This window comes from Thalassophryne amazonica, chromosome 15, assembly GCF_902500255.1.
Source record: "Thalassophryne amazonica chromosome 15, fThaAma1.1, whole genome shotgun sequence".
Taxonomy (NCBI): domain Eukaryota; kingdom Metazoa; phylum Chordata; class Actinopteri; order Batrachoidiformes; family Batrachoididae; genus Thalassophryne; species Thalassophryne amazonica.
Window position 1 is genome coordinate 6976772 of NC_047117.1, and position 144179 is coordinate 7120950.

The 144179-nt window shown below is 42.2% G+C and overlaps 4 protein-coding genes across 5 annotated transcripts; 2 read left to right on the plus strand and 2 right to left on the minus strand.

Moving 5' to 3' along the window:
• The first annotated feature begins 3584 nt into the window (after positions 1 to 3584).
• trmt1 (tRNA methyltransferase 1) lies at positions 3585 to 32630 on the plus strand. 2 transcript variants are annotated; one of them, XM_034187357.1, is made up of 16 exons: positions 3585 to 3589; positions 15580 to 15710; positions 16027 to 16210; positions 18296 to 18483; positions 18633 to 18748; positions 19920 to 20032; positions 24165 to 24313; positions 24682 to 24765; positions 25480 to 25549; positions 26668 to 26802; positions 27910 to 27995; positions 28123 to 28231; positions 28923 to 28999; positions 31549 to 31668; positions 32170 to 32284; positions 32420 to 32622. In XM_034187357.1, the coding sequence occupies exons 2-16, from the start codon at positions 15622 to 15624 to the stop codon at positions 32486 to 32488; spliced, it is 1704 nt and encodes a 567-aa protein (XP_034043248.1). In that variant the 5' UTR covers positions 3585 to 3589; positions 15580 to 15621; the 3' UTR covers positions 32489 to 32622. The 2 variants fall into 2 exon arrangements, with proteins under 2 accessions (XP_034043248.1, XP_034043247.1); XM_034187356.1 differs by lacking the exon at positions 3585 to 3589 and adding an exon at positions 14539 to 14641 and having other exon boundaries at positions 15327 to 15710; positions 32420 to 32630.
• Positions 32631 to 32788: 158 nt separating this feature from the next.
• Positions 32789 to 51417, minus strand: man2b1 (mannosidase, alpha, class 2B, member 1). Its single transcript, XM_034187355.1, has 23 exons — positions 51302 to 51417; positions 49637 to 49739; positions 48450 to 48623; positions 44582 to 44775; positions 43718 to 43850; positions 43445 to 43590; positions 42043 to 42242; positions 41811 to 41931; positions 41631 to 41709; positions 40874 to 40983; positions 40282 to 40389; positions 39915 to 40031; positions 39653 to 39835; positions 38507 to 38604; positions 38293 to 38413; positions 38060 to 38178; positions 37829 to 37930; positions 36640 to 36727; positions 36421 to 36501; positions 35333 to 35557; positions 34784 to 34933; positions 33861 to 33963; positions 32789 to 33695 (listed from the first exon to the last, which is right to left on the minus strand). Exons 1-23 carry the CDS (start codon positions 51404 to 51406, stop codon positions 33592 to 33594), a joined length of 2964 nt encoding a protein of 987 aa, XP_034043246.1. The 5' UTR covers positions 51407 to 51417; the 3' UTR covers positions 32789 to 33591.
• Positions 51418 to 62517: 11100 nt separating this feature from the next.
• On the minus strand, positions 62518 to 74783 carry LOC117526739 (E3 ubiquitin/ISG15 ligase TRIM25-like). The gene is given in 10 exon segments (XM_034188806.1): positions 62518 to 63087; positions 64409 to 64486; positions 64904 to 64978; positions 65882 to 65920; positions 67665 to 67824; positions 68896 to 68969; positions 68972 to 69047; positions 70450 to 70530; positions 71728 to 71823; positions 74049 to 74783. Coding segments are annotated over 10 exon segments (1821 nt in total). The 5' UTR covers positions 74643 to 74783; the 3' UTR covers positions 62518 to 62539.
• A 13665-nt stretch (positions 74784 to 88448) lies between these two features.
• Positions 88449 to 121956, plus strand: mfng (MFNG O-fucosylpeptide 3-beta-N-acetylglucosaminyltransferase). The gene is made up of 8 exons (XM_034188350.1): positions 88449 to 89078; positions 97144 to 97189; positions 98873 to 98975; positions 102947 to 103100; positions 118486 to 118571; positions 118678 to 118843; positions 119084 to 119169; positions 121724 to 121956. The coding sequence occupies exons 1-8, from the start codon at positions 88779 to 88781 to the stop codon at positions 121773 to 121775; spliced, it is 993 nt and encodes a 330-aa protein (XP_034044241.1). The 5' UTR covers positions 88449 to 88778; the 3' UTR covers positions 121776 to 121956.
• The last annotated feature ends 22223 nt before the right edge of the window (positions 121957 to 144179 follow it).

Here is a 144179-nt window from a genome sequence, read left to right on the forward strand (position 1 = left end):
AACAGGAGAAAAATAACCCTCCTGACTTCAACTGCCGGCCGTTAGCAGACCTCTGCACCGGTGAAGGAATCACGGATCCTCCTCCGCCTGCGACCGACTCCTGCCGCCGGCCCAGGCCGAACTAGTGTGCCATCAGCCGCTGCGCTCAGCTCCCCGCCTCGCTGTGTTGCGCTGGAAAGTGTTTCAGTGGAGGAGCGAAGGAGCTTCTCCTTCGGTCTCCTTCTGTCGTCCACGGTGACAACGTGCACGCTACACATAAAGAAGAGGGAAATACCGAGGAACCAAACCTCAAAATATGAAATATGTCTTATTTAGAGAAGCGACCAGGAGCGGATCTAGAGGGAGTCTTAGGGGGTTGCGCCCCCCCCATGCAGAATTAGCTACTGCAGTGCACAGATCAGCTCATTTGACTTAAACCATTCTCCGTTTGCCAATTTTTGCCACTCTATTGTGTCCTTTAATGGCACAAAAAAAAATCAAATCAAATACCCAATTGGGTAATAGTAGTGTTGTGAAACAGTATGACCAGCTGGGAAGAATTTGAACTCGTTCAAAAAATTTGTGATGTCTCGATGAATCAAAGTTAGAGCAGATAGCTGAGTGGATAATGAGCCGGCCGGAGCTGATGAGGAGCTGGGTACGAGTCCCGCTGCTGCTACTTTTCTGAGTATGAACCTGCCCAGAAGCTCCCGTCTCATTGGGCTGCATTTAATGCCACTTGTGAGCTGCGCTCACCTGCTGTATAATACTATGACATCACATTCATATTGTGATGAAATGGGTCTGATTTCCTTATTTTTTGGAATTTGGGGACTGCAGTCTCATTTGAGGGCAGGCATTAAAGGGGTAAAATATGATGCATAATAAGAACCTTCGGCTGCTCCCTTGTTTGCATTCGGGGTCGCCACAGCAAATCCAAGGTGGATCTGCATGTTGAATTGACACAAGTTTCACGCCGGATGCCCTTCCTGACGCAACTCCACATTACATGGAGAAATGTTGCAGGGGTGGGATTTGAACCGTAAACCTTCCTCACTGAAACCAAGCGCACTAACCACTTGGCCACCACCCCTGATGTAATTTCTCTACTTCCGGGGGACCAACCACGCCATTTTCAATGGGTTTTTGGGCAAACTGCACGCAAACAAAGTGAAAATGCAAAGAAAAAGTGACGATGCGGTGAGAAAGTGGACATGTGTTGCGCTTTGTTTCTGTGCCGGAGCACAAACATGTCAAGGCGGTTTTGCAGGCGAGAGAACTGAGCTACTCTGGTTAGCTGTGTCGGCTAGCACTTACCGACACAACGTCTCCCATCTCCTCGCTTTTCCGTCTCCACTGGCAAACCGAAAAAAAAAAAAAAACTTTTCGCGATTGCTTTGGTGATTGCAGCCGAAAACAAAAACAACACCATTTGTCCTTGTGACATTATGCTGTGTATATATTAAATGGAGGTCCCCATAAGTGGTCAAATCCCGCAATATCATGGAGGGTTCAAACTAGACTGCGGCACCGTATTGAGAATGTCAATTGGGGCACCAATTGGCACTCAGGAGATTTCCAGTGTTTAAAAAAAAAAAAAAAAAACATACAATGACTAGAGTGTCAGTATTTAATTTACCAAATTGACTTGGATTGCAGGAAAAAGGGTACAGAGCATGTCCCTGGACCCCCCCAGTAAAGATGTGTCTTCAACACATCAAACCAAGTCACCCCCTCCCCCCCACATGAAGCTAGATCCACCCTTGCTGACCTATGGTTCATGCTTTATATGTGAAACCTTGTTTTTCCCCTTGCATTGGTTAGATGGGTTGGTTAGTTGGTAATAACTCAGAAACAATAAATACAGTCATCTTATAACTCACCAAGTTAAAAGAGCACATAATAATGATGAAGTGATTAGACAGTGGTTAACTTTAACGTACCAAATAAATTGAAAATGCAACTTTGTTTTGCAGATGGAATATCCCATAGAAGTAGCTGCCACTTTAAATCAAGTATGAAAGTATGCACTGGTACCACCCGTGGCCACATCCAAAACCGCCTTGGGTCCTGAATAGCTACCAGTCCATCCCCACCTCTTGAAAGTACCCTTCTACCTGCTACAACCAGGTGAACTGTGGGCATCCCCGTGACCTTCTCCAGCTGCTCTAGTCCTCGACACTGAGGTACTTGCATGCCTGATCATGCACAGAGAAATGTGCCACGTGGCCAAAATGTCATAGCTGATCAGCATCTCCCTAAGTAACCATTCATTTGACACAGTCATTCCAGTGGTACCCAAAGATCCGCCAAGGACACTTCGAACCAAAGACATACAGTCTAAGCTTTTGGTCTCTGGGTCCAAACCCGGGGTCCATGACCTGGGGCTGAGGTCGGGGGTGCTCAGCCTTTCTTAGACACAAATAGGGAGTCTCCAAGCAAAAAAAGGTTGTGATCCACTGGCTTAGCTCACTGGATAGGGACTCCACAGAATCAAACTGTTTTATCTCAGCAGGCAGACTGTTCCACAGAACAGGTGCATGATTTTAAAAAATGCTGTGTGGCCTGCTGACTTCTTTTTAACCTTTGGAGTATAATCCTGGATTCTGAGAGGGCAAAGCACAGGCTGGTACATAAGGTTAATGTGTCACAACCATAAAGTAAAACAAGCAGCACCAGGGCCCCAAAGACTTGGACCTTCGTTCTCCTTCAGAGATATCACTCAGCATTGCCAAACACCTTTGTCCAGTGACTTCATGACACCGTAAGCTGCTCCCACACATCTCTTTACCTCAAACACCAATGAGCCAGAGACATGAATGTCACTGCTGAGATAAGTGAATGTCTCTACAAGTTCAAGTCCAGGAAGTCCAGGACAAATGCAAACCCACATTCCTTGCTCAGCTTCCCAAGTGGTGCAATCAGGGTATCCACTGATTCCACAAAGATCACAGCGTCGTCCGCAAAGTCACAGTCAGTCAGAGTAAAACCTTATTAGCAATCAAGCCTCTGAAAACTGCTTTGAAAATTGCGAAAAATTATTTTTTAAGGTAATTAGTATTTGGTGCTTTGGTGTTACCCATCTTACATGACGCTATGGTGCATGCATATAAACCGCGCTCATCAATCACAAACCGCCACCAACACTAGTTTACAATTCCACAAAATTTTACCTTGGAAAAAAGTTTCAAGGTCAAAGTCCTGTTAGAAGTGGCTTTTCTTAAGCTGAAATATAACACGAAATATAGATCAAAAGGGCTTTTCAATGTTAAAATTAAATATCCAATAAATTCGCAATACGGATCAGATGCAGATCAAACTTAGTCTATTCATTGAGAGTGTCAATTTGCAGCTCATTGTCACAAATGACAGTGATTGAAGCACTTTTGATTCAGATATAATGCAAAATGTACACCAAATGTGCTTTTAAACATTAAATTAAAATATCCACAAAATCCTCAATCCAGATCAGATCTGGATCAAACTTTGTCAGGTTATAGTGAGTGTCAGTCTGCACCTCACTTTCAAATATGAGAGTGACTGGGGCACATTTGATTAAGATATAATGTAAAATACACATTAAATGGGAAATTCAATGGCCACAGAATCTGTAATCTGGATCAGATCTGGATCAAACTCTGTCAATCGATAAAGGATACCATCCTACACAATGCTGTTAAATATAAAAGAAATTCAATCATTTTTAACAGATGTGAATTTCTGATAATTTATTCAATGTTAGTGGATTGGGATTTTTCCCATATTTTTCCTGATTTTGACCTTTGACCTTGAAAATTGAATTTGTTCTTGTCTATCAGGATATGAATCTTCTGTAAAAATTTCATAACGATATAAGAAGAATTGTAGGTTACAGGCTGTTCACAAACAGACAGACAAACGGGCAAAATCATAAGGGCAGAGGTAAAAATGTGACTATCAGTAGAGAGGAATTATAAATAGGAACGCTTCCAAGAATTTTGTGTACATGCACCATAGCGTAATGCAATACTGCATTATGGGTAGCAACTGAACACAATGAATTAGAGTAAATGGGGAGGCCATCACAACAGCTGCATAAATTTAATGCACATTCAGTGAAACATACAGGTTTTACATTGGGTGCAAATGCAGATGTACCAGGGGAACGGGGGACTTTGAACCCTGGACCTTTTTGCTGTGAAGAAAGTAGCTGTGCCACCAAAAAAGCAACATAATACCCACAACCTTCCAGGTTTCAACATTATGCCTTTTTGGTACATGGGTCCAACAATGATGGATAAAGAAACACGCATGAGCCAAGCAACAGCCACCTAAATCTTTATTACCTCCGCCAAGGACGTTATGTTTTCGGTCGAGTTTGTTTGTTTGTTTGTCTGTCTGTTGTCAGCAGGATAACACAAAAAGTTTTGAATGGATTTTGATGAAATTTTGTGGAGTGGTTGGAAATGACAAGAGGAACAAGTGATTAAATTTTAGTGGTGATCCGGATCACGATCCGGATCCAGGAATTTTTTGAGGATTCTTCACCATTGCGGGATAGGGGGAATTTTGACATTCTAGTTTCTAACTCCACAAAAACAAGGCAGAAAGGCTTGAAAAAAATTAGGGCGTAACATAGTCAAATGTTCTATCAAACAACAAAGTTTGGTGATGATCGGATCCGGATTCCGGATCTGGTGATCCAGAATATGCAAAAATATAGGGAAAATAGAAAATGTGTCAGTGTGAGGTGACAAATGAAGCTAGAGATGCACAACTAACACCAAATTGTAGCTGAATCTGTACTGATTCAGTAAGGTGTCATCAGATTTGATGTAGTTTCAAATGTTATGGAGCTAGATCCAGAAGAAAACCGCCATTACAGAAAAATCGTTTTTATACAATAACTTTTGAACTAATAAAGACATAAAAGTGATTCCAAGTTCTAGTGGTATGTTTTCATGGTCAAGGATGTCAAATATAAAGGAAAGAAAAGTGTATGTATCATAGTTTTGGTTGTAACACTGAATTGTTGAATAGATCACTGTGCCAAGGAGGGAATCTCTTTAGGGTCAGTGACCCTATGGCCTTGTTAGTAAACGATGTCAAATACAACACACTGGAAAGAGGAAATCCCTCATGAGAAACTATACAGGGCTGGGGAGCACAATGAATTTATTAGATGAAGGACTATCATTTGGCATTATTATATTTTAGTGGCAATGAATATCACTATCCAGATTACTTCACTTAGCAAAAGCAAAGTGAAGAGTCAGCAGTATACTCAGCAGTGGTTAAGTTCTGGTTCAGTGCACATCACTGAAAAAAGTACACAAGGTGCAAAACCCACTCCCAGGTGTTGATGAATCACGCCTAGGATCCAGAAAACCCAGAGGCTGACATCAGCACCTTACTGTCGCATATATTCTGCTTCGGTGCACTTCACTGAATATAGGTGCACTTCATTATGAATTTACTGTTATTTATTTAGAGAAGTGTTTCATAAATGTTAAAAAATTCATATATTTTCAGTTTAGTTGAATAATAAATTGAATTTTGTCTCTTATTTGTTTTTGTCTATAAGCACATGCAATATCAATATCAGTGCTCAGATGACAGTAGCTTCTGGGAAAGGTGCAAGTTGCAATAAACTGTGATGCCAAGTGCTAAGGATACATGTCATCCAGTCATAGCAGATGAAACTTTTTTTTACTACTGAGCAAACATCATTGTTAGATTTTTTTTAGGTTCAATGATTCCATGGCATGTAGATGTTATGGCGTCAGTGACCCCACGGCCTTGGCAGAGGTTTGCACTCTCTCAGTGCTTCTAGTATTAAGTAATTAAATTTTCATGTACAGAAAAATAATACTGCTTTGCAACCAATGGAATTGGATGGTATTTATGTCTCTAAATCTATGTATTTTTACTGATTTTCTGTACTTGAGGAATGAAATAACTTTTTGGATTATTTTTTTTAGTGCCAGAATTTTGGATCTAGATTGCCAGAAACATTTGCACAGTCTAATGTATACAACAAACAAATGTTGTTGTTGTTTTTAATAACTTAAACATTTGATTGATTATCAGAGAAGCTGCCATTTGATTTTTCTGTCAGATGAGAAATCAAATAATTGTTTTGTTACATTCTGGTGCATTTTTTGTACAGAATTCTAGTGTTGCAATTTCCCAATATTTTTAAGTTTTATTATTAGGGCCCGAGTAGGCAACGTCCTACGAGGACCCTATTGTAATTGCGCTGTTTATTATTATTATTATTTATTATTATTATTATTATTATTATTATCACTCTTGAAATCGAAATTTCGGCCTCTTCCCATGCTCAAAAACTCACCAAACTTTCCAAAGTCGTCCGGCCAGAGCCGAAATTCGATATTTTGGGGGCGTCGCACATGGTCGCAGAAAAATCGTGAAATAGCGCCCCCTAGAAATTTTCAAAAACCCCTCCACATTGGGCTTTTTTTGTCGTAGCCTCACGAAATTCGGTACACATATTTACCATGCCAGGATGCACGAAAAAGTCTCTTACTGTCATGGTGAAATATCGACAGGAAGTCGGCCATTTTGATTTTGAGCAAATTTTTGCCATTTTTGGCCATTTCCACTACTTACATTTGAACGAACTCGTCCTAGGGATTTTATCCGATCATCTTCAAATTTGGTCAAAATCATCACAACACAATGGTGATCAAAAGTTATCAAAAGATTCTAATTAAGTCAAAAGGCGTGGCTGCTAGGGGTCGTCAAACTTTGGCGAGCTTTTCGGAGCACGCCATTTCACTTTGAACGGCTGTCACGCCCACATACATCATCGTAGATCCTTCAAACTTGCTGGACATGATGAAGGCTCCGCCCTGAATGTCTACATATCTTAAGTTCCCACCTGCGCCATAGCGCCTCCCAGTGGTGGCGGGAAATGTCCTATTTTTACTTTAAGAGGTCCTGATGTCACATACTTAACCCAATCAACTTCATTCCACTTCTAAAACATGCAGAACAAATTGGTGAACGTAGGCGATGAACGCCGTGAAGTTACGAGTAACGGCGTCCGTGTGGCAGCGTGCCGAATATTGCCCATTCGCCATGAAATTACGTTCTTCATTTTGACGGCTTTAATTTTGTCACATCATCATGAAAATTGATACACAGGTGGAGCATGACAACCTCTTACAATTCATAGGGGCGTCGCCCATGGGCGGGGCAAAATGCCTCAATAGTGCCCCCTTGAAACTTTCAAAAACCCCTCCATAGGGGTTTTTTTGGAGTAGGGAGATGAAAATTGGTACACGTGTGACTTTCATAGACGTACAAAAAAGTCTCTTGCACCATGAGTCTACTCCAAACAGGAAGTCAGCCATTTTGAATTTTCTTCTCATTTTGGCGTGATTTCCACATGTTGTATTTGAACGAACTCCTCCCAGGGATTTTGTCCAATGCACTTCAAATTTCTTTGACAGCATCCAAAAATGATACTGAACAAAAGTTATCGAAAGCTTTTCTCTATGTTGAAGGGTGTGGCCGCTATGGTGCCGCCATTTTGACCCATTGCCATAGAACATCAAGTCATGATAACTCCTTCATGCTTTGCCTGATTGACTTGAAACTTCACATGTATGATGATAGTTGGCCCCTGAACACACCCAGCCCCTCTGTTTGTACACTGAGCGCCCCCAGTGGATGAACAATCAACATGTCATAACTCCTTGATGTATTGTGTGATTTGTTTAAAATTTTAATTGTGTGATGAGTGGTTACCCCTGCATGCACATGCCCACATGTGGTCACAAGGGCACCCACTGGCCTGGGTAGGCGGTCGCACGGAACGAGGGTCCGTATATGACTGCTTGCAGTCCTAGTTATTATTATTATTATTATTATATTTTAGTCATGAATATTTACAGTTAATGTAATGCAGATGTGAGTATAAAAGTACAGATTACAACAGCAGAGTACACAGATTACTACACCAGAGTACACAGATGACAGTGTACTCGGATACTCGGGTTTGAGCCCCGCAGCGCCGCCTGCAGGTAGACAGGCAGCGCGTCCTCAGCCGACCCGCCAGTCTGAGCCCCACCCACCAGCCTCGTGGCCACTCACCAGCGGCTTCTCCCTTCAGATGGAACCGACCTTCCTCCCGCCGGATACCGCGCCGTCTGGACAATCCGGGGCCGCCGGTTCGATCCCGCTGCGTGCGCTGCGGTTGGAGGCTGGAGCCCTACGGGGCCTGGAGGAGGTGCGCGCGGCGGCTCCTAAGCAGACTGCGTGCAGGAGGCGCTGCGCTCCAGTCCCCCTCTCTCTCCCTGTCATGCCAAATACTATTAACTCTATAATTCTCCTGTGTCAGATGTATAGCGCCACGCTGTCTGAGCGTTTATCGCCACAGCGCCCCCATCCACACCTTCGGCTGAGTTTCCACGACAGAGCAGCACTTTATTTGCCCGCACGGCCACCCGCACGCGCAAAGTAGGAAAGAAAACCGGATTTGAACAGAACCACCAATGTAACTGCTGGGACCCTCACTACCACAGAGCAGATCTATTTTGATATCAACTGATCACATATAGAACTAGAAGCGCACACAGAGCGACGAGGTTTGTTTTCGATGCGGGTTTTAGGTGAACTGGAAATTTTAAATTGACCATAGGTGTTTGGTTCTGTGATGGACCAGCAGACCTGCAATCTCTAACCTTTGATCCTGATCTCTGATCCTGGTTACTCATCTTTTATCATGATTGCTGAGCTTTGATCTTAGTCTTTGAGCCCAGTCACTGACCTTTGATCCTGACATATGATCCTGGTCACTCATCTTTGATCATGATTACTGAACTTTGATCTTAGTCTTTGAGCCCAGTCACTGACCTTTGATCCTGACATATGATCCTGGTCACTCATCTTTGATCATGAAAACTGAACTTTGATCTTAGTCTTTGATCCCGATAACTGAATTTTAATTTTGAGCCTGACTCCTGACTGCTAAACACTGATCCTGATTGTTGCTTTATGTCTTGTTTGTTTGTCATTAGGATGTCTCACAAGGGCTTTAATTGTGATCCTGGATCAAAGGACTCAAAATAAAAGAGAAAGAAAAAAGTAACACTAAAACTGTCAAAGTCATGGTCACAAAACTGCTTCCCACTGGATGTTGGATATTTGGTGCCACTATCTGGCAGTTTGCTAGAATTACACCTGAAACATCAGCTTCCATCTTCTGCAGCTTTTAACATGAACTCTTATGGCTTGTGAAGGAATTCTGGGTTTTTAATCCACAGAGTGTCACCATCCTGCAGTGTGACAGAACTGCCCCTGATAACAACACTCTGTTCCAGCTCCATACGTAAGAAGACTGTGATCTTCGCTTATTATGTCGTATTGTGCCGCCGTCTAACAGTTTGGTGGAATTACACCTGAAACATCCGTCCTTATTTTCCACACCTTTGAACGTACAAACTCTGTTCCACCTCTTATGGCCTTTGCAGGAATTCAGTTTTTATTCTGTGTTTATATAGGAATAATGTTATTAGTCTGTATAGTGCCACCATTTGGCAAACTGGTAGAATTACATCAGCAACAACTTACTATTTTCTGCAGCATTTAACATGCACACTTTGTTTCAACTCTGATCTTTTATATACAACCCCTGGCAAAAATTATGGAATCACCAGCCTCGGAGGATGTTCATTCAGTTGTTTAATTTTGTGGAAAAAAAGCAGATCACAGACATGACACAAAACTAAAGTCATTTCAAATGGCAACTTTCTGGCTTTAAGAAACACTATAAGAAATCAAGAAAAAAGATTGTGGCAGTCAGTAACGGTTACTTTTTTAAGACCAAGCAGAGGAAAAAATTATGGAATCACCCTGTAAATTTTCATCCCCAAAACTAACACCTGCATCATATCAGATCTGCTCGTTAGTCTGCATCTAAAAAGGAGTGAACACACCTTGGAGAGCTGTTGCACCAAGTGGACTGACATGAATCATGGCTCCAACACGAGAGATGTCAATTGAAACAAAGGAGAGGATTATCAAACAATTAAAAGAGAGTAAATCATCACGCAATGCTGCAAAAGATGTTGGTTGTTCACAGTCAGCTGTGTCTAAACTCTGGACCAAATACAAACAACATGAGAAGGTTGTTAAAGGCAAACATACTGGTAGACCAAGGAAGACATCAAAGCGTCAAGACAGAAAACTTAAAGCAATATGTCTCAAAAATCGAAAAATGCACAACAAAACAAATGAGGAACGAATGGGAGGAAACTGGAGTCAACGTCTGTGACCGAACTGTAAGAAACCGCCTATGGAAATGGGATTTACATACAGAAAAGCTAAACGAAAGCCATCATTAACACCTAAACAGAAAAAAACAAGGGTTACAATGGGCTAAGGAAAAGCAATCGTGGACTGTGGATGACTGGATGAAAGTCATATTCAGTGATGAATCTCGAATCTGCATTGGGCAAGGTGATGATGCTGGAACTTTTGTTTGGTGCCGTTCCAGTGAGATTTATAAAGATGACTGCCTGAAGAGAACATGTAAATTTCCACAGTCATTGATGATATGGGGCTGCATGTCAGGTAAAGGCACTGGGGAGATGGCTGTCATTACATCATCAATAAATGCACAAGTTTATGTTGATATTTTGGACAATTGAAAGGATGTTTGGGGATGATGAAATCATTTTTCAAGATGATAATGCATCTTGCCATAGAGCAAAAACTGCGAAAACATTCCTTGCAAGAAGACACGTAGGGTCAATGTCATGGCATAAGGTCAATGTCAACGAGCAGATCTGATTTGATGCAGGTGTTAATTTGGGGGATGAAAATTTACAGGGTGATTCCATCATTTTTTCCTCAGAATTGAGTGATTCCATATTTTTTTCCTCTGCTTGGTCTAAAAAAAGTAACAGTTACTGACTGCCATAATATTTTTTTCTTGATTTCTTATAGTGTTTCTTAAAGCCAGAAAGTTGCCATTTGAAATGACTTTAGTTTTGTGTCATGTCTGTGATCTGCTTTTTTTCTACAAAATTAAACAACTGAATGAACATCCTCTGAGGCCAGTGATTCCATAATTTTTGTCAGGGGTTGTATAACCTTAGACAACAGTAATTAGAGGAAGAACGCAACCCTTTTATTTCCTGTTAATTACATAATTTTTAAATGTTAATTTACTGTCTTAATGTATTTATAAGTTATATGGGTTCTCGTTATCATGTACACACTATTATCATTATTATTATTATTTTTATTTATTTTATTTTTACTTCTATTTTGTCATTTGATTTTTAAACGGACCACAGTGGAAATAAGTGTTTTCACTATCTTGTGTCATCCATGTATTTTTAATGTATTTACATTTATATTATGTACTTACATTGAACTTACTAAATAAAAGCATGCACGCACACTTTTAATATATAGATGATTTACCGCCCCCTGCTGGATTGGCGTGTGAGTCCAGAATATAATTATCAATGTCCATTGTTAGATAATATCTGTAGTTTTGCCAAGAATATTAGTCCTATCAATGCTCCGTTTTGGCGGCATTCATCCTGACCCAAAATACATAAACATACCAAACAGCAAATGTCAGCTCCCCAGTTTGTCTGAAATCAAAGTTATACGCACACACGCATACATGTGCACAGAGGCCACTTGTAGTGCAGCAGATAACGGAAACAATTCTGTAAATGGTGATACAAGCACCAAAGTTGGCACAAATACTCCTTAGACATTACTCTTTTGAAAAAACTGACTCGCCACTTGAATTTTCAATAGGCGGCCAGGTAGAGGTCAATTGAAGAATTACACAGGGGTCAAAATTAAAAATGCTCCAATCAAATTGAAAACTACACTACATTATTTTTCAGATCATAACAATTCCTAAAAGGTGTAGTTTGGACAATCTATGACTGAATGTTCAGGAGTTATGAGGTAAAAACAGAAAAAAATGGTTATAAAGGTCAGTTTCAGTTTGTATAGGAGTCAAAAGTTAAAGTTCCTTCAGCTTTGGTAAAAGGTGAAGCAAATTATTGGTTGAGCTAATAGGATTAATAAATGGAATAGTTTTAACTGTGTTTCATGCTTGTTTTCCAAAGTAAAGGTCAAACAAGGTCAACGTCCATTGGATTCTATGACATGTGACATACATTACCCTGTAACTGATAACTAAGCATAATACATGGTCCAAACTATTCCTTTTTGGAATTGTTATGCTCAGACAAATAGTGTAGTTTTCAATTTCAATGGATCATTTTTAATTTTGACCCTTGTGTAATATTTTTAATTAATATTTATATTAATTAATATTTCAATTGACCCCTACCTGGCCACCTATCGAAAATTGAAGTGGCTAGTTAGTTTTTCCAAAGAGTCATGTCTAATGAGTATTTGTGTCGAATTTGATGCTTGTATCACCATTTGCAGGATTTTGCTCTAAATAGTCGCTAGCTGCTGCATTATTGGCTATCAATATGTAGATTCTGTTATTTCATATTGTGCCACCATCTGACAGAATGGTGTAAATGCACCTGAAAGATCCATTGCTATCTTTTATAGCTTTGATGTTGTTTCAACTCTTACTGATTATTCGAGGCACCAAGTGGCGAATATAAATCAGGTTTCATTTCAGCTTGTTTATGACATCAATTCTTTTGGATTTGAACTAATAAAGCGTAAAAAAATCTCCATGGTCTCCTGTTGTTTCACATTTAGGTTGGGAATGTTGGAATTTTCTAGTCGTACTTTGATCTTCCAGGCCAGCTTAAGTTGACCTCGTGTTTTCTGTGGAGGTCTGGATGGCTCAGTCTGCACCGTCAGCGGTGGATGTTTTCAGATAATTCAGTGTCTGTATTTAGGCCTTTCATCTGAATGCATCTTCGACTTCAGACACGGTGAGATTAAATTAGATTATTCATGAAAGCAGACCGATGTTTTTCATTCTGCTCACATGTTCACTGCAGAGAAACTAGGCCAGTGGGCATCAGAGGGGTGGGGCCACAGACTGTCAGTGGGAGGGGCCCTCTCGCCAGTGATGCTTATTGATCAGATCATTCAAAGTAAAAAACTGGATGGTGGTGAGACTCTGCAACCTTCTGGATGCCTTGTTTTGTTGAGCACTACTTTGTAGAAGTGTATTTGAACAAAAAAGGCCTAAAGGGATAAATATTTTCACGCAAAAGTGGAAAATACTCATCTTCAACCGCTTACTCCAGTTAAGGGTCAGAGAGGGGCTGAAGCCTATCCCAACAGTCATGGGGCGTGATGCGGGGTACAACCTGGACGGGATGCCAGTTGTTGCAGGGTCACATAGACAAACACACATTCACACCCACAAAAGTTTCCCGTCCACCGAACCTGCACATCTTTGGATGTGGGAGGAAGCCAGAGCACCTGGAGGGAACCCACACAGAAAGGACACAGGTGGGAATCGATACCATGACCTTCTTGCTGTGAGACAACAGTGCTAACCACTAATCCACTGTGCTTACGTGCAACAAATTTTTATTGATTGCTCAAACGCATTAAAGCTGAACAAATATTTCCTAAATTTTGTTCACACGCACATTTTGTGCACTAGTATTTTCGGGTTTTGTGACATATTAACCAACTGACTTTGAAAATCACAGCGTGTCAGCCCAGGTCCAGGAAAACCTGCCGGGGCCGTGCATCACCACGTTCACCGTGGATCTTGGATGGCAACCACCCAGGCAGACAACCCGATCATAGCCACCTCTTAAAAGTAACTGTCTATGTCACAGGCATCAAACTGATCCCAGAAAGGGACAAAAAGAGGGTGCAGGTTTTCCTTGTGACCGTTGACTCCACCAGGTGATTTCACTGATTAACATCACTTTGAGCAGATGGGACAAGTTCATCAGTGAAATTACCTGGTGGGGTTTGAACCAGGAACCTTCTGCACTGAAACCAAGTGCACTAACCACTTGGTCACCACCTCTATGTGTGATCATCCTCATCGGATTCTCACTTTGGAACCAGTTGTTTGACACCAAGTCATTCCAGCGTAATCCAAGGATCCTCCGAAGACGTACCAAAGACATCTAGTGGTGGTTTAGATCACTGGTTAGAGTGCAAGTCTCACAGAAAGCATCAGTGCTCCCCAAAATATTTGTTTAATTAAAACTCATTTCATGTCCCGAGTTAAAAATTGTGACACTAAAGTTCCTGTTTTTGAAACCTGTTAATTTAAAATTTTATGCCAAAGTTGTTACATTTGGAAAAAAAACCACACCATTTTGCACATATTGATATTAAATCATTCCTTCAAATGTGCATAAATTCCAGCATATTATTACATGAACTTGCTGATATTCCACATTTAGTAAAAGCTGTCTTACTTTTATCACCTCAGATGCATATTGATGTTCTTCAGTTAAATCATAAATAGGAACACATCAAAATGTTATCTTCTTCTTTTTTTTTTTTCTTTTTTTTTTTGACGCGTTAGGATTTCTAGTATCAGTAATTCAGTATCGAAGTTCTTGCGTTTATTTCGCATCCGCACTTTTTGGGCTTTCAGCTTTCCGTACAGGAGCAGCAAATATGGCGTCTCTCATGTCCTAACGTGAGACAAACTGGAGCCAAAGTTGTGACAAAGCACAAAAATAACGTCTGTTTTGAGAAGTCCTCACAGGTAAACTGCATATTTGTTATTCTTGGAACCAGGTGGGTAGTATTTACATTAACGACATGGTTCCAGCGCGATGTTTAGCTGCTGTTTGCTAACATCAGGCTAACTGATGTAACCAAAGTGGCAGTCTTTGAAATTATAACGTGTCAAACTTTAAACGAGCTGCCCAACAATCATTCTTAGTCATGTTACATTTTATTCTTAATAATTTTCAGCTTTATTTGTGCAACAGGATTGACACAGCTAGTGTGACTGAGCATTTTATTCACAGAAAAAAACACTAACAATTAAACATTAGTGGCCACAGACAGATTTAGGGTTTGTTTATGAAACTCAGTTTGGAGGCAGATAGACTAATTCATCGTATGACAGACACAAACAAGCTTAGTTCAAATTATCTTTAACTTTAACTACACCTGCATAACTAATGCATGAGATGATATTATTCCCTGTGACAATCCCAGGTATGTCCAGCAGGTGGCAGACTGTTCTATGCTATCTTGCATAAGCAAATCGAAGTTAATTTTGGATTGATCTGGTGTCAGTAAAAGTTTCTCAAGTACTGCTCATTCCTACTCATGGTCTGGTCTTTATTGACAGTGGTGTTAGATGTGTGCACTCTATCCAACCTGCAACCTGCTAACTCATGTCCAGGAGTAAGACTTTTTTTTCTTTTGTCTTTTTCTAGGCTGTGATTCTTCATGCTGGCGCAGTCAACACAACTGCGCTACATCATCATTTCAGATTTTCTCCAACATTTCTTCACCTGTTCAGCCAGACGAGCACTTTGTTGGCGAGCAGGCGGTGCTGCTTACATCCACAGGGGACTTAGATCCATGGAGGCACTAAGAGCTGGTCAGACTCCTACAACCGACACTCCTCCCATACGCGCAGAAACGGCAACAGAAACCAGCAGTATTGCTGCCAAAGAATCAGCTGAGCCGGAGAAGACTTCACCTGCAGGGCTGTTACCTGGGGAGTCTATGGTCAGGGAGGGCAAGGCAGCCATCTTGTTTCCCAGTGCTAATGAGGTGTTTTACAACCCAGTTCAGGAGTTTAACCGAGATTTAACGTGAGTACAAACACCCGCTGCTTCACTTTATGTCCAGATGTTTGAGTGAGTTTAAAACAAAAACAAAAAACCATCAGGTAGCAAAATACCACTCGGCCCAACAGTCCTGTGGGGGTGCTGGTTTACCAGTGTTCAAATAACATCTACTCTATTCTACTCTTCTATTCTACTTTCTTTCTTTTTTTTTTTTAGATATTTAGATGTACCGTAGTATACGCTTTTAGAGTTCTACCTTACAATTGGAATGTATTATAGAAGACATACCTTACTGAATTTTCATGGATGCAATGATTTAAAGATGTTTTTCTGTCTCCAGATGTGCCGTGATTACAGAGTTTGCCAGAGAGCAGCTGGCTCAGAGGGGCGTGACAGTGCTGGTGCCCGGAGAGAAGGAGCGAGTGGTGGTCTCTCTGTCGGAGAATGAGGACAACGGTGAAGCCGAGGAGCCAAATGGAGCAGGACAACCGGGTGGAACTGCAGCACCTGGGGAAAAATGTGAGGTGAGGAAAAGTGGCTTTATTCAGGAACATGTCTGATTTAAAATAAAAGCATAGTCTTGGGGAGAAAATAAAGTAAAATCCAACTACTACTACAAGCAACAAACTTGACTACAAACTACTTGGTTTGACTACAGACTTGCAATTGCAAGTAGTAGTTTGAAAATCAAAGTCAAAGTGACTTTATTTGTCTCCCTAAGGAGAAATGGAAGGAGAAAGGTAATTTGTTAATAATGTTTAAAATGTTTTAAGTTTAAAAATGTAACCTGTCAGAGATGTAATCTATTAAATAATGGTCATAATTATGAAATAAGTCAGTGGTATGTGACAAGTCAAAGTAATACAATCTGTTAAATAATGTCGAATAATGACGCTGGATATTGAAAGATTGTATTGTAAAAAGGGGCAGAAAATATAAGACTTGTTCTTCTCTCTGCTCCTTTTCATTCTGGTAATTGAAATGCTTTATTTCTGCTTTTCTGTTTTTTTTTTTTGTTTTTTTTTTTTAATGAATGAAATAAATATTGAAGAAAGAAGAAAGCAAATTTGCCTTGGACAGGGTCTGCTACACAACAACACATCCAGTACATAGCACCCATACATTCAAAACAATAACACAGTAAGTCAAAGGATAAAATATAAATACACAACATTATTAACATCTTTGTGCAAATTCTGCAATACATACCCTTATGCTATCTTCCCTGAACTATCTGCTGATTTATGAGCTTCACTGATAATGGAATAAATTAATGTTTATATCGATTATATTTACAAAGAGGAGCTATACTTCCTTCCTGAGTTAAGTAAAGTATATTCAGAGTGCAGTACATGAGATGCATCTGTTAAAATATTGTCAGCACATTGAACAGTTTATATCAGCTGGTCTGATTTTAAACTGTTCACTGCCTGTAAAAACAACTGACCCTCATGTTTATATTGTTATGACATTAAAACTGCATTCAAACTATGGAGGATTCTGGGGTGTTTTTAAGAAGAAATGGAATATCTCATTGATAACTATCTGTTAATTAGTGTATAATTACCTGCAATAATAAATCATGTTTTCATGAGCTTAGAATGAGCTTTTTATAGCTACACGGCAGTGGTCTTCCTCATGGAGGCCACCATGTTACACCCCCATGTTGCTACAGTAGCGCAGAAGGGACATACTTAATCTGCCTTTCGCAATTTGCAGCTTAATCAGAAGAGGAAAAAAGAAGAGGAATCAGTGGTTGCTCTCCTATAGACCGGTTGCTCTGGTTGCTAGCGCAGGCGATTCTGTTCAGTGGAGGGTCATACTGTATGTGTTGTTTATCACTCGAGAAGGTCAAGGAGCATGAATCCCTGACTAGTCTGGAGTCTCACCATGAGATGTCAAAAACAATACACACTGTAGCTTTAAATCAAAATGAAATACTTTGGTTTTCATGCAAAAAAGTAATCTAAAGGGGGGGGGGGGGGGGGACTCTGTTGACTGTTTCCTTTCTCACTTTTTTTTTTTTTTTTGTAGAAATGGATTTGTAGGACTGTAAATTCTACGGAAGAATACTTAAATTCCAGCCTGCACAGAACCTATCATGCAGCGGCTGTGTTTTTTTTTTTTTTTGCATTTTCATCAGTGGACTCTTGCAGGTACAATCATGAGTTACTGAACTGTGTTCTGTGAATGGCTCCACGTGAGGAGCAAAATGGGTATTGTTTGGAAATCTAAAACTCTGAGGGTTCTATAGTGATCTCAGTTGAAGTTAAGTATGCAGTGACACAAGTCAAACACAAGTCATGTTATCTATCGTTAGAATTGACATGATTCAGAGTTTCTGTCTCTTTTAAATGTTTTAAATTCATTCTAAAATATTTTGCCTCATACCTACTTTGACTGAGGAGAAAGCAACCCATGAGTCACCAGACACTGTGCAGATAATCCCAAAATTTCATGTTAAAAATGGTGCCAATTCAGCACAAAGTGAAAAGTTTGTGGTGCATTCTTTTATTAGTGGTCACTAACGCAGCGTAAATGTGTGTTTTCACAATATAAAACAATAAATTCTGAACCATGACAACTGTTTCCGTCGTTGGTTGTTCCAGGGTGGCCTGCGAGTGTTGGAGGCGCTGGCGGCGTCAGGTTTGCGTTCAGTGCGTTTCGCTCTGGAGGTCCCGGGACTACAAAGTGTCACCGCCAACGACTTCTCAACCAAAGCGGCGGCCCTGATCGTCAGGAACGCCCAGTACAACGGCGTGGACCATCTACTCCAGGCCAGCTGCAGGGACGCCAGGTTCGATTCCTCAGCACGCTCACAGAGATTGCACATCCACTATACTTTGTTTTAATTATAAAACTCAGAATGAAGAAAAAAAGTTTTTTCCTCATTCTGTTTAATTTCTGTTTCAGTAGCTAATGTTTCTTCCTGTGGTTGTCTTTCAGCATGCTGATGTACGAGATGCGAAAGAAGACTGATCGCTATGATGTTATCGACCTGGATCCTTATGGCAGCCCCGCCTCTTTTGTGGACGCTGCCGTGCAGGCCGTCAGCGAGGGAGGTGGGTGGGTCACTCAGTTCAACCTTCAGAATTCTGCTACCTGTTTCAGATTCTGCTTTGATTTGGGGATGATATTAAATTTAAAAAAACTTTGAAATTTAAGGTAGAGTCGTCCGCGTGCCTTCTGGCAAAGTGGAGATCAGATTTTAGTGCCATCTTCCCTCTGCTCCATGAAGCTGTGACTGAGTGGCACAGTGTCTTGAAGATGAAACAAGAAGTTAACTAGCTTTAGAGTAAACTTTGTGAAAACTGTATTTTTATTTCTCAGTGGTTTAAATTGGATGTAAAATGTGAAACAAGGTAGTTTTTTTTATCTGCTGATTTAATGAACTAATGAGGGATTAACACACAAATGACTGAAACATCTCAGCAGCCAGTTGTCCTGTTACATTTGGCCCCTTTAAAAAAAAATGTGTCCAACCTCTTGAGACATTTGCTTATGTTGACATTCATGTCTCCGAGTCCTCAGTCTTCAAGGTCAAGAGATGCCTGGGGAGAGTCTTTGGGATACTGGTGCTTCCATCCTGTATGGATGTGAGACTCTAACCAGTCACCTCAGGTGACGACTGGATGTTTTTGGTTTTCTGTCTCCTTGGAGGATCCTTGGGAGCCACTGGATTGACTTTGCAGTTACTTAGTGAGACTTGGATGAGGAGCATCACTTCCCTGGTGAGGGAGTTTCAGTTTAGATATTTTGGCCATGTGACGTGTTGAGGACTTCTGCAGCTGAAGAAGACAGAGGACACCCATGTTTCTCCTATGTTCAGAGTGGGGATGGACCAGGTGTCCTGCTTGGGTGGTTGCCATCCAGAACCTGAGGTGGTTTTACAGTACGGTGGAAGCTCCCAGACCTCACCTTAGAAATGGGAGAAAGGTGCTGCAGAAATGTGCTACATTACTGCAGTTTTGTTGCAATAATCCTCAAATTAAACTTTAATATTTGTTTTCAGTTCTAATATGCTGCCCTTGATGGGGGAAAACAACAACAACAACAAAAACAGTTTGGACGTAACTGGAGCTGCAGGATTAATCCCATGGGGATAGTGATGTCAACCTTTGTGGTCGTTTTGTGATGAAAAGATTCAGTTTAAATAAATAAGTCTGCGTGCACTCCACCCCACGGTGGTCCGCGTGCGCAGCACCATTAAAACACACTCTCTGTGTCTTTAAGGTCTGCTGTGTGTAACGTGCACAGACATGGCTGTGATGGCGGGAAACAGCGGTGAGACATGCTACAGTAAATATGGCTCCATCTCCATCAAAGCCAAATACTGCCACGAGATGGTGAGAACACACACACACACACAGGTTCAAAATAAAATCCAAGATCATGGTGCTGAAAGTTGTGATTTCAGAATCACTATTTTTTGTTGTTGGTCGTTTTGTTTGTTTTTAATTATCATTATTATTTTTTTATTTTAAAATGTGTGTATTTCATGACCGTGTATAGAGGCACTAATCAACTCGATTGCATCCCCTTTAATTTGACTCAAACCAAATCCTTAATCCACTCTAATGGACTGCACTTGTCTACTGGGTTCCTGCTCATCATCTGGCTCTCTGGACCAAAGTGCACAGAGAATTATGAGAACCTGAACTTGAGCCTTTGATCCTGATTGCTTTTATTCCGTGATGGAGGTTGTAGCTTTGTTGCCATTTGTCTGGTTTGCTTTGATCGCAGGCGTGCTCCATCCCTTTATGATATCCACTGTAAAATGTCATCAAACCTTTCTTAATCCAAACCCTTCGTCTCCACTAATTTTCATTACAATCCTTTCATCTCCTTTTCTGATATCCTGCTGTCTAATAAACAAGTGGAAAAACATGACTTTCTTGATAGAGACTATAATGTATCATACTTCATTCCTGCGTAAGTGTTCTGCAGCAGTGGATGAAGTTCAGTAATTAGACTTTAGAGGAGTTCTGCCCCCAAATTTTCACATTAATACAGTTGAAGGGATTTTTGCTTTTGCACACAATAACTCATGAACAGCACATAGTAGATGTATCGGATGGGGTTAATGTGCTGAAACTTTTTTTGAACAATACTGTACTGTAGAATTGTCATGATACCAGAATTTCAAACTTCATATTGCTGTACACAAAAATACTTGATACAATTCACGGTACTACGTGGGGGAAATGGCAAAAAACAAAACATAGAAACATTTTTTTTAAATAAAGATTGGAACAATGTAAACGGTAACATCAATGAGAACATTCTTTTTAAGTTGTTGGACAGAGTGCAAAACAAAAATACAGGAGCATAACTGTAAGGTATGTAATGACAAATATTTAGTGGTATATTTTATATATGTGGAGAAAAAAAATGAAACAAATATACCACCACCCCCACCCCAAACAACTTATTTATGTGTTCCTTGTAAAGACAAAGTTCGAATATGTTACTGTGTGTATCCATATTGATTTTCAAGTTTATCAAGTGAATGCAGTTTTCAGAAGTTTCCAACTTTATATTTCCAAGTCTCCTTGAACGCAGCATTAGTATGAAGCTGTTACCTGTCCTGGAAGTCACGGCTTCAACACCAAATGAGACACCATCTGATCTCATCATATCTAACACCGCAACAGTGCCACCGTTATCAATACCATTACAAATGAGTGTTTAATATGATATTAATGTTTAGTATAGTATAGTATATATTAAAAAAATCTCCTTTAACAGTGGAAATGCTGAAACCGACTTCTTCTGAAACGTCTCTGTTCTCTCACGACATCCTGGATCAATAGAACCTGAAATGTGGAGGTTTTAAGCTTGAAAACAGGCTGATGACGCTGCCTCAGAGCGCTGAGCGACGTCTCGCCACCGTGGGAGAGTCCTTAAAGCGACAGAATCACCTCAAAATCTCTCATCAGCTGTTAAAATTTTCACTGAAAACCCAGCTTAATTTTTCGAACCGTGTCCACTTCGATGTGTCTCACAGGTTTAGAAAAATTTTGATCAAACAAAGCGCCAGTCTCTCAGCAACTTCTCAGACAAAGGAATTCCGACGAGGGGCTGGACGACTCCTCCCACAAGGAGTGCTCACAGGCGAATGACGTCACTGACAGGCGCGGAAAAACTCACGCATGCGCACGAGGGTTCAAGCATGTCTGACGTAAAAACATATGAATGAAATCCATATAGTTTTTGAAAAAAATAAAAAGGACCTATACTTTACGGACAGCCCTTATATTAGTATTTGAGTACAGATTTTTTTTGGGGGGGGGCAACCCTACAATATTGTGTATGTGAGCCACACAGGTGTGATGACATGCTAAATACAATTTGTGAAGTGTTGGTGGGTGTTTTATTTTAAAGGGGTCATACTGCAGAAAATCAGTTTGTATCTGCTCACAATTTAACGTGGTTTGGGTTTCGTGTGAAACACCGTCAGCTTTGTACAGCTTTATGTCTTTAAACATGGAAACCCCAAGGCTTTGAGGAAAATTTCAGCCTGAATCACTTCAGATTAGAAGTCTGTGACATATGTCACATAACCTTCCTTTTCTCTCAAAAATTCTTGAAAGGGTAGTTGTAAAACAGCTAACTGATCATCTGCAGAGGAATGGTCTATTTGAAGAGTTTCAGTCAGGGTTTAGAATTCATCATAGTACAGAAACAGCATTAGTGAAGGTTACAAATGATCTTCTTATGGCCTCAGACAGTGGACTCATCTCTGTGCTTGTTCTGTTAGACCTCAGTGCTGCTTTTGATACTGTTGACCATAAAATTGTATTACAGAGATTAGAGCATGCCATAGGTATTAAAGGCACTGCGCTGCGGTGGTTTGAATCATATTTATCTAATAGATTACAGTTTGTTCATGTAAATGGGAATCTTATTCACAGACTAAGGTTAATTATGGAGTTCCACAAGGTTCTGTGCTAGGACCAATTTTATTCACTTTATACATGCTTCCCTTAGGCAGTATTATTAGAAAGCATTGCTTAAATTTTCATTGTTATGCAGATGATACCCAGCTTTATCTATCCATGAAGCCAGAGGACACACACCAATTAGCTAAACTGCAGGATTGTCTTACAGACATAAAGACATGGATGACCTCTAATTTCCTGCTTTTAAACTCATAAAACTGAAGTTATTGTACTTGGCCCCACAAATCTTAGAAACATGGTGTCTAACCAGATCCTTACTCTGGATAGCATTACCCTGACCTCTAGTAATACTGTGAGAAATCTTGGAGTCATTTTTGATCAGGATATGTCATTCAATGCGCATATTAAACAAATATGTAGGACTGCTTTTTTGCATTTGCGCAATATCTCTAAAAATTAGAAAGGTCTTGTCTCAGAGTGATGCTGAAAAACTAATTCATGCATTTATTTCCTCTAGGCTGGACTATTGTAATTCATTATTATCAGGTTGTCCTAAAAGTTCCCTGAAAAGCCTTCAGTTAATTCAAAATGCTGCAGCTAGAGTACTGACAGGGACTAGAAGGAGAGAGCATATCTCACCCATATTGGCCTCTCTTCATTGGCTTCCTGTTAATTCTAGAATAGAATTTAAAATTCTTCTTCTTACTTACAAGGTTTTGAATAATCAGGTCCCATCTTATCTTAGGGACCTCCTAGTACCATATCACCCCAATAGAGCGCTTCGCTCTCAGACTGCAGGCTTACTTGTAGTTTCTAGGGTTTGTAAGAGTAGAATGGGAGGCAGAGCCTTCAGCTTTCAGGCTCCTCTCCTGTGGAACCAGCTCCCAGTTCGGATCAGGGAGACAGACACCCTCTCTACTTTTAAGATTAGGCTTAAAAGTTTCCTTTGTGCTAAAGCTTATAGTTAGGGCTGGATCAGGTGACCCTGAACCATCCCTTAGTTATGCTGCTATAGATTTAGACTGCTGGGGGGTTCCCGTGATGCACTGAGTGTTTCTTTCTCTTTTTGCTCTGTATGCACCACTCTGCATTTAATCATTAGTGATTGATCTCTGCTCTCTTCCACAGCATGTCTTTTTCCTGATTCTCTCCCCTCAGCCCCAACCAGTCCCAGCAGAAGACTGCCCCTCCCTGAGCCTGGTTCTGCTGGAGGTTTCTTCCTGTTAAAAGGGAGTTTTTCCTTCCCACTGTCGCCAAGTGCTTGCTCACAGGGGGTCGTTTTGACCGTTGAGGTTTTTCCGTAATTATTGTATGGCTTTGCCTTACAATATAAAGCGCCTTGGGGCAACTGTTTGTTGTGATTTGGCGCTATATAAATAAAATTGATTTGATTTGAAGTGCAAATATAAAATTTTTAAATACTTGGTAATTTATATTTTCTTCCTAAAATGATTGATAATGTAACTCTGAAATAAAATTGTTGCATATTCAATGAGTTGCCTTTTTCCCTTAATTGTTTTTCAGCAAATTATTTTGATTGTTTGTTTTTTGTTTTTTTGCTTTAACCCCCCTGCAGGCTCTTCGTATAATCCTCCACAGTTTGGACCAGAGGGCGGGCGTGTACCAGCGATACATCCAGCCCCTGCTCTCCATCAGCGTCGACTTTTACATCCGGGTCTTCGTACGCGTCTTCACAGGACAGGCCACTGTCAAAAACTCAGCAAGGTGTGTGTGCACAAACATGCATTTATGCAATCAGTGTGTTAAAGTCGGGGGCTGCCGTGAAGCTGTGACTGACGGACCAACAGACAAAAGTTGCCGTGTGCATCACCAGTCGAAGTTCAAATTTCAGGCAAACATTTTGAAAACATGTTCTGAATCATTGCGTAGCTCTGAAGTCATGTTCTAGTGTTTTGTTTTGTTTTGTTTTTTTCAGGAAAAGGCTGATTAGCAGAACCTTGTTGTTGCTTCTGGGCTTTTTTTTTTTTCTTAGACACGGTTGCTTGTTTAGTTTGCAAAACAACACACGCAGACACACTGAGATCTTTGACAAAAATGTAGGTTCCAGGTCAAGTCTTGTTTGTGTCTTGTAGTAAACAAGCTCTCATCTATAACTGTGTGGGCTGCGGCTCTTTCCACCTCCAGAGGATGGGCAGGAGGACAACGCACGGCAAGAAGTACGACTGAACACACACGCCGTGTTTCTCATGTCAGGCTGAAGTGACTCAGACATTTTTATAACGTCCATGAAAAAGCTCATAGGTGATGGATTTCCTACAAAAGTCTAGATGATGACATTTAGATTGATGCAGATGCTGCTGTGGCTACTTTTTCCAGTGAGGTAGTTCCTGCATGTCGTCTTTTTTTTTTTTTTTTTTTACTCATTTGGGACGTCCTGCAATTTATACTCAGTCCGACATATACAAAAAACTCCTACATTCATTTTTAATAATAATTATAACGACTGTTTGTGTAGGACTTTTCAGCAATAAATAAATAAATAAAAATCCCAAATTAAAGAGCTGACCCCTTGAAGAGGTTTTTTTTTTTTTTGACAGGTGTGAGTTATATTCTGGAAAACACTATAACTTGATTTAGATCTTTTGCGTGACTTACTGTCATTTTTTCTCTAATTAAAGTAATTTTAAGTTTGATAGAGAAAAAATAGTTTTTGTGAACAGATGAGTTGGTTTTGGACTGAAATTGTGCTGGTGAAAATTAAATAATTGGGTTTGGGTTTTCACTGTTAACTGGTTCAGTTGCGTTTCATAAAATCAACAGTTGAATTGATGCTGTTTACTTGCAGCACAAGTTTGAATCCGGTCGTATCAAAAACCAGAAGTTCTCTTCTCACTTTGTTTATTGTTGTTAATAATTGTCTGTGATTTCAGTGTGAAATATTCGGCTGCCGTCGGACCCCCGGTCGGACCCGAGTGTGAACAATGTGGACAGAGACATCAGGTGTGTTTCTGTTTATTTAGCGTCTGGTTTTGACATTATAGGGTGGAACAATAAACTGAAACGGCGATATTTTACACACCGAACCATTAAAAGAAACCATGGGCTCTGCACCATCGACTGTGGCGCGTCATCACGTTCGATGCAAAGTAGAAACTTGAGACGGAATGTTCAGGATGTGCAAAGTGTAGATCATCACGTCAGAGTAATATTATTCCATCTTTCTGATCATATGAGGAATCTTGACAGGAACGTACCCACAGATGAAGTCATAACCAACACTGAGGGAGGCGCACCGTTACGCTCCGCGTTCACGTCAGATATCAAACACTTACACTTTCAGCCAATCAAACATTAAATATCGCTAAATCAGTGTGTAAAGAAATAAACGAAAAATAAATAAAGCAAAAAGTTTTCTCTTACAGTCAGTAAACTCTTAATAACTGATGTGAGATGAAACGACTAAAGGTCACTGTTGGGTTCATGTCTACATAATCTTCCTGCTTATCCACAGGATGGAGGTTCAGTGACTTAAAACACATTTTAAGGTGTGATGTAGCCGATGGAGTGACAGTGTTTTGTTGTAAAAAATTTTTATGTGAGAATTTGCTGATTGAAACTAGGTAGAAATACAGTACCGCTTTCATTCAGCAGATGGCGCAGTGTATTACAGACCGAGTGTTATGTGACGTCACCTCAGTTTCAAACAGTCATAAAAAAATAATGGTGAGCGGTGAGAAATTTTCCTGGAGATTAAATTGTGCAGTGATGAATATTCATGTTTGAAAACTTAAGGATGAGGGTAAATGAGTAATAAACTAACAAAAATGTAAAGAAATGTGTTTTACCTCAATTCTCTTCACCCATTAAACTTCTCAACTCACAAGATAAACTGACAAACGACATTTAAACGTACAAAGAAATGGTTTAAATGCTGGACAGAGTGATCGATTAATTTTAAACTGACGGTAATAAATGTGATTAATGTTCTGATTCATGATGCATGTTTGTGTAATTATGTATTGTAAGATTGTAACAATTTTCTTTTTTCTCTTCTGTTGATGACATCAGTTCTTTAAATGTACTAAAGCTGAATCCTGAATCTGTTCTTCTTTCTGTAGCTGGCCGGGCCCCTGTGGGCGGAGCCTATCCACGATGTGGAGTTCGTCCAGAGGGTTTTGTCTGCTGTCTCGACGAACCCGTCGCGATTTGGGACATCCAAACGCATAGAGGGAATACTGAGCATGGTTACCGAGGTGAGCGCGGGTAAAACAGGAAGTTAACGAGTACTTGCGTTCTGTTTACGTTAATCCCATTGCAGCACTCGTCTTGGACATCAGTTGTTTGCTTTAAAAAAGTTTGATTTCACATTTGTGTGATTATTTTTTATATTGGGTCAGAAAAGAAAATTAATTCCATGGAATCATCTAAAAACCATAAACGATGGCCACGTGCTTTTTATGCTCATATATATATATATATATATATATATATATATATATATATATATATGAACAAACTAAATAGAGTAAACTGATTTTTAACTGACGCTCACTTTCTTTTCATTTTCTCCAAACCGACTGAACTCTTTAAACATCAAAGTAAGTTCAGAAGACCGCAAATAGCCACATTTGAAGATCCATGGAGCGCTGCGATAGGTCGCTTGTGTGCACGTGCAGCTTTTGTAATATCCAGATGTAAAAGATGAGACCTGGGCAGTCAGACATTTCTGACACTGAAATTACAGGTCACGCTTAAATTTGATGAATCTTTCGAAAGAATTAGATTGTAGACCTGCCTGAGCGTAACTGTTCAACAGTTGACTGCAAATCATTCACAAGGGAACAAAAAAAAAAAAACAATAGACAAGAAAACAGGTCTCCGGAAACATGGGTGGTGCCAAGGTGTTACATTTCACCCATTTCCACACAAAACCCACCAAGATTAATTATGATATCAACGGGTGAAGATGTGTCGTAGGGCCGAGAAAAAAGAGCTACCGTAACTTAACGTACGAACAACTTGTCATTGGTATTCCCGTTCATGATCATCTCCTTCTGTCGCCAGCAGGTCAACCTTGTCTGCTCTCTCTGCCAAATCTAACAGCTCCTGCTTTCTGTTACCCGCAGTCAGAACATTCCTGTGTTTTAAATACTCTGATGCTATTAATCGTCCGTTTCTTGGCTGTGGCGTTAGTTCAATTACCTAAACATAGATTCCAAATGGCGTCGTCCGCAGTGCCCCTTAGTATCTTTGAATGTGACATTTTATTCTTTTTTTTTTAAACAGACAGGTTCAATATGTTTGTCAGATTGATGTTGATTAATGTCTTTTTGTTTTTCTGTATTAATTCTTTGTTTCAGGAGTTGCAGGATGTTCCTCTTTACTGCACGGTAGACAGTCTGAGCAGCACGATGCACTGCAACACTCCTCCTCTGCTTCAGTTCAGGTTAAAACACACAAACCTTCCTCCAACCGTGTGTGTGTGTGTGTGTGTGTCGGGTGAAACGTCTGCTTGAGCGTGCATGCTCAGGTAGCAGGTGTGCATGGCGAATGAAAGGTGTCACTCTCTGCAGGTCTGCTCTCCTCCACGCCGGCTTCAGGGTGTCGCTGTCTCACGCCTGTAAGAACGCCATCAAGACGGACGCGCCTCCTGCGGCCCTCTGGGACATCATGCGCTGCTGGGTGAGCGGCACTTAACCCCTTAACGCCTATTGTCGCATATATGCTACAATATTTGATTCAAATATGCAACATACCAAATTGACCAGTATGCCTGTTGTCGCAAATTTGCAACATACCATTATTATTATTATAACATTATAACATAAATTATTACCAAAATACCAAAATTACTATTTATTTTTTGTGCAAAAATGAAATTAATAATCTCAACATTATTTATCATCTACTTAAAGGCAAAAACACACACAAAACATTTTTTTTATATACAGCTATATAAATTCAGGCATTAAGGGGTTAAACAGAAAACATGCATAATTACTTTAGTGAGTGAATAATTGGTTAAAATGAGGTTAATGTATGATTTGTGAAAAGTGATAGAAGAATAATCAGTTTTACGTTTTTTGTTTTTGTTTTTTTTTAATTAAACACTGTTGAGGAGTTGGTGGACTCGGTTCAATTCCCCATCAGATAGGCAACTCACTAATGTGCCCTTAAGCAAGGTCCATCATTGTAAAGGTCTTTGAGCATCAGTATCAGAAATGCAGTCCGAAGATTTAAAGCAGCTATACCACTGAAAATAAAATGCAATTTAAAAAAAAAGTCAGTTTTGGGGCAGAAGAGAAAGATTTCAGAACATAACCCAACATTTTAATGTTGCATTAACTTTGCACCAATTGGCCATCTGCTGCAGGAGAAAACCAATCCCGTGAAGAGAGAGAAGCTGTCGGAAACAAGCCCCGCCTTCAAGATCCTCTCCAAAGAACCCAGGTGAGGCCAAGCCACAGCTCACAGCTGGTCAAGGTTGGGTAGGATTACTTTGAAATGTAATCCAAAAGTAATCAGATTACAAGTAATCCAAATGTATGTACATACGAGTACATACATGTAATCCACATGTATTCCTTCAAAGTAATCCTACCCAACCCTGCAGCTGGTGCATGCTGGGAGATCTCCCTGACATGCTTAGAAAGAAGAAGAAGAAGAAAAAAAAGAACGTTAAAAGTTCAGAAAATTCAAACAAAACCATTTCAGCAAAGTTTTGGCTACGAGGGAAATCTAAAGTCACATTTCACTGATCAGTCAGACCGGATTGCTGATGAACGACCAGGTTGTCTCTGTGTCATCAGGATGGATGTCAAGCTTTAAACTCACGGCAAATCAATCTGCAGATCCATATCAGAGCCACTGTGGCCAACCTGTGCAGAAAGGGAGAACACAAAAGAATTTAACAGAGACTAAATAAGAAAGAAAAATGTTGAAATTGATTCATAAATGAGACAATTCATTTCAACAAACCTGAAAAACTCAAAACAAATATTCTGTAAAGGTGACAAAAGTTAGGAAATAATGTTTTATGGGGGTGTTTTCAGTACTATTATTATTTTAAATATAACTGTAAATTTATGTATATCTATAAATACTAGAGCTCGTGTAAAACTCTGCTGTACCTGCATTAATGGTAACTGTTCACCAGGTGGCGATATTGCTCCATTTCAAGAACCTTGAGTTTTGGCTGCTGTGGGGAACAACGCCCAACCCGTTGCTTATACATACATATATATACAACCCCTGGCAAAAATTATGGAATCACCGGCCTCGGAGGATGTTCATTCAGTTGTTTAATTTTGTAGAAAAAAAGCAGATCACAGACATGACACAAAACTAAAGTCATTTCAAATGGCAACTTTCTGGCTTTAAGAAACACTATAAGAAATCAGGAAAAAAAATTGTGGCAGTCAGTAACAGTTACTTTTTTAGACCAAGCAGAGGGAAAAATTATGGAATCATGAAAACAAAAGAACGCTCCAACACATCACTAGTATTTTGTTGCACCACCTCTGGCTTTTATAACAGCTTGCAGTCTCTGAGGCATGGACTTAATGAGTGACAAACAGTACTCTTCATCAATCTGGCTCCAACTTTCTCTGATTGCTGTTGCCAGATCAGCTTTGCAGGTTGGAGCCTTGTCATGAACCATTTTCTTCAACTTCCACCAAAGATTTTCAGTTGGATTAAGATCTGGACTATTTGCAGGCCATGACATTTACCCTATGTGTTTTTTTTACAAGGAATGTTTTCAGTTTTTGTTCTATGGCAAGATGCATTATCATCTTGAAAAATGATTTCATCATCCCCAAACATCCTTTCAATTGATGGGATAAGAAAAGTGTCCAAAATATCAACGTAAACTTCTGCATTTATTGATGATGTAATGACAGCCATCTCCCCAGTGCCTTTACATGACATGCAGCCCATATCATCAATGACTGTGGAAATTTACATGTTGTCTTCAGGCAGTCATCTTTATAAATCTCATTGGAATGGCACCAAACAAAAGTTCCAGCATCATCACCTTGCCCAATGCAGATTCGAGATTCATCACTGAATATGACTTTCATCCAGTCATCCACAGTCCATGATTGATTTTCCTTAGCCCATTGTAACCTTGTTTTTTCCTGTTTAGGTGTTAATGATGGCTTTCGTTTAGCTTTTCTGTATGTAAATCCCATGTCCTTTAGGCGGTTTCTTACAGTTCGGTCACAGACATTGACTCCAGTTTCCTCCCATTCATTCCTCATTTGTTTTGTTGTGCATTTTCGATTTTTGAGACATATTGCTTTAAGTTTTCTGTCTTGACGCTTTGATGTCTTCCTTGGTCTACCAGTATGTTTGCCTTTAACAACCTTCCCATGTTGTTTGTATTTGGCCCAGAGTTTAGACACAGCTGACTGTGAACAACCAACATCTTTTGCAACATTGCGTGATGATTTACCCTCTTTTAAGAGTTTGATAATCCTCTCCTTTGTTTCAATTGACATCTCTCGTGTTGGAGCCATGATTCATGTCAGTCCACTTGGTGCAACAGCTCTCCAAGGTGTGATCACTCCTTTTTAGATGCAGACTAACGAGCAGATCTGATTTGATGCAGGTGTTAGTTTTGGGGATGAAAATTTACAGGGTGATTCCATAATTTATTCCTCAGAATTGAGTGAGTCCATATTTTTTTCCCTCTGCTTGGTCTAAAAAAGTAACCGTTACTGACTGCCACAATTATTTTTCCTGATTTCTTATAGTGTTTCTTAAAGCCAGAAAGTTGCCATTTGAAATGACTTAAGTTTTGTGTCATGTCTGTGATCTGCTTTTTTTCCTACAAAATTAAACAACTGAATGAACATCCTCCGAGGCCGGTGATTCCATCATTTTTGCCAGGGGTTGTATATATAGATAGCTAGATAGAGCATTGTACATAAATCTAAGGATTGTGTTAGTTTGTCTGCTGCTGTTTTTAATAGTGTTGCATTTTGTGACAAGTGCAGCCTGCAGGCCTGTTTCACTGTGCGAGCAGACGCCAACCCTCAGTCCCGTAAACGCCACCTGACCCGCTTCCAGGAGAATCCTCAGGCCTACTGGGGCCCCAAAGCTCGTGCCAAGACTGGGTAATGAACATAAAACATCCCCTCCAACAACAACAACAAAACACACACACACACACACACACACACACACACACAAAAAGCTCACAGTATCTCTTTGGAGGATCCATTAGCTTTAATTTTTGCAAGTTATGAGTTAAATTATGATCAGTTTTGTCATGATTGAAGGTGAGATTGACACCCTCATGTCAAATTTGTAAAAAGCCACTTTTCTGCCGTCACATAACTGAGGGGGAGGTGGGGGGACGTCATATGATGTAACAGGATTTGAATGAATTTTGGAGCGGATCTTGTCAGAGGAACCACGTTTTTTTTCCCTCCTATCATCTTTCATACTGCAGAAGAGAGTTTGTGACTGTTTCATAATTCACATTTCCAAAAAAAAACAACAACAAACCATTAGGCCTCGTTGATTTAGTGACCGGCGTGACTTCCTGTTCTCCCATCTGCTGATTGGCTGATCATGTCTAGCCCTGTGTTTTAATGGTTTGTCCTCTCCTGCAGCGGCGGAATCTCTACTGACCTGCACGACAAGAGCAGGAAGTGCCAAAATAAGCGGAAGAACCAGATGGGGGACTCCTCCGAGCTGAAGAACTTCCCCTGCAAGAGGTTCAAAGAGGTCAGTCTGGGTCGTGTTTAGCTTTTTAACGTCTGCACAAAAAGTAAAAATTAGTGGCGCCACCTGCTGGTGACTGAATCTTCTCAAGCAAATTCCACTCTGACTTCTGTTTTTGTTTTTTCTTCATCTTTCCAGGGAAAATGTACGTACGGCGACACATGCTGCTACTCCCACGAGCCGAAACATGAAGATAAAACAGAGTAACTGTTTCTTAGAATGACTTTTCTGTTTTATGACTTTTATTTTTGCAGTTGAATATTTCTGGCATTCAAAAGCAGCTGTGATTTTTTTTATTAAAAAATTAAAAGCTGTTATTCGTTTCATGCCAGAGTTTTGTTTTAGACTGGTTTTCAGTCCAATAAAGTCATTTGTGAAGTTGTGCCTAAAGTTTTACTACGAAACTGTTTAGTAATGAGGTTTAAGAATATTTTCAGAGATTACAGGCAGTAATTTGGATTCAGGGATTCGTGTTGGGGGTCTAGAACTTTTAACGGAAACTGACAGTGAATTCAAAGAGATTTATTTTTCTTAAAATGCACAAGTTTAAAATCATTTAACATCACATTCAGACTGAAATGGGTAAATTGCACATAGCATTGTACTGAAAGTCAGAACAAACTGGCACCAGTCACAGGAAAAGTGTCTCAAGGTGAAACGTGGTTCCAATGAGGAATGGAAAAAAGTTTCTAGTTTTTGTGCAAAAATTCACCAATTTTTCCCCACAGAAACCAAATGACATTTGATCGTAAGTAAGACCCTTCAGCTGCTCCCTTGTGTTTCACTCTGAGTCGCCACAGCAGATCCAAGGTGAATTTGCAGGTTGAATTGGCACAAGTTTTACACCGGATTCCCTTCTTGATGCAACTCCACATTACATGGAGAAATGTGGCAGGGGTGGGGTTTGAACCAGGAACCTTCTGCAGTAAGCCCTTGGCCACCACCCCTGCCCAAATGACATTTGATCATAAACAGCGTTTAGAGAAGTGCATTGTGACAACAGTTCTTGGGGGGGAAAAAAGATTCCTGTAATAAGAACAAGACCATAAGAACAAAATGTTTCTCCTCTTCACGCTGAAGAAAGAAAAATTTAATAAAGTTCGTCAACTCGCTACAGCTGGATATTTGGTTTCAATTCTCTGCAAAGAAAAGATTAAAATTTGTAAAAAAAAAAAGAAAAAAAAAACAACTCAGGAGGACTGCTGGTGATGTCGTCGTCGGCAATATGGCTCATTTCTGCATTTGCGCGGTGAAAAATCAGAACGCCCTCTGAAGGGTCCGTGCACGAGGACCAGGACACGTCTGATCGGTTATCTGAGCTCAACTCTCAGCAGGAAGGTCCGGATCTCCATAGGTTTCAGCGTCACCAACCATGCTGCGGTGCTGGCGTGCGATTTGTGCAGGAATGGCTCCTCTGAAAAACAGGTACATCCCAAAAAAAAAAAGTCAATTTTGAAGAGAACACGTTCCTTACATCAGTTTAACTGTCAAATCTTTTCCTTTAGAGGTGCAAGCTCAACGCTACAAAACATTCACGCTAAAGGTTTCACAATCCCTCAGTCCAGTTTAGGTTCCGTACCCGTCTGTGACATCCAGTGAAATCGCTTCATCTCTTCTTTCCACTGATTGGCTGACAGGTTGAGCTCAGACACGCCCACTACCTCCAGGGTAGAGAACAGCATCTGCACAGATGAGCAGAGACGAGGTGAGCTTCAACATTACAGGACCTCAAACGGCAACAAGTTAAAAGCTTTTTTTGAAAAAATAAATCTGATGTATTTTACAACTGCACAAAAAAAAAATTATTTTTTTCCCCACCAACAGTATTTAATCAGGTTACATCTTTTCACTTATATTAAAAAAAACAAACAAATTTAAAGTTGTGCAATATCCCACAATTATCTGCAGATCTAAACAAGCTTCACCCTTTAAAGGTGTAATGCTGCGTTCATGTCACCATCAGAAAAACCGTCAAAGCGGTCTTTATAGCAGAATTCCTGTCATCTGCAGGTGATGACATAATACCGCCATTTTTTAGTGATAACGTGCACAATAATTTGCTTCACTGACGGATACAACAGAGACTTAGCGTTTTGCACAGTGTAATATGAAAATGGGGAAACCCCGTCCGCCTCTGATGGCAGCTTAAAAAAAGGTAACTTTATGAGAGGTTAGAATTTAGAAGACACAAAGTGACAAAGACAATAAGAACTGTCACTTAAACTAGAAACCAGAGCATTAAATGTTAACACAATGACAAAATTCTACCACAATATATTCTCAAACATTTTCCATATTATTCATCCTCATTTTTGCTTAATTTTTTTTTTAAACAGATGTGTGAAAGAAGTTCTACTAATAATGTTAATTGTTACTGAAAATCTCCAGAATATTTGTGGAATCACAAAATCTGTCAAAAACACGTTCAAAGACTGAACAGGAAGTTGATTCAGCACTTGGTGCGGTTCCTGTCATGTGACGCAGTGTTGCCGTGGTGATCACCTGCAGGTCCACTGTGACGGGCTGCGAGTTCACTTTGCTCTCCCAAACCTGAAACTGATGCTCGAGACGAAGTAGCACCAAGTCTTTGTCCCACTGACTCAGTGTCAGCAGGTGGACAGCAGGGGGCAGCGCAGCCTGCAGCCCAGAGAACTGCAGACACAAATTCACCTTTACTGCACAACAAATACAAATCTTTTCTTCAAATACCAAACACAGATTAAAACAAACAAATAAATAAATAAACTACTTAACAAGATGCTTCATTTTAAGGGTCTCCATCAATTTGTGCCCCCCCCCCCCCCCCCCAAAAGAATAATTTAGCATTATTTTAAGAAATTACAACAACCAGTCTGGTCCTCAACTTCTAGAGCTGATCTTCTTTTAAATTAATTTCAAGCAGGTTGTTTTACTGTATTATCTTCTGGCAAAGGTTGAGGCATTAAAAATAAAGTTTCTAACAGCGGCCATCTGTTGATATCATAACTGTCATACAGATGATTATACTGGATTTGGATTAGTTCTGTCTTAAGCCTCCTCGTCCTCGCTCACCTCCAGTCTCGTCTTTGGGTGCAGGTCTCCATCCACAAATGTCAGCAGCGGCTGCAGTACCATTTCCTCTGCAAGGGGGCGGTGTACGTCAGAAGCGGTGGAAGGGTGGTCGAGGGTCAGCAGGAGACAGCCGCGAACAATCAGACCCTCAGGGAACATGGCAGAGGACTCATTGAGGGGCTCGCCCACACCACGAACATCATCGTAAAGGAGGCGGCGGTGAAGCTGACGAACAGTGAAATCAGGATAAAACAGATGGTGACAGTTTTTAGTTGCATTCACACAAAAATGCCAGTAAAACGGTTTCATATTATAGAGGGGTAAAACATTTTCTTATATTGAAAACAATTCCCTTTCTTGCTTGCAGTGTTGATAGACAAGAACAGACAGGAGTCTCCATGGACTCTGATGTTTGCGGATGACCCTGTGAACTGCACTGAGAGTAAAGAGGTGGCGATATGCTCTGGAGAGAAGGGGAATGAAGTTGGAGAAGACAGAGCGCGCGTGTGTGTGTGTGTGTGTATGAGTTGTAGCATGCTGCTGTTATAAGGAGTGGAAGTGGTGAGGGAAGATGAATTTAAATACTTGGGGGGCAACTGTCCAAAGTAAATGGTGAAGAAGAGAGACCAGCTATGTTGTACGGCTTACAGACAGTGGCACTTTTTTTTTTTTTTGAAAAAGAGGAGAGCTGAAGATGCTTTGATTTTCTTTGGGGGTGATGAGGATGGACAGGATGAGAATGAATGAGTATAAGAGAGGAGACAGATGGTTTGGAGGAGGGACCCAGGGTATATAGGGAGGAGGATGCTGAGGATGGAGGCCAAAGAGGAGGTTTATGGATCTGGTGATGGAGGACATGCAGGTGGTTGGAGAGACAAAGGAAGATGCAGAGGACAGGGTGAAACGACAGATGATTGGTTGTGGTGACCTCTAACGGGAGCAGCTGAAAGAAGTTAATTGTTTTACATTTCAGAGGCGTTCATGGAACCTTAAAGGTCAGTCTGTCTGAATGCATTGATCCTTGTGCAAATGGAAACGGACAAAGCTGAACTTTTAGTCTTTTTAAACATTAGCTAGAATGTTGTTACCATGATCTCCAGAGAGCCGTTGTGGATGCTGCTGCCTCCCTGAGAGCGATCCGTCACCACGGTGAGCTGATTCACGTCGTCCTGGAAACCAGACCACAAAAAAAAACTATCATGCCATTTGTGACTTTTTTTTTTTGCAACTCCGATAGCAAAATGTGTCAAACATGTCATACCCTGCATGAATCTTTTTATTATTTTTTTAAAACCCTTTAGACGTACATTGAGGAACGTGCGAGAGTTGATGGGATAATAGTTTCCAGCGATGGGCTCCGACTGCTTGAGCTTCCACGTGGGCCGAAAATCTTTCCTTTGAGATACAACAAAAACACACCTGAACAACCTCATGACACACAGACGTCAGGACGTGAAGAAATTCAGCTTTACGTTTTCTAATTACAGAGACACGCCTTCTCAATAATTTACGTGCACACAAAAATTAAAGCAATTACTGCTTTAAAATGATAAATGTCCCAGGGTTTAAAATCTGGGACTGTCAGAGCATCTATAAGTGGCCTCTGTGTACCTGTATGCGTGCATGTCCCTGACTTTGATCACACAGAAACTGGGGAGAGCTTACATTTGCTGTTTTGTATGTTTATGTTTTAAGGATGAACTCCACCAAAATGGCCCATTGATAGGACTAATATTATTGGAGAAACTACAGATTTTAGCTAACAACAGTGAACAATGGATGCTGATAATTACATTCTGGACTCACACACCATTCCAGCAGGGGGCATTAAATCATCCTTATATTAAAAGCGTCTGTGTGATTTTATTTAGTAAGTTCAATGTAAGTACATAATATAATTGTAAATACATAAAAAATACATGGATGACACAAAGTGAAAACACTTATTTCCACTGTGGTCCATTTAAAAATCAAATGACAAAACAGAAGTAAAAAAGAGTTCTAAAAATTGTTGTGGTCTAAGGTTCTAAAAACATTCTGGACTCACACACCATTCCAACTCATAAAAACCTTGCATAATTTATTACCACCCTTGAAAAATGTTAGCTTTTATTTATAAACATAATTTAATTTAACTTAATTTAATTTAATTTAACATAATTTAAATTTTATAAACAATGCAATCTGGAGCCCATAGATCCTCTCAGGCAACACGCTAGTCACTTTATACTTTCCAAAGAAATGCTTCTACTTACTGTAAGAATGTCACTAATCAAACTAAGTTTAAAAAAAAAAAAAAAAATCTGTTGGCATCACCAATAACTTAATTATAAAATATTATAACGTAAAATTTCTTGTCCCATCATAATGACAACCGTGTCTGGTATGAGTCATGATTATGCGCCTCATCAGGAATGTGTGTAAGAAGGGGGAAAGACTTAAGTCAATACGCTCTTTTTTCTTATTTTTTTATTTTTTAATTAAATGTGGGCGTACCTCCTCTGCAGCACCTCTCTGCCGTTTGAGTCTGTGTAGAACATTTCTGAGGATTTGATGTTGGTGTCCAGACGAGTGATCACCTCCTTCCCGAGATCATCACTAAACAAGACAAACTAGAAACTAAGTACAGGAACTTAAACATTCTGTCACTGCAGAAAGCCGACAGGACCTGGTTTTACTTTCTGTACTCTGATTGTGTGTGTGGTGTTTTTGTGTAGGTGTTCTCACTCTATGGGGATCGGCCCTATCGTCCACTCCATCTCCAGAGTTCTGCTGCCGGCGTACAGACGAACCACCTGAGACACCCAGGGAGCGAACCACTGCCGCACCTCCTGCACCACCGAGGTCTGAGGGGGGGCACAGAGAAGAACTGAGAACTGCAGTTACACAAGTATCAAACTGAGGCAACTCATCTTTGGGGAGCGAAAGTTGGCATTCTGAAGGATGTGAAGAGAAACCACCTGGATGCTCTCAGTCACGGCCGTCCTGCTGATGACAAAGGGAGTGGATGAGTTGGGTCTGAAGATGTACGCCCCCGAAGGCTGGATACTCTCAAAATTGTTCCCGTCACTGGCGTTATACCTGAAATGCACAAAGCACGGTCACACCTTCCAAAACTCACACACAGCGGAGTCGAGCCGTTCTAAAGTGTGTGTGTTTGTCACGGACACTGACCAATAGAAATTCTGCGTCAGCTTGATAGTCTGTTTGGTCTCCAGGTTCGTGAGGCCGCTCAAAAGGCCAGTGTCTGGGTCAAAGGTCACACGTACAAACTGGAACAAAAGCACAAAATGAATTTTTAAGATCTGATAATCTGATACTTCTAACGGGTTCTTTAAGAAAAGAAGTAGTAAAAAAAAAAAAAAAAAAAAAAATTTTTTTTCTTTAACCGTGGGGAAACAAAACAAGACAAAACAAAAAACCCACCAGTTTTTTTGTTGTTCAGAGACATTTAAATAATTTAACAAGAAAAACTGCTAAAGTTTGTTGTTCCATCATTTTATCAGTGGGATAAGAAGCTGAGGTACCAACATGCAGATCTGGGATTGATTCCTGGTCAAGATAGCCATCTGTGACTTTGGACAAAACACTTCATCTGCATTATCTCAACAGGCGTCAGCACCTATGGAGCACTTCTTCTTCATCTTCTTATGAGATGATTTGTTCACTTTCTATTTTCTTTGTGGCAAACTATTCATTTTTACAATAGGAATTATACATACAGCTTTTATTTTCCAAAAGCTCGAAACTAACTGTAGAATTACAAAGTGCTGTCAAAGTAACTTTGAAAAGTTACTTTTTTAGTTGCTTTATGTAGTTACTTTATTAGAAGCTGCCAAAAACTTGCAACTAATAAGTAATGTAACTAATAAGGTAACTAGTAATCGAACTTGGTTACTCTTAAGATTGAGCAATCAGCAAAGTAACTAATAGTTACTTTTCTGAGTACTAAATCTTAAGAGTAACCAAGTTCGATTACTAGTTACTTTATTAGTTGCATTCAGCAGCTGCCAACAAGCTGTCCACAGCTGCAAATGAAGTAACTGTAAAATATAACTGTATAAAATAACTTTTCAAAGTTACTTTGACAACACTGATTACAAACTACTTTTAAAGTGTGTGTGTGTGTGTATAACTTAACACTAAATTTAAAATGCCCTGATAACTAGCAAAACTACTTTCTCAGATTTAGTTGGTTTAAATTCAAAGTCTAAAATTCTGAGCTCCTTTTGTTACATCTGTCCACAATCTGAATCCAGATTCCACCGTCTCACTAATATTTGGTTTAAAAAGCCTAACAGAGTACCGCTGAGTGAGCACCTTGTTCTCGATGGCGGTGGGCGCTTGGCGCTGTGAGGAGGTGGGAGGAGGTCTGTACCGAAGGAGGGACACGGAGTAGGTGCTGAAGCCCAGAGGAGGAGCCTGAACCTGGAAGAGCAGCTCGTTGACAGCAAAGCCCCGGTTCCTTCGGACCTCTTTGGTGGATTTGGACACCGGAACCACCTGAGATGGAAAACACAGTCGCTAATGAGTTACTGACGCTGGTCTGAAATCAGTCTTCAGTTAACGGCACCGCACTGACCTGAGAGTCCACAGCTTTCCCGTTGGCATCGGTTACAGCGTACGAGGTCCCGTTGACCGGCAGCCTGACGGGCCAGGTGACGGGCCGAGCGAGCGGGTTGTACACAGTGACAGAGAACTGAGAGAGTCAGAACCAAGCTTCAATCAGAAACAACATATTTAATTAATCTGCAATGAAACGAGAACCAAGAACTAACACAGGGATTCAAAAGGTATTAACACGTTCACCTGCTCATAACGACAAACCAACAGAGCTGCGAAGAAACAACGTAAAATTAACCAAATTAATTTAAAAGCAACTTTTTTTCTGACATTGGGATTTTTTTTTTTTCTCCTCACAAAGTTAGTAAGACGAGCTCCTCCAGTACCTTTTTGCTGGACTCCGTCAGGGGACAAACACTGATGTTGAGGTTGTCGCAGTAGAATCGGTGAGCCGTGGATCTGCTGAGAGCAGACAGACTGTTGCTGATCAAAACCTAAACAAAACAAAAATGACAAAACTCACTACGCCTCCTTCCATGTTTCAGGCAAACAATTACACCAAAAACACACCCGCTTCACACTAACACGTCATGACCTAAAAGGCCATCGGGGGGTGATCTACGTTAACGCCTTGAACTCCCATGGCACCTAACCACAACTCCACCACCTGGAAACTTGTGGGATGGTAATTCTATGGTAACGGAATAACAATGACAGCAGCATCTGGCCATATTTTAGCTTGTCATTAAAACTCTTCATCACCTAAAACTGCCGAGGAGGTCATTTTTCTTTTTTGTTATTCTATAGTTGAAGAAACGTGTTACTACACAGTTTTTTTTTTAAGTGTGTTTAAGCAGCGAGGTCACCTGGCTGCACTCCTGCATAGATGTTTTCAAAATGTCTGTCAAACATGAAAGATGCAGTACAAATACTGCACCGGTTTTACAGTACGATAAAGAAGTGGGCTCTGTGATGTACCTGACACGGTTCCCAGCCATTGGCCAGAATCTTGGCGTAGTCATTGGCAACATGCTGCTTCTCCGTGCCGGACACCGCGTCATGATGCTGAGCCACTCCCATCGCCTTCTCTGCCAATCAACACGAAATAATAACCATATATTCAAAACGCAACAGTCCTGATAGTCTTTCCTTAGCTGCTCCTAAGTCCTAGTGGGGGTGCTGTTTCATCAAAGTTCAAATAACATGGAAATCAACAAGAGTAATTACAGCAGCATTAATTAATGGAGATAAGACATTTCAGAGAATTACAAGATTTCAATCTTGTTGCGTTTTATACTAAACTTGATTGATATGGCGTATTTGATAATTGATGCTAAACATTACAAAGTTAGCATCAAGTGAACACTAGTATTTCACTGCCATTAACGGGACAACGTGTGATTGATTATATATATATATATATATATATATATATATATATATATATATGCTAACTGTGTTTAGTGTGAATACATGTGATAATATTCTCTCAGCCAAACATCATGTGCAGTATAAATATCAATATGCAGTATCTTTGTAAAGCTGGTCATTCACGATAAACTTTGATCTACAAATTTAAAAACTTTCTGGAGTCAGACAAAATTAAATCTCTTATTTCACACGCACCACTTCTGCATTAATCTCCATGAAATGTGGCTCATAGATTTTTGAGAAATATGGGTAGCAAACATACAAACATGAGCTGCATTTAAAAAAAAAAAAAAAAAAATCTCACTCAAGGTCTGGCTGGTGCCCTGTCCAAAGGGTCCCTTCCTGGACACCGGCCCTCCAAGGACCTCCAGCTGGTTACACACCTGCATAAATATAAAAACCCATAGTTTACAATTCGAGATCTGTGAGTGACTTTACAAGAAAACCTTCCCCACGTCAGGATCTAGGAGCAGCTTCAGCTGACCTGCAGGTTGCCGTTGCTGACCCTCTCGTAGCGTTTCAGTGCCGGTCGGCTGGTGAAGTATCCCGTCCAAAAATCATGAGCGTTATCCGCATATGGGAAGAAATCATCTGTTTTCAAAGTCCTGAGTAGACAAAAAAAAAAAAAAAAAACCCCACAAGATTGTTTTCTACGATGTGCTACCAGCTGAGGTGGCGACGTCATTACTTCACTCTACTGTTAAACGTCAGTTTACCAGGTGAGGTTTGCTCGGTGCAGTTCCTGGAGGTAACAGGAGGGGGTGGAGTAGAGCACATTGACTTTGCTGCCTTTCACTTGTCGAGCGTTAACGTAGTGGATCAGCTTGTCCAGGTTCTTGTACCACAGATTGGCGTTTTCATACTGGAAGTCTGAGCCCATGGTCATGATGATGTGGTTGGTCTTATAAACCAAAGCCTAAAAGACAAAGAAAAACTTTTAAATAGGCAAAAATGAAAAAAAAGTGGCCCAATAAGCAATAAAATACAGTGTCCAAAGTCGTGGTCGCTATTATACAAGCTGACCATGAAGCGTCATGTCCTTTTATACAATTCTGCACTATGGAAGTTTCAAAACTGACCGAAATATGGAGCAGATAAGGTTGAGTTGTAAAGGAAATACACTTGATTCCCATGACTATTAATTTATTACTGGTAGGTGCAGCACTACATGCTAGCAAGCCATCATGGTACATTAACTAATAGACACAACGTTGTCTTCTGGCGGCAGCTTATCACATTAGCTAGCCATTATACATCATGTAATTCAATAATAACCACAATAAAGCTGTTCTAAAAACAACATGAAGCCACAAATGGGCAAATCCACCACCCAACTGAGGACAATTTAGGACTGGATAACATAAATATTAAGGTAATCTGGAATCCAGTGGCAGTCAGTTGTAAGTTGGGTCAAAATTTTGTGCATCTAACTCAAGTATTGCAGTCTGTTAGAGCAAAAAATATGATCATGCAATCATTTACTCTGTGACCCAATTAAATATGCAACTCGGGTCTAAGGTGAACGTTTCCCCTCACTGGGGAAAATCACGTGGCAAGTTTAGTTTATTTGGGCCTAAGAACTTTGGAGATATAATGGAAAATGTTCAAAAGTGGATAGTGCTCTTGACGACATCCCCCACCGATACTTTGGATGGGAAAGGGATATTAATGGAAAGTGAAAACAATCCCTTCATCCACTTGTTAACCGATTACCTGGCTAGTGGTCATCCTAGTGTACTCTAGGACCTTCCCACTAGTCCTAAGGTACACTAGTCCTAGTTAGGGTAAACTTTAAAATCCAGCCCCGCCCATATCAATACCTCATACAAATAAAATCCATACTGTCAATCCTTAACCAATCAAAACCTGAAACCACTGAAGGAATCTTCTAGAAAATAAGAAGAAATGAAAATAGACTGCAACTAAATACTACAAATACTTTTTGGCAGTTTCACTGTGCATATATGTCAATTACTAAATAAAATATAAATGTTATGTTTAAAATTGTGCATTTTTTTTTTCCCTTTTTGTTATTGTTGTTGTTCAAGGTGATCACCACAAATCTTTTTTTTTTTTTACAAATTAACCACTTCAAAATATGAGCATGTGCATCTTTACCTGGTTATTGGCGATAGTAAGGAAGCGAGCAACCACATCGTCAACGTTGTAGTCCTCCAGGTCAGGGTCATCTCTGATTGGTGGGTCGTGACAACTCTGGTCCCAGCAGAAGCCGTCAGGGGGGTTGTAGCCGTTTGGTAGGATACCTGTAGGTTAAAAAGGGCAAATGTATCAACCTTCATATGAACAAAAATACTTCCTCATGTGTGTTGCTGAACTATTTAAAACATCTGTGTTTGTTTGTGAGGGTTTTTTTTTGTTGTTTTTTTTTACCAGTGAAGAGGTCAGCCATCGGGGGCGTGAGGCTGTCGGAGGCCCTCCACAGGAGCTCCTGATCCTTTTCAGCCATCCTACGGCCCCGGTCCTGGTAGTCCAGACGACCGAAGAAGAACCCATCAAACCCCATCTGCAAAAGAAACACAGAACCACACAGAGTAGAATCCTGAACTCACACAGTAACAACTCCAATAAACATGTTGGAACGTGTACTGCACACAGAAGTAAGAGAGTTAGCCAAAAAAAAAAAAAAAAAAAAAAGGTCCAGTATCTTAAATGTGCTGTGAACAGCATTTTATACATCAATACAGCAGCCAAAAACTATGTGCTATGTAAATAACAGGTTAATGATGTCCTGTGCAGAGAATAAAGCAACACTCCCTCTGTGCCCTGAGCTTTTCCATCCTGTCTGCAGTCTCAGTCTGCCTGCATGCGCATGAGATTTTCACATGTGCATGAGAGTTGTCCTCTGTGAAACACTCGCACCTCCTCATGTTTCTAAAGAGACAACAGTACTTGGGACTGACTGTACAGCCACAAATTATTAGTTTGTTTTTTTGGTTCAAGATGGCAAACAGCAGCAACTTTCCAGAAACCCACCCAACAATCACATTTAGAGGCTCAAAATTCATCAGACCAAGAATATGGTCAGACTGATATCTACAGACATCTGCCTTTTCCCACACAGAGAACTGTGAGACCCGTTAAAAGGTTCCATCTGCAATTTCTTCTGCTCACTGTAGCAGAGGGAGGATTGAGTGGGAGTGGCTGAGGAGGATCATGGGCCAAATTTAAAGTTATCTCTGATCATAAATAGCTAGTGGGCCTCGTGTTTGAAATGGGTGCTATAAGGCAAATTACCTGGGCAAACATAGAGGCATGCTCACGGGCATGGCCAAATGGGTCAATGTGCCATGCGACTCGGGGCCGACCGCAAGGACCGAACGTCTCGTTGAGGAACCTGAGGCCCAGAGTCATCTGGTCAATGACAGCACTGTAGTGGGTGGTGGCCTCGTCACTCATACACCAACCGCCATTTACAAACTCCAGGCGGCCTGTGAAAGAAGGGCAGGGTTTGAGGATTTTAATCAGCACATTATGGTAAAACACTTGTATAACATACACGGCTGTCAAGTTAACCCTCTGGAGTCGACTGACACGCCTCCGCGTCAAAGTCACATGACTGAATTAAGCGGCCATAACCCCCATACTGCTCCACTCTGAATCTCGCTTTCAATGAGTGTTGAATGGGCGGACTTCAACCTATATACCAGTTTTTAAATTTTGTTAATAGGCTAAGTATAACTTGAATTATGATTAATAATTTACACAATGCTTTTTCCTGAATATTATGGTCACTTTTGCTGCACGTTTTTGAAGAAACTCGCAGCAAACAGGAGTGTCATTTCTTTGTCCAGCTGCAGGAGAGACGGGGTGGGAAGAAACACGACTTCCACTTTATCATTGGTGGAAAACCCATGAGCTAAACCAATGAAAAATCACCAAGCCCACGGGTAGCTGATGACAGACCACAGACCCCACGTGGATCTGCTTGTGGGTGTGCGCTTCAAGCAGGATGCGCGTGAACGGGAGTTTTTCTTCCTTCTCTCCTGTGCCCGTAGCAACTACAAGTAAAAAAACAAAGTAAAACACAAATTTCTCTTTTTCACTGGTGGAAAATGCACGATCTAAGCCAATAAACAATGATCCCCAATCCATGTAATTTGGTTGCTGAGGGAAGGAAAATTGTAATTTGGGCACAGAGAGAGAAAAGCAGACAGCGGTCAGAGAGTTTTGAATATTGAGAGATTTGTCATATTTGGCATGTTTGGAGTGTTTATTTAGTCTGTCGTAGAGTGTATTTAGTGTTTGTGGTTAGTGTGTAGTGTTGTCACTTTTTTGTTTTGTGCATCAAAATAATGAATGTGGAGCAAGTCCTTCAACTCTTTTAGTGAACTGGATGGAGATGATGTGCGGAGCGCGTTGTTAGAGTCTGAACCAGAGTCAGGATTCTGATGATGATCCCTCCATTGGTCTGGACGAACAACGATAGCAGGTGGCTCCACCGACGTGTGCATGGAGATCTGCACAGAGGACTGGACCGCGTGCTTCTGTTTTGAGATCTAGATCTAGCTGTCCTTTCGCACATGCAGCACAGCCAAACCCCAGCACCAACTCCTAGAACATGGAGGAGGATATGCACTGTCCCAGCAGTAAGCAGGTTCCAGCCACGGAGAACACCAGGAGTCCAGATAGAGACACTTTCCCCCCAAAGTCCAAAAGACCTTTTTCTATTGTTTTTTGGCAACTGACACAGTCAGGACAATCTGCACCAACACCAGGAAAAATGATGCAAAAAATAAGGAATTATAGAAAAAATACAAGTTGACTGATATTGAAATGGAAGAGCTGTACAACTTTTTTTTGGGCTTCTGATGTTCATGTCATTGGTGTCTCTGCCAAGTCTCCAGGACCACTGGAACAAAATCATATTTTGTCTGTGCCCCTTCCAGCTAAAGTAATGACCAGAGACAGGTTTGGATCCATATTTTGGAACATCCACCTCAGTGATCCAGATAAGGATGTAAAAAATTACAGAAAAAAGGGAACACCAGACCATGACAAACTGTTTAGAGTCAGACCTCTTTATGATGACATCCTCAGTGCCTACGAGGCTTATTACCACCCCGGGAGGGAGCTGGCAGTGGATGAAAGAATGGTGGCAATGAAGGCAAAAACTGGCATGACACAACACACAAAGGACAAGCAAACTAAATGGAGGATGAAACTTTTTGTATTGGCTGAGTCAAGCAGTGGCTACACCATCACGTTTACCATCCACACTGAGAAGACTGTGACCACAAGAGAGCACAGGCTGCCCTATGATGTGGTCATGAGTCTTATTCAGCCATCCTGTCTCAAGACTGGGTACCATATTTACATGGACAATTTTTAGATCAGTCCCGAACTGTTCATGGACCTGGTCAACATGAAGTCTGGAGCATGTTGCACCTAAAGGGACAATAGGAAAGGATGCCCCAGAGGGAGGGCAAATGCTCTCATGAAAAAAATGTGCAAGAGGATCTGTGAGATGGATGGGAGAGGGGCCTCTTGTGTTTGTGGTGGATGTACAAGCGGGAGGTGTCCATGTGCTCCACCATCCATCCTGCATGTTCAGGTGAGATGGTGTGGAGAAGGGTGAAGGATGGAAAGAATGGATGCTGGACAGTGAACAACATTCCATGTCCTACCCCAGTCATGGCCTATAATAAAAACATGGGTGGAGTCGGCCTGTCCGACCAGTTCATCTGGTACTACTCCACCCACAGAAAAACTGCCCGCTGGTACAGGAGTGTGTTGCTGTACTTCCTTGACACTGCAACCACAAATGCATTCTTCTTGCACCATGAGATCAGCAGTGTCAAGCAAGTGTAGCCTATGACACACAAAGACTTTATGGTGGAGCTGGTGTCTCAGCTTTGTGGCACAGACAAGACAGGTGTCCCCCAGAGCAGGAGCCACAATCATGTTCCTGTGCCAACTGCGACAGGCACAAATCCTAGTCAAAAAGCCACCAGAGGCAGATGAGGTGCCAACGCTGCCTACAGGTGGACAACAAGAGGAGTGACACACCCTGGTAGTATCAGGACTGTGATGTGTCCGTGTCTTATGTTGGACAGGAATTATTATTATTATTATTATTTTTTTTTTTGGAGCGGCACAAATAATTTGCGTTGCATCTTATTTTGACCGCTGTTTGTTTTGTAAATAGTATAGCATTAGCATTTCTTGCACTACACTTGTACATACGTTTTTGAAATTTACAATTTATATCCATCCATCCATCCATTTTCTTCTGCTTTATCCGGAGTCGGGTCGCGAGGGCAGCAGCTCAAGCAAAGCCGCCCAGACCTCCCAATCCACACACACCTCCCCCAGCTCCTCCAGGGGAACCCCAAGGCATTCCAAAGCCAGCCGAGAGACGTAGTCCCTCCAGCGTGTCCTGGGTCTTCCCCGGGGCCTCCTCCCAATGGGACGTGCCCGGAACACCTCTCCAGCGAGGCGTCAATTCTAAATCGTATTGTGACATCTGACTTTAAAAAAAAACAAAAAACAAAAAAACACACACCTGTAGCATTCCCTGCATTTTATGTAAATAGTTGTATGTAACTTTGTTTGCTACATTTGTACACATTTTTGAAATTTACAATTTATATTTACATTTTAAGTTATAAAAATGGTGTTAAACATGTTTGTGGTTTTCACAGTCAAAAAAACAAACTTTTTTGTACTCGGATTTTATGTTTTTGTGTGAATTTAGGTTCACTGTGTTAATAAAGTACATCAGAATGAAAGAAAAACCATGAAGTGACACAGGTGAGGATGTGCTGAAAAAAAATGACACCAAACAAGGCCTGGTAAATTATGAAAGTAAAACCAAAAGTAATCAAAAACACCAAATTATATCCTGGATTCCAGAGGGTTAAATCAATGATAAAATCTCTGAAAACTGTTTAACTGCCAATGTTTGCAAGGATTAGATTTAAAAATCTAAATTTTGCTCTGAAGTGACAATAAAAAGGTAAAACAAACTCCACAGTTTTGTCTCCAAATTATCCATCCATCCATTTTCTTCCGCTTTATCCGGAGTCGGGTCGCGGGGTGGTTATAAACACCGACATGTTTGTACATAACAATAATATTAATAAAAGGATTTGACGGACACGACCTTCATTAACCAGCTGTTTGACTGTCTGCTGCATGCTGAAGCTCTGCTGTTTCCACCAGCGGTAGAAGAACGCCGTCTCCACATAGATGAACCGTCGGTCCGGATTCTTCAGCAGCTGATCCACCACTGAGTCCAGGATGTACTGCACGCCGGCGTGCTGAATGTCATTACGGTCTAACGTGCAAACAGACGCACAGAAGAATGAAAGACGAAGATAAAGAGACAAATTATTATTAACTCCACATGCAGCTCAGGATTTTTCAACATGCATCCAACAAACAGACAAAACAAATCTTAGATTAAGAGACACCGACAATAAATCATAAAAAACAACCTACTTCATGGAACCAGATGTGAAAGTTTTATGGTAATTTGGGGTGACTGAGTAATAGTCGGCTGTTTTAATGGTGAAGCCCATCAACAGTCATTTTTACCCGATGCTAAAATATGGCCATCGGGTATTGCGAAGACTGTGTCTGTCCGTCTGTGCGCAGCATAACTCCAGTCCTATTACTGCCAGGGTCTTCAAATTCACAGGGAATATACCTGGGACCCAGACCTTGTGTACCAGATGTAATAAATGATGCTGGATTTTTTTTTTTTATTGCTGTTATTATTTTTAATTTTCATTCCATGGTTTAAATAATGGTTATTATTTTTGTTTCCAAATTTCTTCCAATTGCGTTGAAAGCAACATATTAGCTTGCATTTAACTTCCCCTGCTGGCTGTTGGCAGACATGATGCATCATTTCCTGTCCCTCATCAATCTGCACAGAGCTCGACTAGAGGTCTATCGATGTGGAGATCAAACGCCTTTGACCACAAATTTATTTTTGCTCTCCCAATATGACTACAGAAATAAACCTGGGTTCTTCAAGTCGTGCCAGTATTCTTTGTTTGAGTCAGCACCTGAACACAACACGGTGTCGCTGGACGTGCCGGCTACACTTGGACAAGTTCAAAGATGGGGAACTTTGATCTATTCTAAGGGTTCAAAAGGTCACATTATTTCTACACACTCTTCACCGATTACATGCTCATACGGTCCAGAGTATTTTAGCATTGCATTATAACATTTATCATTATTACTACAATGGCACTTTGTATAACACAATAACATTATAATAAACGGATAACATGAGCAACATAGATTGAAAGAAATCGTTTTACTTGATGTAACACCGACCTCCGTAGTAGTACTGATCCACGGTCTTCAGCCAGCCGACGTCATCGTGTGTGTGAGGCACCAGGTGGACGTTCAGCATGGCGGCTTTGGTAGGATGACATGACTGCAAACACAAATCCAACATCATTTTGTCACTTTTGGACAACGTATTGATTTCAAATCAATATTTTATCTTTTTGGAGACACGTGTTGCTGCACTGGACAATCCCTTTTATTATCCTGTTGATTTTTTTAAACAATCAATAGCGTTTATCTAATTTTGACCAGACAAAAGTCTAACCGTGTTCTGCTTAAAACCATGTTTGAAGCACTTTGAACTTTACTGTATGTTGCAATCAACCTGTCCAGACTTCCCTCTTAAACTGTTCAAAACACATCTGAACGGGTTTAAAGTCTGTTTATAACCATCCACCTTTTGTGCAGCACAGATAATAAAGATTTGTAATGATTTTCAAACAGTAAAAAAAGATTAATTGAAAATGTACATGTATCCATCCCCTGACCTGGATAAAGAAAAGTAGCTGTAATCGAATTGGCTTTATTGTTATCGTACAGGGAGGTACAATGAAACTGCAGGTGGTCCTGCAGAGCTACTGTACACCACTAAAAGTAAAAGTGATATACAGGACCACTGAATGTTTGGACACACTTTCCCCCTTTAATTGAATGGGAAAGGGTGTCCAAAATTTTGACTGGTAGTGTGTGTCTACATACAATATGTGTGTGTAGATATATGCCACTGTCCAAATACTTTTGGACTGGAAGGCACATATTAGTGTCTTTTTGGCATAGAACACTTTAAAACAAGTGAAGTGGTTTAAATATTTAAAAAAACATAAAAACAAAACAAACAAACAAACAACAACAAAACCCCCAGCAAAATCATCACACTTGAGAAGTGGAAACAAATCAAAAAAATGTCTTAGTTGAAAAATGATTTAATTGACAAAAAAACAAACAAACAAATAAATAAATGAATAAATAAATAAATAAAAATCACACTGACTCCACAAAAAGAATTTTGACTTATCGAACAAAAATACCAAAAATTAGTTTCAGTTTGTTGGCAGGGGTGGAGGCCAAGTGGTTAATGCGCTTGGTTTCAGTTCAGAAGGTTCCGGGTTCAAATCCCACCACTGCCACATTTCTCCATGTAATGTGGAGTTGCGTCAGGAAGGGCATCCGGCGTAAAACTTGTGCCAATTCAACATGCAGATCCACCTTGGATTTGCTGTGGCGACCCCGAGTGCAAACAAGGGAGCAGCCGAAGGGACTTACTAGTTTCAGTTTGTTGGCTGTTTGGTGTTTTACACTAATTTACAAATTAGCAAATTAATCACACTGGAATGTTTTTGGTTTTATATATTTTTGAGACAGAGAGAAAAGACATTTGACTTTTCACATGAGCATTTTCCAGACAAACCAACAGGACAGGTTATAGTTAAAAAATTATCCAGTGGTTTAGTGTGGAATTTATTTTGCACTGCAGTTCTGTATTTGAAACATAACGTGATTAAAAATGTAATAAAATTCCACTTTATGATCTCGCTTCCTCAAAAGAGTTAGAGAAATCACAAAGTTCAAGTTACAAACATGAAAACGTCACTTAAATAAAAGTGTTCACTTTAAAGAGATAAAACTGGTAGAAGGTGAAAAGTATCTGACCTCATAACCGCAGGTTGCCGTTTTTGTTCTTTCTGGACTGAGAGGAAAAGGAAAAACATTAGAATTAAAGAGAAAAACTGTCAGAAACCAGAATCGGGCTGCCATGTTTGAAAGAACAGAACGTCACAAGACAAGTGTTTATATTTGTCGGGTCACGTGATCAGAGCAAAGAACGCTGGCTAATCCCTGAGTAAAGGCTGTCAGGATGTCTAATCCCTGATTAAAGACTGATAGGATGACTACTACCATATTAAAAGCTGTCAAGGTGTCTAATCCCAGAGTAAAAGCTGTCAAGATACCTAATTCCAAAGTAAAGGCTGTCTGGGTGTCTAATCCCTGTGTAAAACTGTCAGCATGTGTAATTCCATAGTAAAGGATGCCAGGGTGTCTAATCCCAGAGTAAAAGCTGTCAAGATATCTAATTCCAAAGTAAAGGCTGTCTGGGTGTCTAATCCCTGTGTAAAACTGTCAGCATGTGTAATTCCAGAGTAAAGGATGCCAGGGTGTCTAATCCCAGAGTAAAAGCTGTCAAGATATCTAATTCCAAAGTAAGGCTGTCTGGGTGTCTAATCCCTGTGTAAAATTGTCAGCATGTGTAATTCCATAGTAAAGAATGTCAGGGTGTCTAATCCCAGAGTAAAAGATGTCAAGATACCTAATTCCAAAGTAAAGGCTGTCTAGGTGTCTAATCCCTGTGTAAAACTGTCAGCATGTGTAATTCCAGACTAAAGGATGTCAGGGTGTCTAATCCCAGAGTGAAATATGTTGTGGTGTCTAATACCAAAGTAAGGGCTGTTAGGTTGTCTAATCTCAGTGTAAAGGCTGTCAGAGTGTTTAATCCCAGAGTGAAGGTTGTCAGGGTGTCTAATCCCTGAGTAAAACTGTCAGGATGTCTAATTCTAGAGTAAAGGCTGTCAGGGTGTTTAATTCCAGGGTAAAGGCTGTCAGGTGTTTAATTCCAGAGTGAAGGCTGTCAGGGTGTTTAATTCCAGAGTAAAGGCTGTCAGGGTGTTTAATCCAAGAGTAAAAGATGTCAAGATATCTAATTCCAGAGTAAAGGCTGTCAGGGTGTTTAATTCAAGGGTAAAGGCTGTCAGGGTGCTTAATTCCACGGAAAAGGCTGTCAGGGTGTTTAATTCCAGAGTGAAGGCTGTCAGGGTGTTTAATCCAAGAGTAAACGATGTCAAGATATCTAATTCCAGAGTAAAGGCTGTCAGGGTGTCTAATTCCAGGGTAAAGGCTGTCAGGGTGTTTAATTCAAGGGTAAAGGCTGTCAGGGTGCTTAATGCCACGGTAAAGGCTGTCAGGGTGTCTAATTCCAGAGTAAAGGCTGTCAGAGTGTTTAATCCCAGGGTGAAGGTTGTCAGGGTGTCTAATCCCGGAGTAAAACTGTCAGGATGTCTAATTCCACAGTAAAGGCTGTCAGGGTGTTTAATCCCAGAGTAAAAGATGTCAAGATATCTAATTCCAGAGTAAAGGCTGTCAGGGTGTTTAATTCCAGGGTAAAGGCTGTCAGAGTGTTTAATTCCAGGGAAAAGGCTGTCAGGGTGTTTAATTCCAGAGTGAAGGCTGTCAGGGTGTTTAATTCCAGAGTAAAGGCTGTCAGGGTGTTTAATCCAAGAGTAAAATATGTCAAGATATCTAATTCCAGAGTAAAGGCTGTCAGGGTGTTTAATTCAAGGGTAAAGGCTGTCAGGGTGCTTAATTCCAGGGTAAAGGCTGTCAGGGTGTTTAATTCCACAGTCATCATCAATCAATCAACTTTTTTCTTATATAGCGCCAAATCACAACAAACAGTTGCCCCAAGGCGCTCCATATTGTAAGGCAAGGCCATACAATAATTATGAAAAACCCCAACGGTCAAAACGACCCCCTATGAGCAAGCACTTGGCAACAGTGGGAAGGAAAAACTCCCTTTTAACAGGAAGAAACCTCCAGCAGAACCAGGCTCAGGGAGGGGCAGTCTTCTGCTGAGACTGGTTGGGGCTGAGGGAAAAAACCAGGAAAAAGACATGCCGTGAAGGGGGGCAGAGATCGATCACTAATGATTAAATGCAGAGTGATGCATACGGAGCAAAAAGAGAAAGAAACAGTGCATCATGGGAACCCCCCACAATCTACGTCTAAAGCAGCATAACCAAAAGGAAAGTTTTAAGCCTAATCTTAAAAGTAGAGAGGGTATCTGTCTCCCTGATCTGAATTGGGAGCTGGTTCCACAGGAGAGGAGCCTGAAAGCTGAAGGCTCTGCCTCCCATTCTACTCTTACAAACCCTAGGAACTACAAGTAAGCCCGCAGTCTGAGAGCGAAGCGCTCTAATGGGGTAATATGGTACTACGAGGTCCCTAAGATAAGATGGGACCTGATTATTCAAAACCTTATAAGTAAGAAGAAGAATTTTAAATTCTATTCTAGAATTAACAGGAAGCCAATGAAGAGAGGCCAACACGGGTGAGATATGCTCTCTCCTGCTAGTCCCCGTCAGTACTCTAGCTGCAGCATTCTGAACCAACTGAAGGCTTTTTAGGGAACTTTTAGGACAACCTGATAATAATGAATTACAATAGTCCAGCCTAGAGGAAATAAATGCATGAATTAGTTTTCAGCATCACTCTGAGACAAGACCTTTCTGATTTTAGAGATATTGCGTAAATGCAAAAAGGCAGTCCTACATATTTGTTTAATATGCGCTTTGAATGACATATCCTGATCAAAAATGACTCCAAGATTTCTCACAGTATTACTAGAGATCAGGGAAATGCCATCCAGAGTAACGATCTGGTTAGACACCATGCTTCTAAGTTTTGTGGGGCCAAGTACAATAACTTCAGTTTATCTGAGTTTAAAAGCAGGAAATTAGAGGTCATCCATGTCTTTATGTCTGTAAGACAATCCTGCAGTTTAGCTAATTGGTGTGTATCCTCAGGCTTCATGGATAGATAAAGCTGGGTATCATCTGCGTAACAATGAAAATTTAAGCAATACCAGTCTAATAATACTGCCTAAGGGAAGCATGTATAAAGTGAATAAAATTGGTCCTAGCACAGAACCTTGTGGAACTCCATAATTAACTTTAGTCTGTGAAGAAGATTCCCCATTTACATGAACAAACTGTAATCTATTAGACAAATATGATTCAAACCACCGCAGCGCAGTGCCTTTAATACCTATGACATGCTCTAATCTCTGTAATAAAATTTTATGGTCAACAGTATCAAAAGCAGCACTGAGGTCCAACAGAACAAGCACAGAGATAAGTCCACTGTCCGAAGCCATAAGAAGATCATTTGTAACCTTCACTAATGCTGTTTCTGTACTATGATGAATTCTAAAACCTGACTGAAACTCTTCAAATAGACCATTCCTCTGCAGGTGATCAGTTAACTGTTTTACAACTACCCTCTCAAGAATCTTCGAGAGAAAAGGAAGGTTGGAAATTGGCCTATAATTAGCTAAGATAGCTGGATCAAGTGATGGCTTTTTAAGTAATGGTTTAATTACTGCCACCTTAAAGGCCTGTGGTACATAACCAACTAACAAAGATAGATTGATCATATTTAAGATTGAAGCATTAAATAATGGTAGGACTTCCTTGAGCAGCCTGGCAGGAATGGGGTCCAATAAACATGCCGATGGTTTGGACGAAGCAACCAATGAAAATAACTCAGACAGAACAACCGGAGAGAAAGAGTCTAACCAAATACCGGCATCACTGAAAGCAGCCAAAGATAACGATACATCTTTGGGATGGTTATGAGTAATTTTTTCTCTAATAGTCAAAATTTTGTTAGCAAGAAAGTCATGAAGTCATTACTAGTTAAAGTTAATGAATACTCAGCTCAATAGAGCTCTGACTCTTTGTCAGCCTAGCTACAGTGCTGAAAAGAAACCTGAGGTTATTCTTATTTTCTTCAATTAGTGATGAGTAGAAAGATGGTCCTAGCTTTACGGAGGGCTTTTTTATAGAGCAACAAACTCTTTTTCCAGGCTAAGTGAAGATCTTCTAAGTTAGTGAGACGCCATTTCCTCTCCAACTTACGGGTTATCTGCTTTAAGCTACGAGTTTGTGAGTTATACCACGGAGTCAGACACTTCTGATTTAAAGCTCTCTTTTTCAGAGGAGCTACAGCATCCAAAGTTGTCTTCAAAGAGGATGTAAAACTATTGACGAGATACTCTAACTCCCTTACAGAGTTTAGGTAGCTACTCTGCTCTGTGTTGGTATATGACATTAGAGAACATAACGAAGGAATCATATCCTTAAACCTAGTTACAGCGCTTTCCTGAAAGACTTCTAGTGTAATGAAACTTATTCCCCACTGCAGGGTAGTCCATCAGGGTAAATGTAAATGTTATTAAAAAATGATCAGACAGAAGGGAGTTTCAGGGAATACTGTTAAATCTTCTATTCCCATACCATAAGTCAGAACAAGATCTAAGATATGATTAAAGTGGTGGGTGGACTCATTTACTTTTTGAGCAAAGCCGATAGAGTCCAATAATAGACCAAATGCAGTGCTGAGGCTGTCATTCTCAGCATCTGTGTGGATATTAAAATCGCCCACTATAATTATCTTATCTGAGCTAAGCACTAAGGCAGACAAAAGGTCTGAAAATTCACAGAGAAACTCACAGTAACGACCTGGTGGACGATAGATAATAACAAATAAAACTGGTTTTTGGGACTTCCAATTTGGATGGACAAGACTAAGAGACAAGCGTTCAAATGAATTAAAGCTCTGTCTAGGTTTTTGATTAATTAATAAGCTGGAATGGAAGATTGCTGCTAATCCTCCGCCACGGCCCGTGCTACGAGCATTCTGACAGTTAGTGTGACTCGGGGGTGTTGACTCATTTAAACTAACATATTCATCCTGCTGTAACCAGGTTTCTGTTAGGCAGAATAAATCAATACGTTGATCAATTATTATATCATTTACCAACAGGGACTTAGAAGAGAGAGACCTAATGTTTAATAGACCACATTTAACTGTTTTAGTCTGTGGTGCAATTGAAGGTGCTATATTATTTTTTCTTTTTGAATTTTTATGCTTAAATAGATTTTTACTGGTTATTGGTGGTCTGGGAGCAGGCACCGTCTCTACGGGGATGGGGTAATGAGGGGATGGCAGGGGGAGAGAAGCTGCAGAGAGGTGTATAAGACCACAGCCCTGCCTCCTGGTCCCAACGCTGGACAGTCACAGTTTGGAGGATCCAAGAAAATTGGCCAGATTTCTAGAAATGAGAACTGCTCCATCTACAGTGAAGGCTGCCAGGGTGTTTAATCCCAGAGTAAAAGATGTCAAGATATCTAATTCCAGAGTAAAGGCTGTCAGGGTGTCTAATTCCAGGGTAAAGGCTGTCAGAGTGTCTAATTCCAGAGTAAAGGCTGTCAGGGTGTTTAATTCAAGGGTAAAGGCTGTCAGGGTGCTTAATGTCAGGGTAAAGGCTGTCAGGGTGTTTAATCCCAGAGTAAAAGATGTCAAGATATCTAATTCCAGATTAAAGGCAGTCAGGGTGTCTAATTCCAGGGGAAAGGCTGTCAGGGTGTCTAATTCCAGAGTAAAGGCTGTCAGGGTGTTTAATTCAAGGGTAAAGGCTGTCAGGGTGCTTAATTCCAGGGTAAAGGCTATCAGGGTATTTAATTCCAGAGTGAAGGCTGTCAGGGTGTTTAATCCCAGAGTAAAAGATGTCAAGATATCTAATTCCAGAGTAAAGGCTGTCAGGGTGTCTAATTCCAGGGTAAAGGCTGTCAGGGTGTCTAATTCCAGAGTAAAGGCTGTCAGGGTGTTTAATCCCAGATTAAAGGCTGTCAGAGTGTTTAATCCCAGAGTGAAGGTTGTCAGGGTGTCTAATCCCTGAGTAAAACTGTCAGGATGTCTAATTCCAGAGTAAAGGCTGTCAGTGTGTTTAATCCCAGAGTAAAAGATGTCAAGATATCTAATTCCAGAGTAAAGGCTGTCAGGGTGTCTAATTCCAGAGTAAAGGCTGTCAGAGTGTTTAATCCCAGATTAAAGGCTGTCAGAGTGTTTAATCCCAGAGTGAAGGTTGTCAGGGTGTCTAATCCCTGAGTAAAACTGTCAGGATGTCTAATTCCAGAGTAAAGGCTGTCAGGGTGTTTAATCCCAGAGTAAAAGATGTCAAGATATCTAATTCCAGAGTAAAGGCTGTCAGGGTGTCTAATTCCAGAGTAAAGGCTGTCAGGGTGTTTAATTCAAGGGTAAAGGCGGTCAGGGTGCTTAATTCTAGGGTAAAGGCTGTCAGGGTGTTTAATTCCAGAGTGAAGGCTGTCAGGGTGTTTAATCCCAGAGTAAAAGATGTCAAGATATCTAATTCCAGGGTAAAGGCTGTCAGGGTGTTTAATTCAAGGGTAAAGGCTGTCAGGGTGTTTAATTCCAGAGTGAAGGCTGTCAGGGTGTTTAATTCCAGAGTAAAGGCTGTCAGGGTGTTTAATCCAAGAGTAAAAGATGTCAAGATATCTAATTCCAGAGTAAAGGCTGTCAGGGTGTTTAATTCAAGGGTAAAGGCTGTCAGGGTGCTTAATTCCAGGGTAAAGGCTGTCAGGGTGTTTAATTCCACAGTGAAGGCTGTCAGGGTGTTTAATCCCAGAGTAAAAGATGTCAAGATATGTCATTCAAAGCGCATATTAAACAAATATGTAGGACTGCTTTTTTGCATTTACGCAATATCTCTAAAATCAGAAAGGTCTTGTCTCAGAGTGATGCTGAAAAACTAATTCATGCATTTATTTCCTCTAGGCTGGACTATTGTAATTCATTATTATCAGGTTGTCCTAAAAGTTCCCTAAAAAGCCTTCAGTTAATTCAAAATGCTGCAGCTAGAGTACTGACGGGGACTAGAAGGAGAGAGCATATCTCACCCATATTGGCCTCTCTTCATTGGCTTCCTGTTAATTCTAGAATAGAATTTAAAATTCTTCTTCTTACTTATAAGGTTTTGAATAATCAGGTCCCATCTTATCTTAGGGACCTCGTAGTACCATATCACCCCAATAGAGCGCTTCGCTCTCAGACTGCAGGCTTACTTGTAGTTCCTAGGGTTTGTAAGAGTAGAATGGGAGGCAGAGCCTTCAGCTTTCAGGCTCCTCTCCTGTGGAACCAGCTCCCAATTCGGATCAGGGAGACAGACACCCTCTCTACTTTTAAGATTAGGCTTAAAACTTTCCTTTTTGCTAAAGCTTATAGTTAGGGCTGGATCAGGTGACCCTGAACCATCCCTTAGTTATGCTGCTATAGACGTAGACTGCTGGGGGGTTCCCATGATGCACTGTTTCTTTCTCTTTTTGCTCTGTATGCACCACTCTGCATTTAATCATTAGTGATCGATCTCTGCTCCCCTCCACAGCATGTCTTTTTCCTGGTTCTCTCCCTCAGCCCCAACCAGTCCCAGCAGAAGACTGCCCCTCCCTGAGCCTGGTTCTGCTGGAGGTTTCTTCCTGTTAAAAGGGAGTTTTTCCTTCCCACTGTAGCCAAGTGCTTGCTCACAGGGGGTCGTTTTGACCGTTGGGGTTTTACATAATTATTGTATGGCCTTGCCTTACAATATAAAGCGCCTTGGGGCAACTGTTTGTTGTGATTTGGCGCTATATAAAAAAAATTGATTGATTGATTGAAGATATCTAATTCCAGAGTAAAGGCTGTCAGGGTGTCTAATTCCAGGGGAAAAGATGTCAGGGTGTCTAATTCCAGAGTAAAGGCTGTCAGGGTGCTTAATTCCAGGGTAAAGGCTGTCAGGGTGTTTAATTCCACAGTGAAGGCTGTCAGGGTGTTTAATCCCAGAGTAAAAGATGTCAAGATGTCTAATTCCAGAGTAAAGGCTGTCAGGGTGTTTAATTCAAGGGTAAAGGCTGTCAGGGTGCTTAATGTCAGGGTAAAGGCTGTCAGGGTGTTTAATCCCAGAGTAAAAGATTTCAAGATATCTAATTCCAGAGTAAAGGCTGTCAGGGTGTCTAATTCCAGGGGAAAGGCTGTCAGGGTGTCTAATTCCAGAGTAAAGGCTGTCAGGGTCTCTAATTCCAGAGTAAAGGCTGTCAGGGTCTCTAATTCCAGGGTAAAGGCTGTCAGGGTGTCTAATTCCAGGGTAAAGGCTGTCAGGGTGTTTAATCCCAGAGTAAAAGATGTCAAGATATCTAATTCCAGACTAAAGGCTGTCAGGACTTCTAATTCCAGAGTAAAGGCTGTCAGGGTCTCTAATTCCAGGGTAAAGGCTGTCAGGGTGTTTAATCCCAGAGTGAAGGCTGTCAGGGTGTTTAATCCCAGAGTAAAAGATGTCAAGATATCTAATTCCAGAGTAAAGGCTGTCAGGACTTCTAATTCCAGGGTAAAGGCTGTCAGGGTGTTTAATCCCAGAGTGAAGGCTGTCAGGGTGTTTAATCCCAGAGTAAAAGATGTCAAGATATCTAATTCCAGAGTAAAGGCTGTCAGGACTTCTAATTCCAGAGTGAAGGCTGTCAGGGTGTTTAATCCCAGAGTAAAAGATGTCAAGATATCTAATTCCAGAGTAAAGGCTGTCAGGACTTCTAATTCCAGAGTGAAGGCTGTCAGGGTGTTTAATCCCAGAGTAAAAGATGTCAAGATATCTAATTCCAGAGTAAAGGCTGTCAGGACTTCTAATTCCAGAGTGAAGGCTGTCAGGGTGTTTAATCCCAGAGTAAAAGATGTCAAGATATCTAATTCCAGAGTAAAGGCTGTCAGGGTAAGACACAAAGACAAACTCATTCATAAAATGTGTTTTAATAGTATAATAAGTATAATGGCTAAGCTTTTTTTAATGCTGTGAAAATTCTCATTTTAAACATGTATGCAAATACTCTATTATACAAGTATTAATGCTCACATAGCCAAGTTCACCCTGTGACCATTAAATGGAATAAGCAGGTGCAGAAAATGAATGAATGAATGAGTAGCCAAGTTCATTATCAAAGCACCTGTGGTGGATTCATCTGTGTTTACACTGAAAGAAGAAGAAAATCAAACTTGAATCAATACAGTAAAAAAAAAAAAAAAAAAATTGTAGTCGTTTATAATTTGTTTGTAGTTGCTTCTAATTTCAATTTCTTACTTTCTCTCATTACATTTATAATATGGTTTAAACCTTAAATTATGACTATACTGTGAGCACTATAAATTTAGGTGTAATAAATTACAGTATTTTTTTAAACACTGATCAAAGTTTCACTTTTTTTCCAGTGTATATATGTTCACATAAAAAAAAACAAAAACAGATAGAACATCATTCATATGTTTAAGTCTCAGTTTATTGTGAAGATATTGACAGGAAAAAGAATCGGCCACAAATACTTATATGAAAGAGTGCAGAAAGGTTAAAGCACGTGAGCAGTTCCTGTTCCAGCGCTGCATTAATGCACTTCATGGCAAAAAAGTAAAAGAAAGAGTCTGCCCTGCTTTGAAATGACCTGCCACGTCAGCCTCATTTGGCAAAACAATTGCTTTTGAATCAGCTTCAATTTACAATCATCTTCAAGTTACAATTTCTGTCTGAGTGTGGTACATTTCACACCAGCCTTTTTGATTCAACTGGACATTTAAAAACAGATGTGATGTAAAAATATGCATATGTCATCTTCGCATTTAAAACGGTTAATCGTCTGCAAACAGTTTGGTTTAGAAGCCTCGCACAGTGCTCGGTCAAACGATGACGACATTCTGGAAGATGCAGCACCATTTCGAAGGAAGACTTCAACAAGGCGCAAAACAGCAAACAACTTGACAAAAAGCCATGAGACGGCTCAGGGTCGCACCTGGACATGGTCACTGGATGATGATGAAAACTTGAGAGCTGATTTTTGCCCTCAACTGCACAAAAGTGTTTCCATCACTAACCCAGCTAACTAACCCAACACAGATGTTACAACCAGAAATGCAAAACTGTTACAGAACGACACTCACCAGCTGTGATACACAAGTAGACACCAAAAACTACATGAAAATCCGATTTGTCTTTTTTTTTTTTTTTTTTTTTACATGAGGCAGTTTGACATTTCAGAATTGAAATTTCATGTCAAATTGTTTTAAGGCTGCAGGTGTAAATTTTCAGACTTTAGAATGGCTTACAAAATGTTAAAAATAAGAAGAACAATGTTCACCTGAATGACTCTTCTTAAAAAATGCAATTTAAACTGCCTTTCTCAGATTAAAAATATATTTTAAAATGTCTTAAAATCATTTTAAAACAGTTTTCCATCTTTTAAGAACTAGTTTCTCTGTAATCAACTTTGCTAAAGACCATTTAAGACAGTTTACACCACATTTAGGCCCTCAAAGCCCATTTAAAATAAGACGTGCGGTTTAAAATGTCCGACGCATTATGGTCCTCAAAGCACCAAAACGAAATAAAAAATAAATAAAAATAAAAACAAATCAGTCTTCAAATCTCTGCATTAAAAAAACTGGAAAAAGACCATATTTGCCAATTTAACTTGAAGTGATTTAAATGATCAGATAAGCAAAATTGTTGACCATTCCTTCTCTACTAGCCAGTGATTTGTTTTCTCACATTATTGTTGCCATCGTGCTGGATTTTAAAGAATCTGAACCAGAATGTTTATCCAGGAGATAAATACAGAAATTAGCAGATTCAGATAAAAGTTCTCGGTAAGTATAGCAGGAATGTAAAGCAAAATATCCTGATTGTTTTTCAATTATTTTGTAAATTTTGTTTTTAATGAGTATCAATACATTAATGATGTAAATTGGATATTTAACAAATATCAGCTCCGTTAGAAATTTGCATGAGCAGCAATAACTGAGAATGAAAACCTGCAGTCTAATCTAATGCAAACTTTAATATTAATATTTTCATTAAGTTTTCTACATCAAGTAGGCAGTTTGATTTTTTTTTTTTTTTAATCTCTTGTGGCTTTTCAAGTAGGCGGAGGTGAACAATGTTTAAATATCCAGCCAGTCACCATTTGAAGCTGAAAGCAAACAAATAAATGCAACCAGTGATGTGGTAAAATATGGTTCATTACCACTTTCAGGGGCGGAGCCATAATTTTCTGATCATGATCAGTCATCTGAAAAATGGCATTTTTGCATGTAACGTGGTCCCGGCCTCAGTGTTGGCTACAGTAACCCTGTAAGTCGTGTTTGTACCAGTTATAAGCATGAAACAAGAAAAAAAAAAACCAATATATATATATATATATATATATATATATATATATATATAGCGTCCATGTTGGGACATGGGGGGCAGGGCTAGGTCGGGTTTCTTCCCTCATGAGGACAGAGCAATAGGGTGGAGTCCAGGTCCAGGCGGAAGGCCGGATAAAGCGGCTGAGTGAATGGACAGCGGAAAGTGTGGAGCAGCAGCACTGTGTCCGAAACACTGTAGAAGGTCAGCGCCCCCTTGTGGCGCTCCAGCAACACTCCGATCCTGGGGCAGGGTGGCGCAGCCACCGTGGTCTTTCGGTTGTTGTGCCAGGCAGCATACCCAGTGTGTGTACACCTAAGCCGCCATGAGTTCTCATTGCGTCCCAGCAGACAGGGCTTTCCACCGCCCTTACGTCCGATGCCGCGGTAGGTAACGCCGATGTCGACCCAACCTCCACCACGCCACTCCACCTCCCAGTAGCTGGCGGTGCCCATCTGGCCCTCCTTGCAGAGGACCTGTGCGACAGAGTCAAAGCGCTGAGGGTGAGGGGGGTACGGCTGTGGCTCCTCACCGCAGTGCGCCCCCTGGAGCGCCTCAAGCAGAACCAGGGTTGGGTGAGCCGTGTCAAGGTCAAAGGACAGATGACATGAATCTGATAAGGGGGGGAAGAAAGTCAAAAACAAGTAGTAACGTGAAAATCTCAAATTTTTAATCCATCAGAACATTTTATCATCCTACAATTTGAAAAAGGCACAACAAATTTGTTAAAAAAAAAAATCAAACCTGACCAATATATGGGTTGGCCAATAAAATCGGCTATTATTAAAGGATTATTAACTGAGCGTGGGATCTGTATGGGAAATATCAGACTGAGGTGTTGACAATACGGACTGAGCATTTAGTGAGGTCCGTGCGTACAGAAATTTTATATATATATATATATATATATATATATATATATATATATATATATATATATATATATATATATTTACGGTATCGCCCAAATATGAAACCTGCTGACAGTTTTGGGCTCGTAGTCAGACCTGTTCGCTTTCTTCACCTCCATGAAGAACTTGCTAACAGATGGTCCGGTCGTTAGCTTAACAGATGGTCCGGTCATTAGCTGGTAAGCTTTCAATCTGTGTGTTTTTTCTGATACTGTTTAGATATTTAAGGAGTATGTTAATGTCTAACTTGGTTTTTCTAATTGTATTTTTAGCTTTCTGGTTGGTAACAAATGTGATACACAATCCAGACTGATTGTCGTGGTAACAGTCTAATATGGGAAAATATCAGACCGGAAATCAGCCAATCAGAGCTCGAGTAGCGACGTAGCCATATAATAAGATTTTTTTCATGAAAATATCAGTATCGGTGTTATTTTTGCTGGCATGAAGAAACTTTTATCTTACTGAATAAACGATGCAGAAAAACATTTTGGCTGTTGCAAAAAAAAATGTTATTATGTAATTGTCCAGCAGATGGTGATCTTATGGCATTAGTTACTATGCTGTCAACATGGCTGGAACCCCCATCACCCCTTAGTCATCTTAGCTACAGGAGACAGCACAAAAGAGACCAACTGCTATTCGCTGACAAACATAGTGGCTGTTTTACAGTATCAAGACAAGTGGTTGCTATGCTGCCAGGAAAGCGGGGCCAAAATACACAAGACACGATGCGACACGGCAACTGCCAATCAAAGTGAAGGTAGTCCAAGATAGCAGAATATGCTCCTAAACAGCTGTATTTCTGTATAAATCTAATTTTTGACTTTTCTCACTTAGATTTTATAAAAGGTAGTAAAAAATAAACACTTTCATTTATCGGCAGATATATCGGTATCATGACTATATTACTACCTAGCGTCAGTATTGACCACCTAAAATGGGCTCGATTCAGGATCCACAGGGCTGCACGGACACGGGCAAAGTATCCATGCAGATGCGTGCGCACGTTTGCGTACTTACACCTGAGAAAAGCCGCTCTCATCCTCTGATCTCCCGGCTGCAGAGACAAAGATGACAGCAAAAATGACGCCGGCGCCGCTGTTTGGGGGCGAATAAGACAAAACAGAGACATCGATGCTCAAAACCTTCATCCAATAACAGACAAACAAAGTGGACAGGAAGGCGAAGGAAGGAAGTGAAGAGAGAGGAAAAAATAAATAAACAAATAAATCACAAAACCCCCCCAAAATTCATCCATTCCATTTTTTTTTCTGGAAATCATAAACACCAAGTCGGACATAAGAGACATAAACACAAAACGTGATGAAGAATTACTAATAGTATGTGTATGATGTGATGCATGCATATTCACAGAGATGAATTATCACCTGTCAGTGCTCAGTGAAGTCAGAATGTCAGATAGTTTGTGAAGAAAAGAAGCCAAAACCAGCCATTTGTCCTTGTTAAGGGATAAATACACCCAAACCCCCAAAACAAAACCGGATGGCCACTTACCCCTCATGGGATTAAACCACCGAGACAGTTTAGGTTTCGTTTGCTGAGGTTTGGGCATCTCCGCTCTTCCACCACCTCCCAAATATAACGGACAAGAATTTACATTTGAATTTATTATTAAACCTAACAGCAAGACTTAAGATTAAATATGAGTAGAGGCTAAATATACAGCAGTACTATGAAAAAAAAAAATCCTTGGCATAATAATAATTATAGTCATGGCAAACCCTCGGTGGCGAGAACGATAGTCTCTTGGTCAATTCCTGGAAGGGATGGTAGAATTCTACCTCCAGGGTTGATCAGGAGATGCCTCTGCGTGGGTCAGTTAAACATAGGAATGTCGTTGTGCGCCGCCAAACACATAGTCCTTGACAGATTCTTAGCACGGTCTGACGGCTGGGAAATCCCAGACGCTCAGGGTGTGAGGACCTGCTGTGGCCTTCTTCAAAGCCATTGGGTTACAAGCCTTCACTTCCTGATGAATAGTTGAGGACTTCTTGTTTCACCAAAGCCCCATTACCCGTCTCATATTCAAGGTTCCTGTTGGGCCATCATGGGTACCATAGAGGCCACGGCGCACACAAGGTTCCCATCATACTTCACCCTAACAGGCAATCCCCTACTTGAGCCATTACCCAGGTGTCATGATTCAGAGGAGGGTTGGATTTTGAGACCCAATAATTATAGTAACAAGGATGCTGTTGTTGGCATTGATATCATTAGAGAGCCAAAAAACTAATTTGTAGCGGAGCGCCAACACTGGATCAATTAGTCTAAATGTAATTGTTTGGTCCGTGACCAAAGATCTCACAGCAGTGCTGGAGGAGAGCCAGAGTGCCTTGTTTTAGGCGTCACCTCGTACTCTTGGGCATGAATAATTAAGTCCTTTGCTGTCTGTCAGTGTGAAAACCTGCAGCCTCGGGCCTCGACCCGTCACTTACGCTATGTGCCAGTGGCTCTCGAGTTTCTTATGCTTACCTTTTGCACACTCTCCACCGGACACATAGTTCTCGTTAACTGCAAAACAAAGCCAAACCTCAGTGTAAAGGTGAGTGCACGTACGCATGCCCGCACACACATACAGCTCAGATCAATTTTTTTTTTTTATTTCATTTGAAAAATCTTTACATGCATGTCTAGAACTTAAGTATTAAGTATTAATAACAAGTATTTTGAACCTTCATGTTGAGGCAAGCACCTGTTTGTTGGTTTCTTGACAGGATTACCATAAAATGAACAAAGTAACGATCGGGGGAGTTTAGGGGAGATGATGGTCTAGTGCTTAATCATTGGGCTTGAGACCAGAGGATCCTCGGTTCAAGTCCCAGCCTGACTGGAAAATCACTAAGGGCCCTTGGGCAAGGTCCTTAATCCCCTAGTTGCTGCCGGTGTGTAGTGAACACCTTGTATGGCGGCACCCTCAGTAGGGTGAATGTGAAGCATTATTGTAAAGCGCTTTGAGCATCTGATACAGATGGAAAGTGCTATATAAATGCAGTCCATTTACAGTACAAACCTGTCCATTGTGAAACTGATCAAGAAAAAAAATGTAAGCATGGTTTTGTTTAATTTTCAAGTTTTGAACATTTGAGATGCATTCATTTGCTGCTCAACTCCACACTTCTTCAACAGGCTTCAACAAAAAAAGGTCTAATATGACAGAATTTCTGTCATTTCACAGTAACGTCTCACACACACACACACACACACACACACACACACACACACACACACACACACACACACACACACACACACACACACACACACACACACACACACACACACACACACACACACACACACACACACACACACACACACACCAGAAGGTGCTGTGGGGCGTTCAGCTCAACATTGCTCATGGTCCCCTTAGACGGGGTAATGAGAATCAGAACAGTGCTTTTCCATCCACATTGGGACTCAAACCCATGATTTGACATTTGTTAACTTCATCAAATTGAGTCTCAGTTTGGTTTAAACCAACAGACTCATCTGAACCACAATTAAAGTCCTTCAAATGTGTTTTAAACTGGTTTAAATGGACAAATGCCTGGGAATCAAACCAACAACCCTTTGGTTGACAGACAATTTGCTGTTGCCCCTGAGCTACAGTCACCCAGCCTTGACATGTCTTCACTGTGAAACCACACGTGTTGGTTTAACCACTACTTCAGCATTCCCAGACTCAATGTAAATGCACAGTCTGAATGAAGGGTCAAGAAGTGACCATGGTTCAGGTCGCAGAGCTGCCATTTGTCCAGAAACCAAAAGGCTTGAGGACTGATACCAAACAAGGTGTCCTGCTGCAGGACACTGAACCTCAAAGTAAGTTCTATCTAAGCCCTGTGGTGCTGATGTCCTGATGGTGCTGGTGTTTATCCCTGGGGAAAAACACCAGCACCATCAGGACATCATCGGTAGAGGGAAATGGGTGAGAGTCCACAAGTCCCCACTGGATCAGATGCCAGTCCAACACAGGTTACTTCTCCAGCCAAGGACGGTACCCATTCACAGCTGGGTGGACTGGGAGAATGCAGATTATGGCTTGTCAAAGGACACAGACAGACAGTGTGAACAGGTATCAAACCCATGTCTACATATTGGTAGCCCAACATGTTGGGTAATTGGGGATAGTCAATTAAAGTCAATTACAAAATAAATAAGTCAGAGAGGATTCACATCAGGCTGTAAAACATCATGACCTGATCCTGCAGACGGGTTCAGGACGATCCTGTAAAAAACGTCAACTGTGAAGTACCTGCACGGCTGATCTTGTCCACCTCCTCCCTGCAGACCTCCTCTATGCGGCTGCGGAGGTGGCACAGCGCTCCTCTGGCGGCGCTGAAGGTCTCTACGGGCAGACTCGGGGATCTGGAGTGCCGACTGGTGGTCAGAGGGATGCACAGCAGGGGAGCCACCTTGGCGTCATGACAGAAGAGGAGGAAGGAACGATGAAGGGAATAAAAAATCCAGACTCTGCCCCGCCCACCTGAATCGACTCTACAATTAAACTCAAAAACCGCACGTAAGCAGGCGCCAACTTTTTCCGATGCTGACGTGCTGTTTCCTCGCACTCGCTCCCTTCACCTACACACCAACATCTGTGAGGTTTTATGAGCTCTTATGACCTGATGCATTAGTCAGGATGGATGATTACACCAAACACAAGAACTGGAAACGTATTAGTTCCCTTCGAGAGATCAAACTTCGAGAATGAGAATGTTTATGTCTGCGTACTAATGCAGCACCGCTGGACACATTAACAGATCAGCAGCAGCATCTCAAAGAATTTCATTTCTTCAGTTCAGCTTAAAAGCAAAGTTCTGAGATATGATCCGGTGCGACCAAACATAGCGCCGGTCAAAGAGTCCGAGAGAATCCAGGGTTCCTTCTTTTGTCTTTTATAACCGTTTGCATCGTCCTCATCAAACTATAATTTGAGTGTTTGTTTTTCTGTTCCTATCCTCATCCTCTCACCCTTTGGCCAATTTGTACCAAACCTGGTGTGTATAAATGATGATGAACCTCAGCATTGGATTTAAAGGGTTCACTTTGACAAAGGTCAAGGTCAAAGAATTTGATTTTCAACCTGATTTGGACTAAACGTGGCAGACACATGTCATAGTCCATGAGTCCTGTATATCAGAAATTGCATCAAGAAGGACATCTGAGATAAAACTTGTGCCAAATAAACAAGCACATCCAAATGGGATTCGCTGCGGTGACCCCTAATAAAATGGGAAAAGCTAAAAAGAAAGACCTACGGACCATGAAATTCTATCCTGAACAACGAGACCACATCTTAATTGATACTATACTTACCCTACCTATCTGCTCTGACCCTTAGGATCTTTATGTCCATGGGTGGGTACTAATGCCAGAGGTCGAAATTAGTGTTCGAACAATAGCAAACTGGAATCCTTAGAATTGACAATCACCCTGTTATACCTTCATGCAACCCCACTGTCCTCATTGGCTTTCCACCTCACCTGTAGAAAATGGGCGTTGTCCTCCATTTGCAGAAGCTGACTGAACTCATCGTCTCTCTTCTTCAGCTCCTCCAGTCTTTTTCAAGCATCTCGATGTCTCGTTCGGCTCTTCCCACCAAAGCTCTCTCCCTCGCCTCCAGCCTTGCACGAACCTACGACACACGACTAACGCATCAGGTATTTGGGCCCTCAAACCCGGCCAATGCTACAGTGTTGACCTAACCTTTAGATGGACCTATAAAAACAACTCAAACATGAAATCTTCACACTTTAAAATGTCATCATACCAACAATGACTGACCTTCCAGCACTGGACTACAGGGAAAATTATTTTTGTTTGCAGGTTTACTTGTTTTTTAGGTGGCAGCACTATCATCACCCATAAACACAACTGGCAACCTGCCATCATCATCTCCATCACCCCACATGCCACCTGCCTAAAAACAACAACAAAAAAAACATTCTGGGGCACCGCAAAGTACCCATCTGAACTAAAGTCCGATCTCCTTCACAAGTCCAGTTCATCTTTACAATGTTGAACATGACAGTCTCTTCCAGGAACCAGCAACATTTTAGGAACTTAACATTTGCATTGTTAGTTTACACCAGTGAACCCAGAACCATCTGTTCCTGAGCTAAAACTATTTACATTATGTAAGTGCAGTTTCTTTTCCAAACTTTACAAAGCACTGTAGGTACTCTGGTGCTACGGGAACGTCTTCTGCTCTCCCTGTTTTCACTCATCTATGTAGGTACGGTAGGTTGGACTTTATCTTGACAGCCTGGTCCTGTACGATCTCCTGCTATGCTCCTTTCTCGTCATCGTGTTTCTGGCAAATCAGTCACACTGTGAAAACCCTGCTAACCTTCTATATTTAGCCCGGCTTAGAATGTTCCCAGTGGGATGCTTTGTCCCCCTGGGGGCCAGAATGGGACAGAAACTACTCAATGGAGCAAAACAAAAACAGGTTTCCAGATTCTGCCTGGTGGTTCTTATATACCTCCAAAATAATGTTTTTGGAGGCTATAACAAAGCAGCATTGATGTCCCATCCTGGACAATGGAGCAAACCTGATGGTATTTTAATCATGGTGCAAGTCCAACCAGGGAAATTCCTGGAGGAACCACATAGTTCCTCCCTAAAGATAGGTAAGATACTTCCTAATCAAGTTTCAAACTACTTGTGCAAAGCTTTTAATAACTGCTTGTGCTGCTTCCCTGACAGTAGTCACAGACAGCCATCAATCATCTCCACATTTGACCCATATGACCTTAATGGGTCAACACGGGGGGGGGGGGGGGCTCGTTACAACCTTCAGACGAGCATCAGATCAACAGTCACTAACATCAACGTAAATGATGTCTGAGGCATCAAGTGTGCCACTGAGTCTAGCAGGGACCCACCAACAAACCCAAGAGAGGCTGTGGTCCAAAGTGGGGCGATGATGCAGAGGACAGTGACGTTCCAGACACCGAACCCTTAAACCACCGATGATGCACATCTGAACCATGTGTCATACTAAACTTAAGGCTTCTACAATTGGCGTTGCGTACCTCTGCCTTGGTTTTCTCCAGACGTAGAGCCATATCAGCAAACAGAGCCTCACTGTCCTCCAGGACAGCTGAGGCCGACACCTAAAACACACAGTCGCAGAAGGATTAGGACCAAGTCTGGGCTTCTTCTTCTGGGAAAATGTTATTTTCGGAGATATTAAGAACACTGAGGGAAATAATTTGGTGGTCTAATAAGAACAAACAGAAAATAAGCCGATGAATGGAGAGGCCTTGATGTGTCACAGGAGGAGGAGGAGGAGTTGGAGTACTCCTAACTGGAAGAACAAAGGATTGGCTCCAACTGGAACTTAAATTAGCTTTGCAATGGAAACTGATACTGAAGAGCTCCCGGGACAGACAGAGAGGCACGCCACCGTGCACGCCGGCTCTATTTATAACCTTTTAGCTCACACATTAGTTACCATCACAGTATAGATTACAACACATTACGGCGCCACCACTACAACTCTACTCAACGCCGGGATCACAACAGGAAACTGTTTCATCATCATCATCACCACACTCAGAGTAAAAGTGAATTCAGCGTGTGCAAGAAATATTAAATCAACATTATACCAACCAAACCCTTTTGATATTTGTTAAAGTCGTCTGTATAATATTAATAACTTCATTCATACAGAAATTGAAATCATCTATTTCAGATTATTAAATGTGAATTTTTTTCACAATAACGTGTTATGATCAAAACAAAATATTTATAAGAGTCATCTTGGATTCTGGAGAACACCGATTGACATTTTTCACCATTTCTGGACATTTCATGGAGCCAACATCTACTTTGTTAATGAAGAAAACAATCTATCAATTAATAGATTATTGTTATTTGCAGCCCCATTGACCAATCATATAAGCGTGATATTCATTTATGTAATTTGCATTTAGATGGATTTTCTTCAAAACTGTTCGAGGTACGGTCTATAATATTGGACTACAAAAAGCACCTAATGATCAGGTGGCAGATCTTGCTGAGACTTTGTGCTCCATGGGGGTGACGAGGGTGAGGTAGGTGTTAGGAAAAGACCTCAAAAAGAAGCAGAGGAAGAAGAAGAAAGTCCTATACAGGCAATGATGCCCACCGGTGTCTGAGCTTATCACCCAGATGAGGGTCTACAAGTCCATCCTGGATTGGACATCATCCCATCATAGGTTATGTCCCCAGGAAAGACCGGTACCCAGTTACAGCTGGGTGGACTGGCAGCGTCTTCTCCAAGGATAAATAGTAATAACGATAAACTTCCAAGCTTTTCTGTGCATCACCTTCAGGGTCTCCAGGTTTTGTTGAAACTCCTCTAGCTCTCTCTCCCCACTCTGGATCCTTCCCTGAACCATCTTCTGAGACTCCTGGAGCTGCACCTGACACAAACACATCAACAAGGTGGGTTCACAAACAAAATCAGACAGAAACATTTTGTTCCTTTAAGTTCACAGAGTCCTAAACACAACAGAGATGCAGTACGAGGTAAACCCAATCTGATCCCAGACCTTCTTACTGTCAGAAACTCAGACACAACAAAACCACTTTAATCATGTTAATAACTGGTTTGGTTCTTGTTCTGGCTTATTAACATGTTTGACATTTTACTGATAATCTCACAAACAAATTCATATTTATTAATTTGTATAGTGCAAATTCACAACAGGGTCACCTCAAGGCGCTTCACACGGCACAATTCAAAAACGGAACAAAATGAATTCAAAGATCAAAAAGCACATTAAAACAGTAAAAAGAATAAAAAAAAAAACACATAAAAACATAATATACTAATGATAAGCCCTGGAAAACAGATGGGTCTTAAGTTGAGACAAGTCTCCACAGAATCCAACTGCCTTATTTGTGCAGGGAGATCATTCCACAGAGCAGGGGCACGGTAGGAGAAAGCTCTGTAACCCGCAGACTTTTTATTCACCCTAGGAACACAAAGAAGTCCTGCACCCTGCAAACGCAAGGCCTGAGTCGGTACGTAGGGCTCAACTAGGTCAGCCAGGTAGGGAGGTGCCAGTCTGTGAACAATTTTATAGACCATAAACAAGTCCTGTAATCTTCACCAGTCCAGGTCCACATACCCTGCACTACCTTCAACGCCCGTGCCACTACGTGCAAGTTAAGGCAGCCAACTAGCTGGTTTATGTAACTCGCTTTGCAACAGTAGCTGGTGTTGGGCGCCGCCTGCTCCTCTGAGCAGAGTACCACCAGGTACCACTGCACCATAGTAACCAGGAAGTGCAAAGTGGTATTTGGCCGTCCCAAGTAGGGTGTCACTTCCAAACATTGGAATATGAAAACCTGATAAATGACCTATTTTACACAGTTTAAGGTTCTGATTAAGATGAGGGATAAACTTTAAGTTTTCTGAAATGTCAAATAAATAAATAAGACTGGAAATTTGAATAATACTTCTGCTTCTGTACCACGGCTTTGTGCTAGAACAGAATTCCAATGTGGTCCAGGTCCAATTCCAAAATATTTACAGAAATTTACACAATACCACGAGTGTTACTGGATGCCGCCCTTTTAAAATCATGATGGTCCACGAGCCAGAGAGGCTGGTCGCTGCCACTCAGGGTGGCAAAACCTCTGATATGGCATTTTGGTCACCTACATATAGGGACTTGGAAAAATATATGGTAGTCATGGCAGGCTTGCAGCTGTAACCACGTAGGGTTAAAGAAGGATGACACAGAGGTCAAAAACTTAGAAATGCACCAATCATATGTGTGCACAGTATTTATGACTGAATGTTATGGAGTTATGAGGTAAAAAAAAAAAAAAAAAAAAAGGTTGACAAGGTCAATTTCAGTTTGTACAGGGGTCAAAAATTAAAGTTATTCCAAGTTTAGGAAAAAATAAATAAATAAAAAACCCAATAGGATGAATAATTGGAATACTTTTGACCTTCCCAAATGCCTGATGTCCAATGTCAAGCAAGGTTAATATCGACTGCATTCTACTATGTTTTGGAATCCTCTTAGCACATCCAGCATTTTGCATCACTTTTTGATACCCCCCCCCACCCCCCAAACACACACACATCTCCCCTAATCTATTGGGCTGGAGTCCAAACTATATCTTTATGGATTCTTTGATCAGGTGTATAATGTGGTGCACTTTTCAATATCACTGGAACATTTTTTACATGTTGATTCTTGTGTAAACATTCATTAGTCCCTTTCTGGCTGGGATGGCCACCGTACACACAGTCAATATTAACTAGGGATATACAGACACGCACACTCAGGCACTCTAGTGTTGAGGATGCAATTGGCTGAAGAAGGCCAAGGGCTTCCACCAGGCTGCAGCAAATCCATGGTTATTTTAGAGATGGTGGGATGGACCGGTCATCTGCCTGGGTGGTTGCCGTCCAGGGCACAAGGTGGTTTTGTGGTGTTGTGGATGCACACTTGACTTGATACCAGTACATTTAAGTTTTGCCACCTTAAGAGGTAGAGACACGCCCACTTTCAGGGGTGTGGCCCGAATCCAGCATTCACATGTGTCTGGACCCCACACCAATCAACTAAACCCCAGCAGGTTCTGGAGGCAGTTTCCTGAATTTTGGACCCCGGGGCGGGACGCGTACCTGTCTCCTGGCTCTCTGCGCCTCGGTTCCGTGCGCCTCCTCCCGGTCGGCCTCGCACAGCAGACAGTCTCCGCACCACTCGGCTCCACCGCCGCCGCCGCCCTCCGGCTCCAGGCCGAGGCGGTGCTGCGCGCACAGCCGCTCCGACAGACTGTCCACCGCCTCCACCAGCTTGTGCCGCCGCAGCGTGCTCACCTCCCGGTGCGGCAGCACGTGCGGCTCACAGAAGGAGGCCAGGCAGACCAGGCACGAGCGCACCGCCCGCAGCCTGCCCTCTGCCGGGCAGAAGTCGCAAGGAACCTCGCCGGCTCCGCCCAGGTAGAGCTCCGGCGGCGCCGTCACCGCCTCGCTCACCTTCAGCTTGTCCACCACCTCGGCCAGCACCGTGTTCCGGCGCAGCACCGGCCGCGGGCTGAACGCCTCCCGGCACTGCGGGCAGCTGAAGTGTCCGGACTCCGCCTGGTCCCAGTAGCCGCTGACGCACGCCATGCAGTAGGTGTGTCCGCACGGGATGGACACCGGGTCCTTCAGGATGTCCAGGCAGATGGGACACCGGAACTGTCTCTCCGTCACCGAGATGTTGGCATGGGCCATCTCTCCGGCGCCTCCGGAGCTCCTTCTGCCGGTGTTTCTTTCTCGCTGCGCCTCCGTGAAGATTCCGGTCGGTGTGGCGTTGTGATGGAGGCGGGACCACGTTCGCTTTTTCCGCGATGTCACCCCGCCCACTTCCCCGCGGGTTCGAAATTCCCTCAACTGTGTTTTACAGGCGATTAAAAAAACGAGATTCGACAACATCCACCGCAGCCACTTAAACCCTTAATTATTATTTAATAAGTTTGCACGCTGTTATGTGACAGAAATAAACGGAACTCAAACTTATGAACTTTAACTTCACTTCAATGTGTCTCTTTTGCATCGAGTCGCTTTGACACGGCGGGATGAAGGATTTCCTTCAGCAGAAATACCCCAAACAAACAAACAAACAAACTAATAATCTGACGGTTTAATTGATCTGTGGGGTTGAATATGAAATTAACACACTGCCATCTAGTGGTCACGCAGTGTCACATCATCTATATGTTACTCCGTGTGACATGAAGAAAAAATAATAGGACTGTTTTTGTTTTTTGCATTTTGAGGATAAAGTAGAAATGTTGAAAATAAATTTGAAGATATTGCAAGAATAAAAGTCAAAATATCGAAAATAAAGTTAAAAGACTATTGAGAATAAAGCCCAAATGTCCAAACATGCATTTGTGGATGGAACAAGGTTACATCCAAGTTAGGCCTAAAAATACATCAAGGGCGCATGAAGTGTCTGAAGAAGCCAGTTCGCATTGACCACTGTCTATTGAGAGAGAGGGCAAATAAGGCGAATGAGGCTCAGTGGCAGGATGCAACCCACAGTCCACTGAGCATCAACATCCCAATGGCTGAGGGTGACTCAAGGACATCAGGTGACAAACTCGAACCTAACCAGCCACAGCCTGTGATGGAGAGGAACATCCAAGACCACAGACATGTGAAGTGGCTAAAATCTTGCAGCAAAAAAAAAAAAAAAAGTGGGCATCAGTTAACACTGACCTGGTAAATATCTTAGAAAGACTTAAAGGAACAGTGGTGAAGAAACTGGAGAAAATGGGTGATCTGATCTACTCCTATGGAGTAGAAAGATTCCGAGTAAAACAACCGAGAAACTGATCCCACCCAAATCCAGAAGACAGCAAGAGATTGAACAACTTGTCAAGGAAAGATGACAACTGCGGAAGCAATGGAAAAAGGCCTCAGCAGAGGAGGGAATAGCTATTGACCTCTTGCAAGTACATCTCAAGGGTCACTTAGTGAGCCTGCAGAGAGCTGAAAACCTCAGAACTCGGCGTAAGAGAAAGGAGAAGGCAAGAACGGTCTTCTATAAAGATCCCTTCAGATACGTTAAAGGTTTGTTCTTAAAGGAGAAGAGCGAGTTTCGTCTGGAGCCAAAAACGAAGATGGAAGACCATCTGAGAACAACATACAAGGTCTGTTAGAAAAGTATCGTACCTTTTTATTTTTTTCAAAAACCATATGGATTTGAATCACGTGTGATTGCTTCAGCCAAGCTTGAACCTTCGTGCGCATGCGTGAGTTTTGTCACGCATGTCGGTTGCGTCATTCACCTGTGAGCGCGCCTTGTGGGAGGAGTGCTCCACCCCCCTCATCGGATTTCTGTTTGTGCGGAAAATGGCTGAACGGTTGGAGCAGCGCTATTGCATTAAATTCTGTCAGAAACTTGGTGACAGCCAAGTGGAAACGATTGGGAAAATCCAGACGGCTTTCGGAGATGAAGCTATGAGCACCACACGGATTAAGGAGTGGTACAACCGGTTTAAAGACGGCCGCGTAACGGTGGAGAGCGAGCCGCGCTCCAGTTGACCTTCAACATGCCGAAATGAGATCGTTTCCAAAGTGAACGCTGTGGTGATGCGGGACCGTCGAGTGACCATCCGAGAAATTGCGGAGGAAGTGGACATTAGTACTTTTTTGGCACATTCCATCGTGACAGAAGATTTGGGCATGAAGCGAGTGGCTGCGAAATTCGTGCCGAGGTTGCTGACGGTGGAGCAAAAGCACCTCCGTGTTGAAGTCTCACAGGACATGCTGGACTCCATTCACACTGATCCCAGCTTTATGGACACCATTATAACCGGTGATGAGTCCTGGGTGTACAGGTATGACCGGAAACCAAATTCCCAGTCGTCACAGTGGAAGCATTCCACGTCGCCACGACCGAAGAAGGCACGCCAAGTTGCACAGCAATGTGAAGGTAATGCTGACTGTTTTTTTTTTTACTCCTGCGGTGTGGTACACCACGAGTACTCACCACAGGGTCAAACAGTAACAAAGGAGTATTACAGGGATGTCCTCCGTCGCCTCCGTAATGCTGTACGGCGCAAGAGACCGGAGTTGTGGGCCACAGGAAATTGGCGCCTCCACCACGACAATGCTCCAGCACATTCCTCGAACTTAATTCAGACTTTTTTGTCTCAAAACCAAACTCCTGTGGTTCCACAGGCTCCATACTCTCCTGACATGGCCCCTTGCGACTTCTGGCTGTTCCCAAAAATTAAAAGACCATTAAAAGGAACGCGTTTTGAGACGAGAGATTACATCATGGCTGCAATGACGGCGGAGCTGCGCTCCATCCCGAAAGAGGCTTTTTTGGAATGCTTCCAATAGTGGCGACACCACTGGGAGAAGTGTGTGGAGTCCCAAGGAGACTACTTCGAGGGTGATTAGTTTCCACCCTCCAGGTGAGCCAGTTTTTTTTTTTCCCCCTGCCAAAGGTCCGATACTTTTCTAACAGACCTCGTACACAGACTGCCAAGACTCGAAAAGAGGGAAATACCATCAGACATGCCACCAGTACCCCAGCCAGACCACCCAATGGATGACAGCCCCCCACGGTGGAGTGAGGTTGTGAATGCAATTAAGAAGGTAAGGACCGCTTCAACTCCTGGACCAAATGGAGTTCCATATAAAGTGTACAAAAAATGCTCCCGATGTCTTGAGGTTTTCGTTGGAAACAGATGAAAGTGGTGTGGTCAAAGAAAACCATCACAAAACAAGGCTAAGAGCAGTGGGTGTGATGATACCTAAGGAAAAGGACGCCTCAAAAATTGACCAATTTCGACAGATCAGTCTCCTGAATGTGGAAGGGAAGGTCTCTTTGGCATCATTGCACAAAGATTGTCAAACTACCTAAAACTGAATGCCTGATTGACACAACAGTGCAGAATGCTGGAATACCAGGTTTCCAGGATGCTTAGAAACACACAAGTGTCATATGGCAGTCGAATCCAATCTGCAAAACAGGAAGAAGAGATCTGCATGTCTTATTCCTGGACCTAGCCAATGCTTTTGGTTCCATACCCCATTCTCTCATCTGGTCAGACTTCAATTTCTTTCATGTGCCAAAGAACATCAACAGACTTGGTTAGAACTACTTCCAGGATTTGCAATTCTGTATAACAACAACAGAATACCACCATCATGGCAATTACTGGAAGTGGGTATAATGGCGGGGTGTGCAATCTCCCCATTGGCCTTCACCATGGCGATGGAAGTAATCATCCGGGCTTCCAAGTGGGTGGTAGGAAGAGAACGCTTGCAGGGTGGACAGCGATTGCCACCCATTCGTGCCTATATGGACGACCTGACAACCCTGACCTCTACCATTCCATGTACCAAGCGCTTACTGAAGAAGCTTCATGATAAAATGGGCTTGTATGACGTTCAAACCCACCAAATCCAGGAGTATATCCATAATCAGAGGAAAACTCGACCAGAGATTCCACATTGGCGAAACACCTATTCAAATGGTCTCAGAGCAGCCAGTCAAGAGCTTTGGACGTTGGTATAACCAATGTCTCAAAGACTCAGGCCAGGGTAATCAGCTGTGGGAGGAAGCCACTACAGGTTCTATCACAATAGACAAGACCCCACTTCCTGGCAAGCTGAAGCTGTGGTGTCTGCAGTTTGGACTGCTCCCCCATCTAATGTGGCCCTTAATGGTCTACGAAGTCCCAATCACCAAAGTCGAGAAAATGGAGAGGACCATCAATTCCTACATAAAGAAATGGCTTGGACTCCCGCAATGCCTCAGCAGTGTTGGCTTGTATGGACATGTTGCTTTGGAACTGCCTGTGTCCAGCCTCATAGAATATAAGTGCGCTACAGCGAGACTGAATATGAACTTTAACTGACTCCCAGGGATGCAGCAATAGGAGCACTGCACCCGATTAGCAACTGTAGGAAAATGGATTCCAGCAGAGGCCGTGAAACAAGCAAAATCTGCTCTCAGGCACAGAGACATCATGGGGCAAGTACAACATGGAACAGCAGGACTTGGATTTGGTGCAAGTCGAACAACTTGGCATAAGGCTACATCCATCGAGAGAAGGAAACTAGTGGTTGAGGAAATTCGGCGACAAGAGGAGGCAGAAAGGAGTACAAAGGCAGTCTCACAGGCCAAACAAGGATAGTGGACCAGGTGGGAAAACCTAGAACATCGGAAGCTCACATGAAGGGATATTTGGGAAGCAGACTTAGCTTCATCATCAGACCTACCTATGATGTTCTTCCAACTCCCAAAAACCTTCACCAGTGGAGAGGAGAAGATTCCTCATGTGTGCTTTGCCAAACACCTGCAACATTGACGCACATCCTAACTGGGTGCAAAACCAGCCTGTCGCAAGGCTGTTACACCTGGAGGCATAATCAGGTCCTGCACCAGCTAGCCAGCATCCCTGAAGAAAGAAGAAATGAAATCAGTGCCCTCCCTCGCTTGACGTGTGGAGCTCCAAGCACCACCCACTTTGTGAGAACAGGAGAACGTCCACCCAAAGCATTGGCAAGAACGAACACCTCCCTCCTTGACCTCGCCCAAGACTGGCAAATGTAGGTCGACCTTGGCCACAAACTCGTCTTTCCAGCAGAGTAGTAGCACTACTCTCATGCCAGACCTAGCTGCTGTTGAAGAGGCATATAGCGAAAACATCTGAAGTACGCTGAATTAGCAGCCCAGGCAGAACAGCGCAACTGGACTACCAGGTGTCTCCTTTAGAAGTTGGTTGCAGAGGGTTTGTTGCCAAAACCACAACCAGGTTACTGCAGAGGATGGGAGGGAAAGGACATGCCTTCCACCAAGCAGTGAAGGCACTTTCAGAGGCGGCGGAGCGAAGCAGCAATTGGCTGTGGATGAAAAGGAAAGATAATAACTGGGCTATGAGATGACTGGCGAGGGGTTGAGACAGAGAGGGGCACACTGGGATGCCAGGTGTTGCCGTTGAGCCCTCCGGAGGTGTTATGGGCTTAAATCAAAGAAACACTGAAGATGGAGGGTGCCCATCTGATGACCCAATGATGTTGACACCCCTTTCCCACTCCAGACACGAAGTAATAAGCTGTGCTGATGATTCATTCAAGGGATTGTTACATCAAGTCCTTAAAACTTTAATAATCTGACATTTTATTGACCTGTGGGGTTGAATATAAAATTAACACATTGCCATCTAGTGGTCACGCAGTGTCACATCATCTATATGTTACTCCGTGTGACATGAAGAAAAAAAATAATAGGAGTGTTTTTGTTTATTGCATTTTGAGGATAAGTAGAAATGTTGAAAATAAATTTGAAGATATTTCAAGATAAAAGTCAAAATATCGAAAATAAAGTTAAGACTATTGAGAATAAAGCCCAAATGTCCAGAATAAAGTACCCCCCATCAAAATATCTTCCTCCACACACACAAACATATATATATTGTATGTATATATGTATGTGTATATATATATATATATATTTTTTTTTTGTTGAGTATATATATATATAATATATATATATAATATATATATATATATATATATATATATATTTATTATATATATAATATATATAGTATATAGTATAATATATATCAATCAATCAATATAAGATTGTTTTCACTCCGAACTTGGCCTACGCAATCGGAGCTGTAATTTTCCAGGTATATATGTATATACATCATTTTTATGTGGTCCTAATACTCTTTCTTACCTCCCAGGTCTTTGGTGGATTTCCACATGACCTGATATGTGGCTGAAGGTCAACTGTCTTTAAAGGGTTTGTGTTGGCAAAGGGGTCAAAGGTTAAAATTCAGATTTTTAAATTTTTTTCACTCCAGTATCCACCAAACTTGGCACACACATACGGAGCTGTAATTCTCCAGGTGATATAAACCTTTCCAAAGGTTAAATCTCTGGGCTGAAGGGCATTGGGGTCAAAGGTCCTGTTTGTAGGTTTGCCCCTCACAGGTGCTTTTACTGAGTTTGACCAAACTTGGTCTGTAGGTTGATTCTGAATTTGCCCTTAAAGAACTCATGTGCCCAGTGATTAACATTTGGCTGAGCTGATCTCAGTTGTTATTGTCGAAACACTTCTGTTTGTGTGCAAAGTTTAGTGAACTCTGAAAATTTTTCACAATCCGACCCTTAAAAAAACAAAACAAAAAACAAACATCTATGACGCATCGCGACCACAAGCCAGAAGGCTTGACTTCCTGAAGTGCCCGTGCTCGACTGGCCGTTCTGACGTCTGACAGTTTGACTTTTATGTCGTTGACCACATGAATTGAATTTCAGCAGGAGACTGAAGGTGAAGGAGGGGATTTTCAGGTACTTAAGCTCTGCTCCGGCTGAGCTGTATCACAGGGGTCACCTTACCCACCGGCCCAGTTAAGTGTTCTCTGCCGAAGCCTCAGATTGTCAGCTGAGAGCTCCATATCTCCTTAAATGCAGCCGCTCTCACTTCTGGAAAGGATTTAATTATTATTTATTTTAAAGGATTTTCAGGAAGAGTGTTTATTCCGAGCTTGACTAAGCAGAGCAAATTGGATAATGAAAAAATATCAGATCTTCAGTGTAAGTTTGGGCAAAAATTTGTAAACATTGACAGGATCAGCATGCGGTTGTCTAGTCAGAGGGGGGGACAGTCCACTAGTCCTAGGGTCCATTGGTCCTAACCTCTTTATATTTATTTGATGGTGTATATTACAACCCCAAACTGCACTCAAAAAAACTGATGCATTGGATGAACTCAGTTCAATTACGTGCAGGATTTCCTTGTAATTAAGTGCATCCATGCAAGATAATTTAATTTAGTCGGGTTTAGGAAATTCTGCACATAATTGAATTGAGTTCATCCAAAGAGCCATTTTTGAGTGTGATTTTAAAGTTCACAAATAAATGTAATCCTTTCAAACAGCCAACAAACCAGATCCAGTTTTCTTCAATTTACAAAAATAAAACATATGCTTCTTTTGACATACACCATTAATCACCTTTACTTGTACTGTTGTCTAGAATCTGTTGAATTAAAAATCACAAATAATGGTAATTCACCATAATTAAATGTAATAATTTTTTTTTTTTTTAATTGTCACACTTTGTAACATTGTTTGTAACCTAGTTTAGTGGCAGCATATAGCCTACCATAAATGGTAAAAGCAACTTCATCATGCGCTCCATAATGCTAGGACTAGGTCTAGTGGACCCTAGGACTAGTGGGAAGTTCCCCTCGTGGGGGAGATACTGTTCAGACCTGATTTTCAAATCCAGCTCAACCTAAACAAACATTCAAACTCAATCTGGCTCAAGCCATACGTGTGTGGATCTGGATGTTAGAGATGTGCAGACGTCAGAGTGCAAGCAGTAGATTTTCTTGTTGAGAAGGTGCACCAGATAAAGAAGACTGTGTTTGCTGTCTTTGCCTTTTCAGCCCCACAGAGTGTCACAAAGGTGGGGAGGACGCTGTGGGTGCACGGAGTGAGGAGGTTCGACCTCATGATCCCTGAGTTAGCCGCGTTTCTAGCCACATTTACATTCAGACCTCAGCGAATACCACTCAAATCTGGCTCCACTGACTCGGTGCAACCGTTCAGATTCAGAAAAAAGCCTACTGGCTTGAGCTAATTCCAGTATAATATTAAGGCTTTTGCCAGATATCTAGCATCTCTGCCTGGGAAAAAAGTGCCACATTGGGTTAAAACGTGCAACATTCTGTTACGTGGCAGCACTCCTTGCGGGTCGCTGCGTAGAACACCTTGTATAACACCTAAATTGATTCTTGTCATTTGATTGGTGGATTTTGTGTCACCTGGCATTATTTGTCCTGTTGTACTGAAAAATAGTCCTTTGTATGATTTAAATCATTTTTACTGCAGTTTGGTCTCTTTTACTGTTCATTTTTAATGCAGTTTGGTTTCTTTTACTGTTCATTTTGGTTCCACACACTTGAGGAAACAGATATTTTACAATATAATGGAGTTGATTTTACACTATAAGTATGATAGAACTAATTTAACATGAGTAGAACAGATTTTACACTGTAACAAAGTTTATTTTACACTGTTTGAGTGGGACTCACTGCAGAGCTTTTTTTTACTCTACAAAAATTACTCTGTATTTCAACACTGTCAAAAGTGTATCTTTAAGTCAGGACCAGTGGGAATGATAGAAATGTAGTAACAGTGTTAATTTGAACACTATGTGAGTTGAATCAACACTGAGCATTTTGACTGTATACGGACACTAAATAGATCTTTTATATTTAATTGTAATTTAACCCAACTTCTTGATTCCTTTTGTTGAGAAAATCACCAAATCAGTGCTCTATTACTCAGTAATGACACTAATTAAATCCCACTTACACATCCTCACTTGTGTGTCTGTGAGATTTCTCGAACCGTGGTACTTGAGTACAGTCCAAGTCTCAGAGCTGAAAGCCGGCAGACAGACAAAGCCCTGAAAGGGGGTCTGGTCCCTGGACTCCCCTGGTCTTTTGTTCACACTGGGGCTGTGATGTACTTACTGTTTTAGAAAGGGCCCTTTTCAGCTGGGCCGTAAGACGATCTTGGACCTTTCCTAGCCGGGGTGTGCCCCGGGCGTCTCTGATTTACCTGTGGGATCGTGAGAGGCGGGGCAGGGTGAGCAGGTATGCGCCGAGCCGGGTAGCAGCGCAGGGCGGCTGAGAGAGCAGCTGGTCAGTGGGAGAGAGAGAGAACTAGAGAAAGGAGGGGAGGGATGGAGAGATGGATGTAAGGCGAGAACGCTGAGAAAGGACAAACAAACAAAGGTGGCGATGAGGGTCAGAGGTGAATTAATTGTATCGAGCTCTTTCTCTTTTTGGCAACAGTCTCCAGAGAATTTAGCACAGGGAATAGGAGACAGCGGACGAATCCAGCTTTGAGAACCAAACCACCTCAGTAACACCTGGATTTGTTGCTCCTCTATAGTTTGACTTTGTTTTCTTTACATTTTCTTTATAATTCCTGATCAGGCATACCGCAAATGATGTCACATCCCAAAAAGATATGGAGATAAACATCACATTTTTGTTTCAGATCCTGACAGTCAAAGTTAAGACATTTGGATCAAAGGAAAGGATCAAAGATGGAGATCAAGATCAAAGTTAAGCAATCAGGATCTAAGTTCATGATCCAAAATGATCAAAGTTAAGCAATCGGGATCTAAGATTATGATCAAAGATGAAGACTAAAATCACAGTTATGCAATCAGGATCTAAGGTCATGATCAAAGATAAAGACTAAGATCAAACTTAAGCAATCAGGCTGTAAGATGATGATCAAAGATGAAGTTCAAGATCAAAGTTAAGCAATCAGGATCTAAGGTCATGACCAAAGACGAAGATAAAGATCAGAGTTAAGCAATCAGGATCTAAGGTCATGATCAAAGATAAAGATCAAGATTAAAGTTAAGCAATCAGGATCTAAGTTCATGATCCAAAATGATCAAAGTTAAGCAATCAGGATCTAAGATTATGATCAAAGATGAAGCTCAGCATCAAAGTTAAGCAATCAGGATCTAAGGTCATTACCAAAGATGAAGACTAAAATCACAGTTATGCAATCAGGATCTAAGGTCATGATCAAAGATAAAGACTAAGATCAAAGTTAAGCAATCAGGCTCTAAGGTGATGATCAAAGATGAAGTTCAAGATCAAAGTTAAGCAATCAGGATCTAATGTCATGACCAAAGATGAAGATAAAGATCAAAGTTAAGCAATCAGGATCTAAGGTCATGATCAAAGATAAAGATGAAGATCAAAGTTAAGCAATCAGGATCTAAGGTAATGATCAAAGATAAAGATGAAGATCAAAGTTAAGCAATCAGGCTGCAAGGCAGAGGTCTCAAATCGGTTCCAGAAAGGGCTGAGAGGGTGCAGGCTTTTTGTGCAACCACCCACTCCAGCAGGTGATTTCACTGATTAACTGATTGCACCTGCTAATCAGTGAAATCACCTGCTGGAGTGGGTGGTTGCACAGAAAGCCTGCACCCTCTTGGCCCTTTCTGGAACCGGTTTGAGACCTCTGCTGTAAGGTGATGATCAAAGGTGAAGATCAAGATCAAAGTACAAGACCATCACCTCGGGGAGGTGATAGTCAAGTGGTTAAGGCGTTGGGATTGAGACCAGAAGAGCCTTGGTTTAAATCCCAGCCTGATTGGAAAATCACTAAGGGCCCATGGGCAAGGTCTTTAATCCCCTATTGCTCCCAGTGTGTAGTGAGCGCCTTGTATGGCAGCACCCTCACACTGGGGTGAATGTGAGGCATTATTTGTAAAGCTCTTTGAACGTCTGATGCAGATGGAAAAGTGCCATATAAATGCAGTCCATTTAAAGTTAAACAATCAGGATCTAAGGTCATGACCAAAGATGAAGATAAAGATCAAAGTTAAGCAATCAGGATCTAAGACCGGGATCACATATGAATGATTAGTACCAAAGGTTAGCAATCAGAATCAAAGATCAAGACCAAAGCTTGCTGATAATGTTCAAAGGTCAAGGATGGGGATCAAAGCTTGGTGGTCAGAATAACAGATCATCAATCAGAATCAAAGAATGTTAGAGGTTAATCAATCCTCTTATAATGAAGAAAGCGATAAAAGGAAATGTCAGAGATTAAACATGGAGGACGGTTGGACCTCTGCAGAGATATGAACTCTGCGAGGATCCTTTTTTAAAATTCTTTAACTTTCTACAGGAAAGTGAAATGAGATATCTCCATGACTTAAAAGAGATACGTGCTACGCGAGTACTCGTTTATTGAATCATCACAGATGATTTTTTGTTGCCGTGTTTTTGGTAAAAGGGAAGTGCAGACTTTTGTGTAACAGCACTTTTTGGTGCTGCAGAGGAAGGAAGGAGGCGGAGTGTTTGCTGCGGTTTGCAGTTTCTGATTCAGTGAACATGTGACACCAGCCTCAGCGGGTTGTGACGAAGTTTTCTGTTGTGTTGTTTGTGATTGAATCTTATTTTTTGTGTATGTTTTTCCAGCACTTTGTGTAGTGCAGTTCAGATTCTGTTTTCTTCATCTTTTTCCAGCTCACGTGTCTTCACATCACTTTTTTTAAACTGACATTTTCATCATCTCTTTTCATCACGTTCCAGTGACGCTGACCTACTTTTCTGCTCCTTCTTGGATATTTTTCCTGCTTTTGATGTTCCTGAGATTCTTTCATTCCTTATTCCGTCTGTCTTTGTAACTCCACACATCCATCTCCACATTCTCATGGTTTTCCTCCTGCACTCCCTTCACTGCGTGCGTCTCGGCCCCATACCCCACCGCTGGCCTGACAAACCTGACCTTTAACCCTTGCCTTAATTCTTGGGTACTACTCCTGATAATCCACGATAATCTGAGTAGGTTTTCAGTATCAGTGACGGCGGCTAAACCTCACAATCCAGCCTCAGTTTGGCGAATGCAGAATTGTCTGGTGGCCATCAAAGGGTGGGTGCAGCCGGATGGTGAAGCGGTGAACTCTGAACTCCCCCAGCCTACCTCAGAACATGAGTGAGAGACATATAAATAAAGATACCAGTTGGATGTCATCCAGGAAACAAGATTCATTGTTGGGAAACCTATTGCTGAGAAATACACAACTGGAACATGACATACATGGACAGATACATTTGTCTATTGATCGATTATCGATTGATCAATGTCCCTCTACATGTATGTTTTGTATGATAGACAGATATATCTATCTATAGATATCCCACCGCCTTCAAACTTCACTGTTGGTGTGGTGTTTTTGGGGTGATGTGCAGTGACATTTGACCTCCAAACACAGTGTGTATTATGGGTCAGGCCATGGCTGTTGAATGCACTGCTTCTTGTTTTCTTTCAAAACAATTGTCCCTGCTAATTCCAGGTCTTTCTGAAGCTCTCCACAAGTGGTCCTTGGTTATTGGACAACTCTTCTGATACTTCTTTTCACTCCTCTGTCAGACATCTTGTGAGAAGCACGTGGTTGTGGTGAAATTATGTTCTTCCACATTCAGAATTTTAGTATCGTTCTGTGAAAATGCCGTCAGTATGTTTTGCAATAAGGTTGGGAAGATCTTGAGAGTGTTCTTTGCTTTTACCCATCATGAGATGGTTTTTGTGTGACACCTTGATTATGAGACACTTTTTTTTTTTTATCAGCCATCAGTTGGGACTGAATCATCTGATATTAATTTGCACCAACAAGGGGCAGGATTGTGTTCTAATTGCTGATAGATCTCATCTGGTGTCTTGGCTTTTCATGTCTTTTTGCACCTCCCTTTCTTCAAGTGTTCAATACTTTTTTCCTTTGTCATTTCACATTATTACACATAATTTATGGACATCTAGGGTTTGATTTCTTTGAATGTGTGAATTACTTGCATTTACTTAGTTAGTTAGTTACTGACATCTGATGAAAATGCAGGAGTTGCTGTGCAATAGTAGTCAGTAAACAACACTCCAACAGCTAAAAGGTCTCTCTGGCCACAGGGTCTGAGCCTTCTGGTTAGAGCATCTGCCTCCTATGCTGGAGATTGTGGGTTCATGTCCCGAGGGAAGCTAGTGGGAAGAGTCAACACAATGAAGAGAGTACAGTCGAGGATGTGACAGATGAAAACGTCACACACACACACGTGTATATATATATATATATATATATATATATATAGAGAGAGAGAGAGAGAGAGAGAGAGAGATTTGATGATTTGGTGAAAGAAAACCCTCTTCTATCCTCAAAACATGCACTATCCACAATTTCTCCAATCACAGCCACAGAAACCTATAACTTCTTCTGTCTTATCTGAGTGTGTTGGTGCTTTTTCCTCACACTTCTCCTTTTTGCACAGTCACTCAGTTTTTGAGAACTGTCTACTCCATGCAGATTTACCACAGAGTGTCTTACTGTTTATATTTCTCTACTTTTAAGATTAGGCTTAAAACTTTCCTTTTTGCTAAAGCTTATAGTTAGGGCTGGATCAGGTGACCCTGAACCATCCCTTAGTTATGCTGCTATAGACGTAGACTGCTGGGGGGTTCCCATGATGCACTGTTTCTTTCTCTTTTTGCTCTGTATGCACCACTCTGCATTTAATCATTAGTGATCGATCTCTGCTCCCCTCCACAGCATGTCTTTTTCCTGGTTCTCTCCCTCAGCCCCAACCAGTCCCAGCAGAAGACTGCCCCTCCCTGAGCCTGGTTCTGCTGGAGGTTTCTTCCTGTTAAAAGGGAGTTTTTCCTTCCCACTGTAGCCAAGTGCTTGCTCACAGGGGGTCGTTTTGACCGTTGGGGTTTTTACATAATTATTGTATGGCCTTGCCTTACAATATAAAGCGCCTTGGGGCAACTGTTTGTTGTGATTTGGCGCTATATAAAAAAAATTGATTGATTGATTGATAATTGATGTAAATAAAGTTTAAGACATATTCAGTGACTTGGAAATGTTCATGTATCCATCCCCTGACTTGTCTGAAGAAAACTGGGAATTTTAGCTTTTTTTTTTTATTAAATAAGCGGAAGTCTAATTTAAAATTTTCGACATTTGTTTTATTTTGAAGTATAACAGGATATGTCTTGTATAAAATGCGTGCGCCTTGACCTGCTGCAGCCACAAAGTCAAATTTCACCTGCTGACGGCAACATTTACAGAACAGAACCACGTGAGAACAAGAAGTGGTCAGAATTATTAGTATTGTGTTTTAATCTAAATTGAATTTATATTAAAAAGAATTCAGCACTTCGTGAGGCGGACAGATGATTTATAAGAGGAAGAGGAGGATGTGACGGCTGAAAACTTCACCAAAACGATGATTTTATCCCAACCAGCACCATGGCTTTAAATCTCTAAATATATATTTTGCCTTTTTGTACCATGAAGAAGAGATGGATTCTTCGGAAGTTGCCTCTGCTGGTTTTCACTCTCTTCGTCATCCTTTACGTGGATTTCCACTTGCGCACGGGCGGCCTGGTTCCGTCACGCGCCCCGGACGGAGACGCACCGAAGCCGGCCAGCAGCGGGGCCGCGCGCCACCGGGTGCCTGAGGGCGCACACGTCACACGGTCCAGGCTGAAGCTCGAGGACATCTTCATCGCCGTGAAGACCACCGGAAAGTTCCACAGGACGCGCCTGGCGCTCCTTTTGGAGACATGGATCTCCAGGACCAAGACGCACGTGAGTGTCTGAAAAAACCCCAAAAACATTCATAATTCATATTTCCTGTGATAAAAAATGTACAACAGAACAAGCACGCATCATGCATAAATAGAATATAAAAATTGTCCAGAAATATAGAATTTGTCAAGAAATTATGAAATTATTAACAGAAATAATTAAAAAAATATCACCTGCACTGGTCCAAGAGAAGAGTGCTATCAGAAAGTGTGACAACAACAAAAACAGACGGTAACATAAAAGAAAAATTGTTTATCATCTCATATTTATTTAGAATAAAGAAATAAAAGGTTGTGTTTTTGTAATTTTCCAGTATGTCTGTATCCATGTCGCCCCTGAGCTGGACTTGTCAGGGGGGGAACTGCGCCAAATCATAGGCGGCTTTTGGGGGTGGGGGTGACTGGGCTGTTGCACCCCCACTCAAAAAAATATCATTTGCTTCACCCAAAAATATCCTTTTTCCCATTTAAAATGTTTTAAACTTCAGTTTCTACCTTTCTCTGATCTAGTCCCACTTTCCAAAGTGCACCCCCCCCCCCCCCCCCCCCTTGCCCCTACGTCCCCACCAGAACCTGTTCACGGTTTGGGATCATTTGAGCAAATCAACACAGTTGACAACACAAAAATGTATTTTTTCATGATTCTGTTTTTCTTTTAATTAAAAATGAAACATGTCCTTACTGTTAAACAGCTCCATCCAGGAACCAGTACCTGGTCAAATTGAGAAACAGGACAATGTACCATTCAGAAAGAGTGAAGGAGAACAGCGCCACCTAAAGGACAGCATCCTGTGTCCTGGCTGTGTGGTTTCTTGTTAGCTGTGGAGTTTTTCCTTTGCTCCGCCTGTAAATGTATGGAAATTTTCCAAACATGCATTTGTGTCCTGCCAAAAGCAGATGATTGTGATTTTGGAAAAAAAAAAACACTTTTGTGTGTGTGAATTAATGACAAGTATCTAATAGGTAAATAATTGCACCCCCCATCCCCCAACCTCTGGAGCCACCACTGCACTGTTACAAATATCACTTCCTACATATTTAAAATATATGAAAAAGTCTCTTAATAAAGCACTTTTTTCCACAGAGGGCTGTGAAACTGTTATTTTGTTATAATAACTAGAACATGCAGGTCGTCTCTAAAGGTGCATCAAATCTCACATTTGGTTCTGATTGATGGATGAAACTTTGATCTTCCTTCTATGTGAGATCAAAGATATTTTTGTTTAAAGACACTGTACAAAGTTATTTATTACAAAGGAAACTTTGGAAAGTAAATCAAAATCCACGACCTCTGGATCTCCAGCTGGATCTGGACCAAAGTGCATTTGTGATGGTGTCAATTATTCTTGTTAATAGAAAATAAATAAATACATTTTTTGAATTATTGCCAAAAGCACTCAAAGATTAACTTGTAATTCCAGCTCATCACTGGAATTAAACAGGTTCTTCCACTTATAACAATGGAAACTTTCACCAGATAGGATTGAAATTTCATCATTTTATTTTTGAGTAACCGTGGTAATGGAGGGATGTTGCACACACTCGCAACATCCCTGCGTTCATCAAAACAACACAACAACACATTCCCAGCAGCACCTGTTTATCGCTGATCTGCCCAGACACAGCTGGCTGCGAAATGAGAATAAATTTAATCTCCAGTGACCAGAACTGACCAATGACAAAGAAAGTGTGGACACAAGAATGATATGTGGCATATGGGTGGAGTCTATACTTAATTTAGACTTTTTTAAATGTGTTCAAATCAAAGAACAATAAATGACAAAATATAACTTTTCACAACTGTAAAGTTGTAGTTGTCAAAAGAAATTACTGTCCTTCTGTCCATACGGCAAAACCTTCAACGCCCTAATACTCAAGAATGGTAAAATTCTTAAAATTGAAATTTTTATACATTAATACTGCGAGGTCAAAGATCTGCCTGCCAAAAAACAAAACAGAACAAAAACAAACAAACAAACAAACAAACAACCCCCCCCCCCCATGCATTTGTCATATTTTTAAATACTCCACCTTTTTTTTGTAACTGAATTTTGGGTTTTAAATAGGAAATATACAGAAGCCCTGAAATGCTCACATTGGCCACTAGATGGTGGAAAAAAGCTGCTCAAATGTGAGGCAAAGTCTCTTAATTCATTTGAGAAGTTAACTTTTATTGAATATAAGATGGACTTACAGCCAAAAGACATCTTACAGACATCTTACAGTATCCCTGACCTATTTGGGTTTTTTCTTGAGGCTGTTGTTGCTCCGTACTCGTTTGAAGAGTCCACTGACCACCTCTTGGATTCCATGTATTTTGGCACCAGAAGAAAATGAATAGTTTTACGTATAATACACATTGCTGAGGCAAAGCTCACAACCTGAATATTACTGTTTTAAAGGTAACCTTTAGTGTGGAAGAAATTTAAACCACGAGTCACACAGTTTTTTTGTTTTTATATTTCCACGACAATGTGACAGAGTCTGATCAGTTAAATGAATTAAGGTTTGTGAAAATATGCAAAGACGAGTTCTTTAGCTTCTCACATTGTGTCTCCAAGGCTTTCTGGAAAGTGCAGATTTGAAATAAATTATTCTGTGCACAAAAGAGGAAGCTAATGATGCTGTGTTCTTCTTTCACTTTGCAAAAATACAAGTTGTTCTCTGAACAGGCAGCTAACCCTGATGTGATCAGTTTAATGTTAACTAACCTGTCATTTCTATTATTAATTCATAGTCAGGTGTAAACATGTCAGAAAACAGTCTGATAGTGTCAGAAAATGATCTAAAAGTGGAGAAAACAGTCTGATAGTGTCAGAAAAATTTTAAAACTACTAGAAAGTGTTCTAAAAGTGTCAGAAACTGGTCTGAAAGTGTCAGAAACTGGTCCAAAAGTGTGATAAAACAGTCTAAAAGTGGCCTGTTAGTGTCAGAAAATAGTTTCAGAAAGTACTCTAAAAGTGTCAAAAACTGGTCTAAATACGAGGTCTGTCAATAAAGTATTGGTCCTTTTTATTTTTTTCAAAAACTATATGGATTTCATTCATATGTTTTTACGTCAGACATGCTTGAACCCTCGTGCGCATGCGTGAGTTTTTCCACGCCTGTCGGTGACGTCATTCGCCTGTGAGCACTCCTTGTAGGAGGAGTCGTCCAGCCCCTCGTCGGAATTCCTTTGTCTGAGAAGTTGCTGAGAGACTGGCGCTTTGTTTGATCAAAATTTTTTCTAAACCTGTGAGGCACATCGAAGTGGACACGGTTCGAAAAATTAAGCTGGTTTTCAGTGAAAATTTTAACAGCTGATGAGAGATTTTGAGGTGATACTGTCGCTTTAAGGACTTCCCACGGTGCGAGACGTCGTGCAGCACTCCCAGGCGCCGTCGTCAGCCTGTTTCAAGCTGAAAACCTCCACATTTCAGGCTCTATTGATCCAGGACGTCGTGAGAGAACAGAGACGTTTCAGAAGAAGTCGGTTTCAGCATTTTATCCGGATATTCCACTGTTAAAGGAGATTTTTTTAATGAAAGACGTGCGGGCGGATTGCAGCGTCGGCTCGCAGCCGCCGCGATGCTCCGCCACAGGAAAAACACCTCCGTTGGAAGCCTTAAGGACAAGTTGGAACATATCCAGCTGTTAAACAATTTCTCATATACTCACTCCACTGAAAGCCATCAAAAGCCGCCTGGATTTTACAAATGGTTATCAACACGGAGGTGTTTTTCCTGCGCCGCCGCACCGCGCCGGCTGCGTCCCGACGCGCGGACCCGTCCGCACGTCTTTCATTAAAAAAAATCTCCTTTAACAGTGGAATATCCGGATAAAATGCTGAAACCGACTTCTTCTGAAACTTCTCTGTTCTCTCACGACGTCCTGGATCAATAGAGCCTGAAATGTGGAGGTTTTCAGCTTGAAACAGGCTGACGACGGCGCCTGAGAGCGCTGCGCGATGTCTCGCACCGTGGGAAGTCCTTAAAGCGACAGAATCACCTCAAAATCTCTCATCAGCCGTTAAAATTTTCACCGAAAACCAGCTTAATTTTTCGAACCATGTCCACTTCGATGTGTCTCACAGGTTTAGAAAAAATTTTGATCAAACAAAGCGCCAGTCTCTCAGCAACTTCTCAGACAAAGGAATTCCGACGAGGGGCTGGACGACTCCTCCCACAAGGAGTGCTCACAGGCGAATGACGTCACCGACAGGCGTGGAAAAACTCACGCATGCGCACGAGGGTTCAAGCATGTCTGACGTAAAAACATATGAATGAAATCCATATAGTTTATGAAAAATAAAAAGGACCTATACTTTATTGACAGCCCTCGTATGTCAGGAAACAGTCTAAAAGTTGGGAAAACAGTCTGGTAGTGTCAGAAGATGTTCTAAAAGGATTAGAAAACAGTCTAAACATGGCAGAAACTTGTCTTAAAGCTCCAGAAAACAGCCTAAAAGTGGCCTGTACTCTAAAAGTACTCTAAAAGTGTCAGAAACTGGTCTAAATATGCCAGAAAACAGTCTAAAAGTAGAGAACACAGTCTGATAGTGTCCAGAAACTTTTTAAAACTACCAGAAAGTGTTCTAAAAGTGTGATTAAACAGTCTAAAAGTGTCCAAAACCAGTTTAAAGGTGAAGAAAACAGTCGGGTAGTGTCAGAATGTGTTTTTAAAACATCAGAAAGTGCTCAGAAAGTAGTTTAAAAGTATCAGAAGACTCTAAAAGTATCATAAAGTGGGATCAACGTGTAAGAGAATGGCCTAAAGGTGACAAAATGCTCAAAGTGTCAGAAATGGTTTAAAAAGGTCAGAAAACAGTCAAAAAGAAGTGTCAGAAAGGAGTGTAACAGCATAAAAAAGGTTTCAGAGTGTCAGAATGGACCCGATGGGTGAGTGTCTAGTTGTAAATCCAGAGACGTGTCTCATATTTGGACAAAGAGTTATAAGTAAGCAGCCGTACAGAGGAAGTCGTACAGGCAGGCCGTCTGCGCTGAGAGGAAGCTGCACCGCGGTTCACAATAACTGAAACGGAAAGCGGTCATCGTGCAGGAATCAGAGAGGCGGGTTGGAGAACAGACTGAACCGCGTGTGACCTCCACCCACACAGACCAAACATGACTTCCTCTGACTCCTGCAGTTACTAGGCAACAGTACCCGCGGACATGAAGACATTGAGGCGGATAGCTGGGGTAAGCTAACATCAATAAGGTCGCGGCTACCTTCTTTAATGTAGAATTTAAGCGTAAACAACACAAATTCTTTGACCCCAATGATCTTGACCTTCAATTGACAGATTGACCTTTGGCTGACCTTGCCAGGGCAGTTCTGTAGTTCACTCGCATGTGTGCCACGTTTGCCTCCGTCAGGTTGAAAACACAATTCCTTGACCTTGACCCTAATGACCTTGACATTTGACTAAATGAACCCTTTAAATAAAACTCCCAGGTCATCTTTCATCCACACACCAGGTTTTGGGAGAAATTAGTCAGAGCAGGTCAGATGTCAACAAACAGACATGAACTTGGACCCCAGTGAATGACCTTTGAAAAATTTGGCCCTGCTTGGGGACGTAGGGAACCCCAGTGACCCTCTGCTCATGTGATCCCTTTATGTATGGAGGACCTAACCTGCCATTATTTTTTTAATTAAAGAAGAATTAATAAATGCAATAATAAAGAAATAAATGTAAGAATTAAAGCTTCAGATATGAAATAAGTGGGTAAGTTTATTTGAAAATAAATAAAGATAATCAGGAATTGAAAAACAGATTAGAATTTATTTGACACATTATTTCTGAAATTATTATTTTCTGTTTACATAATTTTTTTCTGATTCATCAATATTGATACATTTCCTTATTTATTTATTTCCTTCTACATTGTAACCAGAAAATAATTAAAAAAAAGGAGTACTATATAAAATAAATTAATTTTCTTCATCTATTATTCAAATTTCTGGGCATATGTATTTGTTTTCGAGCAAAATTCTCACATAATTGAGGTTATAATTCCAAAATGTCTTTCTTTATTGTCACATTTAATATTGCATTTATTTATTGCTTTATTTTTTTTTTTAAATTATTGCAGGTTTGGTTTTGGCAGCATGGTGGATTAGTGGTTAGCACTGTTGCCTCACAGCAAGAAGGTCATGGGCTTGAATCCCACCTGTGGCCTTTCTGTGTTACTATCATTATGATAGAAATATCTTTAACAACTAAAATGTTTAAATCAGTGTTACTTTGGGCCTGAGTTTTGCTACAGTTCTGCACTGCTTTTTTAATGAGCCATACAGAAATATGTTTACTTGTAATGTAACTTTTCTGTATAACTAAAGTGGAATGTGAAGTAATATCTTTTTTTAACATAATGTCTAAGCTCAGCATCACTGGGTCTGTTTGATATTCTGGAGGAGGAGGAGTGGAAAAAATAGTGATGAAAAAACCCTCCCTGCATCCCTGGATATCAAGAACCTAAAATCTTCTGGGGCCCCTCGGTCCATTTTCTCCATTTTTCCCCCTTTCTCTTCTTTTTGCCTTTCTCTCTCTTTCTTCTTTTCTTCTGACTCCTTTCTTTCACTTTTTTCTTCCTCTAATTCCTCCTCTTTTCTTTTCTTCCTCTTCCTCTTCTCCCTGTTTTTCTTCCTTCTCCTTTTGTCCTTCTTTATTTTTCTCCTCCTCCTCCTCTCCTTATTTCTCTTTCTTCTTCTTCCTCCTCCTCCTCCTCCTCCTCATCTAGCAGTATTTATTTTCACATTTCATACACACTTTGACAATATTTTTTTTTTTTTGCAGTTTCTGGTGGAACAATACACACTGTGTTTTAAAAGACATACAACATTTTTTGAAAACTTATTTATTGCTATGCACATTTTCTGAAGTTTATTTATTTATTCATTTATTTTGGTCCAAAGTTTCCTTATTTGATATCAGGGTCTAATTCAGGGGTCTAAAACTGGTAGCCCGAGGGCTAAATTTGGTGTTCCGGATAAAGATCACTGCTGATGGAATTCATGATTATTTTTGTAAGTGAAATAGAAGAGAAGGAAAATAAATAAATAAATAAATAAATAAACAAGATGTGAAAGTGAAATGTGAAATGAACCTATGACCCCTTCCACGTTATTGTACGTGTCTTGGTGGCTTCCCTCACTAGTCTTTTTCTTGCGCAGTCGCTCAGTTTTTTTTTTTGAGAACTGTCTCCTGTTTCCTCTATTTCTTAATCATTGACAAATGACTGAAGCAAATGAAGTCTGTGACATGTTCAGAGACTTGTCCGTTGTTCTTGTGTCTGAAGAAAACTGGCTGTAAAAGTGATGATTTAATTGTTCTACTAATGGGTACCTAAACCTATGGACACTATTGTTTTCACTTTGATATTATTATTATTATTTATTTTTTAATTTCATATTTTAGAGATTTATTTTCTCTGTGTAATTTGCTGTTGGTTTATTTATTGATTTATTTTTAAATTCATAAAGCATGTGTAGAACCCCCCCACCACCACCACCACACATATCTCACTCTCACACTTTCACCCTCACTATCTCTCCTTTCCTGCTAACCTTCTGCTTCATGTGTCACTGACATAACGCAGTTATTATCATTTCCATGATGACATCATCGATGACCTTTATATAAATTATTTTCTCGGCACAAGAACACAGGGAGCGCCAAAAAAGATCCAATGAGAGGAAAATGTCTCTATTTAAAGAAATTCAGAGCAAATGCACATAACTCAAAAATATATCTGACCATCATCGTTTCTTTTCTGCTGCTTGTGTGACTGTTTTTACAGCCATTTCCCACTAGGGGTCAGCGTTTTATTATAAATCTGTGAGTTTGTGTTGTGTTTTACATATTTATTATTATTTTTTTTATTATTATTTTTGAAGCTCACACTTGGTGTCTCTGTGTTTGGCAGGTAGAATTTGAAATATGAAATCATTTAAAATGATATTGACTCCATGTGTGCGTGTTTTTTTTCTTTTTTGTTTTCACAACATTCTTTTGCAGATGTGGAGGATAAAGTTTACGGTTGTGTTCTTAAATCCCTTTCTTTCTCTCTGTCTTCCACCCACAGACGTTCATTTTCACAGACGTGGAGGATGATGACTTGAGCTCAGCGGGTGGGCGAACATCATCAGTCTAATCTGTCACTTTACTAAACATCCACGTCTTCACAAACAACTCCACTTTTCATTTTAATGTTTCCTGTTTCCCTTCTTTATTTGCTCTCCTTTCACCCTTCCTTTTTCTGTTATCTTCCTTCACAATTGTTCTCTTCTTTCACTTTTCCTGCCTCTCTTGTTTTCACCTTCTCTTTTCTTGTTTCCTTAGCTCATGTCCTCCTACTTTCGAGTATCCTTGTTTTCATGATGCTTCCTGCTTCACATTTTCATCTTTAATTGTTTTGTAATCTTTCTAATTTCTCATTTCCTTCTTTCCTTGTTACATTGCCCTTTTGTGTTTCCTTCCTTCCTTAGTGCAGCTCCCTTTTGTGTTTTTCTTCCTTGTTGCACCTTCCTTTCTTGGTGTAATTCTCTTTTATGTTTCCTTCTTTCCTTGTTACGCTGCCCTTTTATTCTTTTCCTTCCTTCCTTGTGCAGCTACCTTTTGTGTTTCCTTCTTTCCTTGTTACACCACCCTTTTGTGTTTCTTTCCTTCCTTATTGCACCTTCCTTTCTTGGTGTAATTCCCTTTATGTTTCCTTCTTTCCTTGTTATGCTGTCATTTTATGTTTCCTTCCTTCCTTGGTGCAGCTCCCTTTTCTGTTTCTTTCCTTCCTTGTTGTACCTTTCTTTCTTGGTGTAATTCCCTTTTATGTTTCCTTCTTGCCTTGGTGTGGCACCCTTTTCTGTTTCCTTCTTTCCTTGTTATGCTTTTCTTTTGGTGCGTCCTTTCTTCCTTGGTGCGTCTCCCTTTTGTGTTTAGTTTTTCCAGTGCTGCACCTCTCTTTCATATGTTCTTCCTTCCTTCCTTCCTTCCTTGTTTCATCATTGTTCTCATTTCTCGTTTCCTTCCTTCATCCTTGTTGCATCTTCTTTTTGTATTTCCTTTTTGCCTTGTTTAAGCTCCCTTCATGCTTCCTTTCTTCCTTGTTTCAGCTCTTTTCACATTTTCTTCCTTCCTTCCTTCCTTATTTCATCATCGTTCTCATGTCTTGTTTCCTTCCTTCATCCTTGTTGGACCTTCCTTTTGTATTTCCTTTTTGCCTTGTTTAAGCTCCCTTCATGTTTCCTTTCTTCCTTGTTTCAGCTCTTTTCATATTTCCTTCCTTCCTTCCTTCCTTCCTTCCTTCCTTCCTTCCTTCCTTCCTTCCTTCCTTCCTTCCTTCCTTCCTTCCTTCCTTCCTTCCTTCCTTCCTTCCTTCCTTCCTTCCTTCCTTCCTTCCATCATCGTTCTTGTGTCTTGTTTCCTTCCTTCATCCTTGTTGGACCTTCCTTTTGCATTTCCTACTTACCTTGTTTAAACTCCCTTCATGTTTCTTTCTTCCTTGTTTCAGCTTTTTTTCATATTTCCTTCCTCCTTCCTTCCTTGTTTCATCATCGTTCACATGTCTTGTTTCCTTCCTTCATCCTTGTTGGACTTTCCTTTGTTTGTCAGTTTTACTTTTCTCTTTCCTTCCTTCTCGGTTCTCCTTTTCTGTCTTTCCTTCTGCGCCATCCTTCCTCCCTGTTGCACTCTTCTTTTATATCCCTTTCTTTCTTCTCATCAAACATCATAGTGATGTGTTCATTTGTTTAGAAAACGTGTGATGTTTTGTGCCTGTCGTACTGTGGCGTACTATGACTCAGCATCTCTCTGTTTAGGTTATAACATGGTCGTAACAGGCTGCCAGTCAGACCACAGTCAGCAGGCTCTGTCCTGCAAGATGTCGGCCGAGTACGACAGCTTCATGACCTCAGACAAGAGGTGAGGCAGATTATGTCCGTCTATCCTGTGGACCATCTGGATTTACAGATCGGCTTTAGATTGCAGCGTTTAATGATCGCTGTGGGGCAGCGGGTGGGCGTATGAGGAGAAATCAAAGATTCAGATAATCATCTGAGCGAAAGTGATGTACGTGTGAGCTGCTCAAACAGACGCCTTTCCCCTGAAAAACAACACAAGAACAAGTTTATTCTTTGCTACCAAAACAATCCCAAGAGTCCAAGAGTCGTTGGGAGATATATTTTCTTTCTAGACTAAATGGTTTTTGGGGGGTCGGGGCAGGCTCTATACATACAATTAAATAAGTAATGTGTACAGGTCAATTATCAATATTTTTTGAAAAACGATGACTAAACTACAGGTTACTCCCGCTATGCTAGCTTCTTGTGTACAGCTGTCAATGTTGCTAGGCAACAGGGGGTAGAACCAGGATAAGCTAATGACACAATCTCAAAATTCTCCATAGACCAGGCTTCTCGAAGCCTGGTCTATGGAGGGCACGTGCCCGCCATGTTTTACAACTCTCTTGACTCCACCCACAGCTAATTAACTCAGTCAGGTGTGCTCAGCCAATCAAGAGCTGGGAAACAACAAGGTTAACTGACCAGGTGTGACTGGAGCAGATAGACACAGAAAATATCCAGGACAGGGCAGGAGCAGCGTTGGAGAGGTGTGGGCTGGACTGTCTCATTTCAGGGTGGTTGGTCTGCCTTCCACAGTCTCAGAAGGCCAGATGTTTGTAGAGCGCTCCTTCAAAGGATGCAGCCCTTGACATGAGAGACTGCCTAGACTATATGGTGCCCATTACATCACGCAGACACAGTTGGTCACTTTGTCAACAATGATGCCTCTGAATTAGGTGTTGTATTTTCTTGTAGTACTTATTCAGCCATCAAACAGATTGGAGGTTGAAAACGTGTAATTCTGAATATTAATAAATTGTGGATACAAATTGGATTATTATGTTATAAGCAGGAAATCCATCATGTTGTTGCTATGGCTACATTCGGAAGTATCACTTTCTTTTCACCTTGTAACTACATCCTGAAATGTGGCCCAACAAAACTGGGAACATGGAGGGTTTGGTTTTTACAAGATATAGATACTCTATAAAAGGAATAAGTAACATTTTACACAAATACCAGACTTTTGTGAACTCATCATTGGATTCCATTGACCCCAGTAAATCCAGTAACGTGACATTGTTTCAAGAAAACAACAATTTGGGGGTGGGGAGCTAGAGGAACGTTACTTTCAAAAATGGCCATCACCTGTTATCCAATAGGGCTCCCACAGGTGCCATCTTGTTTTTACTTTCTGCGTAATAACTAAAGAATGCCTCGTTTGATTGAAACCATTTCTTGGTGGTGTATTATGGGGAGACTAGAAGAAGGTTCCTTTCGATCATAGTCATCATCTGTTATCCACTAAGCCCGCTACAGACGCCATCTTGATTTTCATTTCCTCCCAGCGACTAAAGAACCCCTCACTTGGACCATTTCTTGGTAGTCCTGAGGTTAGAGGAATGCTCCTCTCAGAAATGGGGGTCAATACACCACATGCCAATTGTAAAGTGGCCATCTTTCGTAGTGCAAATACCCCATATACCATCTTTAAAACACCAGTCTTTCACTATAGAAATAATTTCCAGACTTATTTATAAAACTATACACCAACTTGACTAACAATGGGTTTAGTGATTGAGATCAAAGAGGACGCTCAAGCTCAAAGCTCAGCTAAGATGATCAAAGATCATAAACATGAAAGCCTCGAACATGATTAGAGGTTAGTGATCGTGGTTGAGGTTCAGTGATAAGGATCAAATATCTGTGATAAGGATCAAAGTTTAACAATCCAGATCAAAGATAAATGATCAAGATTAATGGTCAACACTCAAGATCAAAGGTCAGCTCCATTAGTGTTTGTGTACTCTTATTAAAACAAACAAACAAATTCCTGTGAAAGCGTAACTTCCTTGGCCAACACAACTGCAACACCACTTTGAACAAAGCAGATTTATTTGCCTTGGATTCAGCTCATAACGCCGCCCAAGGGTGGTTTGCAGCATTCTGCAGAATAATGTGTTGTTTGATATTTGGTCATATCCTTGATATATGGAAAACACAATGAAGATAAACAGCTTGTGTTTGTTGTGTGACTAAGGACGGGATTACCATCTTGTTATTGAGCTGGCAGAAGGAACATTTTAGTCGGGTTCCAAAACTCAATTTGTTATTTGGATGGAACACCAGAGGGAAATTAGTCTGTTCGGTTTGGAAAAGAAGTGTTGCTGAACAGCCATTGGGGCTGTGACGGAAGTGAGGCAGCACTTCATTGAGACGCTGCCAGCTTTGTCATTTGGACCTGGACGGTGACTCCAGTTTAATGTCTGGTCATTAAGCCTTCAGAACAAATCCCACAGGCTGAGAACTTAACTTGGTTGAGCTGACCTGTGCACTCACTCCTAAATTTTGAGACACTGACAGTTTTTTTTTTTTAATTTCAGTGTTCTTCTTGGATGTTTGCCATCCAGGACCACAGACAGTTCCATAGTATGGTGGACTCAATGACATGTGGCCCTACTGCATGTTCCCGGACATTTCTTCTGTAAATAATGACTTTGCCTTAACAATGTGGAAGTTCAGCTTTAATTTCAGGATGTTAATCTACTTGACAGGAGCAAGGTTGCATTCATCCACTCAGTGATTAATCATTAAGATATATCTAGTGTTTGGAAGTGATACAGCTCCAACCATAAAAGGTCAAAACTGAAGTCTGAGCAACAAAACAACAACAACAACAACAACACAAGGACATGAGCAAAACAATCACAGGACAGCACATGCTCAGATGGACAGATAAATAGATCAATAGAGATCTGCTGTTAGAGATAGGTTGATAGAGATCCACAGACAGAGAGAGATAAGTCGATAGAGATCTGCAGACAGAGATAAGTTGATAGAGATAGATTGATAGATCTGCGCGATAAAGATAGATCGTTAGAGATCTACAGATAAAGATAGGTTGATAGAGATAGATTGATAGAGATCTACAGATAAAGATAGGTCAATAGAGATAGGTTGGTAGAGATTTGCAGACATAAATAGGTCGATAGAGATAGGTTGATAGAGATTTGCCGACAGAGATAGGTCGATATAGATAAATTGATAGATCTGCCAATAGAGATAGGTCAATAGAGATCTACAGATAGGGATAAGTTACCAGAGATAGATCGATAGATCTGGTGACAGAGATAGATCGATAGAGCTCTACAGATAAAGGCTGATAGAGATAGGTTGATAGTGATAAATTGATAGATCTGCCAATAGAGATAGATCAATAGACATCTACAGATAGAGCTAGGTCAATAGATCTGGCAACAGAGATAGATTGATAGAGATAGGTCGATAGAGATCTGCAGACAGAGATAGGTCGATAGAGATAAATTGATAGATCTGCCAATAGAGATAGATCAATAGAGATCTACAGATAGAGATAGGTTGATAGAGATATATCGATACATCTGGCAACAGAGATAGATTGATAGAGATCTGCAGATAGTGACAGATCAATTGAGACAGACTGATAAATAACTGTTGATAGAGACAGCTCAATAGATGTGTTGCTAGAGATAAATCAAATGAATTTTATTTATATAGTGCCAAATCACAATAAACAGTCGCCCCAAGGCGCTTTATATTGTGAGGCAAAAGCCATACAATAATTACAGAAAAAAAGCAAAAGATCTGTTGATAGGGATAGACTGATTGTTAGAAACAAGATAATAGATAGAGATTGATAGAAATAGACAGATGCAAAAATGTTTTTTTGCTCCTTGACCTTTCACACATTTATTTTTTTGTGATCTCAAACAATATAGTAATTTCAGAAATAACCACAGGTCAGGTGCACATTAAAAAGATTAAGTGCATGTGATTTCTGTCACCTTTTAGATGGTTTTGTCATGTAGATGACGACAACTATGTGAATCCGGACGCTCTCGTCTCCCTGCTCTCAGCTTTCCCCCAGGACGGCGACATCTACGTAGGCAAACCGAGCCTGGACAAACCCATCACTGCTCACGAACTGATGGAGGGCAACTCAACGGTACCGTACCTCAGCGTTTTCATCATTAGACAATCTTGCTTTATCCAGTGATGTTTTCAGTTGTCTCAGCTGATTTGTCCTCTTCTCTTGCTCAAGTCTGGCAGAACTGTACTGGAAATCTGATGAAGACGTGCTGTAGTTAAGTAAATAAAGTACCCTATTGGTCCAAATACAAGAAGCCCCTGATTATAAGACTACTCCATGTTTTTCAGATGAATTTCAAAGATGGTGGTTGGGGGTGGGGTGGGGGGGAGGCCAATACAACAAATCAGTAATAGAACAGAACTGGGTGGTCGCCATCCAGGACCCAGTGTGGCTCCATGGTGTGATGGATGCAGAAATGCACAGCACCAGCGCGTTCTCCATGTGGATCCAAAATGGGGTAAAGTCTTGAATTTTTGGCAGGTGTGTGTGTACTTTAATGTGTATCAGGAGAACTTGATGCAGCGTCACTTCTGGGGATACCCCGCTCCTGTACAAATACGGACACAGGCAAACAAACGGACCTGAAGTTTCACAGAATTTGCAAGGAGAAAGTAGTGATTAGGAGTGATCAATAGGAGGGACCCAAGTCACAGGAAGACACTGGGAACCAGCCAGTGAGTTTGTAGAGATCACACCCGTTCGTAGAATAACGGTGCAGTTGTGATCAAATATGTGTAGATTTGTCAAATTCCAAATTCGCTCCATTTCTCCTTTGGAATATTTGTATGGATCATGAAGCATTTTCAGTCCCTTAAAGCACCTCAGCTTGGGGGGTATATTTCCTGAGCTTCCTCATCTAACGCGTCAGTTTTTTAAATTACAAGAATTGCTGACAGTGTTCCAATCCAAACGCTAACAACAATGCTTACAACGTCCTACAGAATATGCGAGAATGACGTTACTTTCTTGATCTTGGAATTCTCATATTCTCTTTGTGCTTCTTCCACCACAATCTGTCACATCTTCCAAATGAATGACCTGGAAATCCAAACCTGGACTCTTGCACTGTTGGTTTTGTGGCAAAACTACATTCGCTGATTTTCCACGTTTTCCTCAGAGCTGCTGCGATGAGACAACGGGTGGATTCAGGTGCTGTGAGCGTTTGTCCCTGTGGGTCCCACGTGGGTCGATGAGTGATCGGTGTCTTGTTTGGTCTATTGATTGGTGGAACCACATCCTCCTTGACGAGGGCGACTCCTCAGAGAAGGCGGTTGTCAAACCACAGGAGGTCAACGGGTTGTTTTTGACAAACACGCCGCTAATCACAGGTCGCTAATAGAAGGCGTGTGCACGAATGCGCGCTTGTGCTTATCCCACATTCCTGTAGTGCTCTCTCACTCCCCTCTTCATTCTCTTTTCAATCGCTCTCGCTCTGGAGATTACTCTCCATCTCCCTCGTGTCACATGCTCCACTCTGATTGCTCCCTTTTACACCAAAAAATAGATATTTATCTTTGCCTCCCGACTCCTTCTCCTCCTCTGCTCTGTTCTCATTTTCTAACTGTCTGCTGTCATTCGCTTCTTGTTTTCGTTCCCATTTTTCATCATCTCCATCCATTCAAGGGGCTGAAGGAGAAAAACCAAGCAAATGTCAGTCTCCAGTTCTTGTCGTCTTAACTTCTTCCTGTCTGTCTTTACTGATACCACATCCCGGGAGCCCGAGAAGAACGAGAGGAAGAAGGAAAGCACTTAAAAACAGAAAGAACAGCAGAGGCATCAGTAAAGGACAGAGGAAAAAACATGACAATAGATAAGGAAATGAAGGGTAAAGAATGGAGCAGCCTCAGAGGAAAACAGGAGAAAGACTAAAAGGACAGAAGAAATAGTAAAAAAGGAAGCAGTGTTTTTACACAGGAGAATAAAAAGCAGATCACAGAACAGTAAATGGAAAGCATTTATATAGTGCTTTCCCATCTGCGCCAGAAGCTCAAAGTGCTTTAAAATGATGCCTCACATTCACTCAAACACACACCGATGTCACGGTGCTGCCATGCAAGGTGCTCACTACACACCAAGAGCAACTAGGGGAGGTTCTCCTCTCTCCACAGAGGAATGCTGGAGCTCTGACAGAGTGACAGTCGGGTTCTTGGTCACCTCCCTGACTAAGGTTCTTCTCCCCAATCGCTCACTTTAGACAGGTGGCCAGCTCTAGGAAGAGTCCTGATGGATCCGAACTTCTTCCATTTGCAGATGATGGAGGCCGGTGTGCTCATTGGGACCTTGAAAGCAGCATAAATGTTTCTGTACCCTTCCCCAGATTTGTTCCTCAAGACAATCCTGTCTCAGAGGTCTACATACAATTCTTTTGACTTCATGCTTGGTTTGTGCTGACATGCACTGTCAACTGTGGGGCCTTATATGTAGACAGGTGTGTGCCTTTCCAAATCATGTCCAGTCAACTGAATTTTATGGGGTATTGTGTGTAGATTCTTGAGGGAAAAAATTAATTTCATGTAAAATGTGGAAAAAGTGAAGTGCTGTGAATACCGTAGTTTCTGGGTGCACGTAATCCCTCCAACATGCCCAGGTCTTCCACAGAGTCCTCTCCCAGTTGGATGTGTCTGGAAGATTTCTCTAGAGAAATGACCAGGTGACATCCTCACCAGATGCCCAAACTGCCTCAGCTGGCTTCTTTCCATGGGAAGAAGCAGCGGCTCTACTCAGAGTCCCTCACAGACATTTGAGGGTCCCCGAATGTAAGCCCAGATACTCGATTAGAGAATCTCATTTTCCCCGCTTGTATCCACAACCTTGTTCTTTTGGTCATGACCCAAAGCTCATGACCACAGTGTAAATCCACTGGTAAGTCAAGATCTTCACTTTCTGGCTCAGCTCTTTCTTCACCACAACAGGTTGAGTTTTTTTTTTTTTTTTTTTATAAAAAAGGGAAACTATCCAAGTGAAAATTATGACAATTTTCCAATGCATATCCAGGGTTGGATAGCAACACCTAAATTAGGGAAACAAAATGCTCCTCTCCTTCTCTTGTGGGAACCTAATGTGCTCCAAGATCAAATGGGATATATAATGCATCCAGCAACTTCTGTTCTTCTTCCAAGTTTGATGTGACCAGATAACCTCCACAGCGAGGTCTCAAGAGGTCTCTTAATCAGCCAGCTGAACCATGTCAAGTGGTTCCTTCCAATGACAAGGAGCAGTGGGTCTTCTGGGGGTCCTTCTGGATGTCAGAGCTCCTCGTTCTGAATTAGACCACTTTCAGTCTCATTATTTCCACCACTTCTCAGAATTAATGACTCAGATGAGGATTGGAGCATAAATTGAATGCTGAATTGAGAACAGTGTTCTGTTTTCACCCTGACAACCTGAAGCCATGCTCATATTACTGCAGATGCCTTTCCTGCAACACTTCCACCCTTCATTTTCTGCCCAACTGTGGGACAGGAGTTGGACTAACAATATGCTGATCGGATTTGAATCCAGGTTTGTGCTTCAGGCTGCATATCTGTGTCCTTGGACACTTCTTCATCTGCATTGTCTCAGTCTACCCAGGTATAAATGGGTACCAGCCTTGGGAGTTGCAGGCCCAGGGGAGTTACAGGCTCTCATCTGTTTTATGCTGTGGTATCCCAGGATGACCATCAGCCTGATGGGGTTCAGACACTGTATATGAAGTGGTCTTCTTCCGCTTCACTTGTGAAGAAGATGCTTGAATTCCTTTCCTTGTTGGGCTTCACCTGCCTCGTGCTGGCATCTGCTCTTTGCTCTTGAAGCATGTGGTCTAGTTGGACGATGCCACTTGTTAGTGACAACACCTTAACACTCATGTTTTTACAGTGACTGGAGTGGCAATCCTGCTGTCGCACAAATTTAACCCAGTTTTATGTCATAACCAAGGTGGAGCAGTTTAGGGGTTCAAGGACTTTCTCAACGACACGTTAGGTGTGTTTCTATGACCAGGAATGGCTCCATGATTGGGGATCTCAGCCACTGTGTCTCTGTTGCAGTGAAACACACCGGGCTGATGGAGCTACATTTTTGTTTTCGCTAGTCTGGCTTGGCACTTGTTGCTTGTTGTCATTTTCTCTGTTGTGAGTGAACAACCAATGTTTTTTCTTGACCACTCAGAGGTGCCTATCCGAGAGCAGGGACTTGTCACACTTCATTTCCACATAGCACATGGGCTGTGCCTGTAATATCTGCAATATTCCATCGAGTCAACGCAAAGAAATGCCTTTCATTATGGAGACTGCAGCAACCAGGATGGACTTGTTTGTCATTTTTTATCTCATCCAGTTGTGTGGAATATGTGCAAAGAACACTGTAAAGACAAAAACAAAAATTGGCCTCTTAATTCTGCAAAAAAAAAAACCAAACAAAAAAAACAACAACAACAAAAAACAACAACAACAACATATATTCACAATCTGTGACAAAACTACTTTCTTTTTACTTCTCTGGCAACACTTTAAATGTCAAATGTCGGCCAACTGAAATGAAGGCGCTAGTGTGTTAGCAATCCAAAGCTAGCTTCCAGGCACACAGTTGCTCCAAAAACCACAGCAAAAGTTACATTTTTCAACCCACTCAAGGCAAATTTCACATCAACCCCCCCCCCCCCCCCAAAAAAAAAACAAACAAAAACAACAATAACAAAAAGGGGGATGTTGGAGCATTGCTCTATGTCGGACAACAGAGGGGCTTCTGCAGCATTCATTCATTGTCTACCGCTTATCCAGACCCTGGTATCGCAGACCGAACGGTCCCCCCTAAAAATTGGTCCGTGCTGCCTTCACTGCACGTGCATCATTTGGGACCACAGCGACGTATCTGAGACTGACTCTCTACACTCAAAGCGATCAAAGGGAATAATGTGATTATTAACCATCAGATGACAAAGTAAAACCTCTTAAATGATTCTAAAGGCAGTTTTAAGCAGAAATGAGGCTGTTTTAAGCAGAAACAAGATGAAAATCAACTCATTTCGCTACTCACGCACCGAAGTGACGTGGGACAGCAGCTGTCTGTTGTGCTGCTGTGGCGTTCTGATCCGTCTGCCGTCTTTTAAGATGAAATAATGCTGAATTTATGTGGAAATGATTGTTGTACCAAAGCTTCAGATATCTGTGGCTGAGATAAATGATGACTGGAGGCACTTTGAAGCAGAAACGAGGTGATAATCAGTGGATCACAGCTGACGCTCCGAAATGACGCATGCGCAGTGAAGGCAGGGCGGAACGATTTTTATGGGGAGCCGTTCGGTCTCTGGGTCGACACCGGGTCGAGGTGGCAGCAGACCACACAGCTTATTCCACACTTCCCTATCCTCAGGTAAATCTCGTATCTCTTTCTGGGGATTCCGAGGCATTCCCAAACCAGCTGGGAAATATAATCCCTCCAGCATGTCCTGGGTCTTCCTGGGACCTCCTCCCAGTTGGACGTGCCTGGAAGACCTCCTGAGGGAGACGGCCAGGGAGCCTCCTCACCAGATGCCTGAACCACCTCAGCTGGTGTTCGTGTAAATGGCCGTCAAGGCTACGTACGCATATGCAATGTGGAAACAAGGCGGGAAAATCACCTTTCGGCGTGGTCCCTGCAGTGAATACACGTGCAATATATCAGACTCCCTAAAATGTCCCACGAGTTCCTGCCGTGGAAACGGGCTGAACGATTCTTTCCCCAGAGTTGACGGTTGGAGGACGGCCGGCGTTCCCACCCAGTGACAGTCTGCAGAACGAGAGGAGATGAAAGCAAATTAAGAAAGTAGGAAAGTGTGAAGGAAACAACGAGTAATAAAAGAAAATGAAGATGAAGCAGAGAAAGCAACACAAAATATAAAAGAAATGAGAAAAAAAAATGATTGGAAAACACAAAACCCCAACACTGGAGGAAATGAATTAAAGGGTAAAAATACAACAAACAAAGACAAATTAGAAGAAAGGAAATGAATCCTTCAGGGTAAAAAAAGTAATGAAATGAAGGGTATGGAGAAAGGAGTACACTAAAGGTTAATTTGTTCTGTAATTACAGCTCGGCCTCCCTGTTAATCATCTGAGTGCTCTGACTACCACTGAAATGAGCAGAAGTTGTTTTTTTCACTCCTTTAAACAATCCATTTCCACCGCGGCACATAAAATGGCACAGCATCTGTGTGAGGAATGGCCGGCAGTTAGCAGATAAAGACATGCCGTTCATACAGCTGCCTGCTTTGGAAAACACAGAGCGATCCATACCCAAGGCCCGAAGGGAAACGAGAGGAAAAATAGTCATACACTTCATTACTTAGTGACAGAGGAACTCTGCTGGCTTTTTTATTGTCTTATCTGTTTGGTGCTTTTATATTTCTGCAATGTAATAAAGTATTTGTTGGTACAACTTTTAAAAAAGCCAATACAAATGACTCTTTTATGACATCAATTCAGCATACACAGAAATACACACGACTACACACGTATTTGTAAAGTTATTACGCCCGCCAAGGACGTATGAAATCATCAGTGTTTATTTATTTGCCTGTTTGTCTGTCTGTTAGAAAGATCACGTCAAAACTACTGCACAGATTTTGACGAACTTTGCACCACAGATAGCTATTAGACTATGGAAGACTCCATTAAATTTTGGAGGTGATCTGGATTCAGATTCTGGATTGGATTTCAATTTGTACACTTCACTTTGTTTTTGAGGATTATGTCAAAACTGCTTCATGGATCGTCACCAAATTTTCACCACGCATTGGTGTTTGGCCTGGGAAGACCATTCAATTTTGAAGGTGATGTGGATTCGGATCCGGATTCTAGATCAGGATTTCACTTTGTAGACTTTTAAGGATTACATCAGAACAACTTCACAAATACGACATCATGATGTAAAACCAAGATCAGGAGGACACTATTTTGTTTCAGCTTGTGAATTAAATATTAGATTGCAACATTTTGATCAGTCGGAACATTCTGGATCAGTATGCAATTATTGCATTGTGTTGTGGAATCTGGATCCAGGTAAATTCCAGGTCACGATGTGAAATCACATATCCTTTATTTTGAGTCCTCATCAACCCTTGGTGGATGTCAGAAATCTCCGATTGCTCTTGGAATCTTGGAATTATTACTCAAATCAGATAATGTTGTATTCAACTACACCTTGGATCTGCCGTGGGTCCTAGATGGCAATCATCAAAGCAGAAAAATGGTCCATCTCCACAGGTATCTGTTGAAGCCAGGTGAAACGTGGGCGTGTCCTTGGTCTTCTTCAGCTGCTGGTGTAACAGAGGCCTGCAGGTGAAGCTCTGCAGAACAAGTTATTAAACCTCACTCCCTAAGGCCAGAAGATGCTCTAGTGACAGACACTAGGGCCCAAAGGTTTTAACCTCATGGATAGAGTGCCTCTGCCTCTCATCCTGGAGGTTGTGGGTTTGTGCCCAGAGTGGGACATACCGGCGAGTTACACTGGGGTCCTTAACACTGAGGCACCTGCATGCTGGATCATGCACAGTCTGTTATGTGGGCCGCTGAAGAGGAGGTACTGCTGGCCCACCACCACCAGAGGGCGCCCTGCTTGGAGTGCGGGCTCCAAGCACGAGAGGGCACCAGACCCAGAAGAAGTGACAGCTGTCACTCATCCTCAGCACCAGCTGTCACTCGTTCATCATCATCATCATCACCATAAAGACCGGACTACAACTCCACCTCCTCGCCGAGAAATCGACTACCGAAGAGGTAATTGTCTCTGTTGACTCATATCGTTGAGTGATAATCTGAACTTCTTTTGCAGCCGTTATCCTGTGGTGTTTGTCCTTATCTGTGGGATTGGCGTTTGGTGTGACAGCGATGGCTTCGCCTCACACCCCAAACCAGATAAGTGGTTTAAACAGGAGCTGCACGAGTGTGTGATTGGAGGTGGAGGTGCTCCCTCCTAACTGAGTGCAGACTGTGGATTACTGAGTGTGCGGACTCACACTCATTCATCTTGTCTTTGTTTTCTGCCAGCAGTACCAGGGTCGACAGCCGAAGACAGTGGCCACCTGGGGACTCGGGACTTGGCGGCTCCGGTGTTCTTCAGACCGTTGGTGGTGGAAGCCGTGTGGGACGCGGCTTCTCTCCCGTCGGGGGTCTTCTATCTTCGAGCCTGCCCACATGTCACCTGGTGTTAATTGACTTTACAAATTTTGTGTATTTAGTTGTGTGTTGTCACAACATTAAATTGTTACTTTTTGGCTTATTCATTGTCCGTTCATTTGCGCCCCCTGTTGTGGGTCCGTGCTACGACACCTTCCCAACAGGATTTCTCGGCCATTCGTCATGGATTCCGAGGGGCGTCAACCCGAGCTTGAACGGCCAATGGAAGAGCCAGGAGCGCAGGCGTCAGCGGGAGGCGTGTTGAGTGAGCTGCAGCAGATCTTAACCGCCTTCACGGCTTGGCTAGATTTAGTGACCGAGCAGAATTGTTGGGAAAGTGTAGGAACACGGACCCACAACAGGGGGCGCAAATGAACGGACAATGGAGTAAGTCAAATAACAACGCTTTACTGTTGTGAATGTGCACAACGAATACAACCAATCACAGAAATGGACAACAGTCAATTTACAAAAGTGTCGTGTGGGCAGGCTCGAAGATAGGAGACGCCTCTCCAAGGTAAGACCGGTACCACACGGCTTCCTCCGCCACAGGACCCCGGGTATACTGGAGCCGCCAAGTCCCGAACTCCCAGGTGGCCACTGCCTCCGCGTGTCGGACCTGGTACTGCTGGCGAGGAACAAAAACACAATTAAAGGTGGCCGCGTTTGCACCCAGTAATCCACACGGCAGGAAAGCTACCTCCACCTCTCGTTGGAAAAAAAGGTCTGTTATCACTCACAAAAGTCACAAAAGGTTACTGTCAAGCAGTCAGCTGAGAATATTACCTTCCAGGTAGAACGATATCTCGGCAATGAGGTGGAGATGCCGTCCTGCTGATATACCCCACTGATGATTGCCGTCAGCTGTCTCAGGTGATGGGTGACAGCTGTCACCGAGGCTGCTCCCGTGAGGCGGCGGCGCCCTCTGGTGCCTGGAGCCCGCACTCCAGGCAGGGCGCCCTCTGGTGGTGGTGGGCCAGCAGTACCTCCTCTTCAGCGGCCCACACAACAAGAATGTTCTCCTTAACTGGAGGGTGGAGGCTCTCACCGCCAGGGTGGAAGCGCGCGATCAGGGCGCTGCTGCAGCCACTCCTCTTGCTGGTCCTGGGCCCGTAACAGACGTTCCACTGGTCGTTCAACGACCCCCCCACCGTCCCCTGAAGCATACATAAGCCCTCTGGAACCGTACGGGGGCTGTGTTGAGACGTGCGCAGACTTCCTCATGCAGTGTTCGCTCGTCTTTTCACAGCGTCCTGTCATGTACGAGTCAGACACCAGGGTGGCTTATGTTATTAATCTGCTTCGAGGAGAGGCACGCCTGGGCTACGGCTTATGCTGGGTTTGTACAAGTGTTTGACCATCCCAACAGAGGCGAGACCGCTTCGAGCGTGCTGCTGTCAATGAGACAGGGGCGTCGCAGCGCAGCCGAGTATGCAGTCGACTTCCGCATCGCGGCAGCGAGGTCCGGCTGGAATAACGTTGCGCTCCACGCCGCCTTCGTAAATGGACTGTCTCCGGTCTTGAAGGAGCACCTGCTGGCTAAGGAGGAACCGCGGGATTTTGACGGGCTTGTTGATTTGGTTATACGCTTAGACAACCATTTAAATGAGCATCGTCGGGAGCAGGCCGGGGGGCGTGACCGGGCACGAGCCGTCCCTCCCCCTTCCGGTTCCGAAAAGGTGACGTCGTCCCCACGCTTCACTGCCAGAGAGCTCCGTGTGGCTACAGCTCCCCCTGCTGAGGAGGCTATGGACACGAGCAGGGCCAAAGTTAAGACAAACATCAGACAAAGGAGGCTGGCCCGTGGGGAGTGTTTTGTCTGCGGCTCTTGTGAGCACATGCAGAAGGACTGCCCCAAACGGTCAAACTACAACGCCCGTCCTTAGAAACTGGGCTAAGGGTGGGCCATAACACGCACGCGGGGAAACCCCGCAAATCTGCACGAATCCCAGTAACGATCCTTTGTGGGGATTTAACCCTTCACGCCCCAGCACTGGTAGACACGGGGTCGGAAGGGAATCTGCTGGATAGCAGATGGGCAAAGGAAGTAGGGCTCCCCCTGGTGGCTCTGCCGGCACCATTGCAGGTGCGAGCACTAGATGGCACCCTGCTTCCGTTAATCACACATCAGACACAGCCTGTGACCTTGGTTGTGTCTGGAAATCACAGGGAGGAGATCGTGTTCCATGTAACACCTTCTACCTCCCGAGTGATTTTGGGATTTCCATGGATGGTGAAGCACAATCCCCGGATAGATTGGCCATCCGGGGTTGTGACGCAGTGGAGCGAAACCTGCCACCGGGAGTGTTTAGGATTCTCGGTTCCTCCCGGCACGACAGCTAATGAGGAGGTTAAAGTCCCCCCCAATCTATCGGCGGTGCCAAAGGAGTACCACGATCTTGCTGACGTCTTCAGCAAAGATCTGGCGCTCACTCTTCCCCCCCACCAACCATACGATTGTGCCATCGATTTGGTCCCGAGCACTGAGTACCCGTCCAGTAGGTTGTACAACCTCTCATGTCCGGAACGCGAATCAATGGAGACCTACATCCGGGACTCTTTAGCTGCCGGGCTGATCCGGAACTCTACCTCCCCGATGGGTGCTGGTTTCTTTTTTGTGGGCAAAAAGGACGGCGGACTCCGTCCATGCATTGATTACAGAGGGCTGAACGAGATCACGGTTCGCAACCGATACCCGTTACCTCTGTTGGATTCAGTGTTCACGCCCCTGCATGGAGCCCAAATTTTCACAAAATTGGATCTTAGAAACGCGTACCACCTGGTTCGGATCCGGAAGGGAGACGAATGGAAGACGGCATTTAACACCCCGTTAGGTCACTTTGAGTACCTGGTCATGCCGTTCGGCCTCACTAACGCCCCCGCGACATTCCAAGCTTTGGTAAAGGACATCTTGCGGGACTTCCTGCATCGGTTTGTCTTCGTATATCTGGACGATATACTCATCTTTTCTCCGGACCCTGAGACCCATGTCCAGCATGTATGTCAGGTCCTACAGCGGTTGTTGGAGAACCGGCTGTTTGTGAAGGGCGAGAAGTGCGAGTTCCACCGCACTTCTTTGTCCTTCTTGGGGTTCATCATCTCCTCCAACTCCGTCGCCCCTGATCCGGCCAAGGTTGCGGCGGTGAGAGATTGGCCCCAACCAACAAGCCACAGGAAATTGCAGCAGTTCCTCGGCTTTGCAAATTTCTACAGGAGGTTCATTAAAGGCTACAGTCAGGTAGTTAGCCCCCTGACTGCCCTGACCTCCACCAAGGTCCCCTTCACCTGGTCGGATCGGTGCGAAGCTGCGTTCCAGGAGTTGAAACGCCGGTTCTCGACTGCACCAGTTCTGGTGCAGCCTGATCCTGATCGCCAGTACATAGTGGAAGTGGACGCCTCTGACTCAGGGATAGGAGCCGTGCTGTCCCAGAGCGTGGAGGCTGATAAGGTTCTCCATCCTTGTGCCTATTTTTCCCGCAGGTTGACCCCAGCTGAACGGAACTATGACGTTGGCAATCGGGAGCTCCTCGCAGTGAAGGAGGCTCTTGAAGAGTGGAGACACCTGCTGGAGGGGGCGTCGTTGCCTTTCACGGTTTTCACGGACCATCGGAACCTGGAGTACATCCGGACCGCCAAGCGGCTGAACCCCAGGCAAGCCCGCTGGTCTCTGTTCTTCGGGCGCTTTGACTTCCGGATCACGTACCGCCCCGGGACCAAAAACCAAAAATCGGATGCATTGTCCCGGGTGCATGAAGAAGAAGCCAAGGCGGGGCTGTTGAACCCCACCGAGACCATCATCCCCGAGTCCACTGTCATGGCCTCCCTCACCTGGGACGTGGAGAAGACCGTCCGGGAGGCCCTGGCAAGGAGCCCGGACCCGGGGACCGGCCCCAAGAACAGAATGTACGTCCCACCAGAGGCAAGAGCTGCCGTATTGGACATCTGTCATGGATCCAAGCTCTCCTGTCATCCCGGAGTGTGTAGGACCGTGGCAGTGGTCCAGCAGCGCTTCTGGTGGGCGTCCCTGGAAACCGACGTTCGGGACTATGTCCAGGCCTGTACCATCTGCGCCAGGGGCAAGGCAGACCATCGGAGGACCTCGGGACTCCTCCAACCCCTGCCGGTGCCTCACCGCCCCTGGTCTCACATCGGCCTGGACTTCATCACGGGCCTCCCGCCGTCCCAGGGCAACACCATCATTCTCACGATAGTGGACCGGTTCTCCAAGGCGGCCCACTTCGTGGCCCTCCCGAAGCTCCCGACGGCCCAGAAGACGGCAGACCTCCTGGTCCGCCACGTCATGCGGCTGCATGGGATACCATCGGACATTGTATTGGATCGTGGTCCCCAGTTCTCTTCGCAGGTTTGGAAGAGTTTCTGTAAGGAGCTGGGGGCCACCGTGAGTCTCTCGTCCGGGTACCACCCCCAGTCAAACGGCCAGGCAGAGCGGGCTAACCAGGAGTTGGAACAGGCCCTTCGCTGCGTCACCTCTGCGCACCCGGCGGCCTGGAGTCACCATCTGGCCTGGATCGAGTATGCCCATAACAGCCAAGTCTCGTCTGCTGCCGGCCTCTCCCCTTTTGAGGCATGTTTGGGGTACCAGCCCCCATTGTTCCCGCTGGTGGAGGGAGAGGTCGGTGTGCCCTCGGTCCAGGCCCACCTCAGGAGGTGCCGCCGGGTGTGGCGGACCGCCCGCTCTGCCCTGTTAAAGGCCCGGACGAGGGCCAAGACCCATGCGGACCGCCGGCGTTCCCCGGCCCCCACATACCAGCCCGGGCAGGAGGTGTGGCTCTCGACTAAGGACATCCCTCTCCGTGTGGACTCCCCAAAACTGAAGGACAGATTCATTGGACCCTTTAGAATCCTCAAGATCATCAACCCGGCCGCAGTGAAGTTCCAACTCCCAGCTTCACTGCGGATCCACCCTGTGTTTCATGTGTCCCGTCTCAAACCACACCACACCTCGCCCCTCTGTGCTCCGGGACCTACGCCGCCTCCTGCCCGGCTCATTGACGGGGAGCCTGCTTGGACAGTCCGCAGGCTCCTGGACGTCCATCGTAAGGGCCGGGGGTTCCAATATCTGGTGGACTGGGAGGGGTATGGACCTGAAGAACGCTCCTGGGTGAAGAGGAGCTTCATCCTGGACCCGGCCCTCCTGGCCAATTTTTACAAGAGACATCCAGACAAGCCTGGTCGGACGCCAGGAGGCGCCCGTTGAGGGGGGGGTCCTGTTATGTGGGCCGCTGAAGAGGAGGTACTGCTGGCCCACCACCACCAGAGGGTGCCCTGCTTGGAGTGCGGGCTCCAAGCATGAGAGGGCGCCAGACCCAGAAGAGGTGACAGCTGTCACTCATCCTCAGCACCAGCTGTCACTCGTTCATCATCATCATCATCACCATAAAGAACGGACTGCAACTCCACCTCCTCGCCGAGAAATCGACTACCAAAGAGGTAATTGTCTCTGCTGACTCATATCGTTGAGTGATAATCTGAACTTCTTTTGCAGCCGTTATCCTGTGGTGTTTGTCCTTATCTGTGGGATTGGCGTCTGGTGTGACAGCGATGACTTCACCTCACACCCCAAACCAGATAAGTGGTTTAAACAGGAGCTGCACGAGTGTGTGATTGGAGGTGGAGGTGCTCCCTCCTAACTGAGTGCAGACTGTGGATTACTGAGTGTGCGGACTCACACTCATTCATCTTGTCTTTGTTTTCTGCCAGCAGTACCAGGGTCGACAGCCGAAGACAGAGGCCACCTGGGGACTCGGGACTTGGCGGCTCCAGTGTTCTTCAGACCGTTGGTGGTGGAAGCCGTGTGGGACGCGGCTTCTCTCCCGTCGGGGGTCTTCTATCTTCGAGCCTGCTCACACGTCACCTGGTGTTAATTGACTTTACAAATTTTGTGTATTTAGTTGTGTGTTGTCACAACATTAAATTGTTACTTTTTGGCTTATTCATTGTCCGTTCATTTGCGCCCCCTGTTGTGGGTCCGTGCTACGACACCTTCCCAACACAGTCAGCATGTCCAAAATGTTGTAGCTGGCATTTCTTCACAATGCAAAAGCCGCTTCTCATCCGAGCCTATCGAACAAACCATCTGACACAAATTCTTTCCAGTGGCACCCAAGGATCCTGGTACCAAAGACATCCAGTCGCTGCCTTTGGTTACCGGTTCGCATCCAAGTGTCACAACCATTAAGGCAGGAAGCACCTAAAGACTGAGTTTAGCAACTACGTGATGTCAAGGCCAAGGACCCAGGAACACGAATATCACTAATGAGATAACAGAATCTCTCAATAAGTTTGACACTTTCACTGCATACAGATGCACTTCTGATGGTTGAGTCCAGGAAGTTATGGAAATCCTGAATCTTAGTCTTGATCCAGGACAATGTTACACCCGGAACACTCCAATCTTAACTTAGCTTCTCACGTGCTGTAATCTGGGTATCCACTGATTCCACAATGATCACAGCATAGTCTATTGTCATGGACTATGTGTTGTGTGGGCCGCCAGAAGAGGAGGTACTGCTGGCCCACCACCAGAGGGCGCCCTGCCTGAAGTACAGGCTTCAGGCACGAGAGGGCGCTGCCGCCATGGACACAGCCGGGGGTGACAGCTGTCGCTCATTACCTCTTGACAGCTGTCACCCATCTACTCAACATCATCTCACTCCATAAAGACCAGACGTCATCTCCACCTCGTTGCCGAGATATCATACTTCATTGGAGGTAATATCCTCAGCCGTTTTGTAATTGTAATATTTGTATATTGTGAGTGTTTGCAGGAGTACCAGTTCCTCCGTCGGTGGAAGCTGTGAGAGCGCTGAAGGCACTCTTTTCCCCTGAGGAATCCACAGTACTCTGCAAGTTATTGAGTGAGAGGTGGAGGTGGCATTCCCACCGTTGTTGTTACTGGGTGTACACACACCCACACTTGACTGTCTTTGTTCTTCGCCAGCAGTACCAGATCCGACAGTCGGGGACGGTGATCACCTGGGAATTCGGGACTTGGCGGCTCCAGTATTCACCAGGTTCTGGGGCGGCGGAAATCGTGTAGTTCCGGCTCTTCTTGGGACAGACGTCTTCTATCCTCGAGCCTGCCCACACGTCACCTTTGTGTATTGACTGTAATCATATTCTGAGATTGTCTGTATGTTCGTTGTGCACATTCACAACATTAAATTGTTATATTTTGGCTCATCTATTGACCGTTCATTTGCGCCCCCTGTTGTGGGTCCGTGTCACTACACTTTCCCAACACTATGCTGTCAATAGACTTTTCCTCACCAACTTCTTCTTCTTCTCTCTCTCTCTCTCTCTCGCAGAGGGTAGTACGGTTCTGGTTTGCTACAGGAGGAGCTGGATTCTGTCTGAGTCGGCGGCTGGCTGAGAAGATGGCTCCCTGGGCTCAGTAAGGTGTCCTCATTGGGACATTTAGACAGTTTTTGAAACAGTCAGTCTTCTTGGTGTATATTAGCCGTGGATGCAAGCTGTAGCATCTGTGTTCTGTGTTTCAGGGGCTCTCGCTTTGAGCAGACATCAGCAAAGATTCGCCTGCCTGATGACTGCACAGTGGGCTTCATCGTGGAGAAGAGACTGGGAATCTCCATGGTTCATTGTCCTTTATTCCACTCTCACCTGGAAAACCTGCTGCTGATCAGCCAGAGAAACCTCCCGTACCAGGTCGGCACAGACGCACAAACACTAGGAGGCACAAACAAGGTCGTGGGTGTGTCTTTGGTCATGGAAAATATGCAGAACAGAACTAAAACCTCAATAAATTTAACTCTTGTGATATACAAAGAAAAGTGATTTTATTGTGTGGAAATGTGTCCAGATTGTCAAGAACAGAAAAACGGAGGAACATGATAAGAGAGGTGAAATGCTGTCGCACTCGCTCACTGTTGTATACGTTTTCTGCAGGTGACTCTAAGCTACGGGATCTTTGAGAACAAGATGAACAGCATTGAGGTGAAAGGAAGCTTCTCCACAGAAGACGACCCATCCAGGTTTGTGTGACTCCTTGTTTTGTCTGTAAAATATCAAAAAATATCATTCAGTATTTCCCAAATCCACACTCTAAAAATGTCTCATAGGTTTAGTTTGTAGCATGATTTACTTATTTATGATTATTTTTAGTTAGTATTTTTTTGCATGTTCACATTTTAGTAAGTTGATAACTTGCAAGATGTTGGCACAAAATTGTTCACAATAATAAAAAACAAACAAACAAAACAAACAATGCAGTTGGACATGTGTTGTGTGACAATGGTTTTAAAATAAATGTAAAACTGGAATTGCAACATAATGTATTCTAACATAAGTGAAATGAACAACAACAACAACAAAAAAATCAATGGTAATATAAAAAAATTAAGGTAACAGTTTGCATGGACATTTCTGAGCAGAATCTTTTATTGACATTGGTTCAGTTTAATTGACCTTGTAGAGGACAAAGCAAATCAACTGCAATAAACCAGTTAACTAAATGTTTTGCTGGGTGGTCTGACTATAAAAGTCTGATGGTGTTTACTCAGTCATGACTGAGGTGGAATTAGTTAAAATAGATATACTCAGTCATGACTGAGGTGGAATTAGTTAAAATAGATACACGGAAATGGTCACATTCATTTTTTTAAGTTGAGCAGTGGAATATTTTTCGAGTGCAGTGGTGTCCTCACGTGTCTCTGTGAGGAAGAAAGACACTAGTAATGAAATCACAAAAAAATATTTACATTTAAGAAGATTCATTAATTGTTGCAGTTCTTGTTAATACAAGTAAATTTCATCGAACTTTAAGGCCTTTAGATGTGACTGAAGGATGTGTGTCCGGCCTGCAGTAGTGTGCATTACATTTTGAGGTACAATTCCCAAAAATGGCTGTTGGAGTGTTTTGGGCATTGGGACCGGCCACACGCGTGTCCAGCCTCCTTCAGCAATCAGCAGAACAAAGCGGCTGTAGATGATAGATGGATAGACGATTGGTGTCTTTGCTTTTAGAGCATCCTGACAACACCGCGGAGGAGACTTTGGAGCTCTGCTTCTGCATGTCGTCATGTTTACTCAAAGATAAGAGCAATTTGATGTAACAACCGACGTGTTTGTCTCTCCCAGGCGTCCTCATCACCAGCTGGAAGAACATTTCACCACACACGCTCTGCAGCGAGTGCTTTCCATTTGTTTCCATCCACTAGTGTCACCCACAGTTACAGTCAACATGGCTGCAGCCTGAAAACGAGCATGTCATCAGTTCACACGCCAAAAAATAAGTTTGGTTGGGTTTAACAGCCTTGATGGCCTCTTTTTGAACATAAATGAGAGGGATGTGTCTCCCCTCATGTTTGCAGATTTGTACGTTGTGTGATCAGCTTGAACATCAGATGTGTGCAGCATCAAGCATAAGAAAGAACATTGCTCTCATGAAAAAATGTGTGGTGACGACAAGAATTATCACCTGACAAACCATCAGTATTTGAACTCCTGGAACAAGAACACATCGTACGACCTAAGCCAATGTGCAGCCGACCGGAAAACACCGAAAGAGCAAACATTCACACCACCAGCAGCAGCAGCCACATTATGCATCAAAAATGAAAGCCAGACCTTCAAAGCGAGTCATTTTTAACACCTCCAGTCTACAGCTCACTTTAAATGACTGGACACCAGGAACCGAACGAGTTGGACCTTCATTCTCCCTCAGAACGGCATCCAAGTCCAAATCTGGGGCAGCTAATGTTGGTTTGACCCTGGAGCATCCTAATGATCATCTTCTGATCTTTTACTCGCTTATTAAACAAGCACATAGCCTGTACTAATGCACAGCACACTGGGCAAACCGTGGTAAACTTACCTTTGGCATGTGAGGCTTTTCCACAGAAGGCTTTTGCAAAGTATAGCTATGTGAGGTTGACCTTTGACCCCCAAATTAATATGATTCTTGGGGTCACCATGCCGAACAGACATACCAAGTTTGGTGACAATTAGCCTTTTGGGAAAGAAGGTATTGCGCTCCCATTTTTACAAAGTTACTCTCCGGTGACCTTTACATTTGACCTTTTGACCCAAAAGGGGTCAACATACATGACACACACATACCACATTTGGTGGCAGCCGGCAAATAGGAAAGATGTTATTGTACTAACAAGATTTTTTTAAGCAACGTACACTCCAATGACCTTGACCTTTGACCTTTGAATCAAAGCCAATAGGCATCTTGGGGTTCCATATACCTAACACACACGCACAGCACTTTGGGGGACAATCAGGCAGTTTCAAAAAAAGTTATTAGGCTCACGAGAGTTTTCCACTCTAGTGACCTTGACCTTTGACCCAAAACCAAATCAGTTCCTTGGGGTCACTGTGGGTAATGCACATACCATGTTTAATGGCAACTGGACCAGTACAACTGATGTTGCTGGTTTTGAGATTCAGTCTACCTAGACTGCAGAACTGCTCCGATTGTATTTTAGCTCATAAATCAACGTGTTCATGAAAATTTATCAAGGAGAACACCAATGTGTTCCAACCAGCTGACGTTTAAAAGTTGGTGTGTGTCTTCCACAGGTTTAAGACGGTCCACTGCATGCTGTACCCCTTCACTAGCTGGTGCCCCTGAACTCTGATGCCTGCAAGCCTCAGAGGACACAGACTGCTACTGCATGAGAAATGTCTGCTGGGAGAAACCTGATGGCTGTTCATGATACCAGACACTTCCTGGAATCTGACAGAAGAGTTTTAAACAAGCAAAAAAGTGTATAAACATCCTCAGATGACAGACGACTCCAAAGTATGTGTCCCAGAAAAAAGGTACGCAGAGTTGGCCCGTCTGTGCACGCAAACGCTCGTCTATCCACAAGAGAAACAGCACAACAGAGACGAGCACCTCGAGACTGAAGGAAGAAAACCGTATTTGTCATCAGACGGCCATCACTGAGGATAGCTGGGATTTTACGTTTGCTTTTTACTGAAACTTTGCTAAATTTTGCAGAAAAAGGACAACACGCAACACAAGAATGCACTTTTAAAAATAAAAGTTCATATTTTGCCAATATTTTTGATGACAGTGGAATTACGAATTGTGTAAATTTGAATGATCTTTATAATGTAAAAACCTAAATACATTCAAAACTGAACAGTTTAAGACGACAGACGTGCCTCCAGGAGGGGAATAACCGATCACATGTATTAGGTAATATCTTTAGGAACCAGCATCCTTGTGGTTTTATATCCATTGGACTCGTCTAACACACACACACAAAAAAACAATTGCTCCTTATTCCTTTCCAATGAACATTTTTTAACCCAAAATCTCAAAAATTAAAGGACAAGTTGACTTTTTGCAACCATAGTCATGAAAACGTTCATTGGTGGAGGTAACAATGTTTTCACCCCTGTTTGTTTGTTTGTCTGTCTGTTTGTGAACAGCCTGGAGCCCAAACATTTTCATACAACATATCATTATGTAATGTTTATCGAAGATTCATATCCTGATAGGCAAGAACTGATTAAAATTTCAAGGTCATAGGTAAAGGTCAAAGTCAGGAAAAATCCTGGAAAATTGGAAAAATCCCTATCTTTAACATTGAACGAATTTTCCAAAATTAATAACTGTCAAAAAAGATCAAATTTCTTTTGTATTTGAGAGAGTTATGTAGGATGGTATCCTTTACTGAGGATACCATCCATATAGGATACCATCTGATCCATATTACAGATTTTGTGGCCATTTACATTTAACATTACAAACATTATATCTTAAACGTGCCCCAATTACTCTCATATTTGACAATGAGGTGCAGACTGACACTCACTATCACCTGACAAAGTCTGACCCAGATCTGATCCGGATTGTGGACATTTGAATTTAATATTGAAAAGCCCATTTGGTTTACATTTTGCATTATATCTCACTCAAAAGTGCCTCAATCACTCTCATTTTTCTGTTACGGATTCACCTACACCACCAAAATTGGATGGAGGTTCCAATTTTATGCCTGTTTGTCTTCCAGTTATCAGTCAGAAACCAAGTGTCAAAAAGCAATGACAAATTCTGCATAGCAGAGATAACCAAAGTTCTGTGAAAATTATCTGAAACAGAATTCAGAAACAGAAAAAGTTGAAATGAAAAACCTGACAACACCACAAAAAAACTCTGATTCAAGTGCATGAACTAAATATATCCTCCTGACATTTGACCGAATAGTCACTTCTAACAGGACTTTGACCGTGCGTTTATACATAACCAAGACATGTTACAAATGTAATTCTTATGTCATTCGTGACACATTCCTGACATTCTTAATGTGACTTAACGCATCTGAATAGGTTTCTTAATAGTGCGTGTTGGTGCGTGATATTCTTGATATTCGTGGAGCATGTTTTTGCCTGTCAAAAAATCTTCCACGAATGTCACACACCACCCTCATTTCGTCTCACGTCGTGGAGGTCGCAACTGAATGTGTTGAGCCGTCTTGATGAGTAGTGATCCTTCACACCTTCACACTCCACAATGGAAACTGTCAAGTTTGGACACGACTTGTAACGCGGCGCCACGACGAATCAGATTTCTGTCACGTGCGCACAATTAAACTCGGCTCTAAATGTCGTTCCACAGTTCCTGCTGAAGCTCCTCAGGACGCTCCTGCAGGTGTTCCACCTGCTGTTGTAACCGATGAGCAGGAGAACGAGTCTGAGCAACCAGAGGAGCGAGAGGAGACTCACGTGCAGCCCGACATCTCTGCACCTCCTCCAGTCCGGCGGAGGAAGAAGCGTGCGCACAATTAAATCCTGCTTCACCGCATTCAGTTTGATTACTGACACCAAGTCGGCTAAAAGTCTCATTTCAGTGCTCTTAAGCGTGCTCCTACAGGTGTTCCACCTACTGCATGTGCCTGATGTTTGGGAAAATGCGCGAGACGAGAGCTGCATGAAGCCACACATCTGGCTATGTCCGTCTCCTCTCCCTCCTCTCTGCACCACTCCATGGCACAGAGTCCAACATGCAGTCACAAAGTTCTTCTGAAAAACTGGAGCGATCTGAATTCGGATGGATGAATATGGGTGTGTGTGTGTGGAGACAATTCACCTCATTCACAACGTGACAGAACTTAACGATGCGCTGTTATGCGCAATGGCGCGCAACAACGCGGAACACTATTCTTGACCGTGCGTAATGGTTCCTGATAATTCTCCAGCAACACGTGCCATTAATCGTAACGTGTGGTAACAGGTTGCAGCAGTTCCTGAGGACACCTGACGCCTCTGCCCCGAATCATCACATTCGTGAACAGCGGCCAAGAATGTGTACTTCGTGACATTCGTGACTTGTCGTCGTTATGTGTAAATGCAGCAGAAGATTTTTTCCAAGCTAAAATTTTGTGGAATTGGAAACTAGTGCTGGTGGAGGTTTGTGCTTTGTGAGCAGTAGTTAATCATGGTAAATAAAATGGTAAATGCACTGCATTTATATAGCGCTTTTTTATCTGCATCAGATGCTCAAAGCGTTTTACAATAATGTCTCACATTCACCCCAATGTCAGGGTGCTGCCATGCAAGGCGCTCACCACACACCGGGAGCAACTTGGCGATTAAGGACCTTGCCCAAGGGCTCTTACTGATTTTCCAGTCAGGCTGGGATTTGAACCAAGGATCTTTTGGTCTCAAGTCCACCGCTTAACCACTAGCCCATCACCTCCCCAATCATGAAGTCACTGACGGTTCTACACCTGACAATTAAGCTGTTTGAGAAATACAAATGTACAAATTGTTGAAAAGTACATATACTCAACAAAAGTATAAATGCAACACTTTTGGTTTTGCTCCAATTTTGTATGAGATGAACTCAAAGATCTAAAACTTTTTCCACATACACAATATCACCATTTCCCTCAAATATTGTTCACAAACCAGTCGAAATCTGTGATAGTGAGCACTTCTCCTTTGCTGAGATAATCCATCCCACCTCACAGGTGTGCCACACCAAGATGCTGATTAGACACCATGATTAGTGCACAGGTGTGCCTTAGACTGTCCACAATAAAAGGCCACTCTGAAAGGTGCAGTTTTGTTTTATTGGGGGGGGGGGGGGATACCAGTCAGTATCTGGTGTGACCACCATTTGCCTCATGCAGTGCAACACATCTCCTTCGCATCATCCGTGAAGAGAACACCTCTCCAACGTGCCAAACGCCAGTGAATGTGAGCATTTGCCCACTCAAGTCGGTTACGACGACGAACTGGAGTCAGGTCGAGACCCCGATGAGGACGACGAGCATGCAGATGAGCTTCCCTGAGACGGTTTCTGACAGTTTGTGCAGAAATTCTTTGGTTATGCAAACCGATTGTTTCAGCAGCTGTCCAAGTGGCTGGTCTCAGACGATCTTGGAGGTGAACATGCTGGATGTGGAGGTCCTGGGCTGGTGTGGTTACACGTGGTCTACGGTTGTGAGGCTGGTTGGATGTACTGCCAAATTCTCTGAAACGACTTTGGAGACAGCTTATGGTAGAGAAATGAACATTCAATACACGAGCAACAGCTCTTGTTGACATTCCTGCTGTCAGCATGCCAATTGCACACTCCCTCAAATCTTGCGACATCTGTGGCATTGTGCTGTGTGATAAAACTGCACCTTTCAGAGTGGCCTTTTATTGTGGCCAGTCTAAGGCACACCTGTGCACTAATCATGGTGTCTAATCAGCATCTTGGTATGGCACACCTGTGAGGTGGGATGGATTATCTCAGCAAAGGAGAAGTGCTCACTATCACAGATTTAGACTGGTTTGTGAACAATATTTGAGAGAAATGGTGATATTGTGTATGTGGAAAAAGTTTTAGATCTTTGTGTTATGTGTCGACGCGGGTTGAGGAGCGGACCTGCGTCAGACAGGACCCAGCGCTAAAAATAACCAGAAAGCGGTTCCAAACAGAAACTATTTATTATTCACCTGTGCTTAAAAGTGTAAAAACATAAAAACAACGTCCCTCTGGTGGAGTGATTCGTGGCTCGCTCTCCAGCGCCCGCAAGGATTAAAGCCGGCGCTCCTGGACTTCCTACCACCGCCAAACACCCCCCAGGTGGACACGACAAACTGATTCTCTGTGAAGCAAAGAGAAGATGAGGTAAGTCAACAGATACAACTATATCTTCCAATAAACACACGCTATCAGCAACACACTCAGGTCAGTGTCCTTTTTTTACTTTATGCAAATGAGCAGCTTCTCACAACAAGTGGAGGATCACTTATCCTTCACGCCACAGCAGTGAGAAGCAAACTGCACAATTCTCTTCACAATTCCAGTATACTGTGTAACAAAACACCAAGTTACTATCAACAATTACTTAAACACTTAATTACCTTTAGTGTGTGCTGACAGCATGTGTCCTCACCCCTCCCTGCTTCACGGGCTTGATGTGTCAAACCCAGGCGCGGTCCTCAGCGTCTCACAAACGAACGTCACAAGGTCGAGTTCCCGGCAGTTCTGCTCAAATCACACATGACTTAAATGCAGAACGCCATCCAATTATCTGCTTCAGCTGCAAGTCGTCCAGGTTGCACGTGAGCACCAATCACAGGTGCTTTCCATGATGTTGATGAGGGTGAAGACTCTTCAGCCAGCACCTTCTTCACAGACAAATCAGCCCTCATGCCACCTGGAGAGCAAAGAAAAGAAAAGAACACCAAAACATCCAGCCACGCCCCCCCAACACACAACACTTTGAGTCCATCTCATACAAAATGGGAGCAAAACCAAAAGTGTTGCGTTTATATTTTTGTTGAGTGTATATGGGTATTGGGTATAGCCGGAACCCCTGTAGTTATTGCTCTTCCAGTTGCCTTTGTTTGTGCAGCGTTACCACAGTGAATCCAGTACAGATCCACACCGGGACTTGGCACAACTTTTATGCCACATGCCCTTCTTGACGCAACGGCAGTTTCAACCGAAGAAAGACACAAAGCTCCCGGTTTTCCAAAGAGGTCTTTAACTTTAAATGAGCTCCAACATGCTTTTTCTTCAGCAATGGAGTCTTGCGTGGTGAATGCAAGACTCCACTTAGTGTTACTTAGTGTTTGAAACAGTTGTACCTGTTAATTCCAGGTCTTTGTGGTCCTTGGCTCTTGGACAACTCTTCTGATCATTGTTTTCACTCCTCTGTTAGAAATCTTGTGAGGAGCACCTAGTCAGAGCTGGTTTATGGTGAAATGATGTTCTTGTCACTTCTGGATTATGGCACCAACAGTGCTCACTGGGAACATTCAGAAGTTTAGAAATCCTTCTGTAACCAACGCCATCAGTATATTTTGCAACAATAAGGTTGTGAAGACTTGAGAGAGATCTTTGCTTTTTACCCATCATGAGATGTTTCTTGTGTGACACCTTGGTTATGAGACACCTATTTACACTGAAAAAAAATGATACTTTCGATCAACTTAAAACAATTGATGTAATTTGTTACCGCTACATTTTTAGTTCTTACAAAGTATATTTAGGATTTTGTAAAGTGATTCCAGCAGATTTAAACTGGAAACCACAATTTTCCATTAGACCAATGTAAGTAAGTACTTTGAATGAAGGCACTGTGTTTCACTTTTGTCAGTGTATCAGCCATCAGTTGGGACTGAACCAGCTGATATTAATTTGCACTGACAAAGGGCAGGATTATTTTGTAATTACTGATAGATTTCAGATGGTGTCTTGGCTTTTCATTCCTTTTTGCACCTCCCTTTCTTCAAGTGGTCAATACTTTTTCTTGTATTGTTTCATATTATTACATCTAACTTAATTTCTGTACTTTGTTTTGGTTTCTTTATATGTGTGCATTACTGGGTTGAAAATATTATGTCATAGCGCCTTTACGAAATACATTTACTGAGGAAAACGGTGACGTGTTCAATAATTATTAACTTGCTGTATTCTTAAAAGTGAGGTGCTCTTTGATGTCTCTGCTCCTCTCAGCATCCTGATCATCTGAGTCAAATGTGTTGCATGAGCAAGTTTCCTTCCATAATACTGTCATGAAAAATGTGTTAAAAAGAAAGTGAAGAGATTTGGGGAGGTGATGGTCTAGTGGTTAAGGTGTTGGGCTTGAGTCTAGAAGATCATGGGTTCAAATCCCTGACTGAATGGAAATCACTAAGGGCCCTTGGGCAAGGCCTTTTAATCCCCTATTGCTCCTGGTGTGTAGTGAGCGCCTTGTATGGCAGCACCCTGACATCGGGGTGAATGTGAGGCATAATTGTAAAGCGCTTTGAGCGTCTGATGCAGATGGAAAAGCGCTATATAAATGCAGTCCATTTACCATTTTATTTTACCATTTGAAATTTTGGACTTTATGAGAATTCAGTTTAAATCAATTTCAGGTTTTAGCAGTAAAAATTTTTTGGGACATATTGTGAACCCTTACTTGGAGTACGTAGGTATAGAAAATGAATGAATGAATGAATGAATGAATGAATAATGTTGTAATAATAATAATAATAATGATGATGTAGTAACAATGTACTAGTGAGTAAATGTATGCAAAATGTATTTGAGGCCCCTCCTCTAACCGTTGGTGCATGTTACAGAAGCTGAATAGAAACCCCACAATGATGCATGTTGCGAAACATGTGCAGGTTTGAGGGTCAAAGGTCACGGCAGTGCCTGCAGAGAGCTGACGCTGTGGTGCTGGTGGCGCTTCCCGTTGTTTATTTGCTGTGAATGGAGACATGATGAATACCAACACACTGCTGACTGAGAGTGCCTTGACCTTGCGCGAGGTGCAGAAATGAGTGTGGGACCTTTTTGGAGAAGGCTGCAGCCCTTCGTGGAGAGTAAATATACAATGTTTTGAGTGTCGGCTTGAGTCCACCCTGAACGCACATATCAAGTTACCGCAGTGCTACGGTTTAAAACGCCTTTTTATATCACCACCTCTGGAAGTGTTTCTACTGCTACATGTGGAATAAAATGATTCACAGTGAGATGAGCGAGCGGTGAAGGGCTGAATGCTGAGTGGTGCAAATGCAAAGTAATAGGAATAGATTAAAGAGGAATAAACAAATGAAAACATTTTTTTTGGGAGGGGGGGGAATATAAATCAGTTTGGTACTGCAGAGTAATGCTCCTAATCCTGGTTGATTTTGTGCAGCTCTAGAAACTGAGAATAAAGGAAGCAAACTGTAGAATATGGAAGGAAGCCTCAGATATTTAATGAAAAGTTTGAGAATATTCAATTAAATTTCAACCTGCAGTTGACTGATATATGCATCTTGCATTTCACAAAAAAGAAAAAAAAAAAAATTAGTAGTAAAGACTGAAAAATAATGCATAAATTTTGTACATATCCCATGTGATGACATCACAGAGCAAAAATAAACAGTGGTCAGTCATCTTATCGTACCTCTTGTCAAGGAGGTGATGTTTCCATTGGCATTTGACTCTTGGAGAATAACTAAAAAAAAGAGAGAAAATTTCAAACAAATTTTCCTGGGCAGATAGATCATGCGAACTGAGTAATTCAGTTTTTGGAGGTGATCTAGAATATATTCTGGAACTGAGATCCAGAAGAATGTTTGGCACATTGCAACATTTAACTCAGAACATCATGAGGGATGGTGATGAAATCTGGGGAACAAATGTATAAACCTGGAAAATGGGATTTTATTTTGAATTTGGTCTGGAATATTTCTGGATATATTTTTTGCCTTGGAGGCGGTCTGCATGCTCAGTGCCTTATAGCTGTTATTGCAAACACAAACTGACCCTTAACCAAAACACAAAGCAGGTTTCATCTTTAACTTTCAGAAATGCACGTTGTGCATGTGTGAGGGAATTCATTGGACAATGCATGAAATACAGTGTTAAGCTTTTTGTATTCTCTCAGACAAAAGGTGTCCTGAGAACAGGTTTGTGTATGATAGATGCGTAGTGTGCAGGTGTTATTTCATTCGGAGAAGTTGCTTTTTAATTGACCTTAGATACCTCATTACAGACTTTAATCTGTCTGTTGCACGTGTTTAAAGTCAAGTGATGCATTAATATTGTATTTCTCTAACTGCAGCCCTGTTGCATGCCTCTAATTGGACGTCTCATCAGGGTGTTGTGAGGAACATAAAGCCCATTGATGCCCACTGAATCAGTTAAACTGAGTGAGCAGCTGTGGCTGGTGCTGTATGAACGCTCTGAGATGACACTTGAATGTGCAGAGAAGTCACAATGTGCATTTCACACATTTGAATGCATTCTGTAAATATCACGCTATATGTTTGCAGGTATTGTCACACTGAAGTTGTGCATAAGTGCTATTATCAAGTCAACATGAACTCTTCAAGAAAAAAAAGGCAGCACTTCACTCGCTTTTGCACGCTGCTCCATTTGGCAGTGCTTATGATATGATTAGTCGCTTTAGCTTATGCAGTCGAACTGAATGCCAATTAAATTTGCGTAAGCACAAGAATATGATATTTAAATTTTAACACAATTAGAATCTCAGCAATCAGCAGTGAGCCCACAGCACATTTGTTCTGGATAGATGAGGGGCCCTATCTTGCAATAGGTGTGAAGTAATACACAACGCAACACAATTGTGGCTGCTAACTTCCAAGCGTCAGTTATTTTCAGTGCCCACGATGTACATGTAACAACAACATGAATGCTCATCTCTGCACCCATGAGTGTTGGGATTATAATGAAGTGTGAGCAGGCAAGAGGCAGAAGAAAGTGACAGAGCCATCAACCTCAACCTTTGGAAGGTCCTGTGACTTCCAGTGCGCCCAACTAAAAAAAAAAAAAAAAAAAATCAAAGAATAAAATAAATAATAAAAAAATAATAATACTACATAAAGTTTTCCCAGGAATCAAAGCACAAAATAAAATAAATCCCACTAATAAAGCATAAACACCAATAATAAAAACACACTACAACAATGCACACAAATCCCACATTTAAGAACTGATTAAAAAAATCAAATCAAATCAAACAGACACATTTTTATTGTAGTTTCTGAAGCTGTAGGCCAGCAGTCCGTGTCCATCTGATGATTTTTGTTCAACCTGTGTCAAATATCCAGTGGGTTGTCAACTGCACATTTATTTATCCATCTTGCATTTTGGAATTAAGATCCTTATGTTGCACACCACAGTCTAAGGGGTTCATAAATCCAGTGTTCATTTCTCCGATTGCTGTGTGCCAGCAATCCATGTTCATCTGATGATTTATTTTGTAGTAACTCTTTGGAATAACATCCCATATGTTGTCCAATACATGCTGATTTGTCCATCTTGCTTATTTTTGGAATTTAGAAGTACTTAAGTAACAGCACAGACTGTAGTGTGCACATGTGCTACACTGAGTTCCGGCCTGTTGTTAAATGCATTTTTTGAAAGGTGCAATTTAGACCTCCTGTGTGACATAATCTGGAAAATACGGTATGTCGGACCCCACCAAGTCTCTCAAAACACCTGTTGCACTAGTGGTGCATTCCACACCCAGTAACATGCCACTTCCTGGAAAACCTTCAGTGGTAATGAGGACATAAAAATGGAGAACGATCGATTTGAAAGGTAAATGCTGTGTGCATGTGTGGTATGTTTGCAGAGATCTTGGCTGTAAGTTAAAAGTGCCCCCATGTCCTCTTCTGTCTGTTATCCTGCAGATTTATGATGCTGGTGAGTCCATAAACAGGACAAAATGTGGTAGCACATGGGAAGTGGAGGTTGTGTGTTACAGCTGCCAGGATGATGTGCTGCCTCTCATCTTCTCTCCCTGTCACGTTAAATCTGAGATCGCCTTGTAAAAGGGATACCTGGGAAAAATAAAACTGTGATGGAGGTGTCACCAGTAGTCATAGAACCCAGTCCCAAAGTCCAAGAGCACTCACTGCCTGTGCGCTGATTACTGAGGTGTTCCAACGGCCGTTTCTGTCTTTTGGTTCTTCAAACCTTTAATTCTCTGGTGTCCAACCAGGGGTCTGAGTCCTCCCCACAGAGGGTGCCAGATATAAGTGGGTCCCTGAGTTTTCTTTACTTCAAAATTAACACTGCACGTGTTAAAGCCATAAGAACACAATATAATCAAAAGTTATTAAAGAGATCCTTTTCTTTGGCTGGACTTTAATCGATCAGTTCATCTGACTGATTAAACCACACCACATAAGACATCATTAAGTTGTTTCCATCTTCACTTCACTAAATATTACTGAGAGATTTAACAGTTTTCCCAATGCAGTAAATTCAAGAGGAAATCCCGAGCAGCTTTTAAAAGCTTCATTTTAATAACAGGTTCTCTCCCCCTCATGTAAGACATGTTTCAAGGGCATTTCTTGTTTTGGACAGTGCTCAGCATGTCAAATCCCATCAAACACAGGTCAGGTCTGGGAGTATGCACTGGGGCCACACTTTCACCATGTCCACCACACTATAGAACTGGCTTGGGTCTTGGATGGCAACCATCCAGGGAGACAATCACCCCATCTTCAGCTCTACAGAGTATCTGCTGCAGCTAGATCAAACCTGGGCATCCACTTGACCTATTTCGGCCACTGAGGTCCTCAACACTAATGCAACTACGCACTGGATCATAGCCAGAGAAACACACCACATGGCCCAAACATCATAACTGATTTTCCCTCACAATACAAGTGATACACCTCGTCTGAGACTCCATAAGAAACCATTCGTCAGCATTTCCAGCAGTACCCAAGGATCCTCCAAAGAGACCTAATACTAAAGCTATCCAGTTATCTCCTTAAGTCCAAGTCTCACAAACATACATTAAGCAGTGCAGAACACTGTTCAGTGACCTCATGACTCCATCAGTTCTTCTGAGGTGTCTCTCCATCCCAAAGACCAAGGCCCTCGAGACATGAAGGTCAATGCAAAGATGTCTCTGAAAAAAAGTTATGCTAATTACTGGCAGACAGATAGAAGAATCATAGCCATGATGTTTAATAATAATAATAATAATAATAATAATAAATATGTTCTATGTATGTAGGCCATGAGGCCCTTTGATGTCAGACTTGATCCCTGCATACTGAAGTGGACAAGACTCTATGGGGAGCCGTGGTAGATTTCTTCCCCAGCCAAAGCTGGTGCAATTTACAGCTGGGTGGACTGGCCCCTGCACATACTGGTCTACAAATTAGTCATCCAACTCCTGTCCCACTTGGTTACCTGTTTTGCAGATGTTTAGTAATCGTGGTGTATAGATCATAATACTGAGTGTAGAACTGGTGCTCTGATATTATCCATCACCAGAAAGATGTGTAATAACTTGTGCTTTGATACAAAAACAGCCATATTCATCCAATTATTCGCCAACTTCCTGCAGATTCCATCCCGTCGCATCTCTCTCCTGCACGCCAAACGCTCCCCGAAATAGCAGGTGTGACTGCTGGCTTCAGCGTGTACGTGTGAAAGACAACACATGTGCAGTGATGGAATGAGAAAAGTGAAAACTAAATATTTTAGAGCAGGTGTGCCAAACTGAATCATAAAAAGATGACTTTAAGGTGCAGTTATTTTTTCCTTCCTGTTAAGTTCGAATAGAACTTCGTGCAGTACGTGAGATCGGTCTTCAGACTCTACTGTCTTGTCTTGGTCTCAAACACACAGATGAGTCTGGATTTTATTTCAAGACTGGTCAAGACCACAGCAGCAGTGAAATCTGTAGATGACCTGCAGTTAGGCCACAGAATGTCTGATTCTGTATGAACCATCTTACATGTTGCTTTGTCAACAGATTTGACTTCTTCAAGATTCAGAGAAAGATTCATTGATTATTCCTAAGCATTGATATTTTACCCATAATAATGATTGATTAATTCTGTTGCTATTTTGTACTTTTTCTTATTGATTTTGACATATGTTGGGGATGTATATCTTGCATTTTCTACATTTAGTGACGTATAGATTTAGCAACCTGCACACCTTAATACAAGACATGCTGTTGGTTCAAAAACAACAAAACTTACGACATTTTTTTATGAAAGAGAGAAAAGTAAAGTCTTCAGTATTGAATGCTTGTTTGATATATTCTGTCTTAATATTGGTCTCTAGGGGAAGACAAGAGTCACCTACAGAAGCTGATGCTTCTACAAATTTGTATTGTGTTCAGATGTAAAACCTCCAAGAGACCTGCAAAGTTGATTTCAACTCTTAGTGGTTCTTTGTATGTATTTGTTCCTGTGGGCATGAAGACCCTTATGGAAACAGCAATCTGACCCCAATGACCTTGACCTTCACTCAAATAACTGACTTCTGCCTTTGCCAAAATGGTTTTTTAAACCATTTTGGGGGCAACCTTCAAGTTGACAGAGTTTGGCAGATATCAGTAAAAGGACCTGGGTGGTGTAGGCCAACAAACACAGGCAAACATGACCTTGACCTCAATGATTGATGTTTGGCAAATTTGACCCACCCCATGTATCTGCCAAGTTCAATGCAAATTAGAGCGAACAACTTTATTTACAATTTAAACTTTTAACCCCAATGACCTTGATTCCAGTGATTGATCTTTGGTAAATCTGATGCTGCCTGGGCAATACTATAACAAACTTACATGTATGTGTCACATTTGCTGGGCACTGAAGTGAAAACATGGATTGTAGGACAAACACTCCGTGACGTCACTCTGGTTTTTCTGAAGAGCGGTTTTGAAGCTCAAATACTCTGGCTCTGGATGTTACGAACTTTGGCAGTGCTTACTCAACCAACATCCTTGCTAACCCATAAGTGGGTAAAGAAATGTAGAACAGGCAAGACCAGCCTGACCTAGGCAGGACCAATAAAGTCCAAACAAATCTTCATCTGAGAGCTACCAAACAAGCTAAAGCTGACCGGCTAATCTTGGTTCAGGTGTAACAGGTGTGACACAAAATGGCTGAACACAAATGCTTCTCTGAGACACAGATGAGGTTCGTTCGTTTTAGTGGAAGTCCTGGCAGAGTTTGGTACACAAAAAGGCAGTCAAAAATCAGCAATAGTAACATTAGGCAAAGGTGTGGTCCAAAAAACAGGAAGCCAGTTCAAAATAAAAAGCAAGATAAAAACTATGAAGAAGGGCTGGAAGTGATGGCATAAAGCACAAACAACCTGACAGGTGAAGAGTGAGAGAAGAGAAGCTTAAATACTGAGGCAAATGAGCAGGTGATGAGAAGCAGGTGTGAAGGAAAGATCCAGAGCAGGGCGTGGAAAGCAGAAGGGAAATGCCCACCACCAAGCACCCAAGTGACAGACAAGAGAAAGCAGTGAAAGAAAAACCAAGCAGAAAGATCACAGAGAAAAACATCACATACGGATACTAAAAGTCCAATCCTGACAAGGTGTTTTATTAACACAAGGTTTAGGATTCCGTGGTGGTTTTTATGACAGGTGGCTTGGGTGTGGGTGTTAAAAATTATTACTTATTGCTTCCATAGTCGTGGAGTAACAATGGATCTAACATAATCAAGCTGCCAATCTCTGCGAACAGTGATAATGATGCTCACATCAAAATTAACTAACAAAAATTTCACTTAACAGAAATACTGGAGCACCAACCTTTTAGATGGCAAGTCAGTACAATTAGCCACACAGCAAGTCACGCTATCCCAGGTGTTTGTAAAATTCTCAGAAAGGACGGAGGCGGTTGCTCGGGCCACAACAGCTTGAGGTCTCTGCTCTTGGCAGTCTGGACACGGCTCACCGACAGACACACTAACTGTCACACAGACTGACTTCTCCCCTAATTATTCATAACTTTATGACGTAAATATATTAAGCTGATCGGTTTCATATATATACTAAACTTTATTAATTAATTTAAAAAAGCAAAGTGAACATATTTCTGCTCTAAACGTTTGGAATTTAACATGGGGGTCTACAGAGACTGACTCAATTTAAGGCCAGTATCAAGTGGCCATTCATGGAACTACAGGTTTTTCCACTTCCACATTTGCTTCATTTAAAAAAGGACCTTAAGTGAAAACTCCAGACTTCAATACCTTGACTGTTACCATAAAAAACCCTTTAAGGGCAATTCTGGGACTGATTGGCATCCAGATATCAAGTTTAGTAGTCGGGGAGCAAACAGAGAGATAAACAGAAATTTTGATCTGTGAACCCAATGCCCTTGACTTTTTCCAAAAAAGCCTTTATGGGTGAATGGGGGGTCCACCTACATGCACATAGAAGATCTGGTGGTATTTTATTGTAAATATGACATGCAGTATGGAACACCTGATATCAACTCAGCCTTGCGCTACCTCAATCTTGTCTTGGTTTGAACTCCTCTAAGTCTTTGTCTCAATGCACTCTAATCTTTGTTCCAGTGATCATGACAATATGGCATAACGGTATAAAAAAACCTCAGTTATGTAGGTAGACAGAATAAATACTTACATCATCCTTGCATTTGAATGCTTTGATGAGTCTAATTTGCCTCCATGCAGGCTGACCCTGGCTTAAACCAGTTTAAAATAAATTCATGATGAATAACCCACATGAAAAAAAATGTGAATAACCTATTAAAAAACAAGGCCACATGTTAGTAGAATAGTTTTTCTAACATTTGAAATTATAAATAAGTGCAAAATATGAAAAACCATAATCTTCAATATATAATGCATTGAAAACTAATGACTACAGCCTGGAAGAACAGTGCACAGCATGACAGGGGTCAAATGAAAACACACACAAGCATGCACGCCAAGAAGCATGCACCAGTACTAAATCTATAGATGAACTTATAAAATGACCTACCTACAGTTTGCAATGCATCACTTGTACAAGGCTAATTGGAAATTGGTCAATTTCATGCCCTATATTGATGATCTATAATACACGGTCTAAAGTGCTCAGCACGTGGAGCATGTCCAGCTCCAATTTCCTATTTACATGACATACATACAATCTGAGTGCAAAGCACAGAGAACAAGTGGGTTGTATTAGTCCCAGATAATCACTGTTTTGGTTATCATTCATATAATAAAAAGGGAGTGGCCTCTGTGTGTTTGTGTATCCGAAGCATTGACTGACATCCAGAAAGAGCTGACTTTCATCCTTTGGCATACTTATGTATTTTTTCATGAGGATTCAAGTCGTGAAAACAGCAAGGCCATATGACCAATATTTTTTGAGAAATCAGTAATTTTTTAAAACAACAAGCCTGTTTATGTTGCTCTTCCCCAATAAGAGCCTGTATTTCAAAATAAAAGCTTGTGAGGTTGCTGCGGACCTGACAGAATTCATCAGACTGTCAATCCTCTAACATCCCAGACAGCAGTTTAAAATCTGGACATTTTCTGTTTGTATGTGACCCCAAACCCAGAATTAACATGTTCACACTCCGGACAAAAACAGCAGAATTGTGTCTCAACATTGTCTTACACAGGCCAAAAACAAACAAACAAAAAAACAAAAACCCAAAGTAATTTAATCTAATGTGAACACTGTCACAGTGTAAATATAAAACAGTGTAAATATAAAACAGTTATTAGTAATTTCTTTACATGGAATATTGTACTGGTTAAGCCGATTGAGAAAAACTTATTGACATATATATATATATATATATATATATATATATATATATATATATATATATATATATATATATATATATATATATATATATATATTTTAGAAAACTGAACACAACTGAAACCCTTCAGTAAAGACATTCATAAAAGCCAAGAAATTTTTCTATGTCAATAATTAAACAATATAGCATATGTTGGGGAAGTGTCGTGACACGGACCCACAACAGGGGGCGTTAATGAAGGGACAATGGAATAGCCAAAAAGTAACAATTTAATGTTGTGAAGGTGCACAACGTAGTACAGACAGAAACAAATATGCATTATATCAATCCGACAAAAGGCGACGTGTGGCAGGCTCGAAGATAGGAGATGTCCGGTGCGAGAAGAGCCGGATCCCACACAGCCCCCACCACCAACGGACCCGAAGAACACCGGAGCCGCCAAGCCCTGCGCCCCAGGTGGCCACTGTCTTCAGCAGTCAGACCCGGTACTGCTGGCAGAAAACAGAAACAGTTCTGGATGAGTGTGAGTTTGCACACTCAGTAATCCCACAGTCTGTACACAGTTAGGAGGAAGAACCTCCACCTCCAATCACACACTTGTGCAGCTCCTGAGATAACCAGTTATCTGGGTGGGGTGGGAGGCGAAGCCGTTGCAGTCCACACCAAACGCCAACTCAGCAGACAGGGTATCCGTCCCAGGAAAACGGCTGCAAAATGAGATCAGACTAATACTCGAATTAAGATTCAGCAGAGAAGTACCTGTATGGTAGAAGATTTCTCGGCGAGGAGGTGGAGTTGCAGTCCGGTCTTTGTAGTGGTGGTGATGATGGGTGACAGCTGGTGTTGATAGGTGACAACTGTCACCTCCAGCGGCTCCGACGCCCTCTCGTGCTTGGAGCCCGCACTCCAATCAGGGCGCCATCTGGTGGTGGTGTACCTCCTCTTCAGCGGCCCACACAACAGCATAACTGTAAACAGATTTTCCCCAAACGTCAGCTGTCCTCTGTACGAGGTGTATTAGATAAGAAACCAACACTTTTATTTTTTTTTAACTATATGGATTTGAATGACGTGCGATTACACCAATCATGCTTGAACCCTCGTGCGCATGTGTGAGTTTTTTCACGCGTGTCGGTGATGTCATTTCCCTGTGGGCAGGCCTTGAGTGAGATGTGGTCCAGCCCTCTCGGCTGAATTCCTTTGTTTCACACGCTGCTCGAGACGGCGCGCGTTGCTTTATCAAAATTTTTTCTGGACCTGTGAGGAATATCAGAGTGAACACTATTCGAGAAATTAAGATGGTTTTCAGTGAAAAGTTTAACGGCTGATGAGAGATTATGGGGTGTTTCTGTCGCTGTAAGGACTTCCCACGGAGCGGGACGCCGCACAGCGCTTCCAGGCGCCGTTGTCGGCCTGTTTCGAGCTGAAAACATCCTAATTTAAGGCTTAATTCACCCAGGACGTCGTGAGAGAACAGAGAAGATTCAGAAGAGGCCGGCATGAGGACTTTATGCGGACATTCCACTGTTTAAGGACATTTTGTAATGAAAGACGTGCGCGCAAATTCGCAGAGTCGTTTCCGTGACGACTCAGTGAATCTGTGTGTGTCGCGACAGGAAAAACACCTCCGTGTTGAAAACCGTTTGTAAAATTCAGGCGGCTTTTGATGGCTTTCAACAAGTGAGTAACTGAGAAATTGTTTAACAGCTGGGCATGTTCCAACTTGCCCGTTAAGGTTTCCAACGGAGGTGTTTTTCCTGTCGTGACCCCCAGCGGTCGGGTCCGACCTGACATGCGACTCTGCCCGCACGTTCTTAATAAACTCCTCATGCCGACTTCTTCTGAAAGTTCTCTGTTCTCTGACGACTTCCTGGGTCAACAGAGCCTGAAATGTGGAAGTTTTCAACTTGAAACGGCGAGACGCTGCTGCCTCGGAGTGCAGATCGCCGTCAGGCACCGTGGGCCGTCCTTACGGCGACACTACCAGACCAAAATCTCTCATCAGCTGTTAAAATGTTTACCGAAAACCAGCTGAATTTATCGAATGGTTTCCACTCAGTTGTGCCTTACAGCTTTTGAAAAAATTTTTATCAAACAAAGCAGCAGTCTCTGAGCCATGCCCAAACAATGAAAAAACGATGAGAGGGTGGGCGACTCCTCACTCAAAGACTGCCCACAGGCGAATGACGTAACCGACAGGCGTGAAAAAACTCTTGCATGCCCACGAGGGTTCAAGCATGTCTGATGTAATCACACGTGATCCAAATCCATATGGTTTTTGAAAAAAATAATAAGGTTGGGTACTTTTCTAATAGACCTCGTATATACTACAAATGACCACATCTAGAACCCATGGTTGCCCAAGGGTCAATGTCCTAGCTACCTTTAAGAATCTGGTGCATTAGAAGTGAGTGACTGATATTTAGATTGAGCAGACTTGAGAGGTTTTCTGGTGAAGAAAGAGAGTGGGAGCCACCAAAGTTCCCTGAGGTGAAGCAGTTGAGTGCCTCATTCCTGCAACAGAATCTTGGACCAAACAATTTTCTCGTTATTATTATTTCTATGATTACTATTGTGTTTTTATGTTCTCCTTTATCTATTTTTAATAATTTTTGCGACTCGGAGAAGTGCACAAGAATTTCAATGTGCTTGTACTTAAATGTACTTGTGCAAATGGCAAATAAACCTTATTCAATTCTATTTGCTACTTAGACAACATTTGAACTGAGTGTGAATATAACAACACTGACTGACACACGCTGCATTTTCTGGGGGAGGGGGGGGGGGGTTGGTGATACAAGGGCATCAAGATTAGAACTGGGGAGTGTCCTGAGTACAATGACTGATGAACCCCTGCACTCCATTTGTCTGGGACTCTGGTCTCTGCTTCTGGATTGTTCTTTCAGGCAGCATGAACTCTGGACAACTGCAACATTTCTGTCAGTACATGTTGCAATTCTGTGTTTTGTTTTTGTTAGTATGTCCAAAGCAGATGGTCCCCTTTAAATGTAGTCTGCTTGAGGTTTCTTCTTATAATCAAACAACCTCATAGTCTGGTCTAACTCGTGGCACACTGGGCAAATGTTAGTAAGCTTCCCATTTTCAAGTGAGGCTTTCCTTCAGGAGGTCTTTACAAGGTAGAGTTAAGTGGTTTTGACATTTTAACCCTATAATCAGAAGGCTTCTTGGTGTCTCCAAGCCTAACACACACCAAGTTTGGAGACAATTGGGCATTTACAAAAGAAGTCATTGGCCTTTTGACTCCAAAGTCAAGAGTTTTTTTTTTTAGGTCACCATGCCCAGCGCACCTACCACGTTTGGTGACAATTAGGGAATTACAAAAGAAATTAAGGCCCTTGACTTTCACTGCCACCCATTGGACAGCGCACCCGACACCAGCGATTCCCCCTATGGGTGGTGAGCCCACAGGATGGAGATGGAAGGCCCACGTTGCCTTTTCAACTGGGATCCTAGGATTCCTCTGGGCAGGGTCACATTTCCTCTGTCTCGTTTTGTCATGGTGTCTTGCCCCTGAGACCCAGTACTGGATAAGTGGTGGAAGATGAGTGAGTGAGGGAAAGAAGCTATTGTACTCACAAGATTTCTGCTAAGTGCACTCCAGTGACTTTTTGAACCCAAAGCCCATAAGATTCTTGTGGTCAGTGTACCTAACACACATGTCAGGGTTGGTGACAACTGGCAGTTAAACAAATAAAAACCTAAAACAACCTGTACTCACAAGATTTTTACAAAGCAAGCTCCTCTGACCTTGGCATTTGACTTTGAAACCCCCAAAATCAATAGGCTTCATGGGTCACTGTACTGGCACAATTGTCTCCAAACATGGGAAACATGGGAAATATTTCCCATGTTTGGAGACAATTGCGCCAGAGCAATTGAAGTGGTCTGGCTCACAAATGAAATGATGCTTGACTGCCCACCTAACAACATTATATCTCTACAATACTGTTGCAACATAGTATGCTGGTTGTGGCAATGCTAGGAATTGACATTTCATCAATGTAAATGCATAGACTTGCAGGAAAGCCAGCACAATGTTGTGCAGAAACGTCATAATGAAACATACCTGAAAAGAATCTGCTTTACTGGACAATAGTAGGATTTAGTAGTCATGCTAATTCTTCCACACGCCAGCCAGGATGGAGCCAGAGATCCCTCACAACTCATTCAAATTACTCATTCATTAAAATTACTGGGAAATAACAAAATGAAAAAAAGTACCTAACCTTGACCAACCAGAAGAAAAGAGCTTACCGTTTTAATATCCACTTCAATCAATCAATCAATCAAATTTTTTTTATATAGCGCCAAATCACAACAAACAGTTGCCCCAAGGCGCCTTATATTGTAAGGCAAGGCCATACAATAATTATGTAAAACCCCAACGGTCAAAACGACCCCCTGTGAGCAAGCACTTGGCTACAGTGGGAAGGAAAAACTCCCTTTTAACAGGAAGAAACCTCCAGCAGAACCAGGCTCAGGGAGGGGCAGTCTTCTGCTGGGACTGGTTGGGGCTGAGGGAGAGAACCAGGAAAAAGACATGCTGTGGAGGGGAGCAGAGATCGATCACTAATGATTAAATGCAGAGTGGTGCATACAGAGCAAAAAGAGTAAGAAACAGTGCATCATGGGAACCCCCCAGCAGTCTACGTCTATAGCAGCATAACTAAGGGATGGTTCAGGGTCACCTGATCCAGCCCTAACTATAAGCTTTAGCAAAAAGGAAAGTTTTAAGCCTAATCTTAAAAGTAGAGAGGGTGTCTGTCTCCCTGATCTGAATTGGGAGCTGGTTCCACAGGAGAGGAGCCTGAAAGCTGAAGGCTCTGCCTCCCATTCTACTCTTACAAACCCTAGGAACTACAAGTAAGCCTGCAGTCTGAGAGCGAAGCACTCTATTGGGGTGACATGGTACTACGAGGTCCCTAAGATAAGATGGGACCTGATTATTCAAAACCTTATAAGTAAGAAGAAAAATTTTAAATTCTATTCTAGAATTAACAGGAAGCCAATGAAGAGAGGCCAATATGGGTGAGATATGCTCTCTCCTTCTAGTCCCCGTCAGTACTCTAGCTGCAGCATTTTGAATTAACTGAAGGCTTTTTAGGGAACTTTTAGGACAACCTGATAATAATGAATTACAATAGTCCAGCCTAGAGGAAATAAATGCATGAATTAGTTTTTCAGCATCACTCTGAGACAAGACCTTTCTAATTTTAGAGATATTGCGTAAATGCAAAAAAGCAGACCTACATATTTGTTTAATATGCGCTTTGAATGACATATCCTGATCAAAAATGACTCCAAGATTTCTCACAGTATTACTAGAGGTCAGGGTAATGCCATCCAGAGTAAGGATCTGGTTAGACACCATGTTTCTAAGATTTGTGGGGCCAAGTACAATAACTTCAGTTTTATCTGAGTTTAAAAGCAGGAAATTAGAGGTCATCCGTGTCTTTATGTCTTACAGACATAAAGACATGGATAAACTTCAGAACATAATCACTGACGGCACAGGGACAAACCTTGTGAGTGACAAACGTTCAGATGCCAGCGGTAACAGAGGGTAAGGCTGGAAAACAAGCAGATGGAGAGGGGTTCTGGGAGATTCTTTAGCCATGAAGCACAAAATTCCAGCTGTGAATGGGACAGCAGCCTTCCAGCAAACACGCGCTAATGAATTGAAAGGCTTGATTCAGTGACGCTGGGGCATGTAGATGTGAGTGCTGGGGCTGCGTTTATAGATGCGAAAAAAGACTTGCACACGTCTACATTATTCAGAGGCTGGTCCTGACAAAGGATCGGTGAAGAGGACAGATTTGGAAGCTGATCATCAGTGATGGCTGGGAAATGGGTTTCCAGAGATGTCTCCCGCTGGTAATGAGAGGAGGGAGGTGAGAGGGAGGGAGGGAGGAAAAACAAAGTGAGAGACAAGAGGGAAGGGTTTAGGTGGCACACTGATTTTAAAGGTGCCAGGCTCTGGGAGAAAATGTCTCGCTGGACGGAGGTGGAGGTTTTGTTATTGTCTAGCCGTGCACAAATTCAGACTCTTCAATGCCAAAGGATCCTTGAGGAGCTCTCTTCATCTGCTTCTACTTAGACCATGAGGGACAGAAAAACTGTACTGGAGGGGAATTTCTGCCTGTTGAATTGTTTCTGCCTGTTGAATTGTTGCCTGTTTCTGCCTCACGGTAATTTTATGTAGTGAGCGGACTCAAAGGACTGACAGGACACAGACTTCAAAAACCAGATGTTGTATTGAAAAGATGCCGACACTGAATGACAGAGTCAGCTAAGACAGCACTGTGATCTTGGAACAAAATGTCACATGCCCCATTGAGGATAAGAGCCCCAACATTAAGATTAAGCTGCTTTTAAAGCCTGTGCGCGGCCGACCCCCAGGTGGGCGGGCCTTGTCCTGCCGTGTGGATCAGTGGAGCTGTGTGATTGGGTGAAAAGTGTTGAGTTTGACATTGTAAGCGGGTGACAGTGTTTCCACT

Coding starts and splice junctions, on each gene's coding strand:
- trmt1 (XM_034187356.1), top strand. CDS start 15,340: ATGCTGGCGCAGTCAACACAACTGCGCTACATCATCATTTCAGATTTT. Junction 25,550..26,667: donor AATGTGGACAGAGACATCAG/GTGTGTTTCTGT, acceptor TTCTTTCTGTAG/CTGGCCGGGCCCCTGTGGGC. Junction 27,996..28,122: donor CCTCCTCTGCTTCAGTTCAG/GTTAAAACACAC, acceptor CACTCTCTGCAG/GTCTGCTCTCCTCCACGCCG.
- man2b1 (XM_034187355.1), bottom strand. CDS start 51,406: ATGGCAGCCCGATTCTGGTTTCTGACAGTTTTTCTCTTTAATTCTAAT. Junction 43,851..44,581: donor ATGCCTCTATGTTTGCCCAG/GTAATTTGCCTT, acceptor TTTCTTTTGCAG/ATGGGGTTTGATGGGTTCTT. Junction 38,414..38,506: donor CTGACGCAGAATTTCTATTG/GTCAGTGTCCGT, acceptor TGTGCATTTCAG/GTATAACGCCAGTGACGGGA.
- mfng (XM_034188350.1), top strand. CDS start 88,779: ATGAAGAAGAGATGGATTCTTCGGAAGTTGCCTCTGCTGGTTTTCACT. Junction 98,976..102,946: donor TTCATGACCTCAGACAAGAG/GTGAGGCAGATT, acceptor GTCACCTTTTAG/ATGGTTTTGTCATGTAGATG. Junction 118,844..119,083: donor AGAGAAACCTCCCGTACCAG/GTCGGCACAGAC, acceptor CGTTTTCTGCAG/GTGACTCTAAGCTACGGGAT.